At 56.1% G+C, this 135,188-nt stretch overlaps 11 protein-coding genes across 17 annotated transcripts in view; 2 read left to right on the forward strand and 9 right to left on the reverse strand.

The window, feature by feature from the left end:
* Positions 1–8,618: 8,618 nt before the first annotated feature.
* On the reverse strand, positions 8,619–12,949 carry LOC310917522 (extracellular fatty acid-binding protein-like). Its single transcript, XM_083875847.1, has 7 exons — positions 12,809–12,949; positions 11,512–11,651; positions 10,970–11,037; positions 10,272–10,382; positions 9,652–9,753; positions 9,403–9,428; positions 8,619–8,812 (listed from the first exon to the last, which is right to left on the reverse strand). Exons 1-6 carry the CDS (start codon positions 12,902–12,904, stop codon positions 9,403–9,405), a joined length of 543 nt encoding a protein of 180 aa, XP_083731973.1. The 5' UTR covers positions 12,905–12,949; the 3' UTR covers positions 8,619–8,812.
* Positions 12,950–14,164: 1,215 nt separating this feature from the next.
* LOC310917565 (lipocalin-15-like) lies at positions 14,165–16,641 on the reverse strand. The gene is made up of 7 exons (XM_083875949.1): positions 16,542–16,641; positions 15,780–15,919; positions 15,514–15,578; positions 15,094–15,207; positions 14,561–14,662; positions 14,428–14,449; positions 14,165–14,274 (listed from the first exon to the last, which is right to left on the reverse strand). The coding sequence occupies exons 1-7, from the start codon at positions 16,635–16,637 to the stop codon at positions 14,271–14,273; spliced, it is 543 nt and encodes a 180-aa protein (XP_083732075.1). The 5' UTR covers positions 16,638–16,641; the 3' UTR covers positions 14,165–14,270.
* A 1,257-nt stretch (positions 16,642–17,898) lies between these two features.
* Positions 17,899–20,441, reverse strand: LOC310917579 (lipocalin-like). The gene is made up of 7 exons (XM_083875975.1): positions 20,283–20,441; positions 19,204–19,343; positions 19,044–19,120; positions 18,815–18,928; positions 18,534–18,635; positions 18,328–18,353; positions 17,899–18,068 (listed from the first exon to the last, which is right to left on the reverse strand). The coding sequence occupies exons 1-6, from the start codon at positions 20,379–20,381 to the stop codon at positions 18,328–18,330; spliced, it is 558 nt and encodes a 185-aa protein (XP_083732101.1). The 5' UTR covers positions 20,382–20,441; the 3' UTR covers positions 17,899–18,068.
* A 2,290-nt stretch (positions 20,442–22,731) lies between these two features.
* On the reverse strand, positions 22,732–26,363 carry C8G (complement C8 gamma chain). The gene is made up of 7 exons (XM_083876034.1): positions 26,217–26,363; positions 25,224–25,363; positions 24,490–24,560; positions 24,083–24,190; positions 23,709–23,810; positions 23,493–23,531; positions 22,732–23,013 (listed from the first exon to the last, which is right to left on the reverse strand). Exons 1-7 carry the CDS (start codon positions 26,355–26,357, stop codon positions 23,000–23,002), a joined length of 615 nt encoding a protein of 204 aa, XP_083732160.1. The 5' UTR covers positions 26,358–26,363; the 3' UTR covers positions 22,732–22,999.
* Positions 26,364–26,836: 473 nt separating this feature from the next.
* Positions 26,837–40,055, forward strand: FBXW5 (F-box and WD repeat domain containing 5). Of its 3 annotated transcripts, none has more exons than XM_083875684.1 (9): positions 26,837–26,860; positions 27,122–27,332; positions 29,539–29,696; positions 30,298–30,472; positions 31,715–31,863; positions 33,021–33,501; positions 35,977–36,124; positions 37,176–37,388; positions 38,231–40,055. In XM_083875684.1, exons 2-9 carry the CDS (start codon positions 27,143–27,145, stop codon positions 38,475–38,477), a joined length of 1,761 nt encoding a protein of 586 aa, XP_083731810.1. In that variant the 5' UTR covers positions 26,837–26,860; positions 27,122–27,142; the 3' UTR covers positions 38,478–40,055. The 3 variants fall into 3 exon arrangements, with proteins under 3 accessions (XP_083731810.1, XP_083731811.1, XP_083731812.1); XM_083875685.1 differs by having other exon boundaries at positions 38,239–40,055; XM_083875686.1 differs by lacking the exons at positions 37,176–37,388; positions 38,231–40,055 and adding an exon at positions 37,013–37,165.
* A 598-nt stretch (positions 40,056–40,653) lies between these two features.
* On the reverse strand, positions 40,654–60,649 carry TRAF2 (TNF receptor associated factor 2). 5 transcript variants are annotated; one of them, XM_083875855.1, is made up of 10 exons: positions 60,597–60,649; positions 59,060–59,280; positions 58,423–58,501; positions 57,976–58,074; positions 49,519–49,590; positions 47,971–48,045; positions 46,683–47,042; positions 45,577–45,754; positions 44,639–44,787; positions 40,654–43,969 (listed from the first exon to the last, which is right to left on the reverse strand). In XM_083875855.1, the coding sequence occupies exons 2-10, from the start codon at positions 59,245–59,247 to the stop codon at positions 43,751–43,753; spliced, it is 1,419 nt and encodes a 472-aa protein (XP_083731981.1). In that variant the 5' UTR covers positions 59,248–59,280; positions 60,597–60,649; the 3' UTR covers positions 40,654–43,750. The 5 variants fall into 5 exon arrangements, with proteins under 5 accessions (XP_083731981.1, XP_083731982.1, XP_083731983.1 ...); XM_083875856.1 differs by lacking the exon at positions 60,597–60,649 and adding an exon at positions 60,420–60,552; XM_083875857.1 differs by lacking the exon at positions 60,597–60,649 and adding an exon at positions 60,344–60,367.
* Positions 60,650–64,531: 3,882 nt separating this feature from the next.
* EDF1 (endothelial differentiation related factor 1) lies at positions 64,532–67,626 on the forward strand. The gene is made up of 5 exons (XM_083875908.1): positions 64,532–64,685; positions 64,790–64,841; positions 65,825–65,985; positions 66,477–66,570; positions 67,081–67,626. Exons 1-5 carry the CDS (start codon positions 64,608–64,610, stop codon positions 67,140–67,142), a joined length of 447 nt encoding a protein of 148 aa, XP_083732034.1. The 5' UTR covers positions 64,532–64,607; the 3' UTR covers positions 67,143–67,626.
* Positions 67,627–68,736: 1,110 nt separating this feature from the next.
* On the reverse strand, positions 68,737–78,969 carry MAMDC4 (MAM domain containing 4; the record flags this gene model as incomplete). The annotated part of the gene is made up of 29 exons (XM_083876026.1): positions 68,737–68,944; positions 69,498–69,673; positions 69,795–69,909; positions 69,979–70,106; positions 70,348–70,482; positions 70,738–70,884; positions 71,088–71,178; positions 71,264–71,385; positions 71,500–71,637; positions 71,989–72,205; positions 72,275–72,405; positions 72,512–72,646; positions 72,858–72,974; positions 73,232–73,337; positions 73,429–73,562; positions 73,803–73,934; positions 74,101–74,205; positions 74,517–74,666; positions 75,068–75,152; positions 75,436–75,594; positions 75,846–75,940; positions 76,088–76,234; positions 76,465–76,593; positions 76,816–76,900; positions 77,025–77,170; positions 77,434–77,559; positions 77,771–77,944; positions 78,286–78,399; positions 78,924–78,969. The coding sequence occupies 29 exons, from the start codon at positions 78,967–78,969 to the stop codon at positions 68,903–68,905; spliced, it is 3,627 nt and encodes a 1,208-aa protein (XP_083732152.1). The 3' UTR covers positions 68,737–68,902.
* Positions 78,970–80,964: 1,995 nt separating this feature from the next.
* PHPT1 (phosphohistidine phosphatase 1) lies at positions 80,965–82,478 on the reverse strand. The gene is made up of 3 exons (XM_083876017.1): positions 82,324–82,478; positions 82,049–82,173; positions 80,965–81,356 (listed from the first exon to the last, which is right to left on the reverse strand). The coding sequence occupies exons 1-3, from the start codon at positions 82,463–82,465 to the stop codon at positions 81,264–81,266; spliced, it is 360 nt and encodes a 119-aa protein (XP_083732143.1). The 5' UTR covers positions 82,466–82,478; the 3' UTR covers positions 80,965–81,263.
* Positions 82,479–83,523: 1,045 nt separating this feature from the next.
* Positions 83,524–88,805, reverse strand: AJM1 (apical junction component 1 homolog). Its single transcript, XM_083876035.1, has 2 exons — positions 88,594–88,805; positions 83,524–86,861 (listed from the first exon to the last, which is right to left on the reverse strand). Exon 2 carries the CDS (start codon positions 86,796–86,798, stop codon positions 83,571–83,573), a length of 3,228 nt encoding a protein of 1,075 aa, XP_083732161.1. The 5' UTR covers positions 86,799–86,861; positions 88,594–88,805; the 3' UTR covers positions 83,524–83,570.
* A 12,501-nt stretch (positions 88,806–101,306) lies between these two features.
* RABL6 (RAB, member RAS oncogene family like 6) overlaps positions 101,307–135,188 on the reverse strand; it is a 43,685-nt gene continuing 9,803 nt past the window's right edge. The window contains exons 4-15 of the mRNA XM_083875718.1: positions 130,527–130,579; positions 129,351–129,442; positions 128,055–128,195; positions 126,542–126,647; positions 122,788–122,891; positions 115,116–115,465; positions 112,795–112,960; positions 107,334–107,555; positions 106,413–106,764; positions 104,263–104,434; positions 102,575–102,624; positions 101,307–101,933 (exon numbers count right to left, since the gene is read on the reverse strand). Of these exons, the coding sequence (XP_083731844.1) occupies positions 101,730–101,933; positions 102,575–102,624; positions 104,263–104,434; positions 106,413–106,764; positions 107,334–107,555; positions 112,795–112,960; positions 115,116–115,465; positions 122,788–122,891; positions 126,542–126,647; positions 128,055–128,195; positions 129,351–129,442; positions 130,527–130,579 (2,012 nt within the window). The 3' untranslated portion in view covers positions 101,307–101,729. The remainder of the gene's footprint in view (positions 101,934–102,574; positions 102,625–104,262; positions 104,435–106,412; positions 106,765–107,333; positions 107,556–112,794; positions 112,961–115,115; positions 115,466–122,787; positions 122,892–126,541; positions 126,648–128,054; positions 128,196–129,350; positions 129,443–130,526; positions 130,580–135,188) is intronic.

Raw genomic sequence — 135,188 nt, forward strand, 5'->3', positions numbered from 1 at the left:
CAAGGGGAAATGGCTTCCCACTGCCAGAGGGCAGGTTAGATGGGATATTGGGGAGAAATTCCTCCCTTTGAGAGTGGAAAGGTTTCCCACAGAAGCTGTGGCTGCCCCATCCCTGGAAACGTTCAAAGCCAGGCTGGACAGGGCTCTGAGCAAGTGGCAGGTGTCTCTGCCCATGGCAGAGGGGTTGACTGTATAACCTTGAAGGGTCCCTTCCAACCCAATGCAGCCTGTGATGCTGTGTTGGGATCTGGACTTCCCCCAGTCCTACCTGAATGGCAAACACTGGGAGTGAGGACCTGTGGGTCATGTGGTTGCTGGGGTACTGTTCAGGCTGATGGCAGGAGGTGTCTCATCCTCTGCAGCTGTGGCACCTGGCTTTTAGTACTGAGTTTGTCACACCACATCTGCAGCCATTGGCTTTGGATGGAGCTGGGACCACCCATTCCCTTCCCAGACAGACCTACGTTCCTGGGTTACTGCCTTGCAAAACCTCCTTCCATATTCTGAATTAGTCTCACATCTCTAGGGTTTGCTTTCCAACCCCTGTGTCCCCATCAGAGTACAGATGTTCCATATGTTGCAGGACAGTGCAGGCTTGGTGGAGATGTGCCTCCACAGCCACAAGAGAGGCCACATGGACACCCCAGTCACACCAACAGCTTGTCCAGCAGGGGTGCCAGGTTGTCCCTGTGTGCTGCAGAGCTCCCAAGGTTTTCCCCCATGGAATGTCAGGGGATGCTCTGCAATATCCTGGCATCCAATCCCTGGCCCCATGTTCTGGGCACAGACCTGAGGCCTTGGCACAAACACAAATGACACGGTGCTGTGTGGGACCTGCTGCCTGGGGTCCTGCTGGCCAGCATGTGCTGATTCCCGGTGTAGGGATTCCCCTGGCTGTGCCGTGCTGTGTGCCTGGGCTTAGCCCCAGCCGACAAACACGCAGTGGGAGCCCTGTTAGAGCATCAGTGGTGTCCTGGCAGGCTGTCAGCCCGCTCCAAGCCTGTCCAAGGAATGCTGAGAGCAAGCTGCCATGGTGTGGTGTGAGGCCTGGCTCTGGGTCAGGGTCGTCGGGCCTGGCTCTGGAAGGAATTGCCACCTCCCCATGGCTCCCCCTGCCACCATGGCTGGGCAAAAAGGAGCCAGGCTGAAGTGGATGACAGCATGGCATGGGGCCAGCCGTGTCATCTGCTCCCAGCAGAATAGTTACCTCTCAGATTTTCTTTATTCCTTAATTTCCTTGAGCCTTTGCTCCTGTGAAAGGAACTGTGAAAAAAAAAAAAAAAAATCCCTGTCTGGGATTTTACTTTCCCAAGAAAAAGCTGCTTTCATGGTCTAGGAATGGCACTCCCCAATTTAGTGCCCCCTGCCCAAGACTGTCCCAAGCCAGATACTGCTCCCTCCCTCCTTCCACCTCCTTCCTGCTCTGGGAATGGAGTTGAGAACTGGAGGCACAAAAACGTGGGTTGAGATAAAAAAACCATTTACTGGAAACAGCACCTCTGGGGACCTCAGCACCCCCCAGCACCACACTCAGCCATGGGGCAGGGACATTATTTCTTCATCTGGGAGCAAGTGGTGGGTGGAGAGCTGGAGGGACCCCCGACCACAGCGGGGCTGAGTTGGATCCTCCAGCACTGATCCATCAGGGACAAGCAGGGCTGGCAGCAAGGTGGGGCCTGATCTCCTGGCAGAGGCAGAGGGGGACCCACTAGAGCCATGGTCGCCACCCTGGGGGTTTGCAAGGTCCTGCTGGATGAAAGCTTAGATAACCACATGTGCCTCTATCCTGACTGCAGGCACTTACAGCCTTCTGGCTGGGATGTCTTCCTTTATTTATAAGTGATATACATGTAGATTTTAAAACATACACATGAATAGACATTTTAAAAGAACATGATAATGATTTAATAAACACTCATTTAAAAATATTTTATTTTGTTTATTAATTTGTATATATTTGCACCAAATATATAAAACTGAAGTATATTTGCACCAAATATACTTTCCTCCTGCACCTTGATGGGTTGTCCTCTGTACCCCTGGAGTTGCATCCACCCTGGCTTCTCTGGAGGAAGCAGGGGATGCTCCCCTGAACTCTGAGAACAAGAATTCATGATTCTTTTATCCCTGGTGACACTGCTGATCCTTTCAGCAAGCTCCACCAGTCCATACTGTGGTGTGGTCTCATCTATCAGTGTCAGAGTTGACGGAGGCTGAGCACAGACACAGTTGGACTCACCAGCCCTTTCCTGCCACGATTCTCCATCCACCCCTCTGTCCATGAGCTCCAGAGGTGCATTCCCAGCCCAATACTAAAGCAGCTACACTTTGCAGGACCAGCCATGAACTCTCAGGTTTCCCTGGCAGTAGGAGAGTGAAGGGGTGGCAGATTGCTCTGGCTCGTCCCTTCCCTGGGAATAGTGGGTAAAAAGGGATGGGAAAATCACATTTTATATCTAAAGGAGCTGCTGATTTTGTAGGTGTCTTAAACTCTGGGCTCCTCACCTCTTTGGAGAGGATGTAGTGTAACTTAACCTGAGTGAGATAAAGCATGTTGGGTTCCCACTGGGAAATCTTGGCTCCATCAGTCGCAGGACACTGGTTTCCATAATTTTTCCTCAGTAGGATTCTTACAGAGTTTTGCTTGTAAAGTAATCCCCACTGGGCTGAGGTCTGGGGAGGACACATTTCACTGTATCTGTGTCTGGATCTCCCTGTACACCCTGAGCAAAACATCCATTCCTACCTCTATTTACAACCACCAGGTACCACTCTCCTAGACCTGTGTGCTGAGAGTCCCTGAACCAAATTCATCTGCTCTCCCACCTGCACTACTGCCTCATTGCTATTTCACATGTGGAAGCAGCTTCCCGTTGTCAGGATTAACTTTCAGCTCCATAAACTATAAAGATCAGTCCACTGGCAATGGTTTTCCTATTTATACATATTTGATTGCATTAAGGGAAAGACATCCGGCTCTGCAGTGTCTGCAAGTCCAGCCCAGACAAGATTATCCAGCACTTACCAGGAGTGCAAACAGCTGAGTATAACTGCTGTGCTTGCACTGTTTCACCTCAGAGAGGGCTCTGCTTGGGAACAAAAGCTCTTTTCAGGGAGCCTGACAAAGCCTTGATGTAGATAAATAATTAAAGAAAAAAGGCTTACCAAGGGCATCAGCATGCCAAGGCAATGTATGGACAGCCAGCACAGTTCATCCTTCTGGGCAGTCTTTTTTTCTTATGGAAAGAGTTCCCAGAATTGCTTGTTGGGAGAACTCCTGTGGCAAACAACTAGCAGAATTAAAGAATCCCCTCCTAGTCTATCCCAGAGGATGCTACATGCCATCCTTCTGCCACCCCTCTGAGAGGATGAGGAGCTGTGCAGTGCTCCACACTGATACCCGCCTTTAGGGATGGGGTGAGACCCACCTCACCCATCAAGGGGCTGTACCTGCAGAGCTGGGCTCTCTGGACTGGCATTGTGAGCTCAATCCAGCAGTGGGGGCCTTTCAGACACACAGGGAGAGGAATCAGGGACCCAGCCCCCAGGTTGCCCCAGGCAGGAAGAGCTCTGGATGTACTGGTGAGGGGAGCTGCGATGGAGAACTCAGGAGGAGGGATAAGAGCATGAGATGAGGAGAGAGGCCAGCACAAGACACTGAAAGACACCATCGAAAAATCCTTCTGGACCTAAACTGCCTTTGTAAGGAAGGAATGGAATTTCTGCCTAAGTGGTGTTGGGGACCCATCACAGATCTCCCTGCCAGCTTGGGGCAAGGACAAATCTGGGGGAGAAATCCTTTCAGGAAGAACAGCTCTTTGGAGGGGTGGAGATGCTATAATCATCTGTCTGCAACAGTAATTTTAATTATCCTTGGATATGAGGACAACATAACCAGCATAAAGTAAGCTGATGGGATGTTTTTTTTTTTTTGTACCTGCTCCTTTTGGTTGTTTTTAGAAGAGCTATTTGGGAAAATAACTTCAGCTCCAACAGCCATGAGTCAATGCCATTTGGCGCAAATGGGAAGATCAATAGGGGCAGATTGGTGGCTGTTGCTGAGAACAAGCACAAATCAGGAGAAGTGAGGCAAGCTTGTTCCTGCAGCTGGGCAGGTTTGGGAAGTTGAGCATGCGAACAGAAAAGAGAAAGAAAAGGCACAAAAAAGTCCCTTCTAAGCAGAAGGGAGAGGCTGGTGAAACAGAGCTTTTCCCTCAGCAAACAAGCAACATACAGACACCAAGAAGGGACTCTGGAAACAGTAGAATATCTGCAAGGAAAGAAAAGAGCCTGTGCTGGAAGATGGAGTGCAGGGAGCCTGTGAGAACAGAGTTACATGGGATAAGTTTTCACCCTTCAGTCGTGTAGCTGGGGACAGATAGTCCTGCTGTATCCTCAGTACAGCACCCTGGAGGTCAGACATCTCCTGCTCCCAGTGTGCCAAGAGGAAAATAACAACTTATGGCCAGTGACAACATGAGGGCACTGGGACAGCAGCCTCAGGGAGGGAGGAGGGTCTTCAGAAATTTGCTGAGTGGGGGAAATGTGGCTGCCCCTGGATTCAGGAGGAATGAACCTTGTGTCTCCAGCAGCGAGGGTGAGAAGTTTTTTTGTGATGTGGGAGAAGAGGAATCTGACCCTAGACATTTGCAAGGCTTCAGGGGATAGAAAGAAAACGTGGTGGGCACAAGAGCTCTGGGGCTGCAGAGCAGTCTGCCTGTCTGCATGATCCTTGGCTGGAGAACCAGCACTCTGGTCAGCACAGGGGAATCTTGAACCACCAGTACGGCACATGATGCCACACTGGCCCTGGGGACAAAGGGTCCCAGTCTGTGTGGGAAAATATCGATGCTGTGTTATGTTAGTGAGATCTTTCTGGGTGCTGCACAGGGGGCCCACCTGAGGGGGAAGCTGTGCTGGGCTGTGATGCCTGAAGAGTAGAGAGTCCATTGGAGCAGATATGGTGCAGCATGGTGAGCCTGCAGAAGCGAATCCCAGCCAGCAGATGGCTGCATCAGGGAGGAGAGCCCTTTGCTGGAGTGTGCTGCTGTGGGCCACCCTGGACGGGCCAGCCTACAAGAGCTGGCAGCTGAAAACCAGTGCCAAAAATTACTCTGACCCAGGAATCAGCTCCTTAGATCTAATGGACCAGAGTTTGGACAGGGTTTGGGATATCTGTGTGGTTTAAATATACTCCTGGGTGTATATTGAAAGGGGAAAGGCTCCTTTTGGCTCACAACCACCAGATCTCATGGCCAGTGGCACTTGGGGAACTCTGGGGTCTCACACGGTGCCTTCCCAGGAGATTTGGGACCCAAAATGCTCACTTCATGGGGAACATACAGGAGGTGGTTGGGTTCCTAAATCCATTTGTCATCACTGAAAACTTTTCCCTTTACCTAGAATAAACCCGTTCTAACTACAATTCCATGTTCACAGAGCCTTTGAGTTGATTTGATGAGGCAGAGATGGAAAACTACATGTCTGGTCCACTGGGAAGGTACCCCACAGACACCCCCAGCACAAGACCCCTGGGGAGGCCACACACCCCCAGCTCCCTCCCTGCACCCTGTGACCCCTCCATGACTAAGGGTTGGTATTCCCAAAGAGCTGGAATCCCCAGGACAGCACCACAGCCTGGGCTACCAGAAAACCAGGTTGGGTTCTCTGGCACCAATTGCCTTACTGGAAGTTGGAGGGATGAGGCACAGCAGACTGTGTGTCCCCCCCCACAGCAAAACTCCCCAGCCCACGAGTCAGGGCAAGAGAAAATGTCAGAGGTGCTGTGTGAGCGGGATGCGAGTGGCATCTTCATTTCATTCTCCGATAACTGTAGGGCTTTGCAATTACATCTACTGATCTGATAGTTGTTAGGGAATGATCAGACAGTCATTGGCAGGGGCTGTTTGCCTTTCTGCTAATTAAATTGCATTTGATTTGCAATCAGATCTAATGAGTCGAGTGAGCTTGAGATAGGCTCAAGTGAAGCACAGTCCAGCTCCACAGCCTTGCTGTGCATGGAGAGCCACATCCCAGGGACTGCCAGAACCCACCCTGTGCACAGGGAGATGAGGGACACGCCTGCAGGTGAGCAGTGCTGTGTTTGTGGCAGGGACAGGGCTCCTGCCATGTTGCCAGCAGGTGACCTGTGAGGCTGTGGACTTTGAGAGCTGCACCAGTGTATTGGGTTGGCATGGCCAGGCTTTGGGAGCGAGGAGAATACAGGGGTGGCTTCTAGCAGGGAGAATACAGGGGTGGCTTCTGTGAGAAGCTGTCAGAAGCTTCCACCATGTCCAGCAGAGCCAATCCCTGGTGGCTCCAAAGACAGACACACCACAGGCCAAGGCTAGGCCAATCGGGAGTGATGGAAATGCCTCTGAGATTACATATTCAAGAAAGAAAATCAGAGGTTTTTGTGCCGTTGTAATTGTGGCCAGGTAATGACTTCTGTCCCTGAGAAGTGTCCCATTCCTGTCTCCCTGCAGCACTGCAAGGAAGGAGTTAGAGCTGGTAAGAAGGGAGGGGTGGGGGGGAAGGTGTTTTTAAAGTCCTGTTTTACTTTTCGTTATCCTGCTCTGATTTTGTTAGTAATAAATTTAAATAAATAATTTTAAATATTAATTAATAAATTTTAATATTTAAATAAATAAATTTAAATTTAATAAATTTAATTACTATTATCTTTAATTACTATCTAATTAGAGCCTGTTTTGCCTGTGATGGTATTTGATGAGTCATCTCTTCCAGTCCTTATCTCAACTCATGAATCCTTTGTTTTCTCTCCCCTGTCCAGCTGCAGAGGGGAGGGATAGAGAGGCTTTAGTGGGTACCTGGGAGCCAGCCAGGGTCACCCTACTACAGCCAGACACCCTGTTCCAGCAGGGAGTGCTCCTCAGGGAAATGCTCCTCTGGCTGCCAGGCCAGGAGAGAGAATGGGTACAACCCTGACTGCTGCCTGTGGAAATGGGGCAGGGAACAGAGCAGGGCAGAGACCCCAGAACGGGGCTGTTGATTCTCCCCTGCACCCCTCGTCACCAGAGGTGTGTCTGGCAGCTTCAGGGGTTTGGGGCACAGGTGTGGTTCTGGTAGACCCTGGATGTGCATTGAAAGAGGAAAGGCTGTTCTGGGCTCACACCCACCAGGCCACAGCATCACCTGGGGAGCCCTGTCGTCTCACTCTGCACCATCCAAGGCAATGGACAAGCCTGGTGCTGATGTCTGCATGTCCCTGAGTGACCCCTGCTGTGGTGGCCACACCCCAGCTGGTGGCTGGTGCTGCACCCATCCACATGCAAAGGGACATCCAGGATGCCTCTGTCACATAAATACAGCTCCTCCAGGCAGGCTGGTTGGGCACCCACACACTCAGGGTTTTTTGGGATGGCCAAGAGCCCACAGGTCACAAGCAGCAAGTGGGACCTGGCTCAGAGGCTGAAATTAAAGTGTCATCCTTGTGCCAGCTGGTGCTACTCTTACAACCCAAGATGATCCCACACAGTCATATTTTATTTTTAAAAAAGAGGAAAAATGAAAAGTCGAGAGGATTAACTGTCACAGTTAATCATATGGCACAGAGATTGTCTGGAAAGACCAGCTTAGCTTCCCTCTGAGTGCTTAAGCTGATATTAGCAAATACAAACCCTAAATGGAAGCCTAAATGGAACCTGGTGTGATTGCATAAATTTAAAGAATCTGATTAGAAATAACATAAATATTCTTTAACTTATTGAAGGCAGCCAAAGGCAACAATGTAAGACAATCAACAAAGACACCAGCATCTGGCACCTTGCTCTTCTGCTTTGAGAAATGACAGCTGCACTTTATTCAAAGGCTCTGGCAGTGGGAATTCAACACTAGAAAATATTTGAAAGTAGCCGGTTAAATTCAAAGAAAATAAGCTGATAAAAAAGTGAAGAAAACCTGTATCCACCTTGGCCAAAAAGGAGCTTTGGTGGATCCTCAGAATGGACAGTCTCCTCTGCAAACACTTCTAAAGTTCTGTCCTACCAATGGAGAAGGGCAAGTGAGTAATACGATGGAGGAGATGACATTTCCAGACAAAATAACTCAAACATCACTATGGCATCCCATCTGCCACTTACACTCCCTTTGGTGCCTTCTAGTTTTCACCAGACAATGAGAAGAGAATGTGCCCAGCTCTGCAGAGGGACAACAGATGAGCAGATCCCCTCGCAGTGTGGGAGGTACTCACAAAAGTTGCAATAAAAGCCAGATTTGGTTGATGTCTTGGCAAACTGTGACATAGGGCAGACTGAATCCAACTTTTGCACAGGAAAATCACACCTCAGAAATAAACCTCTCTGGAGGTATATGAGAGGAAGAAAGGTGGTGGATGTGCGTGGATGCAATCCTCCAGATCCAGCCTCACTCTGTGACCTTTCTCCATGCATCATCCCCTCTTGCCCACAGGATTCCCAACCTCACTGCACCCTTTGCCTCACCTCTGCCTTGCCTGGTTCTGCCCCTCTGGGAGACACCCAGGAAGGAAAATCTTGTGGTTCTGAAACTGCCCTCACTTGAGTGATCTCATCTGGGATCACTCCTGGCTATTCACCATCCACACCCCCCAGGAGGACAACAGGAGGGACCACAGGACCCAGGTTCTCCCCAGGCAACAAGATCTGGGGAGGTTTTCTGTTTATTTGACAAAAAGCAGGGGCTGGAGGAGCAGGGGCTGTGTCAGAGTCCTGACAACAGAGCTTGGAGGAAGGATGGTGGAGCAGGAGCCTGGAGGTTCAGAGCAGGGTCTTGCATTGCTTGGCAGGAGCGTCCACGAGCCAGTCTGCACTTCCTGGAACACAGGTGGGAGAGGTGGGGCTGGGTAAGGCAAGGAGACCAGTGGGATTCTCCATTAGGATCAGTGCATTCTTCTCCCGTTCTCCCCAGGTTTGTAGGGTGAGGCATCTCCAGCACTAGATTTCTGATAACCCCTAAAGCTGAGTGGGGGGAAAGCACAGGCCAGGGCGGGACAACAGCAAATATCTTTTACATGGTGAGACACCAACCCACTCTGGCCAGGTATGGCAGTCCACAAGCCTTTGGCAGGAGCTGGTATCCTGGTCCTCACTGCTCAAAGGGCTGCACAGATGTTTCTCTGGTGGTTTCAGCTCACAACCCCATGTTCAGTGCCAGGCACTTCCCACTGGGGGTCTCTGGACACTGCTCCTTGGGGGTCCCTGGGTACTGTTACCTGGGGGTCCCCACTGCAGAGCAGCATCCAAAGGAATGGTCCTACCTGTTTGCAAACTCCAGCATCAGTTCAAACAGCTCAACCCCACAGTAATTCAAAAAGTTCTTGGTGGCCCTGGCCTTGGGGGCACCAAGAGGGTCAATTTCCAGGAGAGAACATTGCAAACACCATGTCACACTGCAGCAACTCACCTATGGTTCATCAAGTCTGCATTCCTCTGTGGAGACAAAGAGAAAGCCTGAGTCTGGCACTGTGGTCTGAATAGTCCCATTTAGCACCCATAATAAACTACCCAAAAGGAACTTGTGGGTTTCTCCTTGCTCGGTGTGCTCAGCCAGAGCACTGCTGGCTGTCAGCACTCCCTCCTGCCAGCTCAGACCACAAAGTGCAGGCACTGATGAGCTGAGCTGGTCCCTGCATTGGCCCTGGGCAGTGCTCACCCTGCTTGGGCAAGATCCAGATCGTCTCGTCGGTGAAGCCGTGCAGCCTGGAAAGTCTCCCGAACAGCCTTTTGATTTGGGGTCTCACCCACTGACTTCTGCCTAAAGACAAACAGATGAGTTAGCTCCAGGCTGTGCCTGGCCCTGCATCTCCTGGGAGGCTGGTGAGTGTGTCCAGCTGAGGGTGGGATGGATGGCAGTCCCTGGGGGAAGGCTGGAGGCACTGGTGGAGGTCCTGGAGAGCAGCGGTGGCCAGGCACATGAGACACTCCATCCAGAGAGCAAGATGAGACAGAGGTCCTGACACCAGCACAGTGACCCTTCTCTTGGTTCCTGTCCCCACTGATTCTGTTCTGTGCAGCAGGACCCCCACTCTCCACCCCACTTCACCAAGGAATTTACCCAAGGCCATGGACTTGCAGCACAGTGCTGGGAGCCTGAGCCTCCACCTCCCCTGGCACCCCAAACCACTGCTCCTCCCCTGCCACACAGGGAACACAGTCCCTGCCCCAATCCAGCACCTCACCCAGGGCAGGAGTGAAGACCCCTGTCCCCTGGCCTTGCAGGACCCTCAGAAGCACCCGACACCTCTGAGCAGTTCACCTCTGCTGGCTACTCACTGTAAAGTCTCAGCATACGCAAGGTCTTCCCATTCTCTGGTCTGGTGGCAAAGACAACCATATAGGAGCGGTCGTCGGTGTCCACCAGCCGCACTGTCTTATTTCCCCTGTCTGCAAAAGGACGTGGAGAAAAATTAATTACCTCCTCCTCCTGGAAGCCCCCACGCTGCAAAGGGGCTGTAAGGGCATGAAGCCCACCAAGCCCATCTTTCCTCGGTATCTCCCCATCCTGGTTTTCTCTCTTGCTAAGGCTCATCTGAAAGCCTGGGGTAGCCCACAGACCACAGCAGAGCAGAGGGATGGGGAAGTGAAGGCAGAAAGGGCTGTAGATGGTCACTGCAGGCTGTTGGCCAGTGTCAGACTGATCTTTGGGCTGGGAATGGTGGAAAACCACTCCTGCTCCATCCCCTGGGAACATCCACTTGCAGTCTCTTTGTGGAATGAACCTGCTTTTCCCCACGGTTTGAGCTTGGTCTGAATGTGTTTATCCCAGAGGGAGGGACTGGGGGATCTGGCATGCTGCTGGGCCACCAGTCCTGGGGTGCAGCTGCCACCTGGACGCAAAGGGATGTTCCACCCAGGACAAAGGAGGGGCAGGCAGTCCTGAGGGCCATGTCCCCAGGGACAGCCAGCTGCTTCAGACAGGGATGATGGGACATGCCTCCATCCTGCCCCAAGAACCAGGCACCCCCACTCACCAGAGGTGTATTCATCCAGCCTGCCTGTTGGCTTGTAGATCGATGAAAACTTCTTGCATATCCCAGGGCTGCAGAACAGTGAAGGATATTTCAGCTGAGGTGAAGTGACCCCCTTTCCCCTGCCCTGCTCAAGAGTTGCTATCCCAGATGTGGGACTTGCTGTTCAGAGATGGGATGGTGTGGCCAGGGCAGGAATAGACAGATTGGAACAGCGGGTGCCTGGGCTGGCAGGGTACAGTGCTGGCACTGGGGATTATCCATGCCCTCTCTCATTCTCTGAGTTTCTGGGATGAGGCTGGTTCTGCTGGGAAAGTTGTAATTGTAGAGTCCTGTTCCACCCTCTGTGGTGACACTGGTCCTCGCTAGTGTTGCCCTGAGCCTGCCCTAAAGACGGGGAGCCCACAGCTGCCCCAAGCCCCTGGTGGTCCTGTCTCAGCCCCTATCCAGGTCTTTGGTGAGTGCACTGAGCTGGAGACCCACCAGTGAAGGCCCAGGGAGGAGGGTGGTGGTGAAGCCTGTGGAGAAAAGCATGTGGGACTCACGTGGGAATTGCAAATGAGACGTTCAGGTCACCATTCCCCAGGACCTCAATGTTGGCCATCGCCATCTTCAGCTGGTCCCTCTTTTCGAGGTATCGCTCAGAGTCAGAGGCCATAGCAGTGATGTACCATTTCCCTGCAACCTGGCAGTGAGAGCAGGCTGTGATCCAGAGGAGCAGGCAAGAGTGTCCCCTCCTCAGGGACCACGCCAGGACAACCTCAGTCCATGGAACACCCGAATCCCATCCAGGATTCCCTCAGGGACACCTGTGCAGGATCTGGGTGACTGTCCTCATCTGGGTGTGACAGCAAACAGTGGTGGCTGTAGTGATCCCAAGCTGTCCTCAGTACCAAAACACCTCTACAGTCCTCCCTGCTCTGCTGGTGACTGGAGACCCTTCCCTTCCCTTCCCTTCCCTTCCCTTCCCTTCCCTTCCCTTCCCTTCCCTTCCCTTCCCTTCCCTTCCCTTCCCTTCCCTTCCCTTCCCTTCCCTTCCCTTCCCTTCCCTTCCCTTCCCTTCCCTTCCCTTCCCTTCCCTTCCCTTCCCTTCCCTTCCCTTCCCTTCCCTTCCCTCACCTTGCTCTTGTCCCGCTCCCCGTTCCCCGGGTCCGCCGCCTGCACCCGCAGCACGCACGATGTGGAGAGGCTAGCTGAGAAATTGTGCTGAGAAATTGTGCTTGAATGCTGGTTGAGGAATGGGAAGAAGATAAGGGACACAATAGCTTTCAGACTAATATTGTAACTAGAAGCTAGGACAAGGCCAGCATGAGGATGAGGGAGAGGAACTGAGATCATGAGAAAGAGGAGTTAAATGCTACAAGGTGATACAACTGTTGCAATATACTGATATAACATGAAGTAAACTATTGTGTAGTCACTACCAATCAGGAGCCTGGCTTTTGCAATATGTATGAGCTAATTAAGCAAAGTATATAACTTAAGACTGTACTTTAATAAACTGAGTTCTGCTGATGACCAACTGGTGTCTGCGTCTCCCTTCTCCGACAATCCCAAGCTGTCCTCAGTACCAAAACACCTCTACAGTCCTCCCTGCTCTGCTGGTGACTGGAGACCCTTCCCTTCCCTTCCCTTCCCTTCCCTTCCCTTCCCTTCCCTTCCCTTCCCTTCCCTTCCCTTCCCTTCCCTTCCCTTCCCTTCCCTTCCCTTCCCTTCCCTTCCCTTCCCTTCCCTTCCCTTCCCTTCCCTTCCCTTCCCTTCCCTTCCCTTCCCTTCCCTTCCCTTCCCTTCCCTTCCCTTCCCTTCCCTTCCCTTCCCTTCCCTTCCCTTCCCTTCCCTCACCTTGCTCTTGTCCCGCTCCCCGTTCCCCGGGTCCGCCGCCTGCACCCGCAGCACGCACAGCAGGAGCAGCCCCAGGCTCAGCCCCATCGTTCTCATCTCGGCTCCAGCGGCTCCAGCAGTGGGGTGGGGAGTGGTGCCGGGGCTGCCGGATTTATAGCCCGGTGCTCCCTCCTCGCCACCCCCGTCCCCCGCCCCGCCGCTGGAGCCGAGCCCGGCCCCGGGGACGCTCTTGGGATTGGCTTGGGCAAGGGGGGGCTTGGAAGGGCAGGGATCAGCCCAGGGTGAACAAACCCCTGGGGCAGCGGGGGGCTTGTGCCTGCCAGCCCCAAAACAGGGTTACAGGAACTGTTGCACCACTGCTGAAATTTGGGATTTCCCCATTTCTTTGAGTCGCTTGCGAAAGAACAAAGGGAACGGTTGTTTTCCAGCGGGCTGCTGGAGGGCTGCCAGGAGGAGCGGGAGATTCTTCCCGGCACCGGCTCCGGGGCAGCCCCGTTGCCCGGTTCACCAGGCCCTCGGTGACCTGTTCTGGTCAGGCTGGAACGCGCTCCGGGGCAGCTGCTGGGATCCTGCCCAAGCCCAGCCCTGGGCCGGCACCGCCTCCCCACCTGCGCTGGGGCACAGCGGCTGCACCCCGAGCAGGTGGGCGCAGGAAGGAGTTCGTGTCTCTGTGGGAGTGTGTCCCTCCTCCCCAGAGGGTGGTGTCCCCTGTGGCCTGGCTCTGCCGGGGTCCTGGGGTCACAGCCCAACACCTGCCTGGGCACTGGGAGACTCCGGGGCAGGGGGGCAGAGGGGGAAGCAGAGGCTGCCTTCCCTCTGCAGGAGGGGGATGAAAACTGCTCTCGGGGCTCATGGCAGCATGGCCTTACTTTGGTCAGATGGGGGACCAAGGGGGGTGGCAGACAGGCATGGGGGTCCCAGTCCTGCCACAGACAGCCCTGGTGCCACCCCATTCCCAGCTGGGTGGCCTGGGAGAGACTGAGTGGGGAATGGGGTTCCCTGGGGGAGTCCCTGCAGGCAGCACGGGGCAGTGACTGCTCAACCCTGTCTGCCCAGAGCTACTGAACACACAGCTGGGCTGTGCCAGCCCCTGTCCACCCTGGCCCCATTCCTCCCTGCCCTGGCAGCTGCTCCCCTGCACCTTTCCCATCCTCTGCTCCCCATCCTCCCCATGCTGGGCACAGCAAACCACACCCAGGGAGCCCCTGACCCCCGTGGGGGGCCGACAGGAAGGGTCAGCTCCAGGACTGTTGGGCTCGGGGAGCCTGGGGGTCCTGGCAGCACCCTGCTCCCGCCAGCAAAGCACCAATCTCTGGAGCAGCTTCTGCATCTATTTATTTAGGAGATTGAGGGTGATCTTAGTGTGGAACAGGAGGTCAGCAAGAGCCTGGAGGATGGGAAGGAGCACACAGAGGGGGGTGCAGAGCCCGTCGTCCGCTGGGTCTGGAGGACTCGTGATCCTTCAGCTGCAGAGGCAGGACAGGCAGGCGACTGGTCAGAGCAGGGCAAAGCCAAGGTGACAGAGCCCCAGGGCAGGTGGGGGATCCCCCAGGGCCTGCAAGTCCCTGCTCAGCCCAGGCCATGCTGGAAGGGAGTCACAGCTTTCCCTGGCCACTCACCTGATGTCATTGATGCATTGATCTGTTGGAAAGCAAAAAAAAGGGGTGAGTGTGCCATTGGCAGCACCCTGAGCTGCACAGAGCCCCCAAGCAGAGGGGCTGCAGCTGCCACCCTGTGCCTTGGGCCACTCACCTGTCTTGGGCAGGATGGCCAGCATATCCGTGGTCAGGCCCATGGTGGGGAGGAGCTCCATGAACCTCTGCAGGACCTGGGGGCTCACGTCCTGCTCCCTTGCTGTAGCCACACACCCAGAGTAGGGGCTGGTGAGTGCAAGTAATCCCAGCAGCCAGCCCCACAGTGGGGGTCTGGGGACTGCAGGGCAGTAGCTGGACCCCAGGGAAGGGCCAGTGAACATGCAGGGTGGACACCAGGCCACCCACCGCTACCCTGGGCTGGCAGCAAAGGGGCACAAGCCCCTCAGGATGAGTGACCCATTTGCTTGAGGTGGTATGGGGTGGCTGGCAGGGTTGGGTTCTGCAGGGGGCTCTGGTTCAACCTGGCGATATCTTTAGTGCAAGGTTTCATTCACCTCAAAATTAATTCCCTAGGTGACAGACATGGACTGCTGCTGGTGGTGGCCCTGGGTAGTGGTGGGGAGACCAGCTGCTGCCCGCCAGGTGTGCCCTCATCCCTTCCCAGGAGCCAGGTCCCCACTCCCAACGCACAGAGGAGCTGCAGTGCCGTGCTGGACTCTCCCTCGCTGTGATGGGCCTCGTGCACAACAGCGTAGTTGCTGTAGTCTGTCTCCATCACACGCAGATCTCTCTCGTCTTGTGCCCCTAAGGACCCCAGAGGTGACCATTTGGGTAACATGGTACAGCCTGAGCCCTCCTGGGCCCTGCTGGGCCCCACAGCTCAGTGAGTTCACAGCCTCAAATTTGCCTGAGGGAGGTATGAGGAAGGAACCCTGCTTCATGTGGAGGAGCCAGGTGGCAGAAATTTGCCACCCACCCACAACCTCTTGCTGAGCCGTGGAGGCAGAGGAGCCAAGCCCACCTCCCACTGCTCCTGAGGCATGGGGGCTGGGGATGCCCACCCTCTGTTTTGGGGTACTCATGGCTCCAAAAGCCCCTGCCCACACATACCAATGTAGTGCCCCGCCTGCCCACTCTGCTGGAAGAGCAGCTCAAACTTTTGGCATTTGTCCATCCTGGAAAAGAAACATGAAAAAGACAAATGTGTCTAGACCACATGGGAGGGCAGTGGGGTGGTGGGCACATGAGGGAGCCCAGGCTGCCCAGGGGGATGCCCTGAGGCAGGACTGGGCAGCCCGGAGCAGTCGGGGAGTTGCTGTGGTGGGGAAGGGCCTCCCTGGCACACAGGGAACATGGCGAGCAGGATGGACACTTACAGGGGCCAGACCAACTTCATGGTCAGATCCCCTTCTGGCATGAAGCTGACAATGGCCATGGATGACTTCATCCCATCCTTCATCTTCAGGAAGATGGAGCAGTTGGACGCGATGGCTGTGACATGCCACACCCCTGCAAACTGCAGCAGAACATCACCAGTGGAATTTGGAAAAGCTGTGAGGGATCTGCACTCCTGACAGGGGGACCTGACAGGGGGACCTGCACTCCTCCATGGGGGACCAGGCAGCCCAGTGCAGAAATTTGCCAACCTGCAGCAGACCTGCCACTGTCTGTGGGGACCTGTCACTCCCTTCAGGGACCTGCCACCATCTCTGGGGATCTGCCCTCCACTATGGGGAACATGACCCACTGTACAAACCTGACAGCCAGTGGTGGCAGACCTGCCACCCTCTCTGTGAACCAGCCGGGCAGACATGGGGACCTGCCACCTTCCTGCATGCAGAACACCCTGTCCTGCCCCATGCTAAGAGTACAGGTGCAGCACCTGGCCTGTGTCCCCTGGGGAAGTGCCACATGCTTGAGGACATCATGGCCCCACGTGTTGGTGTCCTTGCAGTGGGGCTGGCGCTGGACACAGCAGCCAGGACTAACCTGGTTTTGCACAGGCTCTCCTTGAAGCTGCCCTGGAATTGGCTCGGGAATGGGGATGGCAGATTCCTGGGGGTGCAGCACAGGCCCCCTGCCCCAGCCAGCCCCTCCAGCCCAGGCAGGATGTGCCGGGCAGCACCCTGTGCAGTTACCTTCTCGGTGTCCAGGTCCGGCTGCAGGGGGACCTCGGCCGCTGCCTGCAGCAAGCAGAGCAGGGCCAGAGCCAGGCTGGGCAGTGCTGCTGTCATTCTCGCCCTGGAGTGGATGTGGGCAGGAGAGGCTGCACCCACCTTTATAGCCCCCACTGCTGGCAGCACTCCTGCCCACACCAGCTTTATGCAACAGGTTATACAAGAGCGGGGATAACCTGTGCTCGACTTAGATGACGGTGCTGGCCTGTCCCCCTCAGCTCCAGATGAATGCAGCCTTGTGTAAGACCCAGCCCAGAGCACGCCAGGACCGAGTGCTGCCCCGTGCCTGCTCTGTGTCTGGGGAGGAGTGTGAGGGGTCCCTTCCTGGCTGTTCCCACCAGTTCTGGGGTCTGCCAGTGATGGGATGGGTCCTGTCCTGCCTCAGGATCCTCAGTGCCAGAGAATGGTTGTGCTGGTGTTCTACCCCAGGCCAAGCCACAGCCCAGTGCCCTCAGAAGGGGTGGTGGCTTCTTAGGCTGGTGGCAGCAGGATCAGACCCCACTGCTGGAGAGGGTCTGGGTGGATGGGATGGAACCCAGGGGGTAGTGTAGCAATGTATCTGAATAACTTCGGCCACTCCCTGTAGCAGCCAAACTGTTTGTAGATAAGAAGACACCTGCAATCTTGTTTTTCAGAATTCTCAAGGATTCGTCAAGGCTACAGGAACAACACATCTAAAAATAATGAGCAAGAGCCTGAGAAAGTGTCTATGAGAAATGCAAAACTCAGATAGAAGACACACAGCGTGGTGATGGACACTTGACCAATTGGATGCCCTGAAGGATGTGTGCTTGTCTGATGGACAAATGACTTAGCCAGCTGAGAGACTCCTGCAGTTGTGAACAGTAGTGCTAGGAACTATAACTGTAGCTTAATATAAACAATAAATGGCTTCTGTTGGAATCATATTGATTTGTTTATTTCAATAGCCCATTTTCCCCCTGCAGGGTAGTCAGGATTGAGCCACACCCAGAGCTCACAGACATCCTTCTGCTTCATGTCCATCCTTCCCCAAACTTCTGGAGACTCCCTGATTGCCCATTGCCCCATTCCCATGCTGGCAGGCTGCTCTCCAGCAGGGAAACCGAGCCAGGGAGGCTGGGGGAGCCCCAGGGTGCCCAAGGGGCAGAGGAAGAGCAGGTGCCCCAGTGGGTACGAGCCTCAGGAGCCCCTTTTTCTAGGATGGGGCAGGTTCAGTGGCCAGGCAGCACCATGGGGCAGGGCTGTGAGCACACACGGGGTCTCAACCCCAGTCCCAACCCTACTGGCCATGCTTTCCCCTCCCCATCACCTTGTTTGGGGCTGCCCCACAACAATCCAGCAGACGAGGGCTGTTTTTTTATGGGTTTTAATTGAGACAGGGATACAGGTGTGGGTTGTGAAGCCAGGGAGTGAAGGCTGCAGGGGCCACTGGGGGTCAGATGGGCAGGGTGGTCACCAGCCTGTGGTGCTGTTGGGGGTCAGGCTGGCAGCAGCTGGTGGCTCTGCCTGGAAAAGATGGGGAGTGAGCACAGCTGAGCTGTGGGAGACCAGGTAACACACGGGGGGGACATGGGCCTGGCCAGCCTCACACTGAGCGGGCAGGGACCCCACAGGGCTGGGTGGAGGATCCCCAGTAGGTGTGAGGAGAGGAGCAGCCTGGGGAAGGGCTGTGGAGGGGCTGGGGGCTCTGAGGGGTGACATGGCTTTAAGCATCCCCATACTCTCCCACAGGGCTGGTCTGGGCCCCAGTGACAGCAGGACTCACCTAAGCAGCATCTGCCATGCATTTGTCTGCAGGAGGAAGAAACGGAGATCAGCTCCTCTGGGGGCTGTGGGACTTCAGCCCCCTGAGGGATCCTAAATGAGGGTACCCCATGCTGGCCCCATAGAGAAGCAGGGACAAGCCAGCAGGATCTCCTTCTCAGTGTCACCCCCTACTCCCCAGCACCATCCCTGTGCTCCCAGCCTCACCTGTTTGGGGCAGGATGAGGATCTCATCGTCTGTCAGGCCCTGCCCCCTGGAGAACTCAGTGAACATCTCCAGGCGCTCGGGACTCAGCTCCTTTGTCCGGCCTGCAGCCAAGAGCAGGGTGAGAGGCAGCCACCCCGTACCCGCCAGCACAGGGGCACAGGCAGCCCAGCAAGGGGGTCCTGACACAGCCATCATCCCCCCAAGGTCACCCCAGCTTGGGAAATGACCCTAACCCTGCCCTTCTCCCATGGGAAAGACAGACATCCCAGGGCAGACGTACTGTAGAGCAGCACCATGGTGGAGGAACCAGTGCCCTTGGAGATCTGGGTGGCCACCAAGGCGTACTCCTCGTAGTTGGTGTCCACCACATGGATGTTGTGCTTGCTGCCCCAGCCTGTGGGGGACATGAGGCACAGCTCAGCCCTGAGCTCCATCAGCCCCAAGGCAGGATCAGGCACAGCAAGGCTGTGAGGGTGTGTGGGGCTGCCCCACTGAAGCTGGGCACTCACGTGGGCTGGTGTAGGTGAATCGTCCTGGCTGCTCTGTCTTGGTGTAAAGACTGTTCCTTGTCACACACTGGTCACCCCTGGGGAGCACAGCAGCACGGGATGCACCAGTGGCCACCCCCAACAACCCCTCCCCACTCATGCCCTCCCTGTGCCCCCATACTTGGGGTAGGTGGAGGTGACTTCAAGGTTCCCCTCTGCGGTGGCGGAGATGATGGTGGTGCACATCTTCATCAGGTGCCTCTTCTCCTTGAACCAGTCAGAGTTGGAGGCCAGGCCGATGCTGTACCATCTCCCTGTGAGCTGCACACAACCTCCACTCAGCCCCAGCTGGGCACAGACCGTGTCTCACCCCACAGCCCCAGCCCAGGCCGTGTCCCTCACCCCCGGCAGCCCATTCCCTAAAGCAGGACAGTGTCCCAGGGGCCTCATTTGCAGGGAGCTGCTACAGCTTTTGGCAACCACAAAATCCAGGAACAAGGAAACTCCTGTTTCATGACATGCCCTTCACTGCCCTTGGGTGTTTCCTTCCTCTTCATCGCAAGCCCAGGGAGTGTGACAGGACTGCCTGGCTCTGAGACACCATTTCCATCCATCCCCATGGGGGTGTGAGGAGCGGTCAGGACACTGGCTCCAGCACGGCTCATTCCAGTCCAGTGTATGGAGCCAGCAGTGTGATGCCCCTGAGGGGAATTGCCAACCTTGAAGGGCAGCTGTGCTGCAATCACCCTTGCAGCATATCTCAAACTCCTGTCCTTGCAGGAAGTATCTCCCTCCATCCCCATCACCTCCCTGGGGTAGCTGTGTCCTCCAGGACCTTTCCAGGGGAAGAGGGGTGTAGGGAATACCCCATCACAGCAGCTCTTTTTTTTTTTTTTTTTTTTTTTTTTTTGTGGCCCTGGACTGGGGTCTTTGTTGGGGAGGGGTTCCCATGGCCCATCTCTGTGCTGTCACACTGAGACTGCATTTCTCACTCTCCCCTGTAAGATCCCTGTGCATTCACACCACACAGCAGCAGCTTGGACCCATGCCTAACCCAGGGTCCTGCCCCACAGGCTGGAGCCTGGATGCTGCATCCCTTCCAGAGCCACTAAACCCAGGTGCTGGGAGTCCCCAGGATGGGGGGCTGCATGAGCCTGGCCCCTCATCCACCTGCACCACCCCCTCCCCACATTTTCAGGGCAAGGATCCCCCCAAACACCCCAAACCTCCACAGAGATGATGCCGGTTGGCCTGGTTCACCTTGTCCTGCTGGAAGTCAGCTTGGACAGGAATGCTGTCCTGGGCGTGCAGTGTCCCGAGCAGGGCCAGCCCCAGGATGCTGAGCAGTGTGGCCTGCATGGCAAAGCCGGGCTGAGCCGAGAGCTGGAAGCAGAGGCTGCAGTGCTGGAGAGTTTGTCAAGCCCCTATTTATGGGCAGGCGCTGCAGGGGCCCCCGGGAGCCAGCCCTGCCTCCCCTCGTGCCGTTATGCAAGCTGGAGTGGGACAGAGCACTGAAGCCAAAGGGCAAGGAGGGGATCCTGAGAATGCTTCCCTCCTGTTGATACAACATATTTGCTCCAGGGTGCCAAACTGCTCTGCAGTGAAAACAGCCAGCACTGCCCTGCCCCCAGAGCTGCTCGGACCCAGAGTGAGGCTTCAGCGAGATGGAGGAAACGTCCAGTGCCTGCCAGGGCCCAACCCAACCCATGGGACTTGACACCTGTGGGACCCCCTGCTTTGCCTTGGCTTTGTCCCTGCATCGTCCAAGGCAGTGTCTCTGCTGGCCCCAGCACCACTGGTGAGCCCCATGCTCAGCTCCCTGGGGACCAGCCAGATGTGCTGTAGAACTTGACACCCCACCACTCTACACCGTTTTCCAGGAGGAGCTGGAGACGCCCTCCCCCTTGGTTTGGGGTCACCAGCGAGTACTAAGTTGCCCCCTCAATCTGGGGACGCCCCTGCAGGTGAGGGCAGGGGGTGTATGCCGGGGGCCAGCAGCAATGCCCGCGGGTCTGGCAGGGTTCAGGCAGGGCTGGCCATGCTGGCAGAGCCCCAGCCCCGCGGCACGGCCCTGCCAAGGTGCTTTACGTAAGGAGCATGTTTCCAGAACAGCTGGTTTTCCCCTGGCAGCCCCCCCTCCACATTCTCTTCCCCGCACCCCGCTGTGAGGCCGGCCCCGCGGATGTAGGAAAACAAAACAAAAGCTGAGCCAGGCAGGACTGGACATCACGAGAGCCTGGCTGGGGCCGCGCACGCTGTGCTGGGGCTCAGGTTCCCCGGAGCTCACCCTCAGGGTGCGGGGGGAACTCGCTCCATCGGGCAGAGCAGAGGGGTGTCAGGAAGTTGCCCCTGCTGCCAGGTACCCCCAGCTCCCTGCCCAGGTGCCGGGAGGTGCCCGATGGGTACCCAGGTGGTGCCCAGCTCTCCTGGGGGCGGCAAAGCTGGGAGCCAGCCCCAGGATCTGGTGGCGAACTGGTGCAAATTGAGGAGTGTGGGAGAACTTGGGGGCATAAGGGGACACCAACGATGGCAAGGGACAGAAAGAAATAGGGCTGGGGGCAGGACGGGGTGTCTGGGCTGTGGGTCCCCGCGGCAGCTGGACACAGACCCTTGGGCATAACCTGGGTGTTTGCAATCAGAAATGGTTTAGCCCCAGTGGATGGGCTGAGCCGGGATGATGGGTGTGGGGAATCCTTGGGGACCAGCCCAGCTCCCCGGGGCTCTCCCCTTGCTTCTTTATCCCCCGGCCCTGTGCAGCTACTTCGGGGTGCAGTCAAAATGAGCTGGACCCACCGCAGCCCGTCCGTGTCAGGCTCGGTGGGCGGCCGGGCTGGACACGGCTGCCCCGAACGTGGGTGGTGGGAACAGGGGCTGGCTCCGGGCACAGCACGTGGCTTCCCTTACATAATTCCCCGATAAACAACATGTGTTACCAGTTCCCGCTAGGATTGCAAAATACCGGTCTGGGGACAGAGGGCTACTCCCCGCGCCGGGGCTGCGGTGTGGGGGGAATGGGGCCCCCACTGCCGAGCCGCTCCCTGTGCCCCCCTGGAGCCACCGGCAGTGGGGACAACTTGCCTGCAGTGCCTGGCAGGACAGCCTCGGCCAGGCTGGGAGGAGGGGGCCGATGAGGGGCTGCACCATTAACGCTGGGGGTCTGCCCTAGGGGAAGACCGTGAAGCCCCTCTGGGCCCCTGCCTGTCGCTCTGAGAGGTGCTGGCTGTGCAGGCAGCAGGGAGCAGCCCCTCGGGGAATGAACTCTGCAGGGCTAGGGCAGGTGAATGGGGTGTTTTCTAGCCCTGGAGGCCCTGGGGAATGGGAAGCAGGATTGTGGGACTAAGATTTCCTCCTCTGGGGTCCCTGAGTGATCTCCCAGCTTGCTGGGGGAAAAGGCAGATGCTGTGTTCTCCCCAGTACCCCACAGTCCATGGGGCATGGACTGTGGCCCCAGGCATGGTGCTGTTCCCCTCAGTGCTGGACCAAGGCACCACACCACAGGAACCACCACAACCCTGCCCCACTCTCCCATGGCTGGGGAAGGCTCACAGAGATGGGAAGGGTCTGCATGGAAGGGGCTGCAGAGCCCCCCAACACCCCCTTGGCACCCCCAGCCAGGAGCAGATATCCAAGGCACTGGCAGCCCGTGGTGGAGGCAGTGCTGGCCTGGCTGGGGCAGACAGAGAGGTGATGGGCCTGTACACAGGCTCTTCTCTGAGGTGTTTATTGGGGTGCTGCTGGCTGCTGCAGGAGAACGGGGCACACAGCAGAGGGGGGACACAAGCTGGGGGGCACAGGACAAGGACAAATGCAGCTGCCAGCACAGCACAGCTGGAGGGGCTGAGGAGCCCCAGGGCTGGCTCCAGAGCTGTGGAGCAGCAGTAGGAGCTGACAAAAGTGTGGCTCAGATCTGTGTGGCCATAGGCAGCTGTGTGAGGTGAGGGCTGAGTCCTGGGGACTCCTGGCAACTCCATCTGCACTTACAGCTTCATTTCTGGAAGGAAGAGAAGTTCTGAGGGGCTGGGGGGGGTGTCCAAGCCCAGCACCAGAGTTGGAGACCTACCTCTGCCTCCTCAAGCACCAATGACAGGTGGTGGCTCTGTTCCCAGGGTGCCCCTGTGCCAGGACACCTCATCCCAAACCAACCCTCACCCCAGGAAACACCGATATAGATCCATCAAGCCCCGTCTGACCCATGTCGGGGGTGAGTGGGGTTTGCTTTGCCAGGATGTACCTGATGCCCATCCTGAGTGACGTTTGCCAAACAAGGGTACAGACACTGTTCTGGGGAATGGTCTTCACAGCCTCTCCCTTTCCAGACCAGCCCCACCCACACTCCTGGGGCAGGACCACACAGCCACGCTGCAGTGTGGATCTGGCCCAGTGTGCCCAGCCCACTGCCAGGACAGGGACACCCAAGCAGTGCCCAGTGTGGGACCAAGCACATGGGGGCACCCAGCACCTCCAACTCACCATCAAGGACGTGAGACTCATCCGCAGAGTCACAAAACCCTGCAAGAGACAGAGCCCAAAGGGGGGATCACCTTGTCTGGGACCTGGCACTCTCCAGCCCCTGCACCTGCAGGACACTTCAGGGCATAGCCCCATCCTTTCAACTTTGTCCCTGGGGTGACAGGAGAATGGAAACAGAACCCAGACGGGTCTCCCTGAGGACCGTGTGCCACCCACCGTAGGTGGGGAAGTAGTAGGTGACATCCTCACTCAGACCCACGGCCCTGACGCGCTGCTCGAACTTGTCTGCGACAGCGTCACTGACCAGGCTGCTCCGTCCTGCACGGGGGAAGACACCATCAGCAGCCTCAGGCCTGGCCCTGGCCTGAAGCCCCCCCATGGCCCTACACAAGGCTCAAGGCCCAGGGGCTTTCAGCTCAGCTCAGTTCCCCCCTTGCCCACTCCCCCACAGCATCTGGGGACAATTCTCCAGGTGGGAGTGACCCCCATTCCCATGTTGGTCCTCCGAGGCTCAGCTGGCCTCTCCTTAGTCCAGCACAGGTTTTCCACCATAATCCTTCACCTGCCATAGGTCCTGAGCCTCAACCTACCATAGAGCTTAACAGAGATGTTGCGGCCCTTCTGGTAGTAGAGGATGATGAAGCTGCTGGGGTCAGCCTCGCCCACCACCATATCCACCTTGTTGCTTTTCCTATGGCCTGAGAAGGACGAGAGGATAAACCAGTTAGTCCCAATCAATCCTGGTTAGCCTCAGCATTGTCCAGAGGCTTCGTTTCACCACAAGCCATGTGTACAAGGGCTGAAAATCAGGGCCAGAGGGGGGCACCCACAGGCACCAGCCCATGGTGTCACCTGTGATGGCATCCAACACTTAGGGACCCAAGACATAAAATACTGGGAGTGCACTGGGAAGAGGGACATTGGTACCAAAACCCTGCTGAGAGCAGGACTGGGGAGCTCCAGCAGCCTCCTGCCATCCCAGACCAGTTTCCCTCACCCTTCAGCAGGAAGCGTCCAGGGGCCTGGGCAGGAAGGTAGTGCTGCCTGATTTCCCAGCACATCCTGTCCCTGCATGGGGAGAAGAGAAGGAGATGTCAGTTCAGGCTGTGGAGGATCTTCCTGGGTCCCTGCCCACCCTGCCTGCCAAGGCACACAAGCTGTCTGTTTCCCTGGGAGTTTGTTTTCCCCCTAGGGAAAGATGTCCCAGAATACCGAGGAGACGTTGTGAGAGATGCTGAGCCCAAAATCTCCTGAGCCTAAGGAGTCCCTGCCATCTCCCTGCAGCACTGAGCCTGGTCAGGACCTCAGGGCCTACCAGGCTGGGGAAAGTGCTCACAGGTGTGCTGAAGGTCACCATCCTCAGACACGCTGTCCCTGGGATAGTCCCAAGAGCCAGTCCTGGGCTGGGCAGCCATGGACCCACCACATGCCTCAGTTTCTCCAGCCTGGGCACCCCCAGCCCAGCCTGGGCTAGTGGCCATGCAGGTGGCAGGGTGCCCATCACAGCCAGAGCACCCATTGTGGCCAGAGCTTCTACTACAAAACTCTCTGGAGAGTATCCCACGCACACTTGGCTCTAGGGCAGCTCTGTCCTCTTTGCAGCCTGTGGCCAGGGCACTGTTAGTGCTGTGACCTGCTTTCAGAGTCCCCATCCCAGGGCACCAGTCTTGTTCTGACCTGCCTGCAGCATCCCTGTCCCTGCCCGTGCCCCCTGTGCCTGGCATCACTCACATCTTCCTGAAGGTGCTGATGGCCAGGCTCTGCCCATCCAGAGTACTCATTGTCACCATCGTGGCCTCCAGCTGGTGGCTGTGCTCTGCCAGGTGGCTGCAGCGGGAGGCCATGCCGACCAGGAACCACTTCCCTGAGAGCTGCACGGCACAGGGATGGCACCATCTACAGGGCCACCAGCCCGGGGTGCCACCACCCAACCACCCTGAGCACCCTCCTTCCCCTCAGCTGGCATCTCTGCCCACAGCCTGTCCTTGGGGGGCCCACAGCCTGTCCCTTGGGGGGCCCACAGCCTGTCCCTTGGGGGGCCCACAGCCTGTCCTTTGGGGGGCCCACAGCCTGTCCCTTGGGGGGCCCACAGCCTGTCCCTTGGGGTGCCCACAGGGCACAACCACCCCTCAGGTGCTGGCAGGTGGGATGGCAGGGCAGAAAGAGCCTGACATGGGGACAGGATGGGGGTGTAGGGGATGTCCAAGGCACCTGCCCATGGCTCACACTGCCCACAGCACTGTGGGCACCCAGTGCCACACTGGGTGTGTGCTGGACATCCCTTTATACTGCAGCCGCAGCTCGGCCCCACCAGCAGAGCCCTGAGCTCAGCCCAAGGAGCATAATCGGCCCTGCAGCAGCTCAGGATGGGTGAGGAGGGGGGTCCCTGTGAGGCCCCGGCCCCCAGGCCTGCTCTGTGGGCAATGTGGGGGCCGGGCTGGGCTGTGTGTGCAGGCACCGAGGGGCGGGGAGGCCGAGTCTGGGGGGGACAGAGGGGATCAGCTGTGGAGGGGGACACAGGATGGGCTGCAAGGGTGGGGAAGGGCACAGGGGGTCAGTGCTGGACGGGGATACAGAAGGACGAGCTGCAAAGGCCGGTGTGGGGGGCACACCTGGGGTCAGCCCTGCAGGGACACAGGAAACAGGAACCACCAGGGCTCCCTGCAGCCCGCCCGAGCGCGGGGTCAGCGGATTGCCCACAGACCCCTCAGCCCAGCCCCTCACCTGGTGCAGGCTGAGCCCCTCCTGAGCCGCCACCTTCTCCAGCGGACTCTGGGGAGGGGGCGGCCGCCGTCTCCGCGCCGCCCTCTGCCCCCGCGCCGTCAGGAGCAGCCCCAGGAGCAGGAGGGTCTGCAGGGCCGCCATGTGCCACTGTGCCCGGCCGGGGCTGCCGGGAAGCGGCGGGGCCAGGCGGGCACGGCCGGGAGGCCTCGGGGCGGCCGGACGGGGCCGGGGCCAGGACCAGGGTCACGGCTGGACGGGGCCGGCCCCGGGGTCACGCCAGGCCAGGCCGGAGGCCCGTGAGGGGCCTGAACAGGCCCGGGGGTCAGGGGGTCACGGGTGGGCATGGCCTGTTGAAATAGGGGCGTGGTCTAATGTGGGCGTGGCGTGGGAGGGCGTGGTCGCGGGGGTGTGGCCTGTGGCGGGCGCGGTCGGGCGGGGCGGGGCGGGGCGGCGCTGCCAATGCGGGGGGGCACCCCTGAGCGATCGCGCCGCGCTCGGCTCGCCGCGCCTGTCACGCCGCGGGCAGCTCTGTGCTCGAGCCGTCGCGGCTGCGGACGGACGCGCGCGGTGATTGGCCGGCGAGGCAGCGCCGGGAGCGCCGGGCGGAAGTGGCGCGGCGGGGCGGGGGCAGCGGAGCCGCCGAGGTGCGGGGGGACGGCGGGGACACCGGGCACGGCACGGGGGGACGGCGGGGACACCGGGCACGGCACGGGGGGAGCGCCGGCCGCGGGGGGCGCCGAGCAAACCGGGCACGGCACCGGGAGGGGGGCACTGACCGCGGGGGGGCACCGGAACGCCGGGCACGTCACGAAGGAAGCAGCGGGCACGGCTCGGGGGGGCCGCGAGCCCTCGGCGGGGGCGGGTGCCCGGTCCGGGCCTGACACCAGCACCCCGCTCGGTTCCAGGCGCGGCGGCAGAATGACACGATGGACGCGGGCTGCCCCCGGCTCCCGGACACCGTCCTGTTCGAGATCTTTCTGTACCTGGACCACGCCGACGTGCTCTCGGTGGGGCTCGTCTGCCAGCAGTGGCGCGCCGTGGCCCGCGACGAATTCCTGTGGAAGGAGCTTTTCTACCGCTACTACCGCGTGTCCCGGGACGTGCCGCGGCACCCAGGTGCGCTGGGGCGCGGGGCTGAGCCGGGGGGCGGCAGCTGCCGTGAGCCCGGGCCGGAGCCTGCTCTGCCCCCGCTCTGCCCTCCGCCCGCCGCTCTCGGGGCGGTGCAGCCCCTGAACGCGTCCCCTCGGCTGTGTCACCGCGTCATGGGCTGAGATGTGCACGGGAAGGGCTCTGGGTCTGCCCAGACCCTTCAGAAACGGGGCTCAGAGGGCTGGAAATGCTTTGCCTCTCCCTTTTCATAGAAAGGAGGTTTCTGAGCTCTCTAGGCAGGTGCTCTCTGCAGCTGCTCTCCAGGAAGATCCCGGCAGTGGCAGTGAGTCACCACACGCTGCTGCTGCATCCCAGCCTGGATGGGATCTGTGCAATCACTGCTGGCTTTGCCTTTCTGGGACTTGGCAGCCCCTCTGCTGCAGCTCTGTCCTTTCTCCAGCTGAGCAGGCACTGCCACAAGCACCGTTGGCTGCTCCCAGGGGCCGGGCTGTGCAGGGACATCTCTGGGGACGTGTGGCCCTGTGACAGCACTGGGGACACATGCTGAGCCAGCAGCTGCCCCACGGCACCAGGGCAGGTTGGGCTTGATCTGGGCCAACAGCAGGAGCTGACAGAGCCTGGCAGGGCTGTCCCTGGCCCAGCTCTCAGAAGGCTTGGGGATGTGTGATCACAGCTCTGCTCCCTGCTGGGCATCCAGGGCTGGAAGCAGTTTGGTGCAGTCTGGAAGGATGACCCAGCTCTGTCACTCCAGCTGGGATCCCTTGGAGCCCTTGCTGCCCAGGGGGTTTCTCTCCAAGCATTCCCAGGGTGTTTCAGGGCTGCACAGGGGGCCCCAGCTGTGGCTGAGGGAGTTGGATCCTGGCTACAGAAGGGCAGGAGGAAATGCCACGTCCCAGCCAGTGGGGGCTGATCCTACAGCAGGAACATCTCTGCAGACGGGCTCTGGGAGGAGGTGGATGTCTATGAGATTCTTCCTGGGGGTGTGACTTTGCTCTTTAGGGTTTTTGTGAAGTCTTTTGACCCGGCTCATTCACTCCCAGCCTCCTGGAGCTGCTTAGTCACCTTGCCAGCCTTGTTCTGGAGCACTAATTAGCATCAAGCCGTTGGTGTAGCTCAGTAACGTCTCCAGGCACCTCCCTGGCTGCTGGAGCTGTGGGCACCCTGCACAGGGCAGCAGGGCAGGGACAGCTGGCAGGTGTGGGCAGGGGCTGGAGTGTGAGTTTGGGGAATGCCCCTGCCAGCCTGGTTGCCCTGGGCAGCCCCATGGTTAGAGGACTGGTATCCAGTGGGTCTATGAGGTGAAATGATGGGTTTGCCTGGCCAAATGGGGCCTGCTCAGGCATTTCCCAGCTGGATAGGGTTCAGGGACCAGGGGGTTCTGGGGGGGTTGAAGTGCCCAGCCTCGAGTAGCAGTGGGATGTGCTGGCAGGAAGCTGGTCCCTGTCTGCAGGAGCAGGTGCCTCCTGGGCTGCAGTGTGTTCCTAAAAATCCCTCAGTCCTGTTCAGTGTCACTAGGAAAGTTGGCCCTTATCCATATACATGTCTAATCCTCTTTGCCTCTCTGGGATTTGCTGCTACATGAACTCTGTAGGCTGCCTGGCTGGGCCCTTCATAAAAAATCTTTACTTATCTTTTATTGTCCATCAGTAAGATTCTTGTGAGTGTGCCCAGCTTCTGTTCTTCTCACTCATTTTTTCAGTTCTCTTACCTCAAGGAGATGTTTTTTTCCAGGTCCTGGTCCCTTTCTGGAACCATCTTGATTTTGTGTTAGACAAGACAAAGATAATCAGTGCAGAGCTGGGTACAGTGAGGAGCAGCTTCCCTCTTGTCCCACTGGGTTGATTCAGTTGTGCTGGAGCACGTGTTCCTTCTCAGGACTGTTTTGTCCTGGGCAAGATTTTGATCTGATAGCCAGAGCCTCTGCCTGGGCTGTTCCAGCAGGGGTTGTGCTGGTTGGGAAGGCAGAGCTGTGGTGTGGAACTGTGTGTGTACAGGAAAAAAGGGTTTTTTTTTTGTGTGGGAGTAGGGAAGCTGCTGAGGAAAATGCTGAGGGCTGGTAGCTGAGCTGCAGCCCTGAGTTGGTGCCCCAGCAGAGCTCCTGGCCTTGCTTGCAGGAGCCAGGATGGTTTTATTAAAGCCTGATGCCGTGTTTAACCCAGCTCTGCTTCCCTCCACTGACACTCCTGTCCCCTGTCCCTGCTCTGTGCTGCAGGTGCTGTCTCCTGGTATGATGAGTTCCAGAGGCTCTACGACACCATCCCCTGTGTGGAGGTGCAGGCCCTGAAGGAGCATAACGACCAAGTTCTGCACCTGAGCTTCTCCCACTCTGGCTGCCTGTTTGCATCGTGCTCCAAAGACTGCACGGTCAAGGTAAAGTGGTAGGTGCCCTGCCCAGCCCTTGCAGCCTTGGTCCAGTGGGGCTTAGTCCTGAGAGCAGCCTTTGGGAAGTCTGTGGAGAGGTTTGACCAGATGTCCCTGGACTTGGGCTGGTTCCTGTGGGTGCTGAGCTGTTTTCTAAGCCATAGAACTAATGACTCTTGCAAATGTAGCCTTGAGGGCTGTGGGTTCCAGCTCCAGCTTCTGTTGTGTGTGGAGGTGGCCGAGGTGCTTTGCTTTCTAGGTGCAGATCAGTGCCCTGTTGTGCCCTGGGTCTGACGAAGACTGGGGAGATAATGATCCACTGCAATGGATCGTGTCTTGCCTGGGTGGTTGTCCTGGGAGGAATCTCTCTGAACGTGCTGGAAACCCAGCACCATTCACTGCCTGAACACCCTCTCCTCTGGCCAGTGCACCAACAGTTCTCCATTTATCCCCTCTCTGTTTTCTGTCAGGGATATGGTGAGTGGGAGGCAGTTACATGGGGTTTTTGATACTGTTTGTTTTTCATGTCCCAGTGAGTACTGGCAGGACAGATAAAGCAGAACCACCCTCAGGCTTCTCAGCAGCTTCCTGACTGTCCATCTCTCTGTAGATCTGGAGCAATGAGCTGGACATCTCCCTGCAGCACAGCTCCAACATGAGGCCATACAACTGGAGCTACACCCAGTTCTCCCAGTTCAATTCCGATGACTCCCTCCTGCTGGTATCCGGTGTCTTTGTGGGGCCTCACAACTCCTCCTCGGGGGAGATTGCTGTGATCAGCATGGGTAAGTGGGGCTTCCCTGGGGCGTGTGAGTGCTGGCTGAGGGGTTCCCTTCTTCTTTGGGTTTGCCTCAGCTTGTACTGGCTACTGAGCTGAGGGGTTCCAGTCACAGTTCTAGAGGGGAAACCTCACAGACAGCCCTAACTCTGTTTGAGGCACTACAGCAGCACCTCAAGGCAGTGTGTCTTATTTATTTATTTGTGTATTATGTATTTAGCCTCACTTCTTAGTGGCAGTCAGGGCAGGGGTTATCCACGTCACTCATCTTGAATCCCCTGTCTCTGGTGTGTGTGGTGCTGCCATAGAGCCTCAGAAACCCAGAATGTTTGGGTTGGAAGAGACTTTAAAGCTCATCTCATTCCAACCCCTGCTGTGGGCAGGGACACCTTCCACTCTCCCAGGTTGCTCCAAGCCTCATCCAGGTTGGCCTGGGACACTTCCAGGGATCCAGGGGCAGCCACAGCTTCTCTGGGCAGCCTGTGCCAGGGCCTCCCCAATGTCACAGGGAACAATTTCCCCCCATTACCCCATCTATCCCTGCCCTATGTCAGTGGGAAGCCATTCCCCCTTGTCCTGTCCCTGCATCCCTTGTCCCAGGTTCCTCTCCAGCTCTCCTGGTGCTCCTTCAGGCACTGGAAGGTGCTCTAAGGTCTTCCCAGAGCCTTCTCTTCTCCAGGCTGGACATATCCAGCTCTCTCAGCCCATCTGCAGAGGAGATGGGCCCTTAGATCACCTTTGTGGCCCTAGTCTCACCCACAGGTCTCACAGGGCTTTCTGAGGTGTCATTATCTGAGCCTCTTTCACTTCGGCTGCAGTTCTGTGTATGAGGCTTATCCCCACTGTGTTATCTCACCATCTTTGTGCAGAGTCTCACAGAACCAGCAATCAGGAGTGCACACCTGCCCTGGCTGGAGAGGCCCCAAGCCCCAGGGGTGGGAGGGAAATTCTGTGTGTGTGTAACTCATTCTTCTCCCCAGGGCCTGCTCTGGGCCCCGCTCAGGGAAAGGGTGGGAGGTTGGGTTGCTCTGTGCTCTGGCTCTGTCCACTGCCCTGTTATTTTGGTTTCCTTTGTGCAAGGTATCATCACACATCTCTGCAGAAAAGAGAAATTATCTGTCTCTGTAGCAGTGGCTGGGAGCTGGGTGGGGGTTTGCCTCTCCTACAGAGACCTGGATCCACTTCCCCTGTCCCACATGGTTTCTCCAGGGCTCTTGCTGGAAATCACTGCCTCATGTTTCCCTTCTAGAAAACTTCACGCTGCTTTCCAGGGTGAGGAATAAGCCCTATGATGTGTTTGGCTGCTGGCTGAATGAAACCAACTTGATATCAGGCAATTTGCATCGGATTGGGCGCATAACCTCCTGCTCAGTGCTGTGGCTGAACAATGCTTTCCAGGTGAGCTGCCTTCCTTCAGCTTCACAGGCAGTGCAGCTTCCTGGTGTCTCCTGGGGGAGGGAAGGCTGCAGGGGAGGATGGCTCAATCCTCCTGTCCTCCCTGTTTGTCTCCTTTGATTTGCCCTCAGGATCCTGAGCTCCAGGCAACCCCTGCATGAGGTTTCTCCACGCTTGGTGTTGTGGTACTCACTACAATATTCTAACTCTGCCCTCAGATCTCATTAACTTTTGCCACATTAATTAGGCTGAGGAGTTGGCTGCAGTGCTCCACAATGTGCATTGCCCAACAACAGGGCTGCTGAGGTCCTTGATAGTCTGAAGCTGGGCCTGGGACTGCTGTAGCCTGGCGTGTGTCCCAGCAATGGCCCTTCTCCCACTTGGTGGCTCAGGGTGTTCCTGGGACCTGGAGGCTGAGCTCAGCCCTGCCTGGCCCTGCTGAGGTTTCTTGGGCCAGCTGCTGTCTCTGATTCTGTGGTGAGACTTGGAGAGCTGAGTGTGCTGGCCTCAAACTGCTCATTCACTCCTTGAGCTGCTCAGTTGTGTTCCCCATGTTTTGCCTCTTTGTCACACCTACACATCCCCATGTTTTGTGATTTTAACAAGATGCTGACCCCAGGTAAAATCCTCTGGTAGCAGAGACCTTCCCACAGCCACATCTCTGAATGCTACACTGAAGCATTATCCCACTCCAGGAGCACGGGAATTCTCTGTCACTGCTGCTGTGGGCCAGACAGATCCCACTTCATGCTTATCACAGAGGCCTGTTCCTGAAATCCTTGTTGATCACAGAATGTAGAGTGGAAGGTGAAAGTATCCTGAGGTGGAAGGGACCCTCAAGGATCAAGTCCAGCTGCTGGCCCTGCACTGTAAAGCACCAGCTGATGCCCTCAGGGTACGGTGGCAGCAGTGCTGCCCAGCTGTGCTTCCTCACTCCACTGCTGCCTGCCTGCAGGAGTGTTTTCTCTTGTTCTGTCTCCATCCAGGATAAGAAGGAGCTCGGTAGAGCTGGCAAGCCTGGGGCCCGTTCTTGTGTCAGTGCCCCACATACACTGTGAGGGATCTGTGGGGGCTGGTGTCCCTGCACTAGCTCAGGTCTTAGTTTGAACTGTAGGAGTGCTCTTGGGTGCTCCCTGCTCACTTCTCCCCTCTGCTTGCAGGGCATCGAGTCTGAAAATGTGAATGTAGTGAAGAGACTGTTCAAAATCCAGAACCTGAATGCCAGCACCATCCGGACTGTGATGGTGGCTGACTGCAGCCGGTATGACAACCCAGATCTGCTCCTGGACTACGAGGAGCAGCTGGCTGCTTCCTCCTCCTGCCCAGTCTTTGATCTCGGCAGCGACAGCGAGGAAGAGGAGGCCAAGCCCAGGCTGCCTGCGGAGCCAGCCCTACAGGAATTGCCGGATGCCGGGGCTGTGCCAGCGGAGCACGGGCTGCAGCAGCTCTTTGATGATATCATGGAGGGCCGCATGAGGCCTGCCATGACCGAGACAGAGCTGGAGACAAAGGTGGCCGAGCTGTTTGTGCGCAACAGAACTAAACCTCCTGAGCCAAACCTGCTCCCCACGGACAGCAACAGCAAGACAAAGTACTTGATCTTCACCACAGGATGCCTCACCTACTCTCCGCACCAGATAGGTGAGGCTGGGTCTGAGCTGGAGACAGCAGGGGCTCCCTGGGGGCCTGGGCTGCAGGTGCACTGGGGATTTGGGTTGGGAAGAGACCTGGTCTCTCTTCTGCCTGTTTGTGAGGTGTGAGCTGCAGTTTGCTCTGAGAGGCCCCATCAGTGAGGGGCGTTCTACTTCCTCTACTTGCCTGAGGGTTGTTTTGTTGCTGCCAGTGTGACAGATGGCCAAAGTCATGGCAAGGGCTGAGCAGAACAGCAAGAAGGAGCTTCTGTTTAAGGACACCAGCCATGAGCAGCAGTGGGTGCAGGGGCAGGGCAGCAGTTGCCCTGGAGGAGTGTGTGGGGGCACCTTGGTCCTGTTCTCTTATGGGAGTAGACAGGGCATCAGGGAAGCTTGGTCTGAGCAGTATGGAGTTGATATGTGAGTCCCTTGTGCAGTGCCCCTGCCCCTTGCCTGCCTCCCCTCTCCCATGGGGTGGGACCACCCTTACGTGGGTGTCCAGCCTCAGTGAGACACTTGGGGCTGGGAAGGTTTCCAAGGGGATTATTCACTGCCCCAGCCAGTGTTTGTGTGCTGAGCAATGCTGGGCAGGTTCCACCTCCTCCTTTGTACCAGTGGGGTACAATGGGCTGTGGGTGCAGCATGTGCCAGGCCATGGCTGGTGATCCTGTTCTGTGTTAGGATGTCCCTTACTCTCACCTGGGGCACTCCTGTTAAGGCAACAGGTCCAGCAGAGCCTGAATTTAGAGGAAATCCTGTGGGAAACTCCTCAGCAGGGAGCAGGAGCAGGGGCAGGTAGACTGGCTGTTTGCCCAAGACACCCTAAAGCTGGCAGAGAAGTGGAAAGGACCAGGAGTGTAGGGAAGGAGAGAGCTGCTCCCAGACAAGACTATGAAGCCACACTGTTTCAATTCCTTTCACTGCTCACAGTTACAGCCTTGTTTCCTTGCTCTCCTGACTTTCCCATAGTCCTACACCAATACAGCCCAGTAAGGCGGGGGAAGGCAGTTTCCAGAGCTGTAAGCAACTTAGTCTTTGCCCACCTCAGTTAGGAATATAACCTGGACTGAATGAGCTCTGCTCCATGCTCCTTCCTATGGGTTTGCAGACAGCCATGGTGACTCAGCCCTGGTGAATCACCCAGGGCTTCACTGCAACCTGCCACACACCAAGGCAGAGCCTTTGGGCTCCCGAATTCCTCCACAGCCTCCCAGGGCTGAGGGATTTGTGTGATGCCTTTGAACTCTGTGACTCCCTGGCTGGCAGCCAGCGTTTGCAGTACAGGCTGCTGCTTGGAGGGCTGGATACTGGCTCAGTTCCTGTCCCACCACGAGTCACTGCAGTGTTGTTTGCCCCTTGGTTTGTGTGCAGAACTGGCCCTGTGCACCTGCTCTGTGCCCACAGCACCTAAAGGAGCTCACTCTGTGCTCACCTCCCACTCTGTGCAGTGCTGCTCCAGCCTCAGATCCTTCAGTTCCTGTTTCTCATGCTGGTTCCAGGTTGAGCAGCCTGTCCTTCTGACTCATGTGTGTCTGAGTTTGGAACAGGAGCATGGTGCTGTGGAAGTGAGGATGAAGATGCTGGTGAGCAGCACCAGTGGGGTGGAAGAACACCAGTCCTGTCTCAAAGGTCCCAGGCTCAGGGCAGGAGATACTGGTAATGGCCTTAGACTTGGGCTGTAGTGGGGTGTCACCCATGTCTTGTTGGGCTGCAGGAGAGGGCTAAAATCAAAGGTGGTGTAAGCAATTCCTGCTGAGGGCCAAGGGGATGGGATGGGCCTGACCACCTTCCAGCTGAGGATGAAGCCTGTGTGTGTGCTCAGGAGCTGCTTAGGCTCACAGGTCCTCCAGGAAGTCATTGGGGATGGACTGTCTGTGGAGCTGTTTGTGTTTTGGACCTCTGCAGGGCTGGAAGGGGACAGGGCTTGACCCATCACTTGTCTCATTTGGTCAGGTGGTTCAGAAGCTGCAAAGCACTTGAGCACAGTTTGGGTTTAAATGTCTGTTTTTTGAGTTTCCTGGGACAGATCCCCACCTGCACTTGACAGTGTCAGGGGAAAACCCTGCCCAGCCAGTGCATCTGCTGGGCTGCTCCAGACTGGCTACTGCAGGGAAAGGGCCCAGCCCAGGGAATCGTTTAGGAGAAAAAACCTTCTACAACTAGCATGTATCCTGGGCCAAGGCAGCTTCCATGTGCTCCAGAGATGAGCTGAGGCAAAGTTTGGCTGTACCCACACATACTGGGGTATCCCTGTCTGGGGTTGGATGTGCCAGGGCGTTGCTCATGGGCAAAGTCCTGGCCCAAAGCCCACCTGAAGGGCTGCAGGAGCCTGGCCAGGACAGCAGCCCTGTCCCAGACCTTGCCCAGCAAGCTGGTTCTCCTTTCTTAGCTGCACCAAGGGAAGACCCTCCCTGAAACCTGCGACCTCCCCAGACCTGCTGGCAGCAGCCTGTGGAACTGCCTCCCTGTGCTTTGTGTCCCACAGGGATTAAAAGGATCCTGCCCCATCAGATGACGACGGCGGGGCCGGTGCTGGGGGAGGAACGACGCTCAGATGAGTTCTTTGACTCCCTGGATCATGTCATCGACATCCATGGGCACATCATTGGCATGGGCCTCTCCCCTGACCACCGGTGAGCACAGAGAGCTTCAGCAGCTGCCAGGGTGGGCAGGAGCTGCTCAGGGGCTCTGTGGGGTGACCAGGACGTGAAGTGACTGTGGTGGATGGATTGGGTGCCTGCTCATCCAGGTGCTAGTGGTGTGTTACTGCTGAGTGTCAACCCCAGCTGTGGCAGGAGTGTGTTCCTGAGCCCGCTCAGGACAGGGTGGCTCCTTCTGAGAGTGGAGGAGCTGCCCATACCAATGTGTCTTGTTCCCTGAGGTAGATCATCCACAGAATCCTAAGATGGTTTGTATTGGAAAGTTGCTTAAAAACCATCTAATGCCCACCCTCCTGCCATGGGCAGGGACAACTTCCACTCTCCCAGGTTGCTCTAAGCTCCATCCATTTGCTTTGAACACTCCACGGATCCAGGGGCAGCCACAGCTTCTCTGGGCAACCTGTGCCAGGGTCTCACCACCCTCATAAGGGAACAATCTCTTCTCAATATCCCATTTATTCCTGCCCTCTGGCAGTGGGAAGCCATTCCCCCTTGTCCTGTCCCTCCATCCCATGTCCCGGGTTCGTCTCAAGCTCTTTTCTCTTCAGGCACTGGAAGGGGCTCCAAGATCTCCCTGGATCCTCTTCTCCAGGCTGAACATCCCCAGCTCTCCCAGCCTGGCTCCAGAGCAGAGAGGCTCCAGCCCTTGGAGCATCTCAGTGGCCTTCTCTGTAGTCCAGCACCTCCTCATCCTTCTTGTGTTGGGTTCCCAGAGCTCTCTTGGAGGCAGCTCTCAGGTGGGGTGAATGGAGCAGGGGGCAGAGTTCCCCTTCAGATGCTGCCCAGAAGACACCCCCATCTTTAAAGATAGTTTTATTGAGACTAGAGAGGTGTGACCTGACCCCTAGAATCACCTTTCAGGTGTGGTGGTCCTTTCCAGACATGGCCAGGAGTGTTCCAGCGGCCTCTTCCCTGTTCCAGCCTGGATTTCAGTGAGCTGGGCTGTGCAGGCTCATCCCTGCTGTGCCAAGGGGCTCTGTGGTCCCTGGTGCAGTGCAGGTAACCCATCCCTGCCCTCCCCAAGGTACCTGTACGTGAACAGCCGGGCCTGGCCGCGGGACTGTGTCATCTCAGACCCGATGCAGCCGCCTCCCATCGCGGAGGAGATCGACCTGCACGTGTTTGACCTGAAGACCATGAAGGAGGTGAAGCGAGCGCTGCGCGCACACCGGGCCTACACGCCCAACGAGGAGTGCTTCTTCATCTTCTTGGACGTCAGCAGGGACTTCGTAGCGAGGTGAGGGAGCGGGCAGGACACTGATCCTGCATCTGGGAAGGCCTGGGGCCGTTGCTGTGGGGTGGCCGGGTGAGCAGAGCACTCCCGTGTGTGGGAGCAGAGCAGGGAATGGAATTGGAAAGAACAGATGGACTGACTTAGAAAGTGCTGGTAGAGCGTAGCTGCCCTGGTCCTGCTGTAAAATATTGTGCTGGTTTAGGATAAATTAGGGGAGAACCTCCAAAAGGAATCCCCTAAAAAGGCAAACGAACCTCCACCACCCCTTCCCCCCAGCCCTGGGTTTGGGAAGGAATTTCTCTCAGAGGAAAAGTGGAAAAAAACAGTTTATTGACAAATGAGGAAAAAACCACTCCCCAACACAAGGGAAAAGGCAAGTTACTGTGAGGGGGAGGGCGCAGAGCTTCTTTCGAGGGCCCTGGAGATTCTCAGACTTCTCAGGTCGGGTCAGGTCCGGAGCTGGTCCAAATCTTCAGGTGGAGGGGGAAGAAAGGGGAAAATAAAAGGGGAAAAAAAAATGGAAACAGCGAAAACAGGCAGCCACAGCAGCAACAGCAGAGAGAGAGAAAAGCAGCTGGCACCAAGCGAAGCAGCAGCCAAGTGGCAAGCAGGAACTGTGGTCTGTTTGGTGGTAGGTGGCAAATGCCATTCTTGGGTGCAGGTGCCATGGGGTGAGCTGAGGGGCCCTGGATCCCAGAGGGAGCTGCCTGTGCAGGATGAAGCTCATGGAGGCAGGAGCTCTGCTCCTATCCCTGCAGCAGGATGGGGTGGGAAGGGCAGGGTGTTGGGGCTGCTGGGCTGACACTGGAACCAGGGGGGAGCCCTGACCACTGTTTCCACCCCAGTGGGGCAGAGGATCGACACGGCTACATCTGGGACCGGCACTACAACATCTGCCTGGCCAAGCTGCAGCACGACAACGTGGTGAACTCGGTGGCGTTCAGCCCGGTGGAGCAGGAGCTGCTGTTGACAGCCAGTGATGACACCACCATCAAGGTGTGGCGGTCGCCGCGGGCCGTGCGCGTCCGGCAGGCCAGGAGGCCCCGGCCCAGGAAACTGCTCTTCTCCTGGCTCATGAACCAGAAAAGCTGAACCCAGGTACATCTGCTCCTGCAGCTTCCTCACTGCAGCACCTCCTTCTGAGCTCACAGAGCCCCGAGTCCTGCACAGAGATGAGCTCTAGGCACACAAATCCTACGGCTGAGCCAGGAGGGGCCCTGGCAGCAGGAATCAACTCCTCCTCGAAGCGTTGGCTTCAGACAGGACATAAGAGCTGGGGCCCTGCTGTGGGTCTGCTGGGCAGCAGCTGAGCTGGTCACTGCAGGGTGGGCTCCCACAGCTTCTCACCAGCATTGCTACTTGGGCATAGCTCTCTGGGCGAGCTCTGGGCTCAGGCAACACTGAGGCATGTCCAGTGTGGGTCTATGTAAGCTGGGGACATGGCTGGCCCCGCTGGGAGCCGCCGGCTTCAGAGCGCTTGGCAGGAGCCGCGGTGCAGCTGCGCTGCCTGACTGCAGGACTCTCTTAATACTGGCATTTTATTAATGTGTGTTTGTCCCAAAGCTCCACAGGCAACTCGTCTGGCTGCTGGGGAATGTCAAGTGCCTCCTCCCCATGGCAGCTCCGCCTGGGAGGGCAGCAGGAACTGGGGGCAGGGCCAGGGCTGGGAGCCTGACTGGCCCCAGGGGCTGAGTATTGGTATCACCAGTTCCCAAACTTGGGAGGGGGGAGGGCTGGTGGTCACATGGTGCTGGCTTTGCCTCTGTCTTCCTCTGAGTAGCACTTCAATAAGCTATGGATCGGGAACGTATTTATTGTGGGGGATCTGCTGTCCCTTTCTGGGGTACCCATGAGGACAGCTTACCTCCTGCCCATGCTACCCAATTGTGGCACTTTAGGTTCTCTTGGTATGTTCTCTGTGAATAGGTGTAGGCACCCATGGGTGCTGCAGGTATTCATTCACCTGTAGGTGATGGGGACGGAGCCCTCCTGCCTGCAGTGACAGCTAAATAAGCTCCCTGTCCATGGGGCTGACCTGCCATGGAAGGGGTCAGCTCCTCCAGGCCCCCACGGGCAGTGGGGACAGTCACTTGGAGTTATTACAGGCTCAGTGGTGTTCACTGTCTGTCCCTTGAGCTTCTCTCCCTGTAGCAGGTACCCAAATGTCAGAGTCTAAAATTAAGCTTCTAATCTTGACCTGGCCTGATGGGGCCCCGAGGAGCTGCTGTCGCTCCTGGAAGCAGGGCTGGGAAGGAGCTGCAGGGGGAGGCATTTTGGGCCCCTCCCGGACGCCCCAGGGCAGGTGCCTGTGCCATTCCCAGTGTGGGGTTGCTGACAGACCTGATGGAAGTGGCAGCTCCTGTCACAATATCACTGATGGCTTCAGCAGCCTCTGCATCAGGAGGGTTGGCACCTGTGTCCTGCTGTGCCCCAGCTTCATCCAAAACCCCCAAACTCAGGTTTTCTGTCATGAAATGAGGGGTTCCTTCATGTGTGTGCACACAGGCTCCAGATCCTGCTCTGTCCAGTCACACAGCGAAGGAACAGCCTCTCCCTCCTCCCCCAACTGTGAACTCTTCCACCCATGGCTCAGTGCAGCAGCCTGCAAGGCACTGAGGTGTTGTTTGTACTGAGTTTTGCTCTTCACTCTGGCATTGAATAAATACTCTGCTAAAGCATCTCTGCAATGTGAGCTTGTTTTTCCAAGCACTGCTCTGCTGAGGCAGAGCTGAGTCCAGGACTGTCACAGGGCTGGGCTGGGGCACTGCAGGAGCTGCTGCCCAGCCTGTGGTGACCTGCCCTGGGCTGGGGAGTGTGGATGGAGAGCTGTGAGCAACAGGAGAGGTGCAAGGATGGCCAAAGGGCAGCAATTGCTGAACATTGCAGGCTCCAGGACAAGCTAGGGGCTGGCTCCCTCTTGGATTTGTTTTTCCAAGCACTAACAAGCACGGAACAGGTAAGCAGAGCCCTCCAGTGCTGTTTGGCATTTCTGTGCCACAGCAGCTTCCTGAGCTGCAATGCCACAGTCCCCTCATTGCCCTTTGCCTCTCCGTGGCGCAGCAGATGCTGTGGTATGAAGAGGGTCTGGGGGCTTCCCAGAGGGGACAGGTGCCTGTGGTCATCCCTTGTTTGTTTCTTCCACACACAGTGAGTGGATGCCAGCAGGCTGCTGCTCCCACACATGTTCAGCTCAAGCTGGGCTACCATACTGGAGGCACTGGGCTCCCAAGAACAGCGAGGGAAAAGTAGCCTGTTCTGTACCCTTTTACAACCCAGGAACAGGAGTGTTGGATTTGGCTTACCAGCAGTAGAACCACTGACCCAGCATTGCTGCACTGGTTCTCACTGGCCTTTCAGCCCAGTGGAGCTCCAGCAGCCAGACTCCAGCTCCTTCCCTTCCCCTTACAGCCCCCCTGTTCCCTCCTGGTTTGGGAGGCAGGAGCTGGGGAGAGTTCCCAGCACAGAAATAATCCCCCAGCAGAGAAACCCCTCCATCCCCAGGCAATCCTCCCCATGCTGTGCCCAGCGTCCCCTGTGTCATACACAATGAGGCTGTTCAAACAGCTTTTATTAGTGGTTCTGACCATACTACCCCCTCAAGGAAAACAAAACCTAGTTCACAGTGCCAGGCTGAGATGGTGTGGTCAAAAAGGAAAAAAACTCCACAAAAATCCAGCGGTGGCTCGTGTCCAGTGTTCGTTTGTGTGGCTGCCGGGCTGGCAGAGCAGTGCCGGGGAAGGGGCTGGGCCCCTGCCTGCAGCACATAAACACAACTCCTGCTGCCAGCTCCAGAGCCACTAAGAGCCAAAAAAGGCCCGTACAGGGTCAGCACCAGGAGAAGGGTGGGGAGGAAAAAGCTCCTGACAGGCCATGTTTCCTCTCCAGCAGTAACCCCGTGGCCTGAAGAGTTCAGCCTGAGCTTTGCTGCAGCACCAACTCTGCCACTGACCTTCCAAACGTGTGCTGGGGCAGGAGGACCAGCTCCCACCCTGAGAGCAGCCCAGATCCCCCCAGATGAGTCACTGTCTCCACAGACCCTCCTGGCACCACCCCAGTCCTGCTGCAGACAGCACCCCACGAGCAGAGATTCTGATCAACACAGAACAAGCTCTCCCCCACTCAATTCCCAGTGATTTATGAGCAGAGCTGACCTTCCTCTCCCTTCCCAGGCTTTTCCAGGCATCCCTGGGGAGCTGCTGTAGACGGGAGCAGGGCTCTGCTAGCCTGGCATTTTTCCTCATAAGGCACAGGGTGAGAGCAGCAACACAGGGCGTGATCTGTCCCTTGGGACAGGCTGGAGGGGGCTTGCACAAAGGGAAGGGTCCTGTCACCCCTCTCCCAGCCTAGTTAGGCTGTGCTGTCACCTGCTTCTGTCCCCCTCCCCAACAGCAGGGGCTGGGTCTGTCCCCAGGCCCTGCAAACTCAGGTGTGAGAAATTCCTCACAGCAATTCCCAAGGGCTCATAGGTCACTCCAGCACCTCTCTGGAAGGCCCCTGGCCAGCACAGCAGCCGTGGGTGCAAAGAGGTTCAGCTTGGGCCAGGGTCCAGCTCAGCCTGCAGGGCACTGGGCACCCCTAAGTTCCTGGGCAGCAGCAGGGACATTCCAAACAGCCCCGGGGCAGGTCAGGGCAGTGCCAGTGCCTGGTGGGACAGCCAGACCCTGCAGGGCTCCCTGCCAGGGCACAGCCTGGGGTGTTCTGGACCCCTCAGGGTGGCTCTGCCAGAGCCAAGGCACGTGCAGGCCACAAGCCTGGCAGGCTCTGCAGCCCTCAGAGCCAGGCTGGGCACCTGGCAGGAGCTGCTGGCAGGGGAGGGTCAATCCCTCCAGCCATCGAAGACCATGCTCCAGCCCCCAGGAGCAGCACAGGAGCCACCCAGGGCCCCTGATCCCTGCAGGGTGTTCACAGCTGGTTCTGTCACCAACAAAACATCTCCTGGGGCACATTCAGCCACTGACAGGGGTGTGGTGTGGAAAGCCCAGGCACAGGAGGCAACAAAACTTTGACTCCTGGGCCCTGGATCAGGGCCCATCCAGAGCTACCCATGGCCACAACAAAGCTGCAGAGGGCACTGTGCAGGGATGTGGCAGCCAGTTCTTCCCCACTAACACCGAGAGAAACCTTCTCATGGTTGCTGAACATGAGCTGCCCAGAGGGAAGGAGCCCAGGGACAGAAAGGGGACAACACACTTCACTTCTCCAGCCCCCAGGTTCAACGTGGGGCCTTAGTGAAGGAAGAGCTCCAGCGTGCTGTCACAATCCTGAGCTCAGGGGATGGGGAGGAACAGTGAGGGACAGCTGCTGCTGGTGACTGCAGGCCCTGTGGGCAGACAGTAACATCCCACAGCCCGAGGTAGCAGTGCCCAGACAGACACAGCAGCGTGGCCACAGACGGACGTGGAGCTGAATAGCAGCAGGAGCCTTGGGAAGGATGGTGGAGCTGTCCCACCACGGGAGCACAGCCAGTTCAGAGCCTGTGCCTTTGCTCATGAGCAAAGACAGGTCCCATCCCAGCACCCATCCCACCCAGTGCTGTTGGCACACAGGGCAGAGGGGGACAGGGCCTGGGGCTCACAGGGTGCACACCAAACCATGTGTCACCCTCCTCTCCTGGCACAGGAGGGACAATCTCCACAGCAGATTCACTTCTCCTTCCCTACAGGCATCCCTGGTGCTGCCCCATGGTCCCTCCTGGGCAGCAGCACCTCCTGCCCCATTCCACACTCCAGCACACACCACCCACCCCACACCCAGTGAGGGCTGGACTCAGGGCTCCCCTGCCCTGCAGCCGGGCTCAGCACACTCCTAACACACCAATAGCACCAAACCAGTCTGTGTCTCTCTTGCCCAGCTGGCTCTGCAGCTGTCACACGCCCTCCTTGTCTCCCAGGTGTGGAACAACCAGCAGTGCAGAGCCACGGCACCCCAAAGCACACAGCTTCCAGGAACACAGAGAGCTCAGAGGGAAATCCTAGACAGCTGAGCCAAAATCCCCAGGAGGTGGAGCTCCGCCAGGGCAAATCGCTGTTTTACTACAGAGAGCTGTGGATGTCAGCTGAACTGGTCGAGCAAGAGCTGCACTGGTTTCCACTGGAGTCCAGACAGCAGTAGTTCAGACACCCAAGTCCCTGCAGGGAATCTTCCATATCCCACAGCCTGCCAGTGTCCACCCAACCCTCTCCTCAGGAAAGGGAGCTCCCATCAGACACCTCGTTTCCACTCAGAGCAAAGGTCCCTTTTCAGGAAGGGCTCTTCCCCTCTCTGTGCCCCCTCCTCTCACTCTGAGACCCGCCTGAAGTGCAGCACAGGCGGGAGATGCCCTGGGCAGTGCTGGTTCCTCGCTCACTGCTCCAAGGTCAGGAGGGTTAGAGGCCCGTGAGATCAACGATGGCTTTAATAAAGATGGCATCATCACGCACGTAGGAGTTCTTGGCTTCCATGACGGACACGGGGCAGAAGAGGGGGCAGCCACTGGCAATGTTCATCTCTGTGACAGGGCGCTGGAAGGACGAGGACGTCACGTCGGGGCGGAAGGCGTCGATGATGTGCTCCCGGTTATTCTGGTCCAGAAGCATCAGGGTGACCTGTGGGGAAAGGTGAAAACATAAGGGAGTGGCTGAATTAAAGACACACAGAAGCCCAGCCCAGTGACCTGCTGTGAGAGGTGCAGATACCAACAGCCACGGCCACCTTGTACTGGGGAAACACCTCTGAGTGGCACCAGGAGAGAAACACCACCTCAGTAACATCCTGTAGAAATTTTCCCCATCCCTCCATCCTGGCTGTCACTGGAAACTTCCCTGTGGCAGCACAGGGCTGTCAGACTGAAAACCTACACCTTGCTCTCAGTACCAACACTGCACACAGGCATTCCCCTGAGGGAGGGCTGTTGTCCTTTCTGCATCCACTCGTGCCTGCTCAGTCTCCACGTGCTCCACAAACCTGCAATGCCAGGAGCTGGGATCTGAGCTCCTGACATGGAGTGAGCACCCACTGTCCCTGAGCTGTGGGGCCACCACAACCTTCCCTTGCCCTCAACCCCTGCAGAGGCTCTCTGGGGTTCCAAACATCCCATGTCACCCCCTTTTTTCCCCAGAGCACAGCTGGTGCTGTCAGCACACCCAGGGAACCCCCGTGGCAGCCAAACTCTTCCTCTGCCTTGCCAAGCAGGCCAGAGTGACAGTGCTGAGAGGCTCGTGGGTGCCAAACCAGACAGGCTGTGCTGGTCACAGTGGGCTCTGCTCCAGACCCACCTTCTGGTTGAAGGGCCACCGCAGCAGCGCATCGTTGGGCCCCTTCATCACCACAAAGAACAGGGACAGGTGGGTCCCGCGGCCGGTGCCGTCCCCGTTCAGGTACACGCGCAGACACATCTTGTAGCCGTACTTGCTGGTGTAGAAAGCTGCCAGAAAAGTGTGGAACAGGCACAGTGAGGGTCCAGTGCAGCCCAGCCTGGTACCAGCAGATGTCTCTGAACTCTGCTCCTTCCTCCCCACCTGCTTCACCCAACGGCTCTCAGGACAGATAACCCTTCTGCTAGTCCAAGGAGAACATCCCCACTGCCTCTCTGGGCCTTCTCAGCACTCCCCTCACCTTGTGAATGTAAAACCCATAGAGGAACAGGAGGAAGGATGTCTCCAGAATGGTGGGAGCAGCCAGGGAGATGGACCAGGCAACCGGGCATCCTGCTCTTCCTGGCCCAGGCAAGGAGCAGAGCAAGAATCCAGCAAGGCCATCCCCCTTGCCCCCTGAGACTGATGGGCTGCACCCTGGCTTGTCCCAGGTTAGGCCCTGAATGAACCTTCCTTGTACAATTTGCTGTTTTGAACTCAAGATTTTGCCCTTTGCCAAACCCTGTGGCAATCACTCTGTCCTCACGATAATTCGAGCAGTAACTCCACTTCCTTTTCTTTAACACAGATACCAGCTGCTATTTCCTTGCCCTTATATTTAATGCAAACCAAACCACTACAGCCAATTCCCTTTCTCATCCCATCCACAGCCTGTACCTCTCTCCTCTCAGCCCTCTTGGAACAGCACTGCTCCGCCTGCTTCACTCTCCAAGACAAAACACCCCTTTCCACACGGAATATTTCTTTTCTTGGTCTGATTTTCTCAGCCTGGCCTTGGCAGCACGTCCCAAGCAAAGGACCTGCCATGAGACATAAAAGTTTTTGGGGATTTTGCCCACCTGGAGAGAAGATGGCAGGAGAGCGGCCCGTGATCGCCTCCTGACGCTTCCGGGCAAACTCTGTGATCTTCCAGACGAAAACCCCATCGTAGGTGGAGGCCTCCATGTTGCGGATCTTCTCCTCCATCTCAGCCATGGCCAGGTCTTTGAGCCCGATGCTCCTCTCCAGCTGCCGGACCTGCTCGGTGGGACACAAGTGCAGGTTAGAAACACTCTGGCCCTGGGGCCAGGCAGACCCTGGGGCTGCTCTTCAGTGAGAGACTTTCTCCAGAATGGACAGGGAGTGTGGGAGGGGGAAACTGGGCAAGATAAACCAATTCACTGAAGCTTCTTCCTTCTGTGCCCTGTCACTCTGGACAAGGTTCATTGATACAGCTCAGCTCAGTGCTTGAGCTGGAAACCTTCCCAATGTAAAACTCCTTCCAAGGAGTTGCTCTATTGGCTGAGCAGCACAAGAACTGAGGATGGGGAAAAAAAATCCACAATAACTCAGCACTGTGACAAAACTAAACTGAGAAAGAGAAGAACCAACACCCCCTGGAGGGTTCATCCCTGTGCCAGCTCACACAGGGTCAGGCCAGATGAGCAGCCCAGAGAGCACAGGTACCCTGCAAACTGCACAGCTCCAGGTGCCAGGTGCCAGGAGCACTACACAGGGACCGTGCTGGAGCAGAATGGTGGAGGCAGCTCCTTCACACATCCAGCCTGTTGCTGCAGGCAGCAGCACTGATGGCACTCCTTTAGCAAAGGCAGCACTCCTTTGGAAAGATCTGGAAGGTGAGCAGCCCCACAGGGTCAGTGAGATGCAGTGAAATTCTAGGTGCTCTAGCTCTTGTCAGAAAACCCCTGAGGAAGAACCCCTTGGTATCTTGCCCAGCTTGATAATTAACAGAGATCCAAAGTTTTACACAGGTCAGTTAAATTCCCAGCTTTTCCAAGGGGCTGTTGAGGGTTGGGCACAGGCACAAAGGGTATTTTAGTTCTGCCTTCATATTTGTGGAGTTTCAGGGCCAGGTGGTGAAGCTCTGATAGCTCATGACACGGGTTGGAAACAGGAAACAACCTCTGCTGGGAGTGCTGGGAAGCCCAGGTGAGGAATTACACACCTTGTTGCTCAGGGTTTCTATTTTCTCCTGGTCCAGCCGGTGCTGGCGGCTGTAGGCTTCAGCTGTCACAGATACTCTCTCCACCTCTCGGTTGAGCACACAGACAATGTTCTCAAAGGTCACTGTTTTCCTCTCAAGGGCCTCACACCTTCCCAGGAGCTCCAGGGACCGGGAGAGCTCCGACTCCGAGCACAGGGAGTTTGCTACCAGCAGTGGGGAGCTGTTTTGTGATGAAGAAAGGACAGGAAGGGGTTTCGGGTCCCCAGCACCAGTCTTGAGGCTGAGCACAGAGCTCAGCAGCATGTAGAGATGCTCTGCCAAACATTTCCTTTCATGCTCCAGCAGTTTTTCATTTTCCACCTACATGAAGAGAAATATACCCCCATACAGCATGTACAATCTACACTGTCACCATCCACAGAACAAATTCCTCCTATCCAAGTCACAACATCAGCTTTAAATTTATGATTTATAGGGGGGAAAAAAAAACAAAGAAAGAATTAAAAAATGCAGTTTGGTTGGGGTGGTGTGGGTTTTTGTTTAGTTTTAGAAATGCTTCAAATCACATACAATGAGGGATGATAAAACACTTCCCCCAGCTGTACTGGGCTGCTCTGCCTTCCTCCCAGAAAAGCTCTGTCAGATGTACCCAACAGCAACAAAGGACAAAGCCTCACATAACCCCCTGGAGGAGGGATTTATATGAACCAGTGGGATGTGCAAAAACTCAGTGACACAGAGAAATATGGCCTGGCCCCAGTTCTTTGCTTACAGGTCACTGTAATCACAACTCATTACCCACTTGCTTGGATTCGAAGAGACATTAAAACTCATCCTGTCCCACTCTCTGCCTTGGGCAGGGACACCTTCCACTAAACCTGGTTGCTCCAAGCCCCATCCAACCTGGCCTTGGACACCTCCAGGGATCCACAGCTCCTCGAGGCAACCTGTGCCAGGGCTTCCCCACCCTCACAAGGAACAATTTTTTCCTTAAAATCTCATCTAAACGTGACCTCTGGCAAAGTGAAGCCATTCCCCCTGAAAGCAGGATAATCACCAGAGTCCCAAAACACTTATGGTGCTCTTTAGGAGGAGATTTCCCTCCACAGGAAGGAAACACCTGGGACACCCACTCTGTACAGCAAATGGTGTGAAGCTCCATGTGCAATGGGTTAAATCGAATACCTGAAGGTAAACACGTGTGACAGTTTGGGCAGCAGCAGTTTGTAGGTGAACTCTAACTCTGGGACTGAAAAGCCCCAAGGTAACCCAAGAGAGGAGCCCTTACCACCTCAGCACAGCCCACAGCCTCAAACCGACAAGGCACTTTGGATCTGCCACAGGTCTTCACGTGGTCCCGAAACTAGAAAGACAGGAAGGAAGGCAGTGTTAGATCTTATGTGTCCCCAGTGCTCCCTTTCCATCCCCCTGACATTTGGGAAACTGCAGCCAAGCTGAAGAATGTCCAAGCTGTGGCTAATCACCAGCTGCTGCAGTGCCCACTAAACCTGGGCTCTGCCCACCATCAGGTGTGACTTTCACTGGAATACAAATACAGCCCTGACCCCTGAAGAAAGCTTAATTTCCCTTTCTCTTGATGGCTGGGAGGTCTCACTGCTCACCTGCCCATGCAAGAGATAAAAAGCAATGGGTGCAGGTACAAGCTGTGGATGCAGAATGATGAGTTTTACTGAGGAATGGGAGGCGTGGGCAACAACCCCACGAAACAAGGGCACAATTCATTTTGGGCACTTCACACAAACTCTGGTCAGGACGTGCTACAGGTTGGTATTTTTACCTCCATGCCCAGCATTACATTTCTGCAGAGAGGTGTCACTAACCCCTCAGCACTGAGATGACTGGTTCAGGTTCCCACACAAAGCATGATTAATCCAACAAGCACTGTCACAGCTTCATCTTGGGTTTAGTACACCCCTCACCATCAGACACCAGAGCTCTGTTCTGAACAACCACCATATTCCCTCCCCGCTTAACTCCTACATCTGCTGCAACAGATGTCACTTAAAACTTGGTTTTAAACCACTTTTTTAAAGTCTTCTAGAGCCATCTGGCTTGGGAAATGAGTTGGGTTACTCAGAGTTAACATGACAGCAAGTAATCAACAAGCGTTTGGGGAGATAAACACAGGAGTTAATATTTAAACACAGGGTAGATCACCCATGGGCTGGCTCCCTCCTGAGCTGGGCTGTACCCCCACCCCCTCGCTATGCTGCCATTTGGAAGAACTGTTTTACTCCTCTTTTTGCTGCCTCTGTTCCCCTGCCCTGCTAAAGGGCTTTTTCCAATAGTGCTACTAAAAATATTTGCCTGTAGAAATCAAGATGGTTTCAGGTGAAGATGCTTTTTGAAAATGTTTCCAAAAACTTGAATTTTTCAGACTTTTGAACCATGTCCCAGAGCCAGCAATCTGGAGATGCTATAGGCATGGATTCCATCAGATGATTAATTAGATATCAATTAATATAGCTGGAGATGGGGTCTCTTACCAAAATTGCAGCAGTGGTTGAGTTGACAGAATTGCTCTACACAGAACATAAACCATGAGAGTGCTTTTCTCCCAGAGGCTCTGCCCCAGACACGGTTCCAAGGGAGGTGGCAGTGGCAGCAGCAGCAACACTGACCTGCAGGTGCCCCTGGAGCACATTCCCTCACACCCATCCTTATGGGAAACTCACACTCACACTGACAGCTGCACTCAGTTGTTTTCCCCACTTTGTTTCCTAATGGACTCTGCTCCTCCCTGCTCCTACAATACCAAGCTCGGCCCATCAGGACACCAAATACCCCCGTGGCACAGGGTCAGAGGGATGGATACCTTCTCCCTGGGAATCTTCTTCCCACAGCCTTCGCAAGTCAGCGGGAATTCGGGGCAGACTTCATCATGGGCCTGTAAAGGAACACACAGGAGATATTTGTCCTCAAATAAAAGCCCCATGGAGGTTCTGTGATGGGCACAATCCCACAGGGGTGGGTTTATACCTTATTACAGTTGAGTGCTGGATTTATCAACCTACACTCAGACCTTGGTGATGCTGATCCCTCTGAGCTGCTGACTCATCCTGTGGCCTCCAGGCTGAACCAATTTTGGGTGCCTACACAGCCTCAACCTCTATTTAAACGCTGCTACAATGATTTAGAAAAAAAATCAAATTATTGCTTTGATGGCCAAGATAGTCAACAGGAAACTCCTTTTATGGCTCTGCCAGGAGAAGACACACTGAGGCAGGTTGAGTGGAGTGAGCCACAGGATAATTTGGATAATTTTTCCACTGTAATGGTTATCAGTCAGCTGAGGCACAGGCCCTGTGCCAGCTCATCACACACCAAGCTGAGCTGTCTGATTGTATCTTCACGTTTGAATTAGAACACCATTTTTCAACCAGAAAGAAAGATATTTTTTAACTGTTTCATTTACCAGTCCCTGCATACAAGCACCTGCCCCTGCAGCCAGTCAGGCTGGGTGATGGCCAGAGAGGCTCAACAAACGACCAGGGCAATGTGATCCTCTGTCCTCAGCAGACTCTTGGGCAACAGTGCTGGCTAAATGAATGCTGGAACATGCCTCTGCCTCTATGCCATTTCCACACTGCTTAAATCTTCTCATTATACACCCACCAGCTGAAACAAGGCATTGGAAACACCATGAATATGCAGATCAAAACTCAAATTAAAAGATAAGAGCACTGAAGTCTCCTGCCACAGTAGGGACAGAAAAAAACCCATCCAGGAGCATTTCTAATGCAGCTATCTGAAACCAGATGTTTGAGAAGTTCATCACATTGAATCTCTGTTGCCTTCTGGAGGAATATGCACCAACCTCACCCTCTCACACATCAGGTAGTGGAAACTGAAACCAGCAGTAGCTCCACTCCAGCTTCTTTCTTGGTCACTCTCTCCGTTTGATGCTTTAAGTGAGTAACTTAAGCCCAGAGCTCCACTGTGTGTCCCTGGAGAGGGCACACAGCCAGCAGGGTTTGGGGGGACTGCTGCCCACATGGACACGGCTGCCCCCATGGAGGCTGTTGCCTGCAGAGGAGGAGAAGGCCAAGTGCCTGCCTTTATCCCACTCACTCGGAGGGGCTGAGCCCTTTCTTCTTCTACCCACCTACTGCTCTCATGTTCTATAAACACCTGATAACATCTACCCCATGACCCACAAAGCACTGGCAGAACAGATGGTCTGGATGAAAGAAGGAAACTTCACTGCAGAGGCAACTATTTTAAAAGGAAATATTTCAAATTTACGGTCTCCCATGCCAGCAAGCTGGGTGTGAAACTACCACCCTCTGCACACTCCCCATCTCCCAGCATTTATCCTCCATCCTGACTCCTCTCCACAGCACAATGCCCAAGATGGGCAGCCCTGCCTGCAGCACGGGAAGGAAACCAGCCCTGCTGAGCTCAAAGTGCAACTGTTCTGTGTGTAAATGGTTAAAGACACCCAGAAGCTGCAGCCAGTGCAGATCCAAACATTTCTGTATAAACAGTTTCAGGCTCTTCTGGAATCCCCTGTTCCTCTCACCCCACGTGGGTGTCCGGACAGAGATGGATGGTATCACTGCTGGAAGAAATCCAACCCGCCCTGGGAGCCAAGAGGAGGGGCTGGCACTGGAGCCTGATCTGCCACACTCCACTCCCCCAGCAGTGGAGCAATCGTCCTGTTTGTATCTTTCCCAAACCCACAGCTGCGGCTTCTGCTGCAGGGATAAGCACCACTGACATCCAGGCATTTGCTTGGGGAGTTTTTGGGAGCTCTAGAAATCCATGGCTGTGAGTGGGGCTAGGCAAGAGCAGGCACTGTCCCAGAGGGAACCAGAGTGGAAATCAAGTCACACAGATGTCAGGGGGAAGAGAATGGTTTACCCAGTGAGGCACACACCAGCCTGCAGCATCCAACAGCAGGAGCAGGAAAATCAAATGGGGCAGAGTTAACAGCCTTCAGCAACACCTGGTTCTTCCCACTCAGTTACAACCAAAGCCACTGATTGATCCACACACCAATTTTTCTTTCCCTAATAACAAACAGTGACACGACCCCACAGCAGCCTGCCCATCACCCACCACCCTCAGACAGGCCATTCTCTGGGAGCTCACCAGAGGTGAGGAAGGTTAGAAAATCAGACACCACTTGTGGGTCACCTCCAGCTTGGGATATTCTCTGGTTCTATGCAATGCCAGCATGAGCTGCTTCCCTACTTCTCCCTCAGGCAAGAGGGAAAACTGCAGTTTAATCTGATCACCATTTCACCTCAGGACACTGCAAAATTTGATTTCAACTCTGGAAGAGGTTTCTGCTGGAAATCATCACCTCCACACCCTGGTGGCAGAGCAGGACACGCCCCTGCTGCCTGGCTGCTTTGCTCATAACCTGCCACATCCACACAGATCCAGTTTTTTACAGGTCTTGTAACCATGTTAGGAATCCATCAGCACCATACCGGGTTCCCCCTCCAGCAAAGGGACAAGGCAGGCAGCTGGGAAATGCCACTGTTGGAGCAGCTGCTGTGAGATAGCTCTGCCAAGGCCTCTGGGAAGGTCACAGCAAAGGGCAGGGCTGGCAGAGGGACAAGGGACAGCAGGACAGGCTCAGAGTGAGCTGCATGCTACAGCATTTCTGCAAAGTCCCCTGGTCTTGGAAAGTCACTCCATTAGTTTCCTCTGAGCACAGCAACAGTAGCTGCAGCAGACAGCTCGAGGGCTTGGCAGCTGGAAGGGAGCAACAAGAAGGAAGCAAAACTACCAGGATGGCAGAGGAAAGAAAACTGCCACGGCACAGGGCACAGCTGGGGCCATCAGGGCTTGGGTGGTCCCCAGCCCCAGCACTGCCATGTGCAGCACTTGGCTCCTTGGACACGGTACCCTGGCTACAAGACAAAGGCTGGGCCCATGGAATTGTAGAGAAAACACTGAAAATGTCTCTCCAGTGTAAAAGAGAGATTTTGAGGGAACCTGAATCCTTTGTGCTAAAAAAGCATCAGTTGCTTTGTGTACCTCTGGCAGTTCCCCAGGGGCTCCAGAGCCTGCAAGATGGGAATGTGCCACACAAGGCAGGTGCTTTGGGATGTGCTGCTCCTCTGCAGTCCCCATGTCCTTCTGTGCTGCAGCTCCTCCTGCCAGGGAAGCCCTAAGCTGGTTCTGTGCCAGGCTTGTTTGAACCTTTCCCCACACAGGCTACCAGAGGGTGACCACACGCCCAGCCCTTGTGCTGCTGCAGGGAGCCCAGCAATGCAAGGCTGGAAAGAAGGAACCCAGTCTGTAACTCCCAGTGCCAAATGGGAATGGGAGCTTTCTGAGACCATCACACAGGCTGGTGCCAGACACAAACATTTCCCTTGCTGGGACATGCTGTTGACAGATCTAAGCAAATTCACTTGGCATCATAAATATTCAAACTTCAAAGCAACTGTCAAAACAAGAGATGAAGTTTGCTTTAGTAGGTACTGTTGACTCCAGCTGGGCAGGCAGTGAGGGCAGGGGAACCCAACTCACCCTCACCACTGCTCTGTGCCCTGGTGCCCACTCAGGTGAGGACAAAAGGCACCAAAAGCCTTGTGGGGGTTCCTGTGGCCTGGCTCACGCCTCTGTTCAGACCCAGGGCAGGAACTCTCATTTTCACTGTTGAAGTTTTGTTCATCAGTTGTTAGGGCTGATCAGACAAAGGTCTGATTTGGGGATTGCTGGCAGAGGACACCAAGGCAGTGTTTCAGGCACCAAACCCAAGTGTGAAGGGAAGGGGGGTTTCTCAGGGCAGAGGAGAGTACAAAATGCTTTTGAAGCAGCAGCAGGTTTTCTGACATTTTCTAAATTAGGTTCTGCCACTCCTGGTTGCCTTCAACTACGAACAAGCATGAAGTGCTGGCACACTCCAGGATGCTTTTTCCAAACCCCTCCACAACTCCCTCAGCTGCATTAATGGTGAGGCATTTCCTCACAGCACAGAAGGCACCCTGAGCACTCACCTCCACTTCAAACCTTGTGACTTACAGCTTTTCACTCTCCAAGGGACAGATGTCAAAACTATTAATTTTTGGGCCACCACAAGAAGGCTGAGGTGGTTTCGGAAGTGAAGACCAGACCTTCTGCAGCTGGGGCTTTCCACCCCCGTCCCACGCAGGCTCTCCAGCACTCCCTGTGGCTTCACCTCCCACCACAGGTTTGGACGGGAAATCGCCTCATGTCTGGGCAGCAGCTACACTGATTACTGTGGGGACTGTGAGCATGGCTGGGATGTCTTTGTGAGCCTCAGCTCTGGCTCTGGAAAGCAAAGGTGTGTCTGATCCCTTTTCCAAAAGCAGCAGGTCCTTTTGGTCACCTGCGTGTGCGAGTCAGGGATTCTCTCACCAGAAAACTGTCTGGTCCTGCTGGTCAGGCTGGAGCTAGCTGCAAACTGCACTTCACCACCAGGCCACAATTCGGAGCCAAAACCTTCGGAAGAAGACAATAAATGCTGAACTGGGTTTTAAAGACAAGGCTGGTCACCCTGATACAGCAGCACCAGGTGCTCCTGCCACAGCACCACGAGCATTGTACCCCACATGGACAACACTGACACAACCCTGAGGTACAGCTTTGTGGAGCAGGAGACAGGTGAACGAGCTCCAAAGACCAACAGCTCTCCTCTGAGCAACGTGCAAAACCCTGAAGTTTCAGCCTCAGCTGAAAATCACCACCAAAACCTGTTGAGGCATTCCTGGGAAATGACCTGTTGGGTCATTCCTGCAGCTGGGAAGGAGGGCCATGACACAGTGCACAGGAGGAACCCCTGGCTCAGGGCCCCCAGCAGCACTCCTCAAGAGAGAGTTTTCCCTAGATAAGGTGTGGTGGGGGTTCTACAGCATCTCCTCAGTATGAGCTGTGGGCAGAAAGGAATGCCTGGTTATCCTGTTCTGCCAGGAAGCCACGTAGCCCAGAAGGGACTGCAAACATCCCTCCTGACACCACAGGCTTTTGGGTAACATCACTTGGGTTCGGAGTTTTGCACTTTCTGCAGCCTTCCAGGTTTACCTTACAAAGAACTCTCTAAAACTAAAGTGACAACAACAAACTTGAGGAAAGCACGTTCCCTCCAGCACTGACTAAGCCAGCTTGTTCCCTGACTGCTGCTCAGCCTCAGGAGCTGAGCTTGTCTGAGCCCCACAATACTTAGTTTAAATACAGATGTCATGTTTAAGCTCAAAACTTAGTTCTCCTTCCTAAAATTGGACAATTTCATTTCCTTATGTCTCAGTTAATTCTGTTTCCATCTGAAGAGGGCTGAGTTAAATCCCCTGTCTAGGGTAACCAGGGGGAATTCCAAAGCTGACCCCCTGTGTGCCCCTCCTCAGTCTCCTCCTCCCATCCCACTCCTGGGGGGAGGGCACAGGAAGGGAACTGGTGGGATGAAAAGCATAAATAAAACGTGTATGAAAACAGACAACAATATCTTGATAAACAGGAGAGGGATGTGGGCAGCTAGAGATACTGTAAGGCAGGAGGAAAAACACACCAGAGCTGAGGATCCACAAACTCCCTCTCCTGGATATCACCAGGACCATTTTTGAGATTTTCCCTTTCACTTTAATGGGCTGGGTTTAGTTTCTGCAGCCAGGCTCAGACTTTGCTCTTGAATCTAAAGGCTCATGCCCACAATCTGATTTTCCAAATGTACATGCAGGAAATAAGGTCACTAATATAAGGAAACACCCTTCAGCCCCCCCACACAAACCACTTTATCCAAATATTTACAAACTCTGAAAAATGCAGCCATCAATCCAGACTTAAATATTTCAAGTGGTCCACACAGCTTGAAGCAGAAGTGCAAGTCATGTCCAAGCAGACTGCACTCATTCAGTTTTGTGCTTCCCTTTGAGAGCCACGCTTTAGTCTGCCTGAACAGAAACCAAAACTGAAATCCATTTTACTCCTCTTTGTGAGGCTTGAGCTTTCCAGCTGCAGAACATTTTCCCCCGGTGTGTGCCCTAATAAGATTAGCAAACCAGAAGCGACAGTAACTCTTGATTTGCACGGGGAGAGCAGCCTCTCTCAGCACAACACATGATTTTTTAAATTAGCAAACAGTGAATTCGCTCTGAGGGACTTTCCATGTCCTGTCAGAAAGAGCTCAGAGGGACTTTCCAGAGTGGGAGTGCTGAGCTGCTGCAGGACGTTACCCACAGCGCGGCCACAGACAAAGCTCTTCTGCACCAGCAGCTCTGTGCTGTGGCCCTGAGGACTGGGTTTAACCTCAGCCCAAGGTGCCAACAGGCCCTGGGCTAACACAGCCATTCAGTGCCTCCTTTCCCAGCCCTCCTCAGCCACACACACGGCTCTGGCAGCGTGGGGACAGCCAGCCCTGATCAAATGCCACAGCTCTTTGGCAGAGAGCTGGGAGGAGATAACACAAGCCAGATCTTGCCTCCTACCACCAGTTCCCAGGAAAGAGCCAGCTTTTCCTGAGAGGACACAAAATAACCTTCCTTAGGCTGAGTGCCACCAGGACAGGCAGGAGACATGACTCAGCCCCTGACAGGAAGTGACCAGCACTGCTCCAAAACCCCACAGAGGAGTCCTCGAGACTCACAAAAACCCCTGGCAGGGGAGATGCATGTCACAGACCCACAAGCTCCAGGGCCACACCTCTATCAATCATCCTCTGACCCAGCAAATACCAAACTGGGGCTTGGGAAGATCAGGTGGAGAGTAAAAACAAGGCACAGACTCATCCATCCAGGAGTGTGCAAGGTTCTGGGGCACCTGTGCTCCTGCAGCCCTGATCCCAGGACAGGCTGCTGCCCTTCTGAATGCCCAGGGGAAGCTCTGTCTGGACTCAAGCACCCAAACACCTGTCAGAACGCACAGGGAGAACCTTTGGCAGCTGAAGATTTTTACTGAATTCTGCAAGAAGACGCTAAGATCTTCTTTAAAACCAGCAGAAAAAGTTCAGCACAGCTCATCAGCCACAGCACAATCAGTGCTGGAAGTCACTGACATGTAATTTGGTTTAGTATAATGAAGATTACCTCACTGGAATCACTGCAAAAGACATCAGACTTCTGGGCACCAGCAGAAATTAAAACATGGAGCAAACAACCTGCAGACACCACCTGAACCTGAAACCTCAGTACCAGGGAACCCTGTTCCCTGACATGCCATCCCCAAACTCTGCTGTGGGAGAGTTAAGCTTTTCATCTGCCACTTCTTCAGTCCCACATCCACACCAACAGCCTCTCACAGATGTACAAATGGGGGCTCACAGCAGCAGATCCGTTTAGCACCAACATCCTCATCTCTTGGACTGAACTCTGAGAGCACAGCAGAAGGCTCAGACAGCAGGACAAGGAAGCAGAGCCGCAGAAGCATCAGTCTGCTAACAGGCTCAACAGTAGGGACAAAACACTCAGGTCTGATGCACAGCTGTTGCTTCCACCTTGCAATGGCATCATGGAGAGAATCCCAGTGTTAGCCTGGGCAGACTGAGGTTAAACCTGTTCCTGAGACACATCTCAGTCACTACCAAAGCTCTGTGAACCACCAGGCTATGATCTTTATCTGGAGCAAGTGTTAGAGACAAATAAAATGTATTCCTCTTATCTCAGGCCTCCCGTGTGCTGGTTCTGCCATTTCAAGAGGGATGACAAAATTGTGCTTCAGGAGCCAAAAGCTTCACACACATTCACCTGCTATGGGCCAAGCACCCACAGCCACAAATAAAACCTGGATTGAAAAGCTAGTGGGTGCTAGTAGTAGCATCTCTTCTCTCTCTCCTCAAAGAGAAATGAGGTGGAAAACCATCCTGTCCAGCAGCCTTGTGTCCCAGAACAGCTGGGGGTGAAAAGTGACCAGACAGTGCCCAACATCCAGTGCCATTGCCCTGGTAGCTCTGGAGACAGCTGAAATGGGACCAGGACACTTTCTGTGAGCTGATGGAGTCTGAAGAGTTTTAGGTTCACAAAATGCAGAGAAACTCACAACCATTTCATGGCACAGCAATTCCTTGGCAGTCTTGTACAGCAGAAAAGAGCTGCAAAGAGAGCAGGTGGTTCCCATCACGGAAGGGACGTGCTCACAAGCAAATCCCTGTGATCATAAGCAAACCTGAACCAATCTCAGTCCAGCCTGTGCCCTCAGCAGGGCACACAAACCCTCACTCAGGGCACCTCTCCAGCTGACAGCAAAGTCCAGGGATTTGACAACCTTTCCCCCACTGTCAGCAGGCACGGACAGCACCCTGAGCCTTCCCCAAAAACAGAGGAAAGAAGGATGCAGACACTCCAAGCCTTGCTGTGGCCTGTACCTCGTACTCTTTGATGGTTCCCTTCCAGGTGCAGCCGCTGTTGATGCAGACAGCAGGCAGACTCTCCACTTCCCTCCGCGCCGCGTTGTCTGGGAAAGCCTGAAAAGGAAAAAAAACAAGAAAACCACAAATATTACTGAGGGGTTGGAGTTTTGATCAGGACTTTGAATGTTTCTGAAAACTCCTCCTAGACCAGTTGCCCCATCAGCCCTCAGAGGTGTGTGAACAGCAACCAAAGCTTTAAGTAGGGCAGCACTGCACACACGTGCCCTGGATTACAGCCCTGAGGAGCCAACACAGTAATCACCCTTCTCACTGCTGGAGAAAAGGGTTCCTAGGAAAAAGGGGTTCTCAGAGCTCATGTTTCAAACAAAAACTGCAACCCGTACTACTGACACCAGTGATCTGTTAGATTTTTTTTTAAGAAAAAAATGCATTTTCCCTTACCGAGCTTGTTTCCAAAATAGAAATTCCTTCTTCATATATTCCTTCCTGGATACAGCTGGCACACTTCTGAGGTCCAGCACTATCAGACAGAAAAATAAATTAATTTTTTTTGTTGTGTTTCATGATTATGATTTAACAATAAATTGATTTTTGGTAACTTTATGAAATGACAGTGTTTTCTTATTTTTAAAGCAACACTTTGAGCTTGTGTGTATTTTTTTCTTCTGCCAATTATTCATTCTATTAGGCCTCCCTCACTCAAAGGTAGGAGTGAGACAGAACACAAGGAAACTTCTCTGGAATCCAGCTTGTGCTTAAACATCTCCCATTTTGACAAAACCATGAAATTATGACTTTATGGCTGTGATGAGGACTGAAGGAGATGATGGGCAGACCTGGACTGCCTCCTCAATGGCAAAAACAATGCAGGGGATTCTGGAAAAAGAGAACTGTGAAGCAACAACAAAGGCAAGTCAGAGATCACATATTCCCTTAGAAAAGAGGTGATGCTGAACCTCAATGAGTGAACACAGATCCCTCACTGAGAAGGTCCTGAAATTGAAATGACACTTTTCTCTGCTTCTGTTCTTGAAAATGCCTTTTCAAGCATTCTTGAAACTGAAGGCACAGCAGTTACCTGATGATTTTCTTGAGGCAGTAGGAGCAGTAACGATGGCCACACTGCGCCTGGAACGGCCGCCTCAGGATGTTCTTGCAGTCAGAGCACAGGTATTTCACCTCCAGCTTCGTTCCCAGGATCTCCTTTGCGAACCCAGGCTGGTTTAGATCCAAAGAACCAGGTGGAGAGGAGTTTGCTGCTGCCATGTGAACGAAAAGTTCCGGCTGTATCTCCAGAGACTGAAAATAAAAGCATTTTCTCCAGCTGATTACAATTGCATGGGGGTGATTTGTCATATAAACTGTGTTGCTCACAGATCATTAGACTGTCCCCAACAGGAGTGAACAGACTGATGCAAACCACACCACAGGCCTGCCTTCACCTCCCAAACACGGGAGGAAACTTGAATTTTAGAACTAAATCCAGAACACAGAGACAGGAAGGACAGACCTAATAAAACCTCCTGAGTTGACTGAAATGCAGCCTGTTTAGAGATATCAGAGCTTCTTGCTCCAAATAAGGTAAAAAAAAACTGTCTTAAAGGTGATGAGAAATAAATATCATAAACCAAAACCCTGCTGGCCACCACAGCCTGCCAATGCCTGCCTTCACTCCTGTCACTGCCAGGAGGGACCAAAACTCTGGTCCTGGATGTTCCCTGGGGAAAGCAGAGCCCAGGTTTAGTGCTGGTGCCCAACCAGGCACAGAGAACTGTCCACAATTGTCCCCAGGGATGAACAATGAGGACACGAGAGGCACGTTGGAAAGGAGGAAAACAACAAAAGGCTTTTGTTTTGGCTGCTTGCACATCTCACACCTTCATCCCCTGTGACTGCACAGCAGAGCCACCTGAAACACCCAAAGAGCACATCCATGGATTTGGGTGGGAAGGGACCTTAAAACTCATTTTATTCCTCCCCAGCCATGGCAGGGTCACCTCCCACTGTCCCAGGGACCCCCCCCACTGTCCCAGGGACCCTCCCACTGTCCCAGGGACCCCCCCCCCCACTGTCCCAGGGACCCCTCCCACTGTCCCAGGGACACCCCCCCACTGTCCCAGGGACACCCCCCCACTGTCCCAGGGACCCCTCCCACTGTCCCAGGCTGCTCCAAGCCCCAATTTCCATTCCAGGGATCCAGGGGCAGCCCCAGCTGCTCTGGGCACCCTGTGCCAGGCCCTGCCCCCCCTGCCAGGGAACAATTCCTGCCCAATCTCCCCTCCAGCCCTGCCCTCTGTTCATGTGAAGCCATTCCCCCTTGTCCTATCACTCCACGTCCTTGACCAAAGTCCCTCTCCAGCACCTCGCCCCGTCAGGCCCTGGCAGGGGCTCTGAGCTCTGCCCGGAGCCTTCTCCTCTCCAGGCTGAACACCCCAAACCTGTCCCCGGGAGGAGCCCCCAGGAGAGGAGACACGGCGAACCGGAGAGGAGCCCGCGGCTGCCCCGGTGTGTCCCGGGCTCCCCGCGGCCTGGGGGCTGAGGCCGGGCCGGGCTCCGGGCGGAGGGAGGGAGGGAGCGAGGCCCGGCCCCGCCGCCCCGCACGGCCCCGCACTCACCGGCCCGCGGCCCTCGCTCCGCTCGCACCGGAAGAGCCGCCGGGCCCCGCCCCCGGACACGTGTGGCGGGCCTGAGCCCCGCCCACCCCGGTAACGGGCCCGCCTCATTAAAAGCTCCGCCCCGGCAGCGCCCCGCCCCCGGAAAGAGGCCACGCCCACCTGTAAACAGCCACGCCCATCGGTAAAACGGCCACGCCCACCGGCAAAACGGCCACGCCCCCGACATCCTCAACACCATCAGCCCCCCCTGTACCCGCAACATCCCCACACCGACGCCCTAGACCCCCCCAAATCACCCATCCCTGCGTCCCCAGTGCCCCCAACACATCACCGCCCACCCCTGACACCCCGACACCCCCACACCGACACCCCTGACCCCCCAAATCACCCATCCCTGCGTCCCCAGTGCCCCAACACGTCACTGCCCATCCCTGACACCCCGACACTGACAACCACGCCACCATCACCCGCGTGTGCACCCCTATCACCCCCACATCCATCCCTGTCACTGCCCTCAGCACCCCACAGTCATACCCAGCTGTACCCCCTGCCACCCCACTGTCACCCCCCCCAGTGTCACCTCCCCTCACCCCCTCCTCTGTCACCTCTTCCTCACTGACCCCCCAGGGTCTCCTGCCATGTCCCTGCCTCGGGAGACCCTGCTGGGGATGAGCCCAGACCCCTCACACTCCGCCAGGACTCCTCATCCACCCCCTGGATTCCCTCATCCACCCCCTGAGCCCACCTCATCCCCCTCATCCACCCCCTGAGCCCACCTCATCCACCTCATCCATCCCCTGAGCCCACCTCATCCACCTCATCCACCCCCTGAGCCCACCTCATCCCCCTCATCCACCTCATCCACCTCCCGGGTCCCTTTGTCCATCCCTGGGCCCCCTCGAGCATCCTCTGCATCCTCCCTGGAGTGACCGTGGTACCCAAACCTGTCCCCCCGGGTCCCACCAGCCACCTCCCCCCAGGTGAGCGGCCCCTGGTCCCGGAGCGAGCCCTGGCTCCCTCAGGAATTGTTCTAAGGTCATGTTGGGTACGGGCGGCGCTCGCCTACCTGCGCACAGAGTGCCGCGGCCATGGCCGGCCGGACAGGGGAGCGCGGCCCTGGGGAAGGATGGGCGGCGGCGGGACGGGCGATGGCAGGAAAAGTGTCTGTGCCGGGGGAAACGCGCGGCGCAGCCCGCGCTGAGCTCACCGCCAGGTGCTTTTCGCAGGGGAACTTGTGCGACAAAAGGTCACGGTATTTGTCACCCGGGGTCCCCAGCCCGCCTGCCCCCCCAGCCCGGCCCGGCCCGGCCCCGGGGCTTCACCGCCCCCCGCGCCGGCAGCGGGCGCGTTCCCTGCGGGGAATTCACCGGGGACGGGGAAGTCCTGGCCCTGGAGCCGGGCGCGGTGACACAGCCCTGAGAGAGCGGCCAGGGCGACTCTCCTGGGAGAGCGCTGAGGACACGGGGCCGGAGAGGTGCGGGGCAAGGGAGGGCGCGGGGGGCCGGGGGGACCAGGGGACACGGGCCAGGCGAGGGGGCAGCGCTGCTCGGGCACCGTCAGGGCGGGGGGTTCCTGTCCGGGAACCGGGGCAGAGCATCCCTGCGTGTGTCCGCACCGGGAATGGAGCCGGGGCAGAGCATCCCTGAATGTGTCGGGCAGAGCATCCCTGCGTGTACCGGGAATGGAGCCGGGGCAGAGCATCCCTGAATGTGTCGGGCAGAATTATCCCCGCGTGTGTCCGCACCGGGAATGGCACAGGCACAGCTCCCCCGGGCTGGGCACCGCTCCACCCATCCCTGCGCTCCCACAGCCCTTTCCCAGCGCCAGCCGCACCGCTCTGGGAACGCCGGCCTGGAGAACGCGGTGATGTCAGTGAGGAAAAGCCCTGTCTGTCTGCGCTTCCTGAAGTGAGCCGTGCCCTGGGGCGGTGCCGGGCGGGATGTGCTGCTCCGAGGGGACGGGAAAGGCGCACCGCCGCGGGACGGGGCCGGGGGGCCGCTCCCAATGGAGGCGGGACGGACAGAACCCCCTGGAGATGCTCACGATAACCGTGAGAGGGGATGGGACCACCCGGGGCTGTTCCCAGCCCTGCTGCTGCCACAGCCCGGCTCCACCGCACGGCCCGAGGAGAGAACCCTGCTCCCCGCTCATGTCCCACCGCCAGAGCCGCTTCCTCCTGTTCCCTGCGACAGGTGACACATGTGGAAAACAAATTTCACTCTTAAAATTTTTTTGAAACCGGACAATATCCAGCACTGGGGCATTTTTGGTGATTGGCCAAAGAACACAGGGTTAACTTTGAACAATGTTCTCTATATATTGTTACATCACTGGAGGTTACATGCTTATCATGACTTTATTCAAACATTCTTGTGAGTGTTTGATGTTCCACGAACCCTTTTGTTTGGTTTTAAATTTGACTTGTCCGCGTGACATCCTGTAGATTAGGTCAATATGTTTTATTTGTTCTTGTGGTTCTATCCTGCTGTTTCACACTCTGTGATAAGGAGGAGTCAAGAAATTCTTCTGCGGGACTCTGATTTTTGGTCACTGTTATCACTTGGAGAGGCCAGTCCGCAGATGTGAGAAACAACAAAATTGTTTTACACCATCCTCTGAGTTAGTTACAAAAAAGCATTTTAACATTACATAGTCTCTATTTTAATATTTTGCTAAGGCTGATATATTTATCACGCTACTATTTATATAAACTATACAGTGCATACATAAACTGATAGATTATATTTTATTAACGAGCAGTTAAAAGGAATTATAAATTGTAACATATCAAAATAATTGTGATTAATAACAACATGCAAAAACCAATATAATAATAAATGCAAAAGCCAATATATTACTGTCATTTATAACACAAATGACAGATGACAGCTGATTTCCGAGCAACGCCCAGATCATCGCCGTGACCGGGATCCGGCTGCTCCTCCTGTGCTTTGTCATGGGAAGACCCCACAAAAACCCGCCCTGGGAGTGTTAACTCCGTTTCCTCTCGCTTCAGAAATGACGAGAGCAGGAACAGCTTTTCACGCCTTGACTGCGAAACTTTCTAGGTGGTTCTGGTGCAGTTTAGGGATTTTCTTAGGGATGGAATCACAGAAAATCCCAAGCTGGAATGGACCCACAGGGATCACCCAGCCCAGCCCCTGTCCCTGCCCAGACCCCCCAACAATCCCCCCCTGGGCACCCCTGGCAGTGCTGTCCAAAGGCTCCTGGAGCTCTGTGCCCATTCCCTGGGGAGCCTGGGCAGTGCCTGAACCCTCTGGGGGAAGAGCCTTTCCCTGCCCTGGCCCGGCTCCTGTCCCTGTCCCAGAGCAGAGGTTGGGGCTGTCTCACCGGCAGGCCCCGGTGAGGTTTGACCACGGTATTGCCCTATCTGGGCTGAACCAACCCGGTGCCCCCAGCCGCTCCTCCCTGGCCCCCTCCGTGCCCGTGCCCGCCCTGTGGACGCTCTAGGGGCTCCCCTCAGCACGGAGGGCCCGCTCCCTGCCCTGCCCGGCCCTGCCCGGCCCAGGCGGACCCGGTACCGGCGGCCCGGGGAAACCGACACCGCAAACCGCCGCACTGCGCATGCTCGGCTCGGATAGCCAGGCAGCGCTGTTTGCTCAACGGTTCTGACAGCGCCGCAGAGCAAACCAATCCCTGCCGCCTGCCGCGTGACTGGCAGGGCTGATAGCCAATCGTAGTGTGTACAGGGCACATGGCACCGCCCCCAGGTTGGCGTGCGCGCCAGCCAATCGCACAGCGAGTAGGCTGATTGGCAGAGCGCTGCGCCTGTCAAACGGAGCTGCGTCACGCCTGGGCGCTTTTAGGCCAACAGTCCATGCCGGAACCTCGGCCCCGCCCGCTGCGCTCGCGCCTGTTCTCGCCTATCAGCGGCCGTTTTTCCTGACGGGCGTGCGCCTCGCCCTATCAGCGGGCGGCACGGCCACGCCCCCCGGAGGCGGGCGGTGGGCGGAGCCCGGCGGCGGGCGCGGCCCGGGCGGGGTCGCAGCGATGGCGGAGAGTGACTGGGACACGGTTACGGTGCTGCGCAAGAAGGGCCCGAGCGCGGCCCAGGCCAAGTCCAAGCAGGTCGGTGCGGGGAGCGGCGGGGCCCGGGTGCGCGGCCGGGCGGGCGGGCGTGGGCCAGGCCTCCGCCCCCAACAGCGCCGCGCTCACCTTCGCTCTTTCCCCAGGCGATCTTGGCGGCCCAGCGGCGCGGCGAGGACGTGGAGACCTCCAAGAAGTGTGGGTATCCCGGGGTATCCCGGTCCGGTGTGAGGCGGGGGCCCGGGGTGGGGAGCGGGGGCGGGAGGCGGCACCGCCTGGCTGGGCCGAGGAGCCCCGGCTGGGCCAAGGAGCCGCCGGGATGGCGCCCCTGGAGCTGCCCCCGAGCTCCTGGTGGAGGCCCAGGGCAGAGCTCTCTGCCTGCCTTATGCGGAGATCTTTTAGGTTTTATGATCTTAAAACTTAAGCTCCCCGTTTTGCAGCTTATTTCTCTTATGAATTGCAGTGGCTGCCGATCTTCCTATGGTGATGGTCTTTAAAAAGTCCTTGTTTCCTCTCCGGCGTAAATTGCCGGGTTCTCCCACTGTAGGGAGGCAATTCTGATGGTTGGGAATAAATAGAGAGATGACCCTTGCAGCAGGTTAATCTGGTTTATTGGGACACCGAATGTAATATGAGAGAAAGGGTTCAAACTAGGGATTAAATACTATATCTAACATGAGAGAAAACAATGTGTTTTTGAAGCTCAGTCTTTCAGCAAAGCTAAGTACAGTTAGACTTTATTAATAAAAAGTATCAGAAAATTGCTTAAGAGCCACTTACTCGTGCTGCCTCATACCTGAGTGAGCATGATTCAAGTTCAGGTATTGACTTCTCTGTGCTGCAGCACAAAGGTGTGTCTGTAGCAAAGTTTGAGCATTAAATCCCCAAAGAAGAGCAAGGTTTGCCCTGTGTGGAGTGAAGTTGAGGTGTGAAGTAGGGAAAGGAAAGGTGTTTGTGTGGCCAGGTGTGCACAGCACCATGAACAGGGCTAAGGTAATGTTCCCTGATGATCAGGATCTGTGTGAGATCAATATTGATGTTGGTGTGTTGAAACCCTGACAGTTCCCTGGTATCCTGGGCAGCTGAGGGCTTGGAAAACATCCTTTCATACTTTTTGGCAGAGCTCTGAGCCTTATTTTGTTTGTCCTTGGTTGTTCTTTTGTTGCTGCTGCGAACGGCAGGGGCGGCGGGCCAGAACAAACAACACTTCATTACAAAGAACACAGCCAAGCTTGACCGGGAAACAGAGGAGCTGCACCATGACAGAGTTTCCCTGGAGGTGGGCAAAGTGATCCAGCAGGGCAGGCAGAGCAAGGGCCTCACACAGAAGGACCTGGCCACGGTGAGTGACCACCCCAGGGGAGGGTGGGCACCTGTTCCCTCCTGGGCACCTGCACTGGGCTGGTCTGATGGGCTGGAGGTTTGGGGAGTGCAGCATCTCTGGTGTCTGATGTCCTGGCAGCTTCTGGGAGAAGTTTAGAGGTTTGTCTGTGCAGCCCTTGAGCTGCAGGTTGGAGGCAGAGCCTCTCTGGCTGCTCCCTGCTCCTCCCAGCAGCTCATACCAACCCGAGACGTTTGTACCACCTGGGCTGAGCAATGTCAGCAACTCCCTGCTGTCAGAAGGAGCAGCAATCCCTGGTGTTCCTATTCCTCCTTAAAAGGAGGGAGGTCAAGGTCCATTTGGGATGGATGTTCCCAGTGCTGGACACTGCAGAGGGGGTGCTGATGGGATGGGGTCAGCCTGTGGGCAGCACTTTGTCATCTGTCCTGGGGAAATGAGGGGCCATTCCTTATCTGTGTGAATCCTGTGTGGGACTCATCCTCTCTTTTCAGAAAATCAATGAAAAACCACAAGTTATCGCCGACTACGAATCAGGACGAGCCATCCCCAACAACCAGGTCATGGGCAAGATCGAAAGAGCCATCGGTGAGTTAGGGGAGACTTCAGAAACACTGCAAATGTTTGGAAGGCTGGTTTGGGGGAAAGTATTTACCTTTTTCCTGTGAGGAATGTTGCTGGCTGGAGTTTATTGTGGGTGTGGTGCCATTTAGTCATGTTCTGATAACAGCTGGATCTGCTGACTGAACCAGGAGTTGTTGATCTTTGTCTGCACTTTCCTGCCTGCAGCTCTGCCCTGGGGTCCATCCCTATGTGCTTGCCCCCAAAATCTGAGATGCTGAGACCCATGGAAGCCTGATTGCACTTGGGGAAGGGTTTAGTGTTGGTTTTACTCTTCTGGGCTGGTTCAGGTCCCGTCTGATCAGTTTTTGTTTGAAGTTGGTTTGGTGCTCCTAGAAACTAAAGTCGGATTCTCTTGAACTCTGGTTTCCCTGCTCTCTTGATGTTCTCTTCCTTAAGGCTGAATTTGGTGGAACTAAAGTTATTTGGTGAATGATTGAGTGCTGATGGTGGTGGTCTCCTTTTGTCTTATTCCAGGACTCAAACTGCGTGGAAAGGACATTGGAAAACCTCTGGAAACTGGCCCCAAAGGGAAATGACAATAAAGCCTCGAAATTAGTTTGCTCAGACTGATCTGGTTCTCCTCAACCACTCTGCAAATTGCCAAGCTGAACAAGAGGGTTTCAGACTTGCTTTGGGGGGAAATCTGCTCAATCTGTACCTGCTGTAAAAAGGCAATCTTAAAGAAGCAATTTTCCTGATGTTTGTTTTTCCTTGCTCCTTTTCAGAGATTGAGGATCTAAACCCCAAGAAAAAAAAACAACCCAAACCCTGTCTCTGATTTGCCAGAAAACATGTGCATTGTGGTGTTGGCAGCAGCTGATGTTAAGGCACTTAGGGTGGCCTGAAATGTGATGATTTAATTGAAGCAATTTGGGGGATGGGTGAGATATACATAAATGATTTGGGAGAGTTGGGGCTCGATCAGAAATGATGACTCAGTCACTGTATCTCACTGAGTTCGGTTTGTTCTTTCCAGCCTGTTTTAAAGAGATCTATAATAAAGTTTGATACCCTTCAGTTGCCCAGGGGAGCTGCTGCATGTGACTGTTAGTGAATGTTGTGTCTGGGTGTGACTGGAGCTGCACCATATTTCCCTTCTGGGATTGTAATTAAAGAGACATTGGAGTCCTGGGATGAGGGTCAGTGCTACCACAGCCTTCCTGGCTGTGTCACCTCTCTCTGTGTCAGGGGTGGTGCAGCTTGGCCAGCAGCTGGGGATGGAATCAGTGCTGTGCAGGTGAGAGGAGGCTGTGGGGATCTGCAGGGCCAGGCAGGTACAGAGACATCAGGTGAAGCCTGAGCACTCCGTGCCCTTCCCCAGCTCTCAGCTCTGTTGGGCTCCCATTTCTGCAAGCAGAACACGAGTGTGGGGATGGTGCTGGGCGTGACTGAGGCATCACCTCAGGGGAGGGGACACAGCTGGGTGGGAGGGACACAGGCTCTGGTCACAATCTGGGAAAGCAGCATGTCTCCACCTGGACAGGGGGGCTGGGGGTAGCAAGATACTGGTGGGCTCCTCGTTGTGCAGGGTCTGAGCTGAGCTGGGCTGTGTGTGGGGCTGGGTTTGGAATTCACAGTGGTATGGTAAGAAAGCTGGGGGTGAGGGAGGGGTCCTGGGCTTGGGGTGCAGGGTGGGGCTCCAGGCCTTGAGGCAGGCCTGCACCCCAGGAACATTGTTGGCTTTCCCAGTGACATTTATCAAGTGCATTCACGAGGTGTGTGGGCAGCAGGTGGGCACCTTTACACCAGAGTAGGAGCTGGCTGCTGCCCTCAGGGTGCTGTGTGGTGCCCCTTCTGCTCTGCAGGGCCCTCCCACCCACCACTCACCTTGCCAAAACCAGCAGAGGCACTGAGCTTCCTCCCCCTGGGGCCCCCGTGCCTTGGGAGCTCTTGTGCCTTGTCCTGGGCAGGGGCAGTGGCTCACACCCTCTGCAGCACCCACTGCTCTTCCCAGCTCTGGGGGCCAGGACCCCACACTTCACCCCCCTTCCACATCCAGAACCCTTTTTGGATGAGGACAGCCACTGTAAGAACTCCCAGTCCTGCCCTGTACCAAAGCACGGGCACATTGCTGTCTTAGAAAGTTCATGTTACAAACAATAAAAACACTTTTCCCAAGCACTTGGAGGTAGTGGTGACAGTGGTGTGTCCCTGTGTGGGACAGGCTCCCCGGGCCCCAGGCTCCCCTGTTCCAGGGGCAGAGGGCAGGCAGCTGATGGAGTGTGGGTTCCTGTCGAGGGGCGCTCTGCCCGGGGACCAGAGAATTGCAGGCAATTCCTTCTTCTGGCTGCTGATTTCAAGACTCATCCCCCTCCCTTGGAGATATAATGACCTTGTCCTGCAGAGAAAAGTGAGTTGGGATTGGTAACAAATATGGGCTGCCTGCTGTGACACACCAGGATTTCCTCCAGCTGCAGCCAGGAACAATCCGTGCCTGCCCTGTGACCCCAGCAGAGGCACCAACCCCCAGAGTGCCCGGGGGGCTGCGGTTTGTTGTCAGAGTCCACGCTGGGCTGTTGCTCTGCTGCAGCTGTCACGGCACCAGAGCTGTCCAAGGGCCCTGCAGCTCAACCCACCCTGCACTGATTTCAGTGCTGGCTCAGTGAGGATGAGCCGGGTCTGCCAGAGCCCCTTCCCACCAGCCTGGGCTGGGAGCACACTCAGCTCTTTCCGGAGCAGCTCTCGGGCAGCAGCAGCACCTTTAGGTCAGTCCCGCAGCTCGGGGTCACTTGTTTGTCAACAGGCCGATAAGAGGCAGAGCCCTTTGCACCTCCCTGTCGCGTTGGCGGACGCGGGGTCAGGGAGGACCCGCTGGCATTTGCTGAGCTTTTAGGAAAATGCTATTTTGGCACAGCTGGGGTAATCGGGGAGGTCCTTCAGCCTGTCCTTACATCTCGGAAGGTGATATTGTCGAAGCCCGGGGGGCTGTTGCTCTCTGCCGGGGTCCCGCTCGCCAGCCGTCGTTGTTTCAGCCAGTACCAGCCCCCAGCGGCCCCCAGCGCCACGATGAGCAGGGCCAGGAGCAGCCCGAGCACCAGCTCCGCCACGAAACTGCCCGAGGGTTTCTCTGCAGGGGGAGGAGATGCTCAGGCTCGACCCTCCAGCCTCAGCCCGGCACCCCGGGCAGCTCTGGGTTCACCTTCCACAGCCAGAACTGCCCCCTCCCCTCCCTCCCCGTCCCCCCGCACCTGCCGCTGGACCCTCGGGGCTGGAGTGGCAGCCCACCCCGGCGCTGTACGCGATGTCATCCAGTGCCACCGTCCCCTCCATCGGCCACCTCCGCGTGGTGATCTCGAAGCTGATCTGCGGGGGAAGGCGTGTTCTCGGGGAGCTGATGCGCCCCCAGAGGCACCGCCCTTACCTGGCACTTACCTGGAACTCGGCGGGGCTCTGCACCGGCACCAGCGCGCCCCGCCAGCCCCGGCTGCGGTGCCCCGCCACGCTCCACACCGTGCGCTGCCCCGCCGCGCCCCGCAGGGCCACCCGCAGCTCCCCGCTGCCTGCAAGAATGGGGAACAGGGGGCCTGGCGTTACCGCTGTCCCCACCAGAGCCACCGAGCCCCCCCAGCCGCGCCATCCTCTCCCGGGACGGCCCCACCCGAGGGAACGGGCCATGGGCACTGCCCGGCTGGAGCTGGAGCAGAGTGTCCACGGTCCAGGGGTGGGGAGGACTGAGGACTGTACAGACTCCCATCTATGGGACCCGGGGCCGGCCCCTCCTCCCCGCCCCGCAGGGCTCACCGAGGTGCTCGGGGATGTCCATGTGGTACCAGAAGCGCAGGCAGGACTCGGTGGCCGCGGGCAGGGGGGGACTCTCCAGCAGGGCACTGGTGCCCCGGGCCCCCAGCACGCTGGTGTCGAAGTGCAGGTAGTGACCTGGGCAGGCAGGACAGAGCGCAGGGTGTCCCCCAGTCCTGCACCTATTTGTCCCACCCCACTTGTCCCACTCTTCCCCAAAATGCCCAGAGATGCCTGGAGGGCAACACAAACCAGCCCTGCCCCTCCCTGCCCCTCCCAGGCAAAGGCAGGACAGGGAGGCTGTGGGGCCCCACAGGGCAGACTGGACTGAGCCCACCCATCCCCAGCTCCTCTTCCCTGCCTCTGGCCATGCCAGGGATGGGCGTTTCCTACCATTCCTGGTGCCCAGGGTGTGATCCTGCTCAGGGCCAGGATACTTGGCCAGGGTGATTGCACTCTTCCAGCCCCAGGCAAAGCCGTGCAAACGGGGGTCAGAGGGGCTGCTCCAGCCACAAGTGTCCTGCTCGAAGTCACAGGAGGCTGGGAGGAAAGCAGGGCTGTGAGACACCCAGTGCCACCTGGCAAGGGCTGGGGCACCTGAGGGTACACACCACCCCCAGCTTTGGGCCAGGCCAAGCTCAGGGCAGGAACAGGTCTGTCCCCATCCCCATGGCCTACACGTCCCCACAGGATGTCCCATCCCCTGCTTTTGGCCCACAGTGCCCTGCTGGGTGGGGTCTCACCTGGCTCGGGGCAGGCTCCATCCAACACGTGCAGGTCGTCCAGGGCGATGTATCCGTGGTCACCTCCAGCTCCCTCTGCCTCAAACACCACCTGGGCAGGGGGACACGCTGAGCCTGGCAGCCCCCATGCCCCCCTCATCACCCCCAGCTGCCCCCAGCACCCTGCCCTGTCTCACCTGCCACTCGCCCTCGGGCTGGATGGTGACCTGGCTGCGGTGCCAGTTGCTCCCTTCCATGGTGCTGATGCTCAGAACCTTCCTCCTCTCCTTGATTTGCTCCACGAACACGCTGAGGGAGCCTGCCCAGGGCACCCAACATGGAGGAGGGGTCCAGGGTCCATGGTCCAGGTCCCTGTGGGGCCCTCACCCATCTGGAGGTGCCCCTCAGGGGTCCCAGGGCAGGTGGTGCTCACCTGGGGTCCCAGCACTCAGCTGGTACCAGAAGGTCAGACACTGGGCAGACACGGAGAGCTGGTAGGGCTGGGAGGTGAGGGCAGCCGTGTGCCCTGCAGGCAGGGAGGCTCTGCCCGTGTCCACCACCATGTAATGGCCTGGAGAGAGAAGCCCCAGTGCTGTGACCCCTACCCAGCCCTGCTGGGAGCACCAGGGGACAACTGGGGCTGGGTTTTCCCCCCAGGTCAAGGAGTCTCCCCAGTATGGGAACCCCCCCCGGGATTAGGGAGCCCTGGGGCTGGGAGACTCTGCGTTTGGGGAATTGCAGGGTTGGGAAGCCCTGTGCAGTATTGCCTTTTGCTCATCCTGGGGAGGGCACGGAGGGCAGGGCAGCCATGCCAACAGGGAGAGCAGGCAGGGCTGGGGTGGGGCACAGGCAGGACACTCAGAGCAGGCAGGGGGGACACTGAGTGCAGCAGGGAAGGAACAGGGCTGCCGTGGCCCCAAACCTGTGCTGGTGCCAGTGGTGTGGTCGGCCCCGGGGCCAGCGGTGGTGCCGGTGCTGTTGCTCTGTCGCTGCCAGGTGTCCTTTGTGCCGGCTGCCAGCCCACAGCCCTCTGCCTCGAAGGAGCAGGAGAGCTCGGCCCCGCAGGCTCCCGCTGTCTGCATGATGTCGTCCAGTCCCACATCCCCCAGGAAACCATCGTGCAGCACCTCGAAAGCCACCTGCCAGCAGAGAGGGTGTCAGACACCCCTGTGCCTTGCTGTGCCAGGGACATGGGGGCCTGTCCTCACCTGGTACCGCTGCTGGCCCGTGGCAGGCAGTGTTGTCCACGCCCGGTGCCAGATGCTGCCCTGGCTTCCCCGGCGGGTCCACAGCACCTCCTCCTCCCCTCCCTCCAGCCACAGCTTGAGGTTCAGGGTACCTGAGCAGAGGGGGGCATGGGGGCAGCCATCCCACAGCCCTTGGAGACCCCCCTGTCCTCAGAGTGGGGCTGGGGCAGCCCGGGGAGGGGGCCGTGGGGCACGTACCGATCTGCGGGCCGGCCAGGCGGTACCAGAAGGACAGACAGCGTGAGGCAGTGGCTGGTTCCTGCAGGGAGGTGAGGAGCAGGGCCCGCTGCCCGTGGCTCCATGGCACAGAGGGGTCCACGGATAAGAAGTAGCCTGGATGTTGGGGACAGGGTGGAGGGGTCATGAGGTCAGTGCTCTGCATCACCCACAGCCCAGATCCAGGTGCTCCCAGGCTGCCCTAGGTGAGCTTGCTCCACAGGCAGAGGGCTGCTGGGAGGGCACAGGGCAGATATTGGCCCTGGGGATTGAAGGCTTTGGGATGCCCCAGGCTCCTGGGTTCCCCAAAGAGCAACCAGGCCCTTACCTGAGCCAGTGGTGTGGTCAGAGCCCTGGCCTTGCCCCGTGCTGAGGACCCATTTGAAGTCACTGGAGAGATCCTGGTACCAGCCACACATGTCCCTCTCAAAGTTGCAGGACAGCTCTGGCCAGAGAGAGGTGATGGTGTGGAAGTGGAAAGGGGTAAAGCATCATAAAAGCAAACGGGTCCCCCAAAGGTCCCTTTCTCTCTGCTCCCCTGTGCCACTCCCCAGGTTTGCCCCATGCAGGGGTCCCACGCCAAGGCAGGGTATGTGCTTGCCCTGGCTCAGCCCTCTGCACCGTGGTCCTGCTCCTGGACAGAGCGACAGCCACCAGGCCATGGAAGGGGTGTCCTCCCTGCCCACACACCGCTGGCCATACCTGCAGCTGTGGGTGACGCTGCATCAACGTGGCACTGCTCGAATGTCACGTTGTCAACACTGACACTCGCCGAGCCCTGGAGATCCACCAGTGCCAGCAGCTCGACCTGGGGGCAGCAGCCATGAGCTCGGGGTGCCTGGCAGCACTGGCACTGCCCCCAAAAGCCCCCCAGGCTGGTCCCTGTGCCTCCAGCACACCTGGAAGGGCCGGCTTCTCTCTCCCAGCGGGACACGAACACGAGCCCCAGTTGTGCTGCTGCCGTGACCTTGTGTCTGCCAGGCCAGCTGAGTGGTGCCAGTGGTGGGGTCTGTGACACTGATGGCTAGGAAGCCTGGAACAAGAGGTAATGCAGAGGCTGTGGGCACCCAAAACCCGTGGCCCACTTTGTGGGAGCCCTCCATGGCACCAGCCCATGGTCACAGGGTGCAGGGATATGGACAGGGACAGACACCCCGGCTTCAGGATGATGTGATGGGGCAAATCAGGGTTGGGAGAGGCAGCAAATGCAGGTGGGTATGGGGGTCTGGGGCAAGAAGCAGGCAGGGCACCCCGGGGGTGGGCAGGAGGTTACCTTGAGGGTCACTGTGGATGTGGTAGCTCATCTCCATGGTGCAGGCAGGGCCAGAGGGGCCCAGTGGAGGTGATCGTGCTTTTGCAGGACCCACCATCTGTCCTTCTCCTGTCTCGAGGGCCAGGACAGTCCCTGGGCACAGAAACATTCTGTGAGGTGAGGACTGTGGTCCCACATCACTGGGAGCACCCCCAGCCCAGCATCCTGCCTGGACCCCACACACTGGGGGTCCCTGCTCGGGGGCTCCTGTGGTGCTGAGCACTGAAGAGCGTTGTCTAGGAGGTGAGAACAGCCTCACCTGTGATGAAGGTGTCAGATTCAGTGACTTTTTGCAGACCCCAGCGCAGCTGCCCCATGCTGATGTCGTGCCAGCCCCCAGCCCCTGACTCGAAGGCTGTTGTCCCTGCAAAGTCAAAGAATCCCAGACTGGTTTGGGTTGGAAGGACCTTAAATCTCATCTCATTCCACCCCTCTACCATGGGCAGGGGACACTTTTCGCAATCCCAGAGTGCTCCAAGCCCCATCCAGCCTGGCCTTGGACACTTCCAGGGATGGGGCAGCCACAGCTTCTCTGGGCTACCCAAAACTCCAGGCTCAGTCTTGCCAGGCCGTTTTTCTCCCAGGCCACTGTTCTCCCACGGGCTGTGCCAGCCCAGGAGCACCTGGTCCCCTCCCCTGCAGGGTCCTGGTGCAGGTTCCTGCCTTGGCTCTCACCACAGAGCTTCTCGTCGGAGCCATCAGTGCACGTGTCAGCGAAGTCACAGGCCAGCTCTGCAGCAATGCAGCCCCCACTGTCACAGGCCACCTCCTCTGCTGCACAGGGGCTGCCATCCCCCTGGCTCGGCAGCAGGGCCACGGGCTTGTCTGATGGGGAAACACCACGGGATGGAGAGCAGGGGTGAAAGCAACAGCATCAGTGTCAGCCCTTCAAACCTCTGTCCCTTGTCCCCCAGCATCACCCTGGCTCTCAATTTCCCCCATCCCAGCCCGTCCCAGCCCAGCCTAGATGCCACCAGCTGGAGGGGACCCAGGGCCTGGTAAGAGCTGCTTGAGTGACACATTTTGGCACACGGAGTGTCACTGCCATGGGACAAAGAGACCAGCACCCTAGGGCAAGTGTTTGCTGTGCTGCACCCAGGATGGTCCCTGTGATGAGCAGAGGGACAGGCAGACTGTGTGGGGGGTCCTTTGGGCACGGTGCCATGGGCACGAGACACCTGGGACAGCTGCCCACATTGGAACAGGGACCCTGCACACCAGCTCACCCTGCTCCTTCACACAGCCCGGGGACAGGATCAGGTCATCGATGGCCACGGTCCCCCCTCTGCCGGCTACTCCCTCGATCAGCACCTGCAGGAAAGCACCGTGTCAGCAGCCCTGCACATCATGGGGGGCATTAGGGTGACACCAGGGAGCCATGGGATGGAGGGAGCCAGAACCTGTCATGGACAGACACACATTCTCCCCAGGAGGGGATTCACTGGGAGCAGGGGCGAGGCTGTGGCTGACAGGGGTGTACAGTGCGGGCTGGCACGGCCATGGTGGGCTCAGGGGGTGGTAGTGTCACCCTGTACACAGCTGTGGTCCCTGACCCCGGGGCAGCCCAGCTCCCCTCGGCACAGCACCATTCCACCTTGAAGGGTTCGGTCACATTGAAGTCCACTCTCTCCCGGACCCAGCTGCTGCCCAGGTCTCCCATCCTCTCCCTCATCAGGCGCTTGGTGGAGCTGGTCACGTAGGAGATGCTGAGGTTGCTGGTGGCTGAGCCGTGGAGGTGGCAGTACAGCACGAGCTGGGGATGGGGAGGAGGGTGAGCCCTCAGGGCAAGGACACAGCCCCCACATCCCAGAGGGGCCGTGAAGAGTTCAGAGCTCCCAATAGGCACCAGAGATGCCACCAAACCACCCCCAAAAACCTGATGCCCATCCCCAGCAAGGGCCAATCACAGCCCCAGCCCCACATGAGGGTCCCCAGAGCTGGGAACCCCATCTCCCATCACCACTATGCCTACAGGAGTGACATGAGGCCCCAGCTGTGACTCACATAACAGGAGTTGGTGGCTTGGAAAGTTTGGCTGCTGAGCTGAGCTGCACCACCAGCCTGTGCAGTGGGGGCACGGCTCACATGGAGGAAAAAACCTGCAGGAGATGCTGGGGCTGAGTGGAGCCAGGCAGATGTGTGGGTGCAGGACACCCCTGGCACAGCCTTGAGCAGAGCCCAGGTGTGTGTCACCCCAGGGCACGTCCACCTGCACTGGGGCTCTGCACTGGGGCCCTGCCACGTACCAGCCCTGCTGTTGTTGCTGTGGTCCCGAGTGGGAATGCCATAGGAGGTGCCCAGGTTCAGGCTGGTGTTCCTGCCCCACACTGGTGCCCCGGCCACCACCTCCCAGCTGCAGAGATCATGGTCAAAGGAGCAGTGGGTGAAGTTCTCTGTGAGGAGAAGGGACAGCAGTTGACCCAGAGACTCTTGGACAATGCAGGTCCCGGGCCCCTGCAATGGGCTGGGCTGCTGCCACCCCTCTGCAAACCCTCAGTCACTTTGCCCTCCTGGTGTGGGGTGGATTTGGGGCGACTCCTGCCAGGCCAGAGCACAGCTTTGTCCCAGCAAGGCAGACCCTCAGCCCGCCCGCAGGGCTCCTCCCGGGGCCAGGGGTGCTCACTGCACTGAGCTGGGTCCTCGTCCCAGCCGTCCCCGCAGTCGTCGGTGCCGTCGCAGAGACGCCGCAGTGCCACGCAGGAGCCGCGCTGGCAGAGCCTCTCCTGGGCCCCACAGAGCTGCTGCCCCACCTCTGCGGGGGGAGAACACACGTCAGCAAGTGGCTGCTCCCACAGGGACACGGTGAGCACTCCCAGATTGTTCCCTGGGGTGGCTCAAGGTTTTCACTGCCCACCTCCTGCTCTGGCCAGGGCATGGTGCCCCAAGACACAGCAATGGGAGAGTCCCCTGCGTTTTGCACCCCACCCAGTTCCCCCAGGATCCCAGCTGACATCCCAGCAGATGTGCGACTCACTTGGTAAGCCACAGTTCCTGAACATGATGTCATCGAGTGCCACCTCTGCCCCACAGAGGGGTGGTTGTGTCAGGGAGAAGATGAGCTGTGGTGAGAGGATGGGGACGGCATGAGCTGCCCAGGCCAGGTCTCAGAACACGTCCCAGCTCCTCTGGTCCCAGATTATGGGGACAGTGTCTGTCTCAACCCAGGTACCAACCCTGTCTCACCTGGAACTGCCCCGTGACCCGGCCAGGGTAGGCAACCAGCTGGTGCCAGCCCTCCATGCTGCGCTCAGGGCTCTGCCACAGCCCCACCACGTCGTCCTTATGTGCCACAGCCAGGTGCAGCACCGGCTGCTCTGTCTGGTTCAGCCCTGAGGGAAGCCCCAAAAGTGTTCCTGGTATCCTGGGGTACCCAGAGGAATGTATAGAGCCCCACCAGCTTTGGGGGCTGGAGCTGGGACTCCCAGATCCCACCAGCTTTGTGTGTGGAGCATGGAAGAGGCAAACAGGATGGCAAAGACCCATCTCAAGGTGCAGGCAGCTCTCCCTGCCATAGGGGCAGATGGCCCCATCCCTCCCCACTGCCCCCCATCCTCACTGCCCAGTAGCCTCTGCCCACCTTGGGTGCTCTCACAGCTCCCGGAGAGGTGATACCAAGCTCTGATCTCACACGTGGCAGCTGCTTCCTGCATCTCTGGTGACATGAGCCAGGCTGTGGCCTCAGTCTTTTCTGGGGGGGACGTGGTCACCAAGAACCAGCCTGGAGAGGGCAGAGAGCAGAGTGGGGGCCGCAGCCTCATGGATTGGCATCAGAGCTGGGCCAGCACTAGTCCTGCCCCTCCATGGGTCTGCTCCATCCCCTGCACCCCACAAGGATGGGTGTTCTGGCACCCCAGCTCTGGGGCACCCATAGTCCAGTGGAGTGGAGCTGTGGGTGCCCAGAGCCTGCTCACCAAGCAGCCCCCACTTACCCACATCAGTGCCCGTGGTGTGGTCTGAGTGAGGCCCCACGCCCCACGCGGCCAGGCTGGCCCGGCCTCGCACCCATCCGTACGCCGAGGTGCCCACGTCCTGCCAGCCGCAGTCACTGTCCTCCAAGTCACAGGTGAAGGGGGTGCCCAGCACTGCTGAGTGCCGTAGGTACCCTGAGGTGGGCAGATGGGGTGTCAAGGCAGGTTTGGGGCCACCCTGGTGCCCCGTGCCCACCCCAGGGAACTGCACCCACCCCGGGGGGCTGCAGCTACCCAGGGAACCTGCACACAGCCTGGGATCCTGCAGCCACCTGGGAGACTCACCTGCACCCAGGTGACCTGTGCTCACCCTGGACACCTGCACAAGGGGCCTGTCCCTACCCCACAAATCTGCACCCACCCGTCCTGAGGGACCCTGAATCCACCCTGGGCACCAGCATCACCCCAGGGACCTGCACCCACAACACCCCCAGGAGCAGGGCCTGAGGGAGGGTCTGGGGAGTCCGGGCACCCACCGCACTGGTTTTCATCTGAGCAGTCACTGCAGTCACAGACAAAGTTGCAGAGCTGCTCAGCCGCGCTGCTGCAGCTGTTGACGACCACGGACCCACTGGGGAGGATGGTTCTGGCTATGGGAGAGACAGTGGGGCTGAAAACCCCGCAGGAAACCAGGCACGGTGCCCGCAGCAGGGGATGGAGGGCACAGGTGACCTGCAGGGGACATTTGCCGGGGCACCCCAGTCGGAGAGCTCGGTACCTGCCCCAGCAGGGTCCCAGTGGCACCTTCCCCTGGACGAGCCCCCACCCCTGTCACCGTCCACACCTCACACTGCCACCCCCCCCCATCAGCCCCGGGGCCTCAGAGCCGGCCCGGGCACTGACCGCGGTATCGTGACCATCCCAACCCCCTTTTGGGAAGAAACAGGAAAACCTGGGCGTTTTCTGTCCCGCGCTGAACAAAGCCATTGGTTATGCCCAGCCCGGGGCTGGGGGCTCCCACCCGCCCTCCCTGGGCACCCCGGGCTGGTTCACCAGCAGAGCCAGCGGGCTGGGCTGTCCCTGCCCCGGTCCCCGCGGAGGAGCAGAGTGGGGCAGCCAGCACGGAGACCCCTTCCCTCCCTCCAGAACCCCCCGGCCGTGCCGCAGAGCTCACCCAGCAGCACCAGGAGCGCCAGCACCGCCTGCCCGCCTGCAGCCATCCCGGGGACCGTGAAACGGAGCTGGGAGAGGCTCCACCGCGAGCCCCGGGCTGGAATGTGCTCCCCAGGACCTGCCTGCCTTGGACTTCAGCCCCGCTGTTATCGGCTCCCCGGCCGGGCAGAGGGTTTATGGCGACCCTGTCAGCAGCACAGCAGAGAGCTGGACTGGCTGCCCCAGGGAGACCTTCGGCTCTTCTTCAGCGCCTTTTCCACCCCGAACAGGACGGTGGGTGCCACTCTGACCGGACAGCACAGCCCGGTGGAGTGAGCCGGCTTGGTGAGGGATGAGGACACTGCTGGTCTCCCCTGTGGGGAAAGCTGGCACCGCTGCCAGGGACACGGGGTCTCTGCCAGGCCCTGTGCCTAAGGAGAGTGGGAGAGACTTTGGGTGCAGGGCTGGCAGTGGGCTGCACTCTGGCCAGAGAGAACACCTGAGCTGGGAGTCAGCAATATCTCCAATATTCCATCTTACCCCGTCCTCTGGCAGTGGGAAGCCTTTCCCTCTTGTCTTGTCACTCCAAGCTCTTGTCCCCAGTCCCTCTCTACCTCTCCCGGAGCCCCTTTAGGCAGTGGAAGGGGCTCTAAGGTCTCCCTGGAGCCTGAGGGCCCCAAAAGATGCCACTGGAGGAGCCAGCCTTCACCCTGCCTGCCCCACTCCGGCTGCAGGAGCATCTCAGCACCCAGCCCACGACTGCCACGGGGTGAAGGGCCACAGCCCGAGGGCCACAACCAGGTCATTCCTGGGGCAGAACATCCCTGGCAGAGCCCCAGCAAGGGCTGAGGAGCCTGGAAGAAGCACAGCTTGGCAGCTAGAGCCCCACATATCACCACCAGTGTTGCCTGGAAATGGCAATTACTGGTTTCCCCACCTGGGCAGGGGCAGCACGGGCTGCTACCCCACAGGACCCCCCTCAGCCCTGCTGCCGCAGCCTCTGTGCCCAGACAGGGGCCCCACTGAGCAGATCCCCCCACTGAGCCGACAGCCTTGGAAGGCAGATTGCACCCAGATTGCATCAGGAGCAGTAAAACACAGGCTCAGCTCCTTCCCCCAGTGCCAGCCAGCCCCAGTGGGACCAGCAGCCCCACATACCCCAGCCCAGGCATGCCGAAGAGCAGGAGCCCTGCCCAGGAACCTGCAACACCAAGCTGGCCACAGGCCAGGCACAGTAGCCACTGGCCTCCTGGGTGCCACGGGCAGAGCCTCTCCCACAGATCAGACCCCTCCCCTTGGCACTGGGGATGCTGGTGCTCCCAGGAGGAGACATGGGCACAGTGGGACAGATCAAACCTGGGGCAACGATGATGATCACAGGATAGTACAGAATGGGAGGAACAACAGGAGGTCACCCCATCCCACCTCTCTGCTCCTGAAGGCACAAGGTGGAGGCAGCAGCAGGATCACAGCCAAGCAAGAGCTGGGAGCACGGAGGGTCAGAGTCTGACAATGAAATGGGGCTGTGAGGCTCCTCCAGCCCCAGCCTCACGTGGGACAGTGACTGAGGCAGCCCAGCCTGCCCATCTCCCTGGAGCTCTCCGGCCACTGAAGCCTCCAGCAGCTTCTCCCAGTCTCCCCCTACTGCTCCTCACTGGAAGCACAAACAGGGAGAATCCCTGGGAAATTCAGAGGGACAGGAGCTGGTCCTGGGTGGCCGAAGGGATGAAGTGAGGGAGGATGCTCTTCCTCAGGGTGTGACCACCTACCAGAGTGGGAATGGGCATGCTCTTCCCAACCACGTTCCCAGGCAGCTCAGTTCCCTCCCGCAGGAGATGGGGCTGGTCTCTCCCCCAAGTCTACCCTGCCTTTCCCTCCCCAGCCTGGGCTTGGCTTTTCTCTCTCCTGCCTCAGCCCTTCCCAAGGCAAATCCCGACACGTGTCCTGCTGTTCCCATCCCTGCTCCCATGCCAGGTCCCCCTCAAGGGGTGGAAAACCTGGGGGGTCCCTTCCACTGTCAACAGACACAACCCAGAGCTGGGAAGGAGCAGCTGAGCCGTGAGCATGGCCACTGGAGCAGCTGTGCTCCCCCAACGACTTTAATTCTCACAGATACACATGGGATGAGCCCCTGGCACCAGGAGGCCGGGGCAGAGCCAGCACTGGCTTCACCAGCTTTGCCATGCCAGGGAGGTGGGAGCACCTGGCAAGGGAACAGTCCAGTGATGGTGGAGAACAGGCGAGTTCAAGACAGGAAAATGAGGAGAGGCTGGAGCACCGCTGAGCATGGGGAGCCTCTGCCACGGCCCCGGGACCCTGCACAGCTGTGCCAGCTCCGGGCTGGCACCACAGACAGGAGCAGTCAGTATCCTTCGTCCGCCCAGGTGATCTCGTAGTCAGGGTACTCGGCCCGCAGCTTCTCTGTGGTCACAGCGTGGTCAGCTCGTCCAAAGCCCTGCACAGGAAAGAGGGTTCCCAAGGAGAGCTGGTGGGTGGCCACGTGCAGGGAAGCCTGGCAAACCCCCAGGGCAGACCCCAGCAGCAGAGAGGCCGCAGAGCCTGTGCCAACCCCACTGTGGCCTGACTCCAGCTGAGGCTGCTGCAGCACCCAGGCAAGAGGACAGTGCCACCCTGAAACTGGGAGAACTGAGTGCACTGTGGCCCAGGGACCACCACCCTGCCCTGGTCCCAGGTGGGGTCTGCACTCAGCACCAGCACAGCCCTGGGCTGGGGTCAGCACCCAGGCACCCATCACACCAGTGATGTCCCCGAGGGTGCCTCCACCCACCCTGACAAGGCCCTACAGCACCTGATACTCCTGCAGGAATCCCCCTCAGGACACACAAAGTGGGGCCGCGGGTTTTGTGCAGCCCAATTCCCCCTGGCAGCACCGGCACTGGGCACAGTGGTACCGGGACCCCCGGGGGCTCTGGGGGTGTGGCAGCCCCACAGGGAGGTCCTGGGGGGTTCACGGGGTGTCCCCGCTCTGGCCGAGCACCGCTCACCCCAAAGGGCTCTGCGGAGTCCCCCCTCCCCGGGGCACTCGAGAAAGGCCCGGGAGCCCCGTCCACCCCCGAGGGGACGCGGGGCCGCCGTCAGCGGGACCCGCACCGAGAGGGGAGATGCCGCCGGGGTCCCCCCGCTTACCACCGAGTACCCGTAGACGTGGATCTTCCTCTCCTGGGGCCGGTGGGAGACGCGGCCGCCGCCCAAGCACTCGCAGCTCAGGCCGTGCCGCGCCAGCTCCTCCGCGGTGCGCTCGAACAGGTCAGCTGCAGGGAGGGATTGGGGGGACGCGGAGAGCCCCCGCCTCAGCCGCCGCCCCGTGAGGGGCCCGGCCCCGGTAACCCCCTGCCCGCCCCGGGGCCCGCGGCGCCTCCTGCGGCGCCCTGGGCCCGAGTCCCGCCCCGCACGCCCCTCACCGTGGTACTCGGCCCAGCCGTGGCCCCGCACGACGTCCTTGGCGGGCGCGCCGGCGCCGCTCACCCGCACCAGCACGTACTTGAAGACACCGTCGCCATCGATCTGCACGTCCGGCACCCGCGACAGCGCCTCGCCCGCCATCGCTGCCCGTGTTCCCGCCTCCTCCGCCCGGTGCCCAAACAGTGCCCGGCTCCTGCCCGCGTTCCCGCCTCCTTCGCCCCAACGTCCAACCAGCGCCCGGTGCCTGCCCGTGTTCCCGCCTCCTCTACCCAGTGCCCAACCAGTGCCCGGCGCCCTGCCCACCTCCTCCGCCTGGCGGCCAACCAGCGCCCGGCATCGCTGCCCGTGTTCCCGCCTCCTCCAACCAGTGCCCAACCAGTGCCCGGCTCCTCCTGCCCGTGTTCCCGCCTCCTCTGCCCAGTGCCCAACCAGCGCCCGGTGCCTGCCCGTGTTCCCGCCTCCTTCGCCCCAACGTCCAACCAGCTCCCGCGGGGCGAGGCCGCGCCCACAGGCAGCCGCTGTGGGGATGGCGGCCGGTCCGGATCCCGGTGCCGGCGGTGGGATCGGCCGCGGGGAGCAGGGCCGGGCAGGACGCCCGTGTGACGGGCCTTGGCTCTGCCTCCCTCTCCCTGATCCCCGCCGCGGTCCCTCCCCGCCCGCCCGCCCCCCGCGGATCCCTCACCGCTCCTCCCCTCCCCCGGCAGGGCCCAGGGACGCCCGGCCCGGCCTCGCTCCGTGCCCAGAGCGGACCCAGGGCATCCCAGGGCCCCTAGCAGCTGAGGCTTCCGCAGTGACTCGCCCAGGACACGCAGACACGGTGGGGACACGGTCCTGGCGCAGCCCAGGCCCAGGTGTGGCACTGCGGGCCCGCCGGCGCTGAGAGGCCTGTGGGCAAGCCGGGGCCTGGGGGCACCGCGGGGTTCTAAGGGCAGGCCGGGGCCTGGGGGCACCGCGGGGTTCTAAGGGCAGGCCGGGGCCTGGGGGCACCGCGGGGTTCTAAGGGCAGGCCGAGGCTCCGGGCCGGTGGGCAGGGGCTGGGAGGTGCCCGCTATGGCCAAGCACGGCTCACTCGAGGGGGCTTCGCGGGGGCTCGCCAGGCTCTGGGCTGCAGGGCAAACTCGGGGCTGTGCTCCCGTCACCCCCGTGCCCCCGCCCGCCCGCAGCCCCCTCTCTGTGCTGCAACAACTGAGCAGGTCCTGGCAGGAGAGCCGTGTCTACACAGGGGTGTCCCCGCCCTGCCCTGCCCTCACATGATGTCGTCCAGGAGGTTGGGGCTGGCCACCCAGTCCAGGGTGCGAGGCTCGGAGGCCGCCATAATCATGCACATGAACTGTTTGCCCGTCCTCTTGTCGATGGGGTAGATGGTGGTGGGCGTGAAGCGCTTGTTGCTCTCCACGAAGTCGCAGAGCTGCTCGTAGACAGCGGGGAACTCGTGCCGCAGGAAGACGCCGCGGATGCGCAGCTCCCGCTGGATGTTGATGAAGCAAACCTCCCGCGCCTTCCGGCCCTCCTCCCCCTCCTTGTCGATGTCCGCCGTGCCGGGCGGAGGCGTCAGGATCAGCGTTTCCATGTCCCGCTCCTTCTTCAGGATCTTCTTCTCGGGGCTGGAGGAGGCTAAGGCCACCTTGGCATATTTCCTGACCGTCGGCACCTGCATCTTGGGCGACGGCCTCTCCGGCACTTTCTGCGTGACGGCCACGGTTACATTCAGCAGGAAGCATTCGTTGGGGTCGTAGCTGTTGCCCGTCTCCCGCAGTTCCTGGGCGTACTCCCCCAGGTTGTCCGAGTAGCTGTCCAGCTCCCGCAGGGACAGGTACGTCGGGGACATCAGCAGGCTCTCCAGCCCGAACTGGAGAAAGTTCTCAGCCGAGCCCGCGTTGGGGAACCCCAGGAAGAGGACGCCACGGCCTCGGGAGAGGAATCCCACCTTGGCGATGCGGGAGAAGGCCTTGTGCACCTCGGCGTTCTCCCGGCAGAACTGCAGGACGTGGCGGCAGACGCTGCCCACGCGCCCGTAGACGCAGCTGGCCTTGTGCGTGTCCCAGTCCTCGCGCCGGCAGTGCCGCGAGCAGTAGTAGGTGTAGCAGCTGTGGCACGACTTGAAGTAGAGGCAGGCGTTGAACATGGTCTCGGTGCGCCGGCACTTGGCGTTGGAGCACATCATCATGTCGTCCTCCTCGGCGCTCAGCTCGGGCGAGCAGTTCTCGGGGGACTTTTCGAAGGGGCCGGTGGCCGGCGGGGCGGGCGGGTGGCGCGGGGTGCCCGTGTGGGAGCCCAGGCCCGGCTGCTCCTTTGTGGGCCGGGGCGCCTCGGGCACGTTGTGATGGACCCGCCTGGGCTCGCCCCGCCGGGGGGGCCCTGAGGAGCTGCTGCTCAGCAGCTGCTTCAGCTGCTCGGCCAGGCTGTCCCTGTCCCCCGCCTGGCGGTGCCCCGGTGCCGGCTTGTAGTCGATGACCAGGTCGGTGATGAGCTCGTCCAGCTGCTCCAGGCTGCGCTGGCGCCCCGAGCCGCTCTCCCTGGGGTTGGGCTGCGGGGCGCAGGGCACGGCGTAGGGCCCACGCTCCCTCCCTCCATCCAGCATGTCCCAGCTGGCCGAGCGCCGCTCGCCCCGGCCCAGCCCGTCGGCGCGGATGTCGTTATCGGTGATGGTGATCTCTGGCGTCACGTACCAGGAGCGGCCCGGGGCCCCGCGGCTGCCGTCGGCGTGCACCCGCTCCAGGATGGAGCTCTCGGAGAGGGACAGGGCCGCGTAGCGCTTGGGCGAGCTCGACAGGTTGATGACCACGGGCTGCCGGCGCTCCTCGGGGGATAAGGCACGGTGCTGCTCGTGGGCCAGCAGGTTCTCGTAGCTGCGCCCGCGCTGCAGGGCCTCCTCCCTGCGCACTGCCGGCGCCAGGATGTTATCCCAGGATTTGGAATAGTGCTGGGTGTCCCGGCCCAGCCGCGGCGGGGTCACACCGTAGCTGGCGTGCCAGGAGGAGAACATGGCCTCGCGCCCCGCCGGCTGCGGGGTGAAGCGGGACAGCTGCAGGCTCTGGTAGGGCAGCGTGGCCCGCTCGGGGCAGTACCAGTCCCCGAAGTGCAGGGGCTGGGCGCTGCGGGGCGGGGGACACGTGCGGGACATCACCTCCCGCTCCCGGTACTTGCCGTAGTCCTCGGCGTAGAAGAGCCGGGCGGCGGAGCCCAGCGCCGGGTACGTCCGGGCGTCCTCGGCGTACAGCGTTTTCACGGGGGTCCCCCGGGGGGGATAGTAGCGGGGCTCATCCCCGTAGAAGGTGCGGGCGGGGGCCTCCTGCACCGGGTACCCCCGCGCCTCCTCCACGTACAGCGTCCGGGGCGGCGCGGTGTGCACGGCGGCCTTGGGCGGCTCCTCGGGGTAGAAGGGCGGGGGCGCGGCGTGCCGGCCGGGGTAGGGGTAGCTGCGCAGGGGCACGGCCGGGCTGGGGCACCGCGCCGCCTCCTCGGCGTAGAAGAACTTGGCCGGGACGCCGGCGGCCGAGAAGGTCATGCAGCCCCTGTCCGGGTACTCCCGGAACTCCCGCGAGGCCGGCACGGGCACGGTCTGGTACGCCAGCGCCCGGGGGTCCGCCTCGTAGTACTCGGCGGGGTAGGGCAGCAGCGGGGGGTCCCCGCTGTAGGAGTCGCTGGGGGTGGGCGTGCGGGAGGCGGACACCTGCCGGGGCCCGGGCACCGTCAGGCTGCGGGCGGCCCCGGGGGTGCGGGGCCAGCGCGGGGGCTCCGTGCGGGCGGGGGCGGCCCGCAGGCTCCGCGCGGTGTGCACCAGCACCGCCTCGTCCGGCTTGATGTCCACCCGGCACTTGACGTGCGGGCTGGCGCCCACCTTGGCCCCCGGGCCCTCCTCGTAGCAGTTGCCGCCCAGGCAGAGCGGCGAGATGCGGCTGACGCTGCTGCGCTGCGGCTGCAGCTTGATGGGGTGCACCTCGTTGGCCAGCGCCCGCAGCGGCAGCGAGCCCTCCCGGCGGGGCGAGGGCTCGGTGTGCGAGGGCTCCCGGGCCGCCCGCAGCGCCTCCCGCCCGCGCCGGGCCGGCGGCGGGGAGGCCGCCCCGGTGATGGGCACCGGCGTCAGGGTGGGCTTCACCCGCGGGGCGCTCTTGGAGCGGGCCCGGCGCTTCGGTTCGCTGCGCGGGGCGGGGGTTCGGGCGCCGTACGGGTCCGTTCTCGGCGGCGCCTGCCTGCCCGGCGGCCCCGGCGTGGGCTCAGGGATGCCGGGGCGCGGGCAGGCGCGCTCCATGGCCGGGGGGGTGCCCAGCTCTTCCAGAGACTCGATGAAGTCGAAACTCCGGCAGTGGCGCTTGTTGAAGGGCTGCGGCTCGCGGGACAGGGAGGAGGACATGGAGGCGTCACATTGTGCCAGGGGCTGACAGACAACGGAATTCCCAGGGGCTGCTGTCGCCACCTTGATGTCTTGGTACACCGTGGACACCAGGATGTCAGGTGGGTCTGTTCGGGTCATCTTAGAAGCGACTCTTCTCCCGCCTGTTCCCTGTCACACGGCCTCAGAGGACGGTAGCCCACCCTGCAAGAGAACACACGGGGTGCCTGAATCCTGGGCTGGCCTCGTATCAATCCCCACAGCTCCTGGCTCAGAGCTGAGGACTGGCCATCTCTGCAGAAATGGAGGTCTGGGGGTATCCCAGCCTCCACTGCTGCTGTTGATAGTCAGTCAGCTGAAGGAAGAAACTGGAAAAAATCTCCAGACCCAGGGTGCAAATCACAGAGCGGCTGGCAGGACACCCATGAGGGCAGCCAGGGAACTCTGCACACCAGCTCAGCACAGCCAGAGAACACAGAGTACTGTGCCCTCGTCCTCGGCTGTAGGACACGGGGACTGCCTTGCAGCGTCACATGAATTGGCAGCTCTGAGCAGGGCTGTGGGGGTTCAGCACCGGGGTTTTCCGTGGGCAGTGTGTGCTCAGGCCTGCTGAGAGCACCGGGGTGGTGAGGGCTTCTCCTGGGACCGTGTGCACCCATGGAGCCACGTCCCCAGAACCAGCACTGTAGGGGGGAAGAGGGGCCAGGGACAGGCACCATGAGCACCCACCGTGCTGAGCCCCCACAGTCTGGGGCTCTGTAGGAGGTGGGAGCCACAACCCCTCCCTGTGGTGGCTGCCCCCACTGTGGCCCACAAACACCCCTGTGGGGTGGTCACAGTGCTGGCTGCACAGAGTTGCATCACTCCCTGAGTGTTTCAGACCAGGGGTGACCCCAGGGGTGGCAGGGGGTGCTGTGGGTGTCCTCACACACATGTCAGCAGGGATTCCTGCATCACCTCCCTGTGCCAGAGGAGGTGTGCTGGCTCAGTACCTGCCAGCTTTGTCATCTTCTGTGTCTCACAGCTGTGACACGTCCCCTGGGCTGGAGGGTAAGTGTGGTGGTGGCTTCAGCTGCTGTGGGACATGGGGTGTGACACCCCCTGTGTGCCAGCACCAGGCAGCCCAGTGCTCTGGGACAATGCTGCTGGATGGCCGGGGTGGGCAGAGTCCCCAGCGACAGTGTGACTCAGCTGTGTGACAATGAGGACATCAGCACAAGATTTCCACAGTGCATGGGGGGCAGAGGAAGGGGTCTGCCCAGTGGGTTGTGGCACTGACCTTCCCCACCAGTCCTGTGAGAGCTGCTGTGGGTTGCCAGCAGCGCTGGGGGATGTTCACCTTCTCTGCCCACAGTGAGGGCCCCCAGCTGTCACCCCCCCAGGTCCTCTGAGCACCAAGGCCCTGGCTGTGCCCGTGGGTGCAGGCTGCTCTGTGTTGCACTAAGGGTGGGTGGCCCCTTGGCCTTAAAGAGCAGCAGAGGACCACAGGGAAGATGTTTCTTGGAGGAAAGGAATTGACTTTATTTAGCAAGAAGCATTGACTACACAGAGATAGGGAGGGGTCCTGGGCTCCTCCTCACTGCCTGCCCCAGGCTGGGGGGGTGCAGGTGCCAGGGCTGAGGTTGACTCCAGTGGGCTTGGGGTGTCTGTCCATGTGATGGGCCGGGAAGAGCAAGATGCCATGAGAAAGGAGATGGGGGTCCCAGTGCTTCCCTGCAGAGCTGGAAGGGGCAGTTTGCCCCCAGAGAGGTGGCCCAGCATTGGCTCTGCTGTGTCACAGTGTGTGGGAGCTGGGCTGGATCTGGGGAGGGTCTGCACCCCACGCCACAGCGTTGGTGACAGGGGCATTGGGAAGCCCATTCCTGCGGCATTGGGAAGCCCATTCCTGTGGCATCAGGGTGGCTGGAAGGCAGGAAACTGTAGTCCAGGGTCCTACCTGGTCCAGCAGCAGCAGTGAGGGGGTGGGTGGGCTGAGGTGGCCGAGGGGCCTGTGGCGGCTCCATCCCAGCACTGCAAAACAAACAAGGCGTGTGAGGCTCCTGGGGCACCCCCGGTGTGGTGGACCTGTGGCTGCCAGGGCCGTGGATGCCTTGTGAGCACATGGAGCACCCCAGGAGACCCCTGCAGCCACAGCCCCGCTGAACCAAAAAAGAGCTGTCACTCAGCGAGGCCACTGTGCACATCCCTGTGCACGGGACGTGGGCGCTGCATCCCATGGGCACCGGTGTCTTCCACCCACCCCGCAGCACCCACCTCCGGTGGAGCTCTGGAGTTGCCATGGTTTCTCCAAATTATTCCTCCTCTGCGAGGACAGCGTGGGTGAGGATGGTGTGGGTGCAGGGGGAGGCTGCATGGGGAGCTGGGGCTGTGGCAGCGCAGGGAGAGCAGAGACCCCCAGAAGCTGCAGGAACCCCCTGCCCATTGAGGGGGCAGAGTGGGATGGCCCCACAGTGCTGCCAGGGCCGTCACTGTCACACACCCGCCAGCCTATGGCACTGACCCCGCAGGGAGAGGGTTTTGCATCCCCTCTGCTCTCCAACCCCCCGGCTGGTGGGCATCCCGTAGGTTGGCCGCCCCCTGTGCCCCCAGCACCGCCCACTTTGGGCAGGCCCCGGGCTCCCTGCCCGGCGTGCCCACACCGTGTCACCCCCGGCTGTGACACCTCTGGCAGCGCTTGCCAGAGCCCGGTGCCCACGGAGTGTCCGGAGCCGTCCCTCCCCGGGGTCCTGCCCCTGGTTCCGCCACGGGAACCCGCCGGGGAGCACCGGGGGCCGGGCCGGGGGTGACCCCGCTGCCAGAGGAGCCCACGGAGGAGGCTGAGAACTGGGTCTGTGCCTGCCTGTGCCACGTGTAGGCTGTGCGGGGAGAGACCACACTGCCGGGGCACTGCAGCGCCCTGCTCGGCCCATAACCACGGCAGGCACTGCCCGGACACTGCCCACACACTGCCCACACTGCCCGGACACTGCCCACACTGCCTACACTGCCTGGACACTGCCCACACTGCCCACACTGCCCACACACTGCCCACACACTGCCCACACTGCCGGGGCACTGCAGCGCCCTGCTCGGCCCATAACCACGGCGGGCACTGCCCACACTGCCCACACACTGCCCACACTGCCCGGACACTGCCCACACTGCCCGGACACTGCCCGGACACTGCCCACACTGCCCGGACACTGCCCGGACACTGCCCACACACTGCCCACACTGCCAGGGCACTGCCCACACTGCCAGGGCACTGCCCGGACACTGCCCGGACACTGCCCACACACTGCCCACACTGCCGGGGCACTGCCCACCCACCCACTGCCCGTCCTTGCACACGGCAGGGGCTGCTGCCTGCCCGTGCTGCTCTCGGGGCCCTGCCCGGGCCCTGCCCGCCCTTCCCGCACCCTGCCCGGGCATTGCAGCCCGTCTTGCCCGCGGGCTGCCCACGCACGTCCCGCCGAGCTCTGCAGCGGGTTCGGTGCCCGCACACAGAGCGCCCAGCACGCCGCGCTGCCCGCCCCCCGCAGCGGCCCCGGCACACGGCGCTGCACCGGGCCCGGTGTCCGCACGGCCGGCGGCACCAGCGCTGTCCCAGTGTCCCCCCAGTGCTCCTGCGGCCCCGCAGCCAAGGGGCCTCTCGCTGCACACACTCCTCCAGCAGATGATGCCGGAGTCCCCCGGCAGTGCCCGTGCCCGCCCCGCTCACCCGCCCCGCCGCGGGCCCGGCACCGTGTGTGTGTCAGCGACACCCGCGGCCGCCGGTGCCCGGGCATCCCCCGCTCCCGGGGCCGCCGGGGTCTGTCAGTGCGGGAACCCACCGCCCCCCCGCCCCCGCTTTGTGTCCGGACTCCCCACCCCAGGACACACACACGGTGCCCTGTGCCCCCCCCCGTGGCCATCGCCCGCCCTGCACACCAGGCAGACCCTGCACCCCTCTGTGCCCCCCAGCCCCGTGTCTCAGCCCCTCTGCCCCCGGCGCTGCCGCATCGCCCCCGGTTCCTGTCCGAGCCCCCCAGGCACGTTATGACTGCCCACCCCCAGCCCAGCCCGTGCCCCGGCGGGGCCATCCTGCAGTGCCCGGGCCCAGGAGGCGTCCCCGGTGCCGGCATCCGAATTGGGGTGAGCAGCAGGCCAGGGGTGCCCTGAGCCCTCTGCTCCCTCCGCCTGGGGCCGCCCCCGAACGGGCAGGGCCGGGGGGCGAAGGGGCCGGGGGCGCCCCTGGGGGCGAGCGGCGGGGCCGGGGGACGGTGCGGGGGGCGGGTCTGTCCCGGCGCTGCCGCAGGAGCCGGGCGGTGCCCCAACCCCCCCCAACCCCCCACCCCGCTGCGTTACCGGCACCGGCGGCACCGGGAGGCACCGGCAGCACCGGGAGGCACCGGGAGGCACCGGCAGCACCGGGAGGCACCGGCAGCACCGGGAGGCACCGGGAGGCACCGGCAGCACCGGGAGGCACCGGCAGCACCGGGAGGCACCGGCAGCACCGGGAGGCACCGGGCCCGCTGGGCCGCGCAGGGCGCTGAGCCGGGCACCGGGGGAGGGGGGAATCCCGGGCACTGCGGAGATGGGGACGGGCTCGGGGCTGGGATAGGGCTGAAATGGGGATGGGTACAGGGGTGGGATGGGGATAAGGCACAGGGGAGTGTGGAGAGCCCTGAAATAGCGGTGAGATGGGCTGGGATGACTCGGCTCCAGAGCAGGAGGGGGATGGCCCGGGGAGGCTGGAGGGATGCGGGAGCACAGCCCGATGGGGACGGGGATGTGGGGCAGGACCACGGCGTGGGGAGCCCGGGGACTGGGGTGCCCGGGGAGGGTCTCGGGGATGGGATGGGGATGTGGGACACGGGGGGGCGGGGGCAGAGGTGGAAGATGAGATGCGATGAGATGCGAGGCGATGGCCGGGGGTCCGAGACGGGCCGGCCTGGTCGGGGCCCCGGGGGTCCAGCAAAGCCCAGCCCCTGCCCGCGACCCCCTTACCTGCTCCGCGCCGGCCGCTCTGTGGGCCCCGCCGCATCCCCCCGCCCCCGCGCTAGGCTGGGGCTGCCGCCGCCCCGGGGACCATGGCCCGGCTCCGCCTGATCCGGCCCGGCCCGGCCCGGCTCGGCTCGGCTCGGCTCGGCTCGGCTCGGCTCGGCTCGGCTCGGCTCGGCCCGGCTCGGCCCAGCGCTCCGCCGCCGCTTGTTTTCCCATAAATACGGCAGGCGGAGTTACCGGCGGGGCCGGCACCGGGACCGGAGCCTCCCCCGGCACCGCCCCCAGAGCGGTCCTCATCTCCATCATCCTCAGCTCCATCATCCCCATCATCCCCATCCCCGTCCCCGCTCCCGCCCGGCTCCGCTCGGCCCCTGTTCCCCTCGCAGCATCCCTCCTTCCCCCTGGGCCCCGGGGCAGGGACGGGGGGTCCCCGATTCCATTCCTCAGGGGGTTCCCCCCGCCGTGGGTCTGAGTGCCCGCGGGACCCCCGGTGCCCCCGGGCTCAGTGTTCAGAGCCCCCCCGGCCCCGCAGGGCCCTCCCCTCGGTGCTGGCAGCTCCCCCAGCCCGTCCTGCCTGACCTTGCCCCATCCCCGGCCCGGCTGGGCAGTGAAATCCCCGCTAAGCTCCTCCAGCTCCTCCACGGAATGGCCTCGTTTCCCCGGAGCCCCCGGGGCTGGCGCTGCCCGCGGTGCCCGGAGCCCGCGGGGACGCTCAGGGACGGGGATGGACGGAGGGGGCACAGAACAGTCCTGGCACACTCTGGCCCGGTGTCCCCAGCAGAGCACGGCCCCAAATCACAGCTGTGGGAGCACAGATTTCCCCTGTCACCTCCTTGAGCCGCCCTCCACTGCCACAGCTCTGAGAGCAGCCCCGGCACCTGTGGGGGCCCTGGCGAGGGGCCACGGCCCTGGGACCCCCCTGTACCTGCCACAGCTCTGGGACCCCCTGTACCTGCCGTGGCCCTGGGACACACCTGAACCTCCCGTGGCCCTGGGACACACCTGTACCTGCCGTGGCCCTGGGACCCCCCTGTACCTCCCGTGGCCCTGGGACACACCTGTACCTGCCGTGGCCCTGGGCCCTGCTCTAAGGCTGCTGCTCTCCACACGTTTCTCCATGGCAGGTGCACCCCGGGATTTGCTCCATTCAAAATCCCTGTAGCCAAGACCCTTTTTTCATCCAGTGCAGCATCAGGAGCAGCCTTGCCCTGTCTCTGCTGGAGCACCAGGCAGGGCAGCGCTGGCGGGGCTGTGATCCCTGCAGGAGTTCCCCGGGAGCAGCGGGCATTGCTGACCCCGCTGGACCCGCCCTGTGTGCCCTGGGCTGAGCACCGGGAGCTCATTGCACTGACCAGCGGCCCAGGAGCCGGGGGAGGAGCCGGGAGCAGGCTCAGCCTGTCCCCGCTGCCCGCAGGGGGTCGAGAGACCCTCGGGACCCCGCCCCGTGCTCAGACAAACCCCATCACCCGCCCCCCGCCCTCCCCAGCGCCTCCGTGTTCTCTCTGCAGGACTCGGGCTCCGGCTGCTGGTCCAGCTGCTCCCGCTGCCCCCATCTCCTGCCCCCGCGGTCCCCGCCGTGCTGCTCCATCTGCTCCGGCCCGCTGCCAGCCCCAGCCCCAGCCCCGCCGGTGTGGCGGCCGAGCCCCGGGCAGGCTCCGCATCCCCCTGGGTGCGACCACCCGGATCACCCGAGCGATGCGAGAGCCGTTCCTGTGGGATGTCCCGGCACGGAGGAGGAGTGTGTTGCCTTCAGGGCATCACCACAGTGCCACCCTCTGTGCTGCAGCTGCGCCCCGGGTGACACCTGCAGGGACTGAGGGCACCTGTCTGGGCTCTGCGCTTTGGAGCGGCCACAGCTCCGAAATCAGGGAACAAACGGGCTGGACGTTTCCCCTCAGCCCCACGGCAGGGGACAGTGGCACCATCTGCCTCCGTGTGAGGCTGCCATTCCAGGCTGGAAAGTGCTCAGGGATCCAACTGGACCCCGGGCAGGTCTCCACGCCCCGGAGGCGGCAGCGCCGTGTCATTGCCCAGGGCGGGGGGCTCTGGACACTGCCCCCTGCTCCTCCTGCTCCTCCTGCTCCTCCTGCTCCTCCTGGGGCCCGTGGAGCCCGTGGCAGAGGAGAAGATCCCCGTAAAGGAGGTCGGAGCTGAGGCTGCGCTGGTGCTGTCACCTGCCCTGGGCACGTGGCTGTGCTGCTGCTTTGGGCTCCCAGGCTGTGACACTCGGGCCGAGGAGTGACCCCAGCCCCAGGGGAGCTGAGCAGGGGGGGTGGCCGGGCTGAGGGGCTGCCCTGGCCCTGTGCCCACCCCCCACAGGGGTGGAGCCCCTCAGATGGAGGGGGTTCCCTTGGCACAGCCCTGTGGGCAGCAGGACTCGGCAGGCTGGGGTGGAACTGTCCCCTCCTGTGCGAGGACAGAGGTTTTGGGGCCCTGCCCGGGCTCTGCGGGTCCAGACCTGTCCCTGGCCAGGCTGCCAGGGCCCAGTTCTGCCAGGGGAACACGGGAGTAGCCAGAGGGATCCACCAGCCTGGCCCCTGCAATCCCACAAGGAAAAGGCCTGGTGCCTGTCCCCGGGCAGGAGCAGCTCCTGTCCCTGTGTCTGGGCTGCCAGGACCAGGAGCAGCCAAGCTGGGCCAGTGTGGGGGAAAATCCCCCTTTCTCTGGGGCCTTTGTCCCTTTGGTGCTGAGTCAGACCCCAGGGGAAGCAAAGCCACAGTGTGTCCCTGTGCCTCAGTTTCCCCAGCAGCCCCGGACAGGGTGTACCTGGCCAAGGTGTCTGCAGGGCCCCATCCAGAGGGGAAACTGAGGAAAAAGGAACAACAGGCCCAAAGGTCACCCTGGAGGTCTGGGGTCACTCTGGACACTTGGTGAGACCCAGGGCAGGGCAGATCTCACCCTGGAGGGACAGGGGGGTCACACCTGTCCTGCTGTCCCCTGACCCAGCCCCATTGTGTCCCTCGGTGCAGTAACAATTCCATTTGACATCATAAACCTGTATTCAAATGTTAGTGGAGCTTTAGTTGGTTCACCTGCTTTATAAAATAAATCTCGTTTGAATATACTGTTTGTCTGAATTCTGTGAGACCCCCAGACCCTCTGGCAGCCCTGGTTTGGCAGCAGGACAGGGGCACTGGTGATGACAGGGGAGGCCAGCATGGCCCACTCTGAGAGAGCAAAAAGAGGAGATTCCTCAGAGAAACTCTGGAAGGGATTGGAAAAATTGATATTGGAAAAACATCTGGCACAAACACAAACCCCCCAATTTCCACCTTTGCCCCGTTCTGAGGAGGGCGGGACGGCACATCCTCCCTGCCGGGCGGGGCAGCTCCGCCCGGGGATCTGCCCAGGGGACGGGTCAGGCCCCCCGGCGATTCGGGACTCAGTTTCCCCCCGCGTTACCCTGGAAACAGGAATTCACCGCTCTGCCCGCGGCGGGGACAGAGCCCTGCCCGCAGCTCTCCCCGCACGGGGGTCCCGGGCTGGAGGTCCCGGGGAAGGGCCGGTGGCCCCGGGTCCCGGCGGGGCGGGGAGGGGACGCTCAGCCCCGCACCGGGCCCGCCCTGGGGGGAGATTGAGCCCCCGGGGCCACCTGAGGGCCGGGGCCGGTGACAGGGCGGTGGCACCCGCGGGGGGATGGCCGGGCCAGGGATGGGCCGAGGGCCGGACCCCGCTGGGGCCGCTCCCGATCCCCCCGCCCCCCCAAAGGCGGCACAGAAGGGTCGGGGGCACCCGCAGCCCCGGGGGGCGATGCCGGGCCCGAGCCGCGCTCCCAGCGGGATGGGATTCCCTGGGAACGGGCTGCGATTCCCTGGGAACAGGCTCCGGCTGGGGCTGGCCAGGCCCGCGGGCAGGAGGTGGGTGCTGGGTCCCCCCAAGGGTGCTGCAGCCACACAAGCGGTGCTGAGGGGCTCCAGCACTGGGGAAACGCTGCAGGGCACCCCAAAATGGGGATGGGGAGCTGTGCACCCACCTGTGCCCACCCTGGGGGTGACTAGCTCTGAGCTGGGGTTCATGTGGGTGACCTGGGTCACTCTGGGGCTGCCCCAGTTCCTCTCACGGTGCTCAGTTCACAGTGGGGATGAATATTTGATCATTGGGTACCTTCCCTTTCTCCCCGGCTCTCAGTTCCCTGTGGGGGGCACAGGGTGGGCACAGAGCACCCACTGCTGGAGCAGGAGGGTCTGGCAGCCGTCCCTGGGGAAGGGCTGAGGAGGGATGGGACAGGCAGGGCTGGGGGCACAGGGAGGGCAGGGCAGGGGGCACAGGGAGGGCAGGGCAGGGCTGGGGGCACGGGGAGGGCAGGGCTGGGGGCACAGGGAGGGGCACAGGCAGGGCAGGGAGGGCAGGGCAGGGCTGTGGACAGGGGCCTCTGTCCCCACCGCAGGCGGCACCACCGCGAGCTGCCGTGAAATCCTCTGTTTCCAAGGTAACCTGGGGATCCCACAGCTGGGAGAGGCAGAGCTGGAATGGGATGAGATGCTCGCTGCTGGCACCCTGCAGCTCCCGTCTCCTCTCCCCAGGCCGGCTGCCATCAGTGCGGTGCTTGGCTGGAGGCAGGAGGGTCTCTCCTCCTTCCAGCTTCTCTCCTCTCTCCCTCTCCTCCTCTCCCTGCGTCCAGCTCTGAAACACGGGACAAACCAGGCCCTGCTCCCCACCTCGGGGCTGGGCAGGGAGCTGACCCTGCTCTGCAGGCCCCCTGGGTTGGTGGCACCCAAGGGTGAGGTGAAGCCTCTTGAGCAGCTGCTGAGGAGTCCCTGCCTGCACAGAGAGCTGTGACCCCACATTCCTGCTGGGGTTCCTTGGGAAGGACCAGTTATCCCCAAAGGCTCACAGGAAAGCTGTCTGGAGCTCAGGCTCAGGGCATCCTTCTGCTGACCCACAGCAGGTTCCAGACACCCCTGTGCCCCACGGTGACGAGGGACCACAGGACGGTGTTGCCCCCAGAGCACCGGGCAAGGTGCTGAGCCTCCTCCAGCCCCCTCAGCGATGCCCCACAGCAGCCTGGTCACTCGGGACCCCCCAGAGCAGAGCAGGGGTGCCCAGGCACGGGTGACGCCCCCCGCGGGTGGGAACCCACCACCTCAGAGCTGCTGCCTGCCAGAGACACGGGGAGGGAAATGTTTCTCCTGCCAGTGCAGGAACAGCCTGCCCTTTCCCCACCCTGCAGACACCAGCTCGGGCCAAGCCCCAGGCACCGGGAGTGCTCTCGGTGCCATCCTGGAGCACGGAGAGGCAGGACTGACACCCCCCGGGTGTCCCCTGGCACCGGGAGGCACAGCACCCCCACCTCATCTCCCCTCTGTGGAGATGGAGCTGCATCACTCCTCCCCTAAGGCAGCAGGGGAACAACCCGGGGGTAACCAGATTTAGGGGTTCCCAGGCTGGCTACCCCATGGCAGTGTCCCCATGCACTCCAAGCACAGCACACGTGCATGCAGACACTCCTGCTTTAATCTGGAATGGAGCCTGTTCCCCACAGGCTGCCCGAGTCCCCGTTTGGCTGATCTCACCACAGCTCACCCCACTGGGGCCTGCCTGAGCCCACGGGGTCACCGGAGGCACCAGAGGATAATTCCCTCCCTCAGCAAACGCCCTGCCATGGTTGGGAGAGGAACCCAAGATACTCACCATGGAGAATCCTTGGGCCAGGAACACGTGCCAGACGTGCCTGAGACACTCCAGGTTGGTTTTGGTGGCAAATCTGTCCCTTAAAAAGGCTCAGCTACTTGTCCTGGTATCTTCATGCAGCAGACTGAGCCAGAGCTAGATTAATTATATTATGCCATGATTGAGGCTGTTGCTAGGCTACAGCCCCAGCCCCTAAACCTGTCCTACTGCAGGATTTCCCCACCATCACTCATCTGGCTGCTCTGGGGAGCCCAAAGGACAGGGGAGAGTCATGGGCTCTCCAAGCAGCTGGACCCTTGGATGCAGGGACACTGCAAGCAGCAAATCCATCGTGCCCCCAGCCCAGCCCCCTGCCCAGGTTCATCCTGTGCCAGGGCTGGGGACAGCCAGGTTACCCCCAGAGACTCCAAGAGCCTTCAGAGGTTTACACATTCATCTTGTGTCCTGCTAAAATTCAAGTTCCAATGACCTTTTCATGTTCACTGCTGGGAGGAAGGAAGCAAATTCCCACCCTGGGCCCTGGCAAGGCAGGGAAAGGCTGGTCATGACTTCATGAGAGGAACAGAAATAGGGCAAAGCTGCATCCCTCAAAGGGCATCAACTGGTGCCGAGAATGGCACAGCCAGGTAATGCCTGGCCAGCAGGGCAGTGGTGCAGCAGGGACAGAGCCCCACTGGTGAAGGGCTGTGAAGAGGGAGCAGCACTTCAACAAGTGCCCTGGCAAAGTAACAAATCAGCATAAACTGCCCAGGAATAAATCTGGATGGCAGTGACCAGAGGCCCAGAGCTTTCCACAGCGATCATAAAATCATGGAGTGCTGTGGGTTGGAAGGATCCTTGAAGATCAACTGTTTCAACCACTTGCTATGGGTCCCCTCAGAGCACTCACTGTCCCCTCAGAGCACCCACAGCCCCCCAGAGCACCCACTGTCCCCCCAGAGCACCCACAGCCCCTCAGAGTACCCACTGTCCCCCAGAGCACCCACAGCCCCTCAGAGCACCCACAGCCCCCCAGAGCACCCACTGTCCCCCCAGAGCACCCACAGCCCCCCAGAGCACCCACAGCCCCTCAGAGCACCCACAGCCCCCCAGAGTACCCACTGTCCCCCAGAGCACCCACAGCCCCTCAGAGCACCCACTGTCCCCTCAGAGCACCCACTGTCCCCTCAGAGCACCCACAGCCCCCCAGAGCACCCACAGCCCCTCAGAGCACCCACAGCCCCCCAGAGCACCCACAGCCCCTCACAGCAGCTGCACTGTCCCATCTGGGAGCTGCCCAGTGACACCAGCTGTGAACAGTAACACTGGGCTGTCCTCCTCCAGGGATGGGTATGGAAAGGAATTCTCCCCGAATAAACACCTGCAGAGAAGGGGCAGCACCTGGGCCATCCTGGCTGGGAGGACACAGTGAGTGAGAGCAGGGGCCCTTAAGAGTTCTCTCCTGGCTTATCCCGAGTGCTCTGGCTCCAAGCTGCCACAGTGGAAGGCAGGACTCTGGTAGCCCTGGAGATCCCAGGCAGTCAGGAAAGCAGGCACTACCCTGTCCCTGATGGATGAGGCTCCCTATGCTGTGTTGGGTAACCATCCTCTGCCAAAATGCAGAGATAAATCTGCACTTTTCCCTCCTACTGCTCCAAACCCAGCCCCTGCAGCTCTGGCCAGCTCTAGCTCCAAGAAACTGCAGCTCCTCAGCTTTAAGCTCTTGATTTTTTTTTTTTTTTTTGGATGACTGATAAAACCAAAAGCAAATACCCTGGTACCTGCAGCAATGCTTGCAGTAACTATTTATATCATCGTGATCCTGCAGAAGCTTCCCCACAATGACAGGCACGTACATTCTTTTTATATTTAGCTTCTTTGAAAGGATGGCATGGGAAAGCCTGGCTCAAACAAGCCGATTTCCTTCTCCCCTCCCTCCTGCTTTCTGGCTCTGGATCACAGCTGACGCTGTAGCCCAAACCAGCTCAAATGGAGGAAGGTGTCCCTGCCCATGGCAGGAGGCTGGAATGAGATGAGCTTTAAGGTGTCCTCCAATCTAAATCAGTCTGAGATTTTGTGTATTATAAAGGGCGTATTTGCTGCTCTTCCCTTCCACACTCCCACTTTACCCACAAGGTGGGATTCCTCTGGCCTTGCTGCAGAAGCCAAACCATGCCACACACCCTCCTGGGGCCCGAGTGTAAGCAGAGCCAGCCTGCACATGTGCTTTTCTTTTCTAAGGAGTATTTTAGAGCAGAATGACTCATCTTTGCTTGTTTTTGCCTCAGCTCCTTGTGCTGACAAGCTGCAGAGAATGTGGAGGCTCCTATGGCAGCAAACCTGGCACAGGAGCCAGACACACTGAGTGTCCCCAGTGCCAGAAGGAACCGGCCACCAACCAGCACAGCCCCCCGAACCCACACCTGAGCAGGACCCCTGTGCCCTCCACGCCGTGGGAAGCAACAGCTCTCTCAGGGCAGATGTCAGTTTTGGGGAAAAAACTCATGGTTTTTACGTTCAGCTCTTTTTTGGAATGGTTTTTAATTCAGCGCCCCATCCTGCGAGGTGTGGGAACACCAGGAGGGACACGCAGCTCCCCAGCTCCAGGCACGGGGGCTCTGGGGTCGAAGATGTGCAGAGACAGGTGTACAACAGAGCTTTATGGTCAGAACGGACTGTACCAGGGTTTTTCAATGCAAAAATGGAACATGACCCAAAATCCTGATGGAACAGAAGCGGCAGCCAAGGCTCGAGCTCCCTCCTGCCTTTGCCCAAAAGGGCTGCAAACCAGTCCCATCTCAATCTTCCTTTTCCTCCCTGGATGTGCAAAGTTTGAACTGTCCCATGCAATTCCCCTGCAGTGCCACGTGGAATGCTTGGAGGAGGCAAGGGCTAATGGCAGACAGACCTGAACAACACACTGCTCATGCAGCAAAAAACCAGTTTGTTTTATAGGGAAATGGTTACACGTGCATTTTGGGCACAAGAAAAAGAAAAATGGAGCAAGAAACGCCTGCTGGTCAAGACAGCTCTGGAGTAGTTCATGGATCAAAAGAACACATTGCTTTATAGAGATGCAGAAGGAAACTCCAGTTTGGATTCCATGGCTGACATTTTACAACAGAAAGGGGTGAGGGAGAACAAAACCAAACCTCAAATCAACTTACAAGCAAGAGGGGACTGTAATGCGCAGAAACTGGAGGAAGCTTCACCGTCTGAGCTGAGCAAGGGACCCCAGACCCAAACCAGAGGGGCACAGAGAACTGACCAGCTCCACCAAACAAGGGGCTGCTCACAGACACAGGTGAGTGCCAAGGGTGGCCGTAATGCCCATCCAACGGCTGCTGAGCAGGTACTAATCCACAGGTTTAAGTTCAAAGCAAAAACTAAGAGTCTTCCCAAACTCATAGGACAGAGGAGGCTCTCTGCTTGGGGCAGGAAAGGCAGCACACTGGCTGGCTGCAGGAGGGACAGAAGCTGGAGCAGGACGGATGCTGCTGAGCTGCAGTGCTGGTCCCTCTCGGCACAGAGCAGCAGACGGGGTTTACAGCCTGACTGAAAAATGCCTGAGAAACAAATGCCTTGCCACACCAACACTGCCCTGTTGCCAGTTCTGAAGCTCTGGATATCTTCATTTCCACATGGAGTCATGTCCCTGAGAGGTCCCAGCAACAGGGGATTCTGGAATACGCAAATTCAAGGGTGGGAAATGCAGAAAAGCACTGATTTTTCTCTCTCTTTCAGGTTGCTTTGCACTTTTCATTGTTTTCCCAAACTGCATAGCAGCTTACATATTATATTAGTGTCTGAGACACTGGGGCCACGGAAATCCATGGGCTTCATGAATTCCAACAGCAGCACCAGTGAGGGCTAATTAAGCTGCTGTGCAGAAAGGTCCCGTTCAAAGGACTTCAACAATCACACTCTCTCTCTCTCACACTGTCCCTGTGCCTGCTGCTTTAGGGAGCTGTACCATAGCATGATCTGATTGACTTAAAGCTCATCAACTGCTGGGTGAAGCAATGGCCAATATCACCTTTCTCCTTAAAAAATAGGAAGGATAAGAAGACTTGAGACAGTCAAGCACGATGCATTCATGCGACATGTTTTGTTGCACTCCTCTTAACAAGACAGGAATTTCAGGTGTGCAGGAGTGGAATGCAGCAGGGACAGAGCAGGAAGCAGGTCCCCTCACCCCACAGCCTACCAGTGACCTGATGGGGCATCTCTGGAAGGAGAAAAACTGACAGCCTGACAGAGCAGGCCTGGGAGCCATGCCCTGAACCCTCCCCTGGCTCACGTACATCTCAGCTGGGTTTTCTTTGTGTGACGATGCACCAGAGCAGCACACACAGATGTAAAGCTTTTTGTTTTGCTCACTCTGGTGTGAGAGACTATACAGCAAACGGCTAAAGCTTTACACATCTGTGCCTGTCCTGGGGTGACTTGTCAGAGAAGATGGAGACAGTCATGGTGCAGAGTCCACTCGCAGCCAAACTACAGCTCCTCGTAGTCCCCCCCGCCCCGTGGTTTGCTCATGCTGGCTCCTCCTCCTCCAAGAAAAGCCTCAAGTTCATCTATCTCGCTGCCTTTGTCCTTGCTCTTCTTCTTCTTCTTCTTTTTCTCTTTCTCCTCTTTGCTCTCCTCCTTCTCTTTGCTCTTCTTGTGTTTGCTCTTCTTTTTCACTGATTTGTCCTCTTCCTGCAAAATGAGAATGTTTTTATTAGCAAATGCTCTGGGTGTGCCTGTGCCCCAGGATGTACTGCCCTGACAGCTGGCTCTGAAGAATGGTTTGGGCTGGAAGGCACCTAGTCCAACCCCCATGCCATGGACAGGGATGTCTTCAACTGGATCAGGAATCTTAATCAGGTTGAAGCACCCAAGACCCTTCTGCAAGTCTGGACAGAAAAGCAGACAGACCCTTTGGGTTACACAGGGCACTGGTCTGTCAGACAGTCTGCACCCAACAATACCACGGTGCTGGACAGGCTTAAATGGCACAGACAAAGCCTCCTGGAGACTTCCCTCACTATCCCCGAGACGTCTCTTGTGGGCACCCCTCTGCTTGAAAAACTGTGGTGCTATGAACACACAGTCCAGCAAAGAGGCACTGCTCTGCCTCGTCCTGTATTTTACAAACTCACACACTCCATTTCAAAATTCAACTGCTCTACAAGCTCACTTTGAAGCTCAGTGGTTCTGCAGAGCCTGGGAGGCACAGATCAGAGCTGCAGGATGTGAGCATGGAGGGGAGGCCACCAAGTCCCAGGAGGACACCATGGAAGGCCACCTCTGTTCTTGGCAGGTGGGTAACACGGTAGATCTGAGGAATTAAACAGTACCTCTTTGCTTTTCTTTTTCTTCTTCTTTTTCTCCTTAGAGGCTTGTTTATCTGTTAAAATAAAAAAAAAACCACCGTTGTGTTTAATCAATTTAAATGATAAGAGCTGCAATTCTGCCCTGGCCCCATTTCTGAGAACAAAATGCTCCATCCTGGGCACCTGTGGGCAAAGGCAAGGCCAGCACCCCAGGCCAAACTGTGCCCCTGTGGGAACCAACACAGGCCCCAGCACTCACACCCTGACTCAACCATATCAGTCTTGTTTAATTATGAGCATAAGATGATTTGCATGATTGACACTGTGTTCTGGCTCTACAAACTGGTCCAAAGGCCACATTTGGGACTGGATTGTTATTTCAGAAATGAAGAAGAGCTCCTGGGTTCCCCTCTGATGGGAATCCTCCCAGGCACCTTCTCTGAGGACGACTGAGGACATGGTATCAGCAGATGGGGCACCCTGGCAGGCCAACACTCAGTGCTGCTCACACTGTGTGTGGAAATTACATCTCCAAAGCACTCCTGCTGCAGCCCTGCTCTACAGGGGTGAATAATTTCACACTCTCAAATGAGTCCTCCCAGAGTCCCTGTCACATGTGTCTCACATAACTATGGCTGATGACGTGGCTACTGAGTGTCCACTGCCTTAGCACAAAACCTCCTTCGACAGGGGAGTAGCTGCTTCACAAGAGACTTCCTGACAGCACCACTTTTCACACGTGCTGTTTGACTGCTGCTCTTACCTACACACTCCTTTTTCCTCAGCTGATGTGTAAATGCAGCCATCGAGGAGCCTGACTGCCAGTCAAGCTCCAATCACTGACAACTGAGAGAGAGAGTTTTATATTTATCACCAAAAGTGGAGATAAGAGGAACCCACGTTTAATTATTTAAGAATCTAAACTGAAGTTAAATTATTGACCTGGGCCTTTGCAGAGGCACTTACAGCTATTTCAAGCTCTGCTGTTCAGCAGCTCAGAGTGACAAGCTGAGGGAACCATGGCAGCCTGTGACACCTTCCTCACAGTTTTGGAAGAGCTATTCAAGGAGCTCTCTCTGGTGCTGCTTACAGCTTTTTTCCTTCCTTAAATCTTTAACTTCCCATCTTTCATGCTGACATCGGGGCAGGTCTATAGGAAGTTGCTTTGCAGTAATGCCTAGACAGCAGGAATTATTTGCATGAGTAGGATTTGTTCCCTCAGGGAATAAGAGGCAAAAAATAAAGCCTGAGGAATGCTTAGGTTGTGATTAGGATCCCACCCCATCTTTCACAAACACAGAAGCGGAAATTGGCAGGGTATGTTAGAGCATTTTGTTCAAGTTGATCCAAATTCTGGAGGGGGTGGACACTGCAATGCAATGCTGAACACCACTTCCCAAGCACACGGGGCTAAGCAGGAAGGCTTACACAGCAGCAGCTTGTGGAAGATGTGCTTCTGCTTGCAGCTGGGACAAAAATAACCCACGGCTGGTGCCAGGGACAAGCCAAGTTCTCCTCCTCATGGGGAAAAACTTAAAAGCTATTTATGCTGTGTTGAACCAGATTACATACAGACTCACAGGGCACTGCATGAAGTTAGAGGGTATTTTATTTAGTGTAAATTGGTTTGCTGACACCCTAGAAAGACTTTGGCAAAAACAAATGCCTGACACACAAAAACAGCAAGAGTGGGAATAAGGTGTGAGCTTTACCTTCCTCGCTGCTCTCCTTGGGACCAGCTTCTTCCAAACCCAAGCCAAAGAGATCTGAGTCATTTTTCAGTTTAAAGGAGGGGACTGTTGATTTCACAGGTTGGGGTGGCTTTGCCAGTGAGGTATCATCATCAGATATTTCAGAGAGATCTTCACGCACTGGGAATTCATCCTGGAGATGAACAAAGGCAGGCAACACTGACAAATGCTTCAACCAAAATCTCTAACCACTTTGCACACAAAAATGTCAGATGTCAGCAGGTGGGGAGGAGAGAAGGAAATGGCAGCTGAACTGATTGCCTGGAAATCAATGTCCGGCATCTTATGAGCTCTAATTTTTGCCTTGGTAAAATGCCTCAGTTGCACTGGTACTGGCAAGGGTGTTCTGAGAACTTCACACTGGGGCTGCTGAAATCACAATATAAAGGGATTAAATGAGACCTTCAACTCTGTTAGCCCACCAGCATCAGCTTCCTCCTGCCCTGGGAAGGCACCTCTGTTCTAGGAAAATCCAATCTAATAAACTAAAAACTCCCCTGCAGCCCTGAGCGACAAATGCATTCTGCTGTGCAGCTCTGAGGGTCTCAGGTGCCAGGGGCAGCAGGGCTGAGGAAGCACAGTGTGTAGGCAGAATAATTCCCTTCATGAGCCAAAAGGAAATGTGCTCCCAGGGCAAATCTGCCCCTTCCATGTGGGCTAAACCCCAGGATGCTGCAGAGCCTGGAAATCACCCCAAAATCCTCCATCTCTGTATGATGGGGATGAAAATTCAGTTTAATGATCTTCTGATACCTGCCAACTGATCCTCTTTGGAATCTGTTATCCAACCTTTCCTTGTATTCTTGCACAGGGGTGGAACACAGCCCTGCTGTGTGGCTGGTCAGGCAGTGGCCCCACCTGGCTGATGGTGATGGCTGTACTGGTTTGCCTGACCAGTGCACCCTGCAGTGGGAAAGCATTCCCTGGGTAAGGCATTCCCTGACACTGCTGCTTCTTCATCAATCCCTTCTCACTGACACATGCAAGAGATGGAAAATTGTCAAGAAAAGCAGGAAGGTAAAATGCAAAATGAATGGAAAATTACCTAATAAACAGCATGACACATGAGCAAGGTCAAAGAAACTGGGACAACAGCCCTTTCTACAGGATTCCAGACTGGTGCAAACAGAGGGAAACCCCCTGAACCAGACACCAGGAAACCCCCGAACAGCCACTGCCCATCCCAAATCACTGCTAGCAGTTTCCAGAGATTGTTCTGCAGGTTGTCAGTACAGGTCACTGAAATCAGGGATATCTCAAGCCATACAGCAAGTTCTGTGACCAGTTCAGAGAAGAGGGGCAGAAGTGTCTTCTCCACCTGTAATACAGGCCAGGCGTGAGGGGACTCCTGGTGCATTTGTTTCAGCAGACACCTGCTGGCAGTGCTGAGTGTCACAGACCTTACAGCTCTTGGCTGTCCTGCAAAGTCCTTCCCAAGCAGACCCTCCTTCTTCCCCTTAAGCTCTGCCAAGTAAATTTTGTCATGGCCTTTTTATTGCTGAATTGACTACAAGGAGCTCACTCTTTCTGGCAGAGACACCCTTCTGCATGTTAAAGTTCATGTGAAAACCCAGTAGCTTTGCATTTTGTACCTCCCACACTGCTGGACTGGCTGAGAGTGAACAGCAGAGTAAAACAAACAAGCACAAATCCTGTCTGTGTTTGTAAACACAAACCTCATGTCAGGGAAGGTGTAGGCTGGAGGGCAGGGAAAGTTTCTTCCCCCAGAGGGTTCAGGCACTGCCCAGGCTCCCCAGGGAATGGGCACAGAGCTCCAGGAGCCTTTGGACAGCACTGCCAGGGGTGCCCAGGGGGGATTGTTGGGGGGTCTGGGCAGGGACAGGGGCTGGACTCGATTCCTCTAGGTCCCTTCCAGCTCAGGGTATTCTATGGATCTGTGACTATTTGGGGTTCTTGCTGCCACGTGCCTTCCACACTCAGAGCATTGCTGGCTCTGTGCTCACATCAATCACTGCAGTTTGCTCAGCACCTGCCTTGCTGCAGCTGCTGCTGAGGTAGGGAAGAGCAGATGAAGGCTCTGCTCAGAGAAATGCCTCACCCCTTCCAGCTCAGCTCGGCACAGCTCACAGCAACATGGGCTTGTTATTTACCATTTTTTTCTTCTGGCTGTCAGAATCCTCACTTTCAAAGTCTGGGTCATCCATAACAAATGAGAGCATCTGAGTAGCTATTGGTCCCTCTTGGTCACTGTCAGACTCCTCAGGCTTCTCCTCTTTGACCACTTTCTCCTTGGAAGCAAGTCCTTTGCTTTGGGCAGTGGCCTTTGGGGCCTGGGCTGCTGCTGTGGGGGCAGCAACAGGAGCTGTCAGGCTTGTGTTGCCCTTGCTGCTGCTGCTGTTTCCTTCAGACCCAGAACAGGGAGCTAAACTGTCAGGAGGCTTCGGGTCAGTTGCTTTGGTCAAAATTGCTTCATTCTGGGGTTTCAGAGAATTTCTGGAAGACCTGAGAAGAAACAAGTTGTCAGAGCCTGTCCACCCCTATTCTGTGGAGCAAAGCACAGTCAACAGCTGAGCTTGCCTTGAGGACTGCATCGTGCATCCCACTGAGAAAGGCAAACACCACTCAGGCTGAGGATAACCCTCATGTCTCTAACCCTGACCCTCATCCCACAGGATGTGGCACGTGGAGAACATGACCCAGCTCATTGCTCCCCCAGCACAGGGTGTGGTGAGTGACTCCACTCCCTTCACCCAAGACTTGACTCCTCTCTCCTCCTCACATCACCACAAACAGCCACTCTGGTTCTCAGTTCCAGGCTCTTGATCAAATTTGAGGAAAACCAGGCAGATATTCCCATGCAGAGCCATCCCAGTGGCACAGGAGTGCAGTGCTCCAAGGCATGGGGCAAGACACACCACACACAAAGTTACACCTACAGTAACTACAGCCCTGGCTCACAGCTGAGGAACAGGCAGACAGAGACTTCCCAAAGGCCACACACAGTCGTGGCAGGATGGAGGAGAGGTCCAGGTTTGCCAACACATCCCCACACTTCACTCTGTGCTCTGTACCTTTTTTTTTCCTGCTCTGTGCTTTTGTCTCCATCAGATATGAGGACGACCTTAGAGTCCTTCACCTCTTCCTCCTCCTCCTCCTCCTCACTGGAGAGGGTGATGTTCTTGCTGGGCACCCGTTCTGCTGCCAGCACTGCTCTGCTGGGGATTTTGTCATCCAGATCCAGGTCATCTTGGAAACCTGCCACCATGGGGTTCCCTCCAGGCGCCTCTCCATCGCTGCAACACAGAGAATGGTAAGACACAGCACGCAGGAGGTGCTGGGCAGACCTGCCTCCCCCTGCACAAAGACTGACACTGGCCTGCCTTGTACAGCAACTTCAGGGGACATTCCCCAGCCTGGAGCAGCTGATGAGTAAAGGGCTGGAGCACCTCTGCTCTGGAGACAGGCTGAGAACAGGGATAGTTAAGCCTGAAGAAGAGAAGGCTCTGGGGAGATTTCAGAACCCCTTCCAGTGCCTAAAGGGGCGCCAACAGAGCTGGAAAGGGACTGTGAACAAGGGTCAGGAGGGGCAGGATGAGGGGAATGGCTTTAAGCTGAAGGAGGGCAGGTTTAGACAGGGTATCAGGAAGGAATTATTCCCTGTGAGGGTGCTGAGGCCCTGGCACAGGTTGCCCAGAGAAGCTGGTTGCCCCTGGATTCCTGGAAGTGTCCAAGGCCAGGCTGGACAGAGCCTGAAGTAACCTGGGATAGTGGAAGGTCTCCCTGCCCATGGCAGGGGTTGGAACTGAATGGGCTTTAAGGACCTTCCAACACAAACCAGTTGGTGATTCTGTGCCCTGCCAGCCTTCCCCTTCCACTGCCCAGCTCAGGCTGGGCCTGGTCCCTGCAGGCTGCAGCAGTGGCACAAGCCCTGCACTAAAAGGGCCACAGCAGGATGTGTCACAGAGCAGTTTCTGCCCCTCAAGCTGGAAATGAGTGGCTGGAGAAGGCAAGCCTCAAAGGTCCAGAGAATCCTGTGGCCACAGCTCCATCTGAACATGGAGTTCCATCCACCAGGCAAGGACCAGTCAGTCAAACCATGGGAACTGCCTGTCTTCATCCCCACATCTTGTAATTAAACCTGATCATAGCCAGTCACTGCTCTGGGAGCTCACTGGCAGCTATTAGCTTCCTGGAATCATTTCTATTTCTGCAGTGCTCCCTGAAGCAGGCAGATACACAGACACCACAGCCAAGTTTTAACACTGCCCAAATTAAATTAACCTAAGGACACACTGCCAGAGCTGGGAGTCTGTCAGCGTCCCTGGAGGTAGCACAGTTCTGTGTTCAGAGGCAGCTTGAGAGCATTTTGCAGCTGAAATTGAGGATTCCTGTCTGAATGTCCCTAGGACTCAAGTTAATGCTTTCTGAAAAATTTGCTCATGTCAGGAATACCAGTATTTCCCCCAGGCTCAGTTAATGAGCCTTTGCCATCACCTTTCCTTGTTCTATTTGTTTCATCCACAAGAGATACCCAGCTCCTTCCTGAAAACTTCACACACAAGTCTCTGCCCTTTTAATGATGTCACCTGGATTGTACAAGCACAGCCTTCTTTTTAAACAAAGACAAAAAATATATTACAGCTTGGAACTGATTCGATTGTAGAGACATAAACAAAAGCCTAAAATCCTTTAACTGGAAGTCGGTGGTGTTCCCAGTCACTGGCACAGGACAAGCACTGGAAGACAGTGGAGTATGGTGTGCTGCTGAGATAAAAAATACCTTAAACACATTGTGGATGATGGCAACTGCTCACTCTGGCTCCTCTACATGGCTGGGTACTGCTTGACAATAGTTTTAAAGAGTTAATACATCTGCCAACAGACAATGAAGTAGTTTGTGACAATGGGAGACCATGCCAGTGACACCCGGCGCAGCTCAGTGATCACAACCAGCGCTTGTCTGGGCTGGAGTGCTGAGACCAGGGCCAGCATCAGCCCTCCCTCTGCTCTTGGCAGGGATCCTTCTGCTCTCAGGACCTGCTCTCAGTGCCTTACTGAGCAGGGCAATGCTGCTGAAGAGCCCCTTCATCTGACTAACACTGCTGCTCTCACACCATGCCAGGATGGAGGCACACAGCCCAGCCACACAAAGGAGAGGAAAACTGGTGCCTAAGCAGCCCCCAAAGCTGGAGGAATGACGAGTGATTCCTGAGCTTTTCAAAGCACTGGCAGCGTTTCCTCTTGAAATGCACTGAAAAGAAAATGGAGTTGAATCCTAAAAATGGCAGCATATTATTCTGAACTAGACACACTGCCTTTCTTTAACACATCACTGCTCTATCAGGCTCTTAAGAGATTGCTGCCACTGTCCTACACTCCACACAGACCTGCAGCCTCTCCAGCTTTCCCAGTCTGAATGAGTGAACACCCCTATGTGTACACCCCCTCACTAAAGTGGGTCACAGCCCTTCACAGTGAGAATCCTGCCTCCATCTCCAGCCAGCACCGATCGCTGAGCGACAGCGTAAGAGCAGAGCACTAGAGTGAATCTACATCAGGAAAATCACTGCTGCACTATAAACAGCCTCTGACAAGGCAAAACTAGGATCAGCTTGTGGTCCTGAGGTTCCAGCTGGAGGGAAGGCAAAGCATGCAAACCCAAGCACATTGCACCACTCTCTCTAGCCCCTGAAGCACTGCCAAGCTGGTGTGAACACTGAGCAAATGCGTCTGCAGGTACAGGTACTCCCCAAAAGTGATGCTGTTCACCGAGGTCTGCTCTGAGCTAGTGGCCACAGAGCCTGCTGGGGTGTCCTCTGTGAGCCCCTGGTGTGTCACAGATCAGCTGCCAAGGAGGAAACAAACCCTGCTGCAACCTGAGCTCACAGCCTCAAACCTGGCTGGGCCATGCTCTCTCAGCCCTGGGAGCTCAAGGGCTCTTGCCACATCCTTTTTTTGGGCTAAATAAAGAGAAAAAAAGGAAACCTCAGTACACTGAGGCATTCTCAGAGCTCCCTGCAGGACTCCTGCCCACAGTCACTGAGGCAATTCCTCTAATTTGGGTAGGAGAAGAAATTTCAGAAATTCTCAAAACATGGCCCATTCTTCTGCCACATCTTCAATGACACTTCAGTTCTGGAATCTACCCTTGTCTCCAGCACACCAAGGCATGCTGGTGAGCTGTGTAGGCTCAATACTCAGGTATCAGCTTCAAAGTGAACATGAGACCTGAATGCATCTTGCTGGGACATCTCAGGCCTTGCTCCTCACTCATCTACAGGAGAAAAGCAGCTTCCAGGATTCCATTTTTCAAAACCAATAAAATCTCCCAAAGGTTTGCGTGATTTCACAGATCTACTGTGTTCTTTAGGTCAGAGATAAATTTCTGCAGCAGATTTTGTGGGAATTACAACCACCTCCTCACTGCAGAGGAAGCTGATTATTGAGGATGGTGCTTACAGAACTGTAATGTTGTTCCTGGCTACCATGGGACTGTAACTGGCATCCTGAAAGAAAACAGCTAAATCAGGTGATGGTCAGAACTGCATCTGCATCTCTGAATTTCTGCACATCTGGCTTATTCTAGTAGGTCCCGTTTGGCAAGAAACAGAATGGAAATTGCCAGACCACTGAGAAAACTGTGTGATATACAAAAGAAACCAGAGCAAGCCATGGATGCCAGGTTGCAGAGGAGTAATGAGCATGTGAATTTGCAAGGATGTGCTGCAAGGGCTTCTCCCAAGGAAACAGAGCTGTTGTGACTGCACTAGGTATCACTGTGAGCAAAGGAGGAACTCTAAACAAAGGAGTGGGGCTCTCACACCCCTGTCCAACATGTTTGACTTTATTTATACAGTTTAACACTTATTTGCTTCCACTGACTGACACTCTGGAGCAGAGAAGCCTTTGTGAAGGATCTCCTGCCCACAGTAGAAGTGCAGCTCCAGAGCTCTGAGGGCACCTCAGGACCCAGTCTGTCAGAAGGTCATGCTTGGCTCTTCTGACAATTCCTTGTTAAACCCAGAAAAATATCTCAGCCCTGCCAGAGCCATGAGCAAGACACTTTGTAGGCCAGCAGGCTGCCAGCAACCACCACTTTTTTTTTCTTTTTTTTTTCTTTTTTTTTTTTTTTAATAAAACATCCACGTGTTCTGCCGTCACAAGGGATGATGATTCAGGCTGACCTGCATTACACAGGCACTGAGCCTCAAACACAGCACTGATTTAAAGTTGCTGTGGTTGAAGTAGAGAACACTGGGTCATGACAAAGATGTCAAGAGATGCAGAATCCACCACATTCACAGATGAACAGTGTCAGCGCTTAATTACTCTCCTGGTTAATCCAGTGTTGATGACAAAAGGCAGCAGGCAAGGAATATTCTGAGCAAAGGGATACAGAAAGTATGCTTAGGTCACCTCTTAAGAGACAATCTACTTTCAGACAGCTCACTGCACATCTTCTTGTCTGAATAGCTCAGTATACACAATCCCCTTTCCATTTTTTTTTTGGTTAAAAAACATCAAAGCAAGGAAAAGAAAAAAAGGGAAAAAAAAAGAAAATCCAGCTTATGGCATAAGCACAGATCTGCCATTTTGAGATAATTATAGAATCACAGACTGGTTTGGGTTGGAAGGGACCTTAAAGCTCAGCTAGTTCAACCCCCTACACTGAGCAGGGACATTTTCAGCTCATTTTCCCCCACGCCACTCAGCTTGGTGGTGTTGATAAACCTGCTGAGGGTGCCCTCAATCCCCCTGTGCCATGGATGAAGCCCATGTCCCAGTACAGATCCTGAGGGAGATCACCCATCTTCAACTGGACATTGAGCCATAGGTCACTGCTCTCTGGATGTGAGTATCCAACACATTCCGTATCATCCATCAAACCTCCATCTCTCCAATTTAGTGAGAAAATGCTGGGAAGAAACACTAGACACAGAGAGAAAGAAAGGCATCCCTTAAGAGTTTTTTTGATTCTGCAGGCAGCCATGCAGTGACACTCCCAAAAGAGCATGACTTTCTCCATCCTTCCTTCCAGAATCCCACAGAGCTATGGAGTGCCCCCAAGTGTCCTCCAGCAAACTCTAAATCCCTTTATAGTGCCTCAGGAATGACATTACCAGGTCACAGAGGAGCTTGGCCACAATTTGTGCATCTGCAGAAGGAAAATGTTCTTTAAGCAAAACATAATATCCCTGCAAAGTGCACTATGCTCCAGAAGGAAAATATCTCGAATGATTTGGTGTGTTGGGCCACAAGGAAAATCCCTTCCTGATCCAAAAGACCCAGTGGTTTAATCTGAACACAAAGCAAGACAGCAACACCAGGAAGGTGATAATCTGCTTTTCCTCCTTCCCAGGAGAAACCTAAATGGAGAGAAACTGTCACTAAATGGGAGACAGTGAATGCTATGACTGACCACAGGACAGCCAGAAAGCCTCTGGGGCAGCCAGCTGGTCCAGAATCACTGAATGGCTGCACCATGTTATCCAGGCTGCACATCCAGGTTTTGAGTCATGCTCCTTTTCTTACCTTTCACTATCCACACGGTGTTTGGCCTGTGGTTTCCCCTTCTCATTCTGCAGCACTGGGTCTTCCAGGAAGCTGTGGTCCAGGCTGTCCTCAGGAACAAAGTCCTCCACACTCTGTACCTTGGCAGGGGCTGCAGGGTGGAGGGGAGGAGTGGCAGCAGCAGGATCTGCATTAGCGACAGGAGTTGTAAAACATGGGTGTCACCACAAGCAAGACAGAAATTGGCTTTTTCCAGATCTGTGCTACCCAGGGTGGCAGCAGCCATGAGGCACGACCTTGGCTACAGAGCAAGGGAAGAGGAAGGTTATGAACAGGATATAAACCAGCCCGGAGTCTGACTGAAGGCACTCACAGTCATGGTTGCTGTGGTTTAGAATGCACCAGGCTGAGCCAGGCTCTTAGACTGAAAACTCCCTGGCAAGGGCTGGCTCTGCTCTCCAGCTCTGCTCTGACTGACTGTCCCACAGGTTTTATTACACCTGTGCTATGTGCACTGCTCCTGGGGGATGTCCCTTCACTATTCTCTTATCTTTTCCAGACTGTTCAGTTCACCCCCTCCTATCCTCTTGCTTTTTTTCAGCTGTAATTGTCCCAGGCAGAATTGTTCACATTATGTTTTTAGATGTTCTGTATAAACAAAAGCTCAAGAGCCACCTCAAATAGAGACTGACTTTAATACAATCCTGTCTTCAAGGTATCAGGATGAAAACTCATGAAATTAGCATAACTAAGAAGCCTGAAGTGATTAACCTTTCCAGAATATGCAATACTCAATGTTTTTCCTCTCCTCACACGGCACTTCACATCCAGACTTCTCTTTTGCATAAAACAAGACTTGTGCCTTTCTTTTCTAGGTTTTGCTTTCCTTAGAACAACTTTCAGATCACTTTTGCATACAAACACTACCACTAATGCCAGAGAGTAGCATTGGTGTAAGCTAGACCACAACTAAAACAATTACTACTCCAAGTCTTCAAGAGAAAGCTTAAATAGCAGCTCCCAGAAAAACCAAGTATAATTTGGTAACAATGATTTTTCAGCTGCTTTCCAGTGACTTGGTCCCTGGGTACATTCCAGTGGAGGTGCAGGCCCTTGGCACACTACTGAAATGTGAAACACTGACACATCAGCCCTTCCTGGCTGCCTTTTGCAACTGTCCCTAAGCTTTCCAAGATAGCAGGGCTGAAAGTCACAAGCCCAAAACAGCTGTCAAGCTAAGAAAGAGTTAAAAAAGGAGAAGAAAAAGGCCAAACCCAATCATTGTAACGCCGTAGTAGACCACTTGTCTCTTTTTCTACAGATCAAAATGACAAAGATTTTTTTGATTGACAACTAATTTCTAACATCTGCTCCCCTCTTTGGTTTTTGTTTTGTTTTCTCTGGGTAGGAAGAGTCATAAACAAACCAAAAAGGGTGCATTGTGTTATCTCTGGGAAGATGCACAGGATGCAGAACACTGTGTGCAGATCTAAAACCAGACCATTTCAACATCTGAAATTGCAACCCATGTCCCCAGCACCTCCTCCTCTCTCTCTGTGGGTGTCTCAGGAGCACTGTCAGCCAGTGTGAGAGGGAAGGTATTTCCAAAGGCTGACTCAAACCACGTCATGATTTTTAGGCAGTGCCAGCTCTGCAGCTCCAGTTAGCTCTGCAAACAAAGTGAATGTGACAGGCAAATTATGGTCCAGATCAGTAAAATTACATGCAACAAACCCTTGATGCCTCTGCCTGGCACTCTGTCCGGCAGGGTACAGACAAAGGCCTGCTCTGCTGGGGACCAGTGCTGAGGCAGCAGCCGAGGGCTCCCTCCTCCCAGACCTGCTCTGAAGGAGAGGATTTCCCCAGAGGGGATCTGCTGTGCAGCCTGGACCTACGTGACCATTTCTGGCTGAATAACCTTTAAAACCAGCACTCCACTCCTCTCTGTAACATGCAGGAGCCCCTCCAGACTGCCACATGTGTACATGGACAGTATTTCAAATAGCTTCTCTAGTAATTTTTTTGCTATTCAAGAGGTATTTTTGCTCCTAGTAAGAACCTGACGTTTTATTTATTTTATTAGTGTCTCCTGAGTGTTCAGGATCTTTGTCTGAACCACCACCCAGCTGGCTGGGCACAGTCCCCATCCAGCAGAGCAACAAACCAAAACGCTCATCAGAAGAAAACAGAGAATGACAACCCAAGTCTCCCTGCACACCTGCTGCACACACACGGCGCCTGTGGCCTTCACACACCTGATCTGCTCAGCCTCTTGCAGGGAAAAAAATGAAAGGAAAACTGGAATGGGTGACATTGCGCCAGGACAGGGCACCAGCACCTACCTGGCTGGGGAGGGACGGGCTCGGCGGCGGGGGATGTCCCGAAGAGCCGCGCGATGATGCCGCGCCTGGGCGGGGGCGCGGCCGGGGGGGCCACGGGGGCTGCGGGGGGCACAGGGGGCTGAGGGGTCTCCAGCACAGGCACCGGTGACAACGACGGGGCAGGGTCAGGAGAGATGGTGGTGCCTGTGGCAAGTGGCAGCTGCGGCTGGGGGGTGCTGGGGCTGGAGCTGCCTGTGGACGCGGAGCTCGGAGGGACGATGGGGGACTGGGAGCCCGAGGAGGGGCTCTGCCCGTTCGTTGCCAGTGGGGATGTATGTCCTTGGCTTCGGGCTTCCATCATCTCCAGGAAGCTGTGGGGAAGATAAATTACAGATATAAGGAATGGTGAATCTTGGAATTCCAGACTGATTTGGGTTGGGAGGGACCTTAAAGCTCATTTCATTCCATCTTCCACTAGGCCAGGTTTGTCCAAGTCCAGCCTGGCCTTGGACACTTCTAAAAGGATCCAGGGAGAGACACAACTTCTCTGGGCAACCTATGCCAGGGCCTCTCCATGCCCACAGGGAAGAATTTCTTCCCATCCAATCCTGCCCTTTGCCAGTTCCTGCTGGCAAACCACTACCTGCCTGTATAAAAATTCCCTCTCCCTCCTTTATAAACCCTTTTCATTTAGCTGTGTGCTGAGCTGGGAAAGTATGGGTCAACTTCCAGCTGGGCTTGGGAGGGCATGGATCTGCTTCCAGTGACACTGTGTCTCCCTGGGTCACACTAAATCTGGTTTACTCACATGAACTGAACTCACTCCATCTGCATTGAGGTGTGGAGAATCCCAACCTGCTCTGCACTACAGGATGAAACCTCTATTTGCAACATGACTAGGAACTCCCTGAATAGACAGACTGTAACAACATGCCAGGGCTTGAAATGCAACCTGAAGTCAGTTGTTGTGATATTGGCATCAGTTGGACATACATCTCCAAAGAACTAAGTGCTGTAGGAATGGCACATTTTTAGATTCTGCAGAAGAAATCACAATACTCAAGTAAACTGCTATAATAACCTCTTTATCAGCCAAGAATTGATTTGAGAGGACAATCCTTGAACATCAAAAGAAAAGAGCTGTCCTGAGGGCTCAGAGAAGACTGACTGCCATTACCCTTCTTGCAGATCCACATACAGCTCTCCCCTGCACACTCTCCCTCTCTGTGTGAGGAGCCCTGGAGCCCAGCAGCAGCAGTTCTGGGGCAGGTTGTGGTCCTGGCTGGGCTCCCGACTGGAAGAACATTAAAGCCTGTACAACTGTAGAGAGTGAAAAGTTCTTTTCTTTTCCAAAAGAAACCCAAGCCTAACCCAGGCATCCCTCTGCAGCCTGCAGGGTCAGCAGCCTGTTTCACACACTGTGTGCAGAGAAACGTGGACAGAGACAAGTTCTTGCCATGAAATAGTCTGAAAAACAGATCTACCACATGCTGCACAGCTGAAAGATACAGAGAAGATACTAGAAGTGAAGCATCCTGTGTAATACCCAGCACATCCCCATCCTACCTCTCATTTCATTAAGCTTAATGAATTTGTGGACAGAGGCTCTGGATTCAGCTGGTTCTGCAAGATGCACTTTGGTTTTGCTCCAGGCAATGAGAGTGTGAAGGGAGAGGCTCCTCTCCCACACAGAGCATGACCTCGTCCTCCAGGGACCTGAGCCAGCCAGAACCTTCCATGGACTGACTGCTGAGCAGAACACAAACACTGGGGGCTAAGAGACTCTAAGCCTTGAGATATGATTTCCTATTTTAAGGCAGTAACCTGATATACTTTTAAGGAGCAAAATAATATACTTTGTGACCAGCAGTGTCTGGAGCCCTAGGGAACAACAGCCCCAGGCAGCTGTTATTTGAATTGGAAAACCAGCAGTCCTTCCTAACTGAGTAACTGGCTGAAGTGGAGATCAAGGGCAGCACTGAAAAGCAGAATTAGTGAGGCAACATCAACAGACAGGGACAAGATACAGACAGAACTGGATGATCCCAATTGACAGCAATAGGAAGAAATTCAACAGTACAGACAAAATTGTCATCTACTCGAGGGTGAGGAAAAGTGCTCTTGCTCCCAGCTCTCTACATGAGAATGGCTGGGAAAGACTCATCTCACTCATTCTGGAAGTCTGGGCTAAGGACTGCAATCCCAACCATGCCAGAGCCTGGCTGTGATAAGCTGCCCATTGATATCCACCCTAGGCCTGCCCTCAGGCAGCTCCAGCCATTCCCTGGTCCTGTCACTGATCGCAGAGAGCAGAGATTGGTGCTGCCCCTCTGCTGTCCCCTGACAGGAAGCTGCAGACTCTCAAGTTCCTATATCAGTGCCATGCTGTGGTGGCCTCACTGCTGCTTCCACCAGATGTGGGCCAAGACTATGTCTCTCTTCCACCCAAAACACCACCATGAGCTCCTGGCAGAGCTGAGCTCAGAATGTGTGACGCAGCATCCAGTCCCCATCCTCCCTCTCCTGGGGTGAGCTGTGTGACAACATGTTCCACTGAAAACGATGCATGGATTTGTCATGCACCAGAGAGAAAACATAAAGGAGTTTAACTCCTGCACTTGAGCTCTGTGGACACTGCATCAGGTTGGTTTGGAAGGTGCATAATACATCAGACATGCTGCAAGAACATAACAGTGTGTGCTCAATCCCTCTTGTCACTGCACCCCTTCCTGAGGAGGGGGCTCAGCATCCTTCCAGCAGGGTACACACGGGGTCTGTGGAGTGGGAAAGGCAAACCACGGGGCCCTGCAATTCAGCAATTCAGCCTTCATCCAACAAAGCAAAGGCTCTTTATCCCCAAACCATGTGAATTGCCATGGCCTCCAAAGCTACTTGTGAGCTTTGCCTGCATGCAATGTGCAACTCCTCAGCTCCACACATGTGCTGAATTCTGCCATTCCTCCCCATACACACAGCTTTGATCCAGGGCTTCTGGTGAGCCAAAGACAGGAGAGCTGAACAGCTCTGATTTGTGGTACTAACTCCTCCTCTCGAGACTCACTCAGCGTTAAAAGATTCCTGTCTCCCAACTGTGAGGAGAGATTAATCCCAGATGATCCACATGCATCCCGTTCCTGCTTACAGCAACAGCAATCCTGGATGGAAGCCTGCAAGCCTGGGAACTGCTGCACCCAGCAGCCAAGGAACTGCTGCCAGCAGTACTTGCTCTACTGACTGTCTGTGGGAACACCTGTACCACCAACACTGCCTGAAACCAGGATGAACAACCTCTGAGCCTCAGGTCACTGATTCCCACCATCACAGCAACCAGCTGACTCAGGTAGGATAAGATGGTTGTACACCGAAGATTTGGGAACCAGGAGACACAAAGAATGTTTAGACACACATCAGGATACAGAATATGAAGCTCAAAGAGTGGTTAAAACTGGACTCAACAAAGCACAGGAAACTCTTAACAATACTGGAGTATTTGAAGATTTACCGTATGTGGTTCTGTCAAAGCTGCCCATTTTGGAACAACCTGCTTTGTTCTGGGAAAGCAGCCAGCTCCAGAGGGAGGGAAAGCTGCGACTACCACCTGTTTCTCCTCCAGAAACCCATGAAATTTAAGAGCTGGAGGAAAAAAAATCCACCTACATAGCTGAAGTATAAAGAATGTCATCCTTCCCTCCAGCGCAACTGGACTGGGGCATAAAACACATGCAGGCTTTGTCTGCACCTGTGCTCCTGTACCTTTGTCACCTGTGGTGTGTGAAGGGCATAAACACAGGAGAGAGCAAGTTCTTCAGCAGGAAGATACAAATGGTTATCTGGGGACAGCACAACACAGAGTCTTGCCCCAGCACTGCACTGAAGACAGCTGTGACACGTGTGCTTCATGTCACCTCCATCTAGACACGTGGGCCAAGCCCTGTGCTGTGACACTGGGGGAATCAGGGTGGTCTGACATGGTCCTACATGGGCTGCATAAACCAGCTCTGATGAGTTTTTATAGTCAGATCTTCTGTGAGGGAGGTGGGTGGAAAACCAGCACATATGAAATGCTGCCAGCAAGCTCACAGCAATTTCCAGGATGGAGGTGTCTAAGCATCCTCCACACTTTGAAAATACTACATAATGCATGAATGCTTTCTCTGGCTTTACACACACTCCTCAGAGGCACAAGTGTGGCTGTTTTGGGAACACACTGGGCCAAAACTGCCATGTGTCTGTTTTTTCTCAGATTCTAAACAATCTGTCCATTCCTCCTTCTATCCATCAGTCCTTTGGAAAAGGAAAACCTTACTGTGGAGTAAGCCACTTTCTGCCCACACTGGACATAGCAGACCAAGTCCCACCAAAGCACAAGATGACCTCACACCTGAGCACCTTTATTCTGCTGGGATACAGAGACTGCAAATATACCATGCATGTCCAGGTGGGTCATCTGTCCTCACCCACAGGGGCTCCTTATTTGCCTTTCAATCCTTCCATTACAGACTAAGTAACAGGTCTAAAACATCCTCAAACTCCTAAATAATTCACTGGTGGTTGGACCTGCTCACAAGAGGAGACTTTCATGCAATTTTAAAGATGAACATGCTCTGTGGGAACAAAACCTCATCAGGGCCTGAGGTTACTGTTGCTCTGCTCCCAGGGCGAACACAAAAAACACAAAAGGACTTGTTAGCCTCATAATTCCTAAAATTGTCAGTGCTTGTGTTCATTTAATATTGAAGACAGGAGCAGCCTAAAGCTTTTGGGCTCCTGGCTCTAATGTGCTGTGATAAATTGTTCGAGTGTATTTCACGTGGCAAGAGAGGCTCTGGGTTATTTTATTAATTGTGAGAAGGAAGATTTATCAGCTGGATGACATCATTTTAACTGGAGTTAGTGAGCGTTAGATTTCCACATGCTTGTTTTGGGCTCATGAAAGGTACTGACCCAATTCCCTCAGCCCAGGTCCCTGAATGTGGAACTAATGGCCAAGCAGGTTTAATTCCTCCTGCTGTCCTGTTTTCCACCTGCAAAATGGATGCAGCAGGATAACTCCCTGCTCCATAAAATACAGGACATGCTCCATGTCCCCACTCCTCTAGCAAGGCTGACTGATGACAGGCTTAGATGCACTTAATTCTTAACTCAGCACTCCCAAAAACCATGACCTAGATAGAGTCCCATTCCAGGCTGGGCACAGGCTGGCTCCTGACCTGCCTGATGACCACAAGGACTCACAGCAAGTGGAGAAGATAAAAGTGGGGCAAGGGGAAGAGAAAGCAGGAGTAGGTTTACTTTCCCAGCTGGTAATTCAGCCTGTAGCTGGTGTCATTCTGGACCTGTATTTCCATACAGTGAAGGATACCAGAGAACAGCTCCAGCAGCAGCTCCTCGGCCACTGTGCAGATGTTACTCAGCACCACGGTGTTGCTGAAATTATAAGCTATGCTCAGTGTGGAAAAATACAACCAGGCAAATAAAACCCCAACCCCCAGACAATGACTCTGCAGTGACTAAAGCTGTCCCTGTGGGGAATGTGTCTCCCCAAAGCAGAGCCCTCAGCAGGGCAGCCCAAATGCCTGACTGCAGTCACTGCTCTGGTACCCACATGGTGAGAGGACACAGCCTCAGGCTGTGCCAGGGGAGGTCTAGGTTGAGTATTGGGGAAAATTTCTTCACCAAAAGGGCTGTCCAGACCTGGCATCCTTCTCTGGGGGAATGGGCACATTGAACATAAACAGGTTTTTCTTGAAAACAGAAGATAAGCTGGGTACAATTAAAAATGGAGAAATTGAGCAAATTAGGTAAAAAATTCAGAACATCATAGAAGTTGTTACTGTTGTTTAAAAATATTTCAAGAACTCAAAAAGGGATGAAACATTCTTTTAGCAGCATTGAAAATTAAAGTCTGAAAGCACAGGGACAGTAGCAGAGCCAGAGGTGTGTCAGGCAGTGAGGAGCCTGAACACTGGGAAAGAACTGGAAGCAGACTGTGTCCCCCACAGGCACATCCAGGCAGTGGCTGCCCAGGCTGGCTTACGTAAGGCACAAGAGGCAGCATCGTGTGCCACCTCGTGTTGTCTCTGGGAGCCACATTTTGGGTAAGTGACGTTTTGTCCTCAGGTCCCCCCTGCTGCAGCAGGAGGAAGAGTTCTTGCTCTCTTTCTGTTCTCCCTGAGCCAAATTTAGCAGCGGTCATTGTGACAGAGCAGAGAGCAGACTGCTCAGGGGTGAAGGGAATAACCGAGATGTCCTAGCGCTGTCACCTCGCTGTGCTCCATGGCCTGATTTTATGGCAGGAGAGCAGGAATGGCCTCTGAGGACGTGCTGCAGCAGCCACACCACTACCTGTGGCCCCAAATACCTGTGGTCATCTCTCCTTGCTGTGCAGTTTGGGTGACCCACAGCAGAACCCCCAGTGCTGTCTAAACTGAAGCAACTGACACAAAGGCCTCATGCCAGGAGGTGTGACAGGTCAGGGCTGTTTGGGCTGGATGGGACCTTAAAGCTCATCTCATTCCATGCTCCTGCCACTGGCCTAGGCTGCTCCAAGCCCCATCCAACCTGCTTTTTTGCTGGATTTGTAAGCTGAAGTGACACATATGGAGACCCAGCACATGATAAAGCTGCTGGGAGGGCAAGAGGTGAAGCAGCAAGATCTGGTGCTGTGAGCTTGAAACAGCTCTGCCAACTCCTAATTCTATTAGATATCCTCCCATTACTGAAGCAGTACAAATAAAAGTATGGAAAACCATCTGACAGCACAGCCCACACAGCCCAGTCCTTTCAGTAGGGACTTCAAGAGAAATGCTGAAGGCACGAGGTGACTAACTAGTTCCTCAGGAGAATGAGATGAATGCTCCGGAAATAGCTTTGTGCAAATTGGGGTATTTCAACGCTCTCCAAGGAAAACATGCTGAACAAGGTTATAGCACTTGAAACCTGGTCTGAAAAATGCTTGTTCAAAAGCATGAATATTTCATAATCATTGATTCCAATTTCCAAACAAAGCTGCCTGTAAATAATCTTTTTTCAGTACATTCCGAGGCTGACTTTTCTGGCTTGCACTCCACTGCAATAAAGGCCTTGTGATGGGAATTCACAGAACATGGACTCCTGTTCACTGTGCTACAGGTGTACTGGCTTTGTGGGATTAAAGCTGGCAAACACCATTACAGGCAGCCAAGCACACAGCCAGGGCACAGAACAGACACAGGGCAGAGCAACCAGCCACTATTTCAACCCAGAAATACACCAAGGCGTTCAGAAGTGCTCAAAGAGAACAAAAGACAGCAGTGCTGCTGCTATTACTGTCTGCTGTCATAAGACATACAATACACAGGAGTGCAACAGCCAGGAGAGGAACCAACCTGTGAGCTGAGCAGCTGAGAGATGGAAAATATCTCCTTGCAGCACTTTATCTACTCCAGCAGGTGCTGGCTCCAGGTGTGCTGCTCCGCCCCCCCTGCCCTGCTCTCCCCTCCTCAGTCATGTGCCCTAAGGAACCAGACCTTTTCACAGGGATCCCCAAGTGCAGGCTTTACTTCAGCTGATGCCATTCAAAAGCAACATTTTATCCTAAAGATCCCTAAATGTTGTTCGCCAGACCCTTCAACCTGGCTACACGCCACAGCTGGGGCTGGCCAACACTCGTGGGACACCCAAAGCAGTTAGAAAAGACAGCTCAGTGACATACAGTTCGTAGTTTTGGTCTTCAGTCTCTTGCTGCACTGACAGCTCCTCCAGAGTTGCATCAATATCCAGCTGATTTGTCTCCAGCTGCCGTAGCAACGTCTCCCTCTGAGGAAAGGAAAACAAGCTGGGTCTGAGCAGAAGGGTGACTGTAACAGATCTCTGCACTGAGATCCTGTGTCACCACTTTACCACAGCAATGCATCCAACAAGAGCCCTGGCCCTGAGCATGGTGTCCATTTAAATACAGAGCACAAAGGGAAAGTGAATAAAAAGTAGGTAATCCATAAAGTCTACGTGTAAGAAGCACCTTGTTCTGTGAGCTGTTCTTAGCCATAAATCAATAATGTGTTATTTCAGACACCACAGCACCAGTTACATCTGGAAAAGGGATTCAGCTCCTGCAAAGATCCGTCGTGCAACCCGTTCACTCAGGCCTTTGATTTTCCCTGTGCTAAATCAGCCTCTCTGGGAGCAGGACCCAGCTGATGCAAAGCCCCACAGTATTTTTTTTTTTTTTTTTTTTTTTTTTTTTTTTTTTTTGCTGTCAGGGTAGATGAGGGATCACAACCTGCCAACTCAGTGACATTTCAGGAGCCCTTGCCCGTCTGCCTCCAGCTGCTGTTCCACAGATGGGGGACAGACACCCTAGCCCATCTCCAGTGGGAAATAAAGTGAGTTGACTGCACTAATGTAATCCAGGACTGCTCCACTCAGTCCTTCCTTTCCCACAGAACTCAAACAAAAACCTCAGCTGAGGAGAAGGGCTGGCTTAACAGACTCCCTCCTCCCGACATCCAGACAGCAGCAAGGAGATCAATAACCACAAGCACAGCCAGCTCCCTCAAGGACTGCAGCCCTGCAGGGCTGGCAGAGCATCCACTCTTGCAGAAACATCATTCTGGATCCCCTGGACAAGACTAGAGCTTCAGTGGTGCAAATCCTGCCCCAGAGCCCCAGCCCCTCTGCTCAGCTGGCTGGCACACAGCTGGCACTGGCCATGCCCTTCAGCTCACCTCCCGAATTCTGGAGTTTTGCAGTCAGAAGCCACGACGTTCAGTGCCTGAGGTGGCAGAGAAGCAGGGCCAGCCCGTGCTGAGTTGGGGTGGTGACTCCCAGCCCTGCACACTCCCCATCCCTGCCTAGGCAGAAGGACATGCAAGAGAAGTTCCTCCAAACTGCCAAGAGTTCTGCTTTGATAACTGCCTTCCTCTCCAAGTACATTTCAGCTTTGCTCTGACAAATACTTTTGTCAGCTAGCATCAATAACCATAGTAAATTCTTAAATCCCTGTCTGCTAACACCTGACCTCACTGCAGAAGGATCCCATCAGGTTAAAAGCCCAAAAGGAAATCTATTATGTAATTCCCAGAGTAAAATCCATCTGAGAAGACAAACATTTGCATGAAGCAATGGTGTTCAGTCTCTACATGCACAGGCTGCTGGCATTATGGTTTCAAAGATGTGATAACTTCAAAGCCATCAAGACACTGCAGAGGTTTGAAGAGCAATGAACTCATCTGGCTCACACAAACCACACCAAGCGCTGCGTTCCAGGGAATGGTCACAGTACAGCCTGAGCCCTCCATGGAGCAACTGATTTGTATCAAATTCCACTATGACTGAAATCAGCAAAAAAGGTTCAAGTAATTTTTATTTTGTACTGTAAGACTAGGTGATTCATCACAGTTGATAACCCTAATTTACTGGAAGATATAGCCCTTCTTGAAATGTAAGGGCTTCTGTGATCATTTAAGCTAATTTTCTGCTTCCAAGGCATACAGAGTCTGCATGTTTACCTTTGCCATTGCGTTAAGAGCCTGGAGCAATCCCTCTTTTCTTTGCTGAGTAATTTTTATTCATCATTTTCAAGTGCTCTCTGCAGATGGAAACTTGACTTTAATTAACATGTATGCATGGAATTACAAAGTCATTACTTAATGCCAATTCCTTTATTGTCATTTACAGACAAGAAAGATTCAGCAAAATATGCTATTTATATTTAAAATTGCTACACTGATCAGAAGTACTAATAACGACTCCAAATTCTAGACTTTAGAATTCAAGAAAATCAAGATCTCAGAAGCAGGAGATATCATAATTTTATATTATTCACACAGTATAAGCAAAAATGAGACAAAAAGGGCAAGTCTGTTGCTTCTTTGTCCTCAGTTTCCTTAGACAGGTGAAATACATGCTGAGCAAATTAAATCAGCTGAACAAACAGAGACAGAAGGGCTACTGCTCTCCAGTGCTTACCTTAGGCTCTTTGATAATGACTTTAATTAGACTTGTTTATTAAACAAGTGGTGTGCCTTGCCTTACACTTTGGCACTGAGACATACACCAGTTTTATTTATTTCAATTTTTACAGGTCATAATAAATCAAGAATATATATTTAACAGAGTTGCAATCGATTTGGTACAGATTCATCACTACTAACAAACTTCCAAATGCTTAAAAAAAAATTCTATTTTACCGTGCTGGTTATTAAAATATTAAAGAAACAGCTTATTTTTTGCAATGACCCAAAAGAAGGGAATAAATCATGTGCTAGAGACCAGTGCTTTGGCTGAAAGCCATTTGCAAAAGCTTTCTGGGAAAAGGCAATTTCAGCTGCCTGCAGAATCCTGTCTCCTTCCAGCACAGCTCTGGAAGCCTGGGTGACCTGATCCCATCTGTGGGCCAGCAGCAATACCTACAGCTGAACTGCATCCTCAGGTTTGCCAGTCCTGCCCCTGGAAAGGAACTGATAAATAATTGAAGAGCTGAGGCTGACAGAGAGAAGGTGCTCTGTACTGGCAGTATGGATTTCAGCCTCTTCCATGGAAGATGCATGAGTGTAAACTGAACACAGGAATCTGCCACTGAAAACCACACACTGACCCCAGCCCTGCTGAGGGACAGCCTGGGACCTCGGATACAGCTGGAGCACTCCACCCTGGAAAGCTGTGGAGGGCAGGCTGAGGGACACAGAAACCTCTGAGGCTGATTAAATTCTGTGTGCATTTCATTCTGGGCAGCATCCCTCTCCTTTAATCCTGCTTGGAGAAACCAATGCAGCCCATCTTGGGTGAAGCTTGACATCAAGCAAAGCCCCAAAATTCAGGTAGAAGCAACCCAAAAGCCTCCAAATATGCAGTATCATAAACCCAAACATTTTACTACCAACATGCTGGCAGATTTCTTCTCTCTCTTCTCCACTGAGCAGCAGGTTGGATTTATAGCTCAGATTTCTACAACTTCCTCGTCAAAATTTGTTTGACTTGTTTCACTGAGGTTTTATACATTCAACTCTCTTATCCTGGTTCTTTCTGCTCTCCAGCCTGAGGACATGGTAACATCCACTAATACATCTCAGCTCCTTCTGAACTGGCATTTCACTGGGGATTATTTACATAAAAATACACACAGACACTTCAAATCCTGGTTAAAGATAATAATCTGTGTGTACTTTACTTTTTTGTCTTGGTAACTGCATCACTGGATACCATTTTCATGCCAGCAAAAATGGAGCCTTTCTCAGAGGTCAGCATTGGGAACTCAGCACAGCTGACCTCCTGCAATCAGCGACATGTTTAAGTCAGTTACCAATGTTCTGACACAATTTTGTTATACCGACTTTAATGAAAACAAGAATGTCCTCAGGATCCTTTTACAGCAAACGAAACCCCAAATACCAAATTCAAGCCTCGGAGAGAAAGTAAATCCCATCTGTCCACACACCCAACACATCAGGATAACACCCCTGCCTTACCTGCAGCTGCAAGAAGGGGATGTTGAAGAACTTGTGCAAGTACTTGAGGCCAAAGCTGTTCTTCATGGAAGACTCAGCATAGCGGAAATAGGAGGAGCCAGGAGGCCTGTGGCAAGCGAGAGAGGAGAACACTGTGACCAGCACACCCTGCACAGGACTGAGCTACACACCAGGAGCCACCCCACAAACCAGCCCCCCACCCTCAAATGTACCCCAGGGGGTCATTCTGCTTGGACTCGTTACTTTGTGTGCAGCTAAAATTCACACTGAAGGGTGACAGAAGGTGGCTGTTGGTGGTGGCAGTGTCACGTCCCTGCCAGGCTGAGAAATACCCTGTCAGGACACTGGGATGTTGATTTTGTAAGCTGGGGATTCACAGCTTTACAAGCTGTTCATTTCCCAGTGAAGGTTTTTATTTTAAAACCATAATCAAACTGACAAAAATCATATATAGAAACTAATTTGTAAAGAAATTATTTCATCATGGATAAAGTCTTAAAGGTGATACAATTTTTTGTGCCTGACACAGGCATAATAAAGTAAGAGATGAGGAGAATGAAAACAGTACCTTAAAAACATAAAAAGGTAAAATCTACTGAATCTTGACCAAGAAATACTATTTTACACCACACAACAGAGCACCTCAGATCTGCCTAAGGGAAATGCTTGTCTGGCTGGTGAGGGACGTGATTTGGCTGTGCCCCACAAGGGCTGTGTGGGGGATGCTCAGAGGCAGAGCAAGCTGCCCCCTGCCTACACTGCACTGCCTGGCTCTCCTGGAGCTCAGTCACTTGGAGCAGAGAACAGCTGTGCCTGGGGAGAAGGTTCTCTCACAGGAGAGGGACAATCCAGAAAGAAGATGACTTGTTGGGAACACATTTCTGAAAGGCACATGCTGCCGGGCAATCGCATGGCAAACGATCTGCTCCAGATCAAAGGGCTCATGGTGTCAGCAGAAAAAAAAATAAGAATTATCACATTGTGGGTGGGTTCATCACAAGGAACTCACAGGCCCTCAGACATTTTTTACTCTTACTCAAAGACAGGATTCACTTCCTATGCTCTGGATCACAAATCCTACAGGGCAAAGCAACTCCGCCATCCCTCAGGCATTCAAAGGATCTGAGCACAACTATTGGTCAATTTTTATTTCAGATTCCCTTTCTCACGCTGCCAAACAGAGAATAAAATAAAAAAAGTAAAATCCAAAAAAGTGTTCCTTAGGGTCAGGAATGGCAATTCCTTACTTGGACACAAAAATTACAAATACCCATTATTATTGGCACAGAAAAAGAACTTGGTTCATTCTGAATAAGAAGTAACTCAGATTCCACTACCTTTATTAATTCCTTCAGTATAAAATTTCTGAAGGTGCTGCTTGTGAGGCTCAGGGAGCCAAAGGCATGCGCAGGACAGAGGACACATGATGTGACAGGGATGTGACCACGGCAGGGACACTGATGGTGGTGGCAGGGAGCAGCTGAGCCTCCTGCCCCACCCGGTGACCACTCACCTGTTCAGGTTGTCAATGAGGTCCCGCACGTCCCCGGGCAGGATCACCCGGTGCTCCCCCATGTCCCGGTAATTCCCAAGCACACACACTGGAACGTGGGTCGGCACTTTGGGAAGCTCCCTCAGAATGTAGTTAAATGTCCTTCATCCGAAGGGAGAGAGAGATGCAAATGAGACTGTTAGTAGTTTCATGCATGAATCACAAAGAAAAAAAAAAATCAACAAGAATTTCTTTTTCTAAAATCCTTCCAAGTCTGTGTCTTCTTTACCTCATCAGAGAAATGCATTAACCCTCAATATGTCTGGATGTTTCTTTATATAAAAACAACTTCAAAAGCTCAATAATCCACTTTCACCAGAACCCTCACATCTCCTACAGTAATCTGTAGCCCTGGTTCATGTCTGAGATGTTTTGGTTTTTTGAAATTCCTTTCCCAGGGTATTTTCTGTAAACGAGAGACATGTTTTTGTAGCTGCAAATTTGTTTAGATTGTTTCCCTAGGAGGGACTTCTTGATGCCCCTCTGGTCTGACCAATGTGGTTGAAGAGGTTTGCCTCTGTTTCACCACTCAAATTGGTCTGTGTAGAACAGTGTATAAGGGAGACACATCCCAAGAATAAATACAGGAGTCATTTTCAGCCTTCTGAAGTCAGAATCTTTGTGTTGTTGTGGTGTACAACAGCGTCAGTAACCTAAGTCCTGCAAAATGGTGTGGGGTCAGCAGAAGGAAAGGATTCTCTCCCTTCAGCTGTCCACAGGCTCACTGGCCCACACCAAACCTAAACAACATCAGCCTAAATACAAGGCAGGAGCCCTCCCCTCTCCTCTTTCCACTCTGGTTTCCGTCTCTCTCCCACCCTCCTCAGATGTGCAAAATCAACAGTTCATTACTTCTGTAGACTCATGCAGCCTGGGGTCTCTAAGTAATCCTTACTAGTATCAGTTTCTTGGGAATTTCTCACTAGCATCCCCTTTTCCCTTATGTTCTATGGGTTTGCAATGTGCACTTTGCACCTTGTGTTCTATGGGTTTGCATCACGCACTTTGCACCAGTGATAGCACTAATTATCAGCCTCAGCCAGCAATTGCAGCACACAACCCACTGGGACATTGCTTGTTTGGATCAACTCCAGGAGAGGAGTGTATTAAAAGCCATGTCACAAGATAAAGCTTTTATTTTAAAGGATATAAGCTTGCTTCAACACATTAGGCTGGTTATCAGCCTCCAAATCCAACTGGGAATCTGGAAGTAATTTGTTTTGCTGGAAGAAGGGAGAACCAGTAAAGGTCTCTTACCACTGCTTGGTAATGTCAAACATCATCACTACACCATTGCAGTTCTTATAGACATCCAGGAACTCTGCATCCAGAGCCATTTCTGCTTCTGCCTGAGGAAATAAAGACAAAGAAGCAGTAAATAACTGGGTTTAATTTCAGGCTGATACAGAACACAATGAATGCAGCACTGACTGGGCAAACTTCCCAAAGTGACAACCACTGTAATGAGTACCTGTGGATTTCACACCATTATCATTAAAATAAGGTACTTGGTGGTTCCCAGCTTCCACTTCCCACAGGAACAGGATGTGAAGCACTTGACAGTCTGACAGCACATGCTAAAACCCACCCCTGCCCTCTCCCCTGTGCTTCCAAATCCTGTGTTGGCAAGACAACTCCATACAAACCACAAAGCGGAGGACAGAGGACACAACCCCCATTCCATCTTTTTCCTGACCCAGATATTGGCTCTACTAATGCTTCTGGTGTCCAAAAGCAGGAGGCAGTTTATCCCATGGAGGGCTGACGGGATTAGCACCCGACTGGCTTTTCACCATTTTGACTCTGCACATTGCCAAGTCCAGATAGAACTGTCCAGGCTCAGTCTCCATGGTGCCAGCTCAGTCTCCACAGCTCCTGCAGGAATTTTGGTGCCCTGGAACAAATCTCACTCATTTCCCAGGAGCGGAAAATGCACCCACATTTGCAAAGGAAGAAGCAGCTATGGTAACTGTTCTCATATGGTAACGTGTTCTCAAAAGCTCAAAAAGGCTTTTCCCATGTGAGAATATTTTGAGGAAAATTCTCCTCATCGGAGCCTGAGCAGATGGGCACCAGTGGGAGTGTAAGAGCCCAGCCCTGAGGAGTGGCCAAAGCAGGGCATTAAATCACTTCCTCAGGCCCCACAGGAAGGCCCTGACAAAAGGAGTTTCTGTCTCTGCCCACAGGCAGACAGGTACAAAGCTGCTGAGCAAACATCTGGGGCATAATCATTACCAGTGACAGAATGGAAAGCAGCAGGGGAGTTGCAGCACGGCTGAAATGCACAGAGCAAAGAATGAAGAGCATCAGTGATCCCACTGTGCCTCATCCACCTTCCAGGCTGGCCTTAGAGCAGGAACAAACAGACAACTTGCTCCCCATGGACCAAAAGTGGACAAGAGGCCTCAGACCTCTGAATTCTAGGTGACTCACCTCCTGAGGGTCATTTTCCAGTTTTAAACCATCTCCTCGTTTTTTGCATTTTCCTTAAAAAGAATTGTAAAAAAAAAAAATAAAAAGCATTACACTGGGCAAAGAACTGGGTCTGGATAGGTGCACAGCAGTTTGAACACAACCTTAAAGCAGATCCTGCTTCTACTGTAAGCCTGGGGGATGAGGAGGGGCAGGACAGGTATGCATTGCTGAAGAACAGTCTACTCAAAAACAAACAATAAAGCAATCCAAAGACAGACAGAACTTACACAAGAAGAAATCCAAGAGAAATCAAACTGTGGGAAAGGAGCTGTGGAGATGGAGAGACAACCTACATGTGCTCCAAAGGCAGAGCCAGAGGGTCAGGTCTGCTCATCACCACTGAAGGTGCAGAAATCCTCCAGAAGCACTACCCAAAGCACACAAAAACAAGCCAGGGAGCAGGTACAACTCTGATTAGGCTCCCAGTGTGCAAGAAGTGTTAAGAAGCAACGTGCCTAATGTTTGTAGAAGACACTAGAAAACCACTCTAGACTTGCCCTGCAGTCCCACAGCCATGGTCCCATCTGCAGGGATCTATACAGGTTTCTCTCCAGCTCATCTGCTTCCTCTGAGGCAACTAAAGGGCAGCTCCTGAGGCTTCTCACTTACCTTAGATCTTAGGGAAGCAGATGAGTTCTTAGATCTTGATTTCTGACATTTTAAAGTACCACTGACATTTAACTCAGCAGCCCGGAAAAGGAGTGTTTTTAAACTTCAGCCTCCCTGAAACCTTTGTGTCAAATCAGTTACACACTGAATGTGTTTCCAAATCTTACAGCCTGGGGTCTCAGCACAGAGATGTATCTGTAACTATGATTATCAGAGTGGCCATCAGCTGACATGATTTTCTGGTGTAGTCACTTGGCTCTAAAGGATTGACAGGAGTCCCAACATCTTCTGTCACCTACTGCCAAAGAGGTTTAGTGTGGACACACCATGAAAAAATCTGGTCTCTTGTCTAAACGGAATGTTCTGAGTTTCCAGAATTTTATCAATGATAAAAACTGCACAAAGAATAACCCTGCAAGATCAGGAGTTATGTTTGGCAGATACCAACTATCTCCCAGATGTTACTGACAGTAGTCAAGTACTTCTGAAATAACTTTGTTGTGCATTTTCTTAGTCTAAGTAATGAAGAGTTAACTAAACTATACTGGCACAGTCTTGGAATTCCTTCTCATCACTTCTAGAAATTTCCTGTGTCGCTGACAACAGAAGGTGTTGGCAGCTCAGATACACCTGCAAAAACCCTCCCATTGATTCTGTATAAGACTGTAACACTGAGGACCAAAATAGTTTCCAGCAGCTCTTGACTCTACTGAATCACACATGGAATTCAGGGTTCTGCCAGACGCTGCATGTGAAACAGGGTTTGTTTTTCCTGCACACAGCTCCAGGATAAATAGTAAGACAATACCATTATTCAGAAAAGCTTTAATGCTGCAGGTTACAGCAGGAGGTTCTGGTGGGTGCTTCTGTGCACATCACTGCAAAATGTTTGCCTCACTCATGTCATCTTACTGCTGACATCTGAAAGTAGCAGAAATATTAATCCTGATCCTTCATCATTTGGGCAATGTGTTTCCTTGAGGGATCCAAATATGGGCTCTGATTCTTCCCCATGCAGCTGAAGGTGTGGGATGTCTAGGCCATGCATGTCATTTCCCACTTCAGTTCGATTCATTTCAAGTCAGTGACATTTGTGTGGCTTCTCTGAACATCCAAACACTGCTATTTCTGCAGTCACTGCTAAATTATGCTTGGCATGACCTAAATTTCTGGGTATTAAAAGAGAAGCCCAAGCAACCACAAATACTCTCCATCACTCCTCCCATCCTGTGCAATCAAGGTGTCTGTCTAACCCGGGCACATTTACAGCCAATGCTTTGAGACAGAAAATACAACCCACACACCTCTCCCTGCTCATGGTTTTCTGTGTGTATCCAGAGGAATGAATAAGGTTCTCGCACGCTGCTCGTCAGTGCTGCAAAGGAGGTCACCTCAAAGGAGCCACAGTGCTGAAAAGCGCATGTGTGCACAGATCCATGCACAGGCTCTATTTTTGGCATCCAAACTGCAGGATGAACCAGACAAAGATAAGATCTATGCAGTGAAAAGCTGCAATTCAGCCCGTAAAGACAAGGGCACAGTGAGGACTGTGTCACTGTATGCACAAGGTCCAGATTTTGAGGTTGTACTGATGGGTAACAGAGGAGCTTCAATCAGAAAACACGAGTGTTTGTGCTGCAATGGCCCAGGTCCTCTCCCTAGAACGATGGCTGCTCCTCATTTACAGGCATAAGAGCAACACTGGCACTAAACACACTTGGCAGCAGTGCCCTGGAGTCTACAGAACAGCTCCTACTGGACACTGAGGTCGTGATCATCACTTGAGCCTCTGCAGCAGTATGGACCATCAGTTTTGCTGCAGGATAGAAGGATTCAGTACAGCTTGCCAACAAATGCTGTCCGCCATGCAAGGGGGCTGCTTCCCTTCACCGGGCAAAAATACACACCTGGAATATGTGCACCCCTTGTGTTATCTAACTTGACACGTCTGAAAATAATGTCTGGGAGGCAGAGGGGTGAAGGTGCAGCAAGAAGGAAAGGAATTTTCAATGCAAGGGAAAGTGTTTGTCTATCTTGTGGGCAACATAAAAAAATATGATTTGATGCCTTCAGTCATGTATCAGAAAAATATGTGGGAACTGAAGTGGCAGAAGTTACAAGACATGAATTGATAATTCCCTGCATTCAAGCAGCTCCTCTGCATTCAGGATCTGTTACAGCTTTATGACCTGCAGCAGTTACACAACTTGCTGCAAAGCCAGAAAGATGAGTCAGGATTATGGTTTCTGCTAAGAGTAAAGATCTTTCCTGCGCTCTGTCAGTTCCAAGAGCAGCAGAGGAGATGATATTTACTATACATGCCACACAAAATGCAACACAATCCACAGCTGGAGGCAAGCTCATCTCGGGAAGATTTGAACAAATGGCAGCTTTCCAGACACAATCCTGGCTCCCTGAGCAGGACAAGGAGAATGCAGCAGGCAGCAAGGAAGTCTGGACTCCAGGGAGTCTGCACATTTAAAAAAGGAATCCCAAATAGTCAAGAACAAGAGGAGCAGCACAGTCTGACAGCTGCCATTCCCACTGCCTCACCACACTAACCAAACTCACAGCCTTTAAACTTTCACAACAAACCTCCCTACATTCCCAAAATATCATCTGGATGCTAAATAACCAATTCCAAGCTAAGTCACTGTCCAGGCAGGGCCAGCAGAGCTGTCTCTGTGTCCCAGTGGATTCTGGAGGGAAAACCCACCACAGGGAAAACCACCTGGGCATTGCTGAACCGGCAAGGACAGGGAGCACACCTCTGGGAGCAGCAGGAAAAACACCACTCAGGAAAATCACCATTAACTTCAGCCCAGAAATGCACATCAATTCACAGGGTGCATTTCCTGCAATTCCCCCCAGCCCCCTGTGACTGCAGAACAGCAGCACTGCTCAGCAGGGGAGAGTCCAAAACTGCTCTACACAACTAAAGCTGAAAACTGCAGTTCATGGATGCACTGGTTAAACTATAACCCACATCAGGGCTTTCAACACAGTTTCCCACATCATTTAAACAAAGGTCTCCTAATTTCCTCTGGCAATGAAATGGGGAAACGCTGGCAAAAGAATTTTAGCTTGGAAAACTTCATTTGTTCAGAACATGTATTTTTTTACTGTTTCAAATCCAGCCTGACAAATGCAGTGTTCTGCCCAACTCTAAATATGCACACGAGCCAGGATCTGGTAGACAAGGGGAAAAAAATAGCAGGATCAGGTCTTGTCAGCACTATGCTACAGCAGCACTGGATACTGCACTACTGCAACTCTACAGTCCAGTGTGGCTCTCACCCAAAGCATCGCGCAGGAGGATTTTTTGTCCTAAGCATACAGAAGGAAAACAAAAAAAAGTCATAACATTAGGATAAAAGTTAGATATGAGCAAGCTCTTAATGCTTAATATGAACATTCTCCTGAAGTTATGCTTATCAGGAATCCACAAAGCTATGGCAATAGGAAAGGATTTGATTTCATTAACATCACAATGATCTGATTTTTACACTGCACTGATTGAGCACAACTGATTGCAAAAAAATACTTACCTGTGGTCCGTAAGTATGGATCTTAACAGAATGAGTTTTATTTCAAAAGAATATAAAGTGAAGGGAAGAGAGTCCTTTAAGATTTCTAACATAGGCTGCACTTTCAGAAATCAAAGCAGGACCAGAAGAGCTGTTATCAACATCTGTGCATAGCACATCCCATCCCCTCTGCCAAAAAATTAGTCTCTAGTTGAGAAGATGACTCTGCTCAGATAAGCTGTTCACAGAAATAAATGCTGGAACCACATGATTCCCAAATTAAATGTCTATCTATTCATACCAAAGCTGCAAGGCAGCGAGAACACAGATGTTTTGCTCAGATTCCAGCCCTCCACTTATTATCCCACAGTCCAAAAGCCAAACTGTAACCAGACTGACTTCAGCAATAACTCTGGCTGAAGTAAGGTTTTGTCTACTCTGTGAAAGGTGGAGCATAAAATACAAAAAGATAAGTGCTCAGGAT

The sequence above is a fragment of the Zosterops lateralis genome, assembly GCF_965231275.1.
Source record: "Zosterops lateralis genome assembly, chromosome: 20".
In the NCBI taxonomy this organism is placed as follows: Eukaryota; Metazoa; Chordata; class Aves; order Passeriformes; family Zosteropidae; genus Zosterops; species Zosterops lateralis.

What these genes read in the sequence shown, in the direction of transcription:
- LOC310917522 (XM_083875847.1), bottom strand. Translation starts at nt 12,904, where the DNA reads ATGAGAACGATGGGGCTGAGCCTGGGGCTGCTCCTGCTGTGCGTGCTG. An exon ending in GGGAGCGGGACAAGAGCAAG is followed by an intron (nt 11,652 to 12,808) that starts GTGAGGGAAGGG and finishes TCTCACTGCCAG; the next exon opens with GTTGCAGGGAAATGGTACAT. An exon ending in GTCTCATTTGCAATTCCCAC is followed by an intron (nt 11,038 to 11,511) that starts GTGAGTCCCACA and finishes ACTGTTCTGCAG; the next exon opens with CCCTGGGATATGCAAGAAGT.
- LOC310917565 (XM_083875949.1), bottom strand. Translation starts at nt 16,637, where the DNA reads ATGACAGCAGCACTGCCCAGCCTGGCTCTGGCCCTGCTCTGCTTGCTG. An exon ending in CGGACCTGGACACCGAGAAG is followed by an intron (nt 15,920 to 16,541) that starts GTAACTGCACAG and finishes GTTCTGCTGCAG; the next exon opens with TTTGCAGGGGTGTGGCATGT. An exon ending in CACGGCACTGCAGCTCCTCT is followed by an intron (nt 14,663 to 15,093) that starts GTGCGTTGGGAG and finishes GTGTGGCTACAG; the next exon opens with CAAGGGAGCAGGACGTGAGC.
- LOC310917579 (XM_083875975.1), bottom strand. Translation starts at nt 20,381, where the DNA reads ATGCAGGCCACACTGCTCAGCATCCTGGGGCTGGCCCTGCTCGGGACA. An exon ending in CTGACTTCCAGCAGGACAAG is followed by an intron (nt 19,344 to 20,282) that starts GTGAACCAGGCC and finishes GGTTGTGTGCAG; the next exon opens with CTCACAGGGAGATGGTACAG. An exon ending in GTCACCTCCACCTACCCCAA is followed by an intron (nt 19,121 to 19,203) that starts GTATGGGGGCAC and finishes TGTGCTCCCCAG; the next exon opens with GGGTGACCAGTGTGTGACAA.
- C8G (XM_083876034.1), bottom strand. Translation starts at nt 26,357, where the DNA reads ATGGCGGCCCTGCAGACCCTCCTGCTCCTGGGGCTGCTCCTGACGGCG. An exon ending in ATCAGCACCTTCAGGAAGAT is followed by an intron (nt 24,561 to 25,223) that starts GTGAGTGATGCC and finishes CTCCCCATGCAG; the next exon opens with GGACAGGATGTGCTGGGAAA. An exon ending in CTACTACTTCCCCACCTACG is followed by an intron (nt 23,532 to 23,708) that starts GTGGGTGGCACA and finishes TGTCTCTTGCAG; the next exon opens with GGTTTTGTGACTCTGCGGAT.
- FBXW5 (XM_083875684.1), top strand. Translation starts at nt 27,143, where the DNA reads ATGGACGCGGGCTGCCCCCGGCTCCCGGACACCGTCCTGTTCGAGATC. An exon ending in CCAAAGACTGCACGGTCAAG is followed by an intron (nt 29,697 to 30,297) that starts GTAAAGTGGTAG and finishes ATCTCTCTGTAG; the next exon opens with ATCTGGAGCAATGAGCTGGA. An exon ending in GGCCTCTCCCCTGACCACCG is followed by an intron (nt 36,125 to 37,175) that starts GTGAGCACAGAG and finishes GCCCTCCCCAAG; the next exon opens with GTACCTGTACGTGAACAGCC.
- TRAF2 (XM_083875853.1), bottom strand. Translation starts at nt 59,337, where the DNA reads ATGACAAATCACCCCCATGCAATTGTAATCAGCTGGAGAAAATGCTTT. An exon ending in TGCCTCAAGAAAATCATCAG is followed by an intron (nt 58,502 to 59,059) that starts GTAACTGCTGTG and finishes TCTGTCTGATAG; the next exon opens with TGCTGGACCTCAGAAGTGTG. An exon ending in TAGAAACCCTGAGCAACAAG is followed by an intron (nt 45,755 to 46,682) that starts GTGTGTAATTCC and finishes CCCACCGAGCAG; the next exon opens with GTCCGGCAGCTGGAGAGGAG.
- EDF1 (XM_083875908.1), top strand. Translation starts at nt 64,608, where the DNA reads ATGGCGGAGAGTGACTGGGACACGGTTACGGTGCTGCGCAAGAAGGGC. An exon ending in CGTGGAGACCTCCAAGAAGT is followed by an intron (nt 64,842 to 65,824) that starts GTGGGTATCCCG and finishes TGCGAACGGCAG; the next exon opens with GGGCGGCGGGCCAGAACAAA. An exon ending in CACAGAAGGACCTGGCCACG is followed by an intron (nt 65,986 to 66,476) that starts GTGAGTGACCAC and finishes CTCTCTTTTCAG; the next exon opens with AAAATCAATGAAAAACCACA.
- PHPT1 (XM_083876017.1), bottom strand. Translation starts at nt 82,465, where the DNA reads ATGGCGGGCGAGGCGCTGTCGCGGGTGCCGGACGTGCAGATCGATGGC. An exon ending in CGGCTGGGCCGAGTACCACG is followed by an intron (nt 82,174 to 82,323) that starts GTGAGGGGCGTG and finishes CCCTCCCTGCAG; the next exon opens with CTGACCTGTTCGAGCGCACC. An exon ending in ACGTCTACGGGTACTCGGTG is followed by an intron (nt 81,357 to 82,048) that starts GTAAGCGGGGGG and finishes TTTCCTGTGCAG; the next exon opens with GGCTTTGGACGAGCTGACCA.
- AJM1 (XM_083876035.1), bottom strand. Translation starts at nt 86,798, where the DNA reads ATGACCCGAACAGACCCACCTGACATCCTGGTGTCCACGGTGTACCAA.